At 41.5% G+C, this 144,179-nt stretch overlaps 2 pseudogenes; one reads left to right on the top strand and one right to left on the bottom strand.

The window, feature by feature from the left end:
* The first annotated feature begins 26,438 nt into the window (after positions 1 to 26,438).
* Positions 26,439 to 65,608, top strand: LOC147437973 (large ribosomal subunit protein eL8y-like; annotated as a pseudogene).
* A 23,052-nt stretch (positions 65,609 to 88,660) lies between these two features.
* Positions 88,661 to 92,716, bottom strand: LOC147437974 (uncharacterized; annotated as a pseudogene).
* Positions 92,717 to 144,179: the final 51,463 nt, after the last annotated feature.

The raw sequence follows: 144,179 nt of genomic DNA on the forward strand, positions 1-144,179 counted from the left end.
GTGTGTGTGTATGTGTGTGAGAGAGAGAGAGAGAGGGAGAGAGAGGGAGAGAGAAAGAGGGGAAGGGAACATGAGAATGAGGAGAGGGAAGGAGCATACCTGGCTCTCCTTCCTCTCCTCGTGTGTGTGTGTGTGTGTGTGTGTGTGTGTGTGTGGAGAAGAAAAAGAGAGAGAGAGAGAGAGAGAGAGAGAGAGAGGGAGAGCGTTACCTGCTCCTTGCTTGAGGGCGCCAAAAAACTCAGATCTGAGATCTGAGTTTTTGGGCGCGCTCGGTTATTTTTTTAGCCCAGCCGGCGTCGCTATGAGCGTCGCAAATTTACAAAGAAATTTGCGACGCTCATAGCGACGCCCGGATTTTTTTTTTGAGCGTCGCTGTGTGAGCGTCGCTAATATGAATAGCCTCTTGTAGTGTTAACACTAATAATTGGAGGTCTTTAATGAAGCTAACCCTAAGGTCTTTAATCTCCATTGGCTAGCTTTGCTCTTTGACAAGTCATCTCTAATTTGGACCCCTTTACCATTGGCCCCATGTGGAGATAGACCGTAAGCACATGTCTATATTCTAACCGTTGTTCCTATTTATTCTCCCACATTAAATGATCAGTTTAATATGAGAAAATAATTTGGGTTGTTTAGATATTAGATTTTATGAGACAAGAGTGGTATCTCGCAGATGGAATATAGGGCTCTCTTCAAAGCATTAGCTAAAAAGTCCCAAAATAAATTAGAGAGAGGATCATTGATTCCAAATCCATCACATGTAAAGGCTGCACGTCGACATGTAAACGATGAGGTGTTTGAGAAACTTGGATCACCATTCCATATTAAAGCAACACTCATAGGCAAGGGGAGAGATAGGTATAGTATAACGAACATAACAATCTCTTTTTTAATCTTGAAGCATTGCAAAGGTATGTAGTGTTCATTTCTTTGATATGAGTCGAGAGGAGTGCAATGGGGTTCTCAAGTTTTCTTTGAATCTTGACGAGTGCGAGGTCTTGAAGAACAGGAAGCTAGAGAGAGTCAACATTACCCTCATGATGAACAGAACTTTGGATCCATCAATAACCAAATAGGACCCACGATATTTCAGTGTGCCGTCCAAAAATAATATCTTGATGCTAGGTTCATTTGAGGTACACTTGGTTCAATATATGATAACAAAAATATTTCATGTATGGTTCTTTGCTTTATGTTCTTTTTTTTACATGCAGGTCGATAAAGAAGATTTTGAAACCCTCCATTGGATTTTTAGTCAAACCCAGATTCATTCTATCATCAGTGACCAAAGAAACGGAAGTGTGCATTGAATGGAAGGATTTGGTGACTACAAAGTTGAATGGCACATGGCACGTGACTTAAAGAATCTTAAGTGCATGTACAATATAACACACATACCACACAGTACATCTGTAGCAAATCCATGTTTGTACTGAATGGCCGATGCACAATCTCTTGAGAGTGTGCAATGGAGTAGAGCTCCCAACAAACATCTTCAAGATAAATCTTTTTGGCATGTGCTTGATATTCCTCTGTGTAGAGTTCACGTTTGTACACTCCATGCACTCTGCAGAATAATTGAAAAGGTGTTTCATTTGTACATATGTTTTTCATGGACCTTAAAGCCAGTGAGTGAGTCAAAAACAGTCATCAAATCATTAGAGAAAGTGCTCTCAGACATTGGTTTGCATGGAGGCAATGTCAAAATCGAAGATGACCCTAACATGTCTCAAGGTCGTTACAAGGTACCAAGGAAAGCGTCGATAGACTGCATGAAGGCCAGAAGGTTTCTTGGGTTTAGCCTCAAAGAGTGTGATAGAGAGGAGAAGAGAAACTTATTCAACAAATGTAAACAATTTCATAGAGTGGTTAAAAACAATGCTCGTGGTGGGGCAATCCAAAATCACATGGAGAACTTGTGGAATTCACTTGATAAAATCTTCCACTACATTGAACAACATTCGTGGGATGAAAGTAAGTTAACATCATGTCAAGTAGCCTTGCTGGATTAGAAGAAGGCATACCTAACAGGATGGGGTGGGAAACATATCACTCATTTCATGGTGAGTTAGCATGTTCCATATGCAAACAACATATGCTCCATAAATCCCTACTCTACTCACCATTTTGTTTTAATTCCAATGCAGCATAGATTGCTAAACCATGGTCCATATTTTGTCAAAACATACGGCTAGTTGTCAATATGGTCCACACAAGGCAGGAAAAAGACCCACTATATGGCAATAAGAGGCTACTTTAAGCACATCAGACATGGTGGAGACAAAAATAGAGTCAATAGCCTACTAGAGTTACATCAATGGACTTATAGAAGACTTGTACATAGAGCAAGGCAGAATAAGCTTTGTAAGAGTTCAAAAATTACACGTTCTTTACAACTCATCCACAAAGAGAGGAAGCAAAGGGATTGGGAAAACTCGAATGCGGAGGAGCGCCATGCAAGGTGACAACACTCGCGAGTCTGGAGCAGGAGAAGATTGTTACCATATACATGTGGTAGTGATGTGTGTGAACACACTAGGACCGTCGGGGCATTTTTTCCCTCTTTAGGAGGTTTTTTCCCCCGTGCATTGTATATAAGCCCATCACTCTAGGGCTATCAATCTTTCCATTGCACACTAAGTAATACACTCTCTATTGTGTGCCTTTAGCTTCCTTCGTCTTCTCCAAGCTATGTGTGTTTCTCTGCAACCCTAATTCCAACAATTGGTATCAGAGCAGGTCACGTCCTCCCCGGCTTAGTCGCCAGCTGCTCCAGTACACGCCTGCTCACTTTCTCCGATTTCAGTGAGCTTCGGCAATCGTTCGCATTTCAGTGATTTGGGCTCATTTCGGCTTCCATTTCCACTACAAGCAGTACTGCATAGCCTATTTCGTCATTTTGTGCAGAATTTTTGTCAGTGCCGTTTTCTGCATAACATGTGCCTTATAGTCTTCTACGGTTTATGCTATATAGCACAGGTTGTTCCCGCTCCATTTCTCCTATTTTCGGGCAGTTTTCACATCAGGTGTAGCATTTACCATGGCTGACAACAACAACACATATGTGTTCAAGATGTTTGCTGCTGAGGATAGGCTGGATGGGGACAACTACCCTATGTGGGCTTATATGATGCAACATGTTCTTGTGTCAAAGGGTGTCTGGAACATTGTGCAGGGCATTGATGTAGGTCCTGGTTCTGAGGATGTAGGCGATGTTGAGGATGTTGCAGGTCTTGCTGCAAGGATTGCAGCTGTTAGAGTTGTTTTGCCTACGACAGAACAAGCTCGTTGGGATGTTAAGGATGCGCAGGCTCATGCATTGATTGCGTTGTCTGTGAAGTGCACCATTGTTCCTCACATCCGTTCAGCAAAGTCTGCAAAACAGGCTTGGGATATTCTAGCAGGTCTTTATGCAAGCCGCAATGAGGCTAAAATTGATTTGCTGCGTAAAGAGCTGGAGTCGAAGATTATGCATGAGGAAGATGATATGGACACTTTCCTTGCTAGTGTCAAGGATATCAATGAGCAGCTTATTTCTGCAGGTGAAGTCATTTCAGACAGTTCCCTTGTGCAGACTCTTCTTGATGCCTTACCAGATTCCTACCAGACTTTTGTTAGTACTTGGAGACTGATGACCCAAGGAAATCCTGAAGTTGTCAAGTTTGATGCATTATGCACATTGCTGTTTCAATAGTCACTTTCTAGAAAAAACAGGACTAGGCAGCGTGCAGTTGAACAGACTTTTATTGCTTCTCAAAGAAAGGGTGGTAACAGTAATGCAGCCACTTCTTATGGTTCTGCTGCGATTGGCAAAAATTCTGTTCCTAATGCTTCTACTGGTAGCACTTCGTCTGGCAATTCTGGTGATAAGGGAAAAAAGAAGATGCGTTGCCATTATTGTAAAGCCAATGATCACTTGATCAAGTTGTGTCCTAAGTTGAAGGCCAAAGAGGCTAAGAAGAAAGAGGGTGGTTCCACTGCAAATGCTGGTTCCACTACAAATGCAGCCATTGTTGAGTCTTCTGTGAAAGGAGACTGTGTTGCTTATGTTGATGCAGAATGGGCTTTGAGCGCAGAGTGCACTAACAATCCTGATTTCCATGATGCATGCTTGTCAGTTGCTGCAGATTCACATGTGTGGTATTTCGACAGTGGTGCTACAAAGCACATTACCTCACATCGTGAATTGTTTACCTTTCTCGAGTCTGTCCCTCATGGGAATTCAGTCACTTGTGCCAACAACGCCTCTTATCCAGTTCAGGGAGTTGGAAAGATTGTGCTCACTGCTGCTAATGGCAGTTCCTTCACACTTGTTGATGCACTTTATGTACCTGGGATCAAGAAGAATCTCTTGTCTGTATCCGCACTTGCTAGACTTGGACTTGTAGTCAAATTTGTGGATGACAGATGTACAGTTCATGATCTCAGTTTTGGTGATGAAATTGTTGCATCTGGGCTTTTGTGCCGTGGGCTGTATAAGCTCACTTTGTATGACAAGTGTGGACAAAATTTTGCAAATGCTGTTGTAGATTCAAGGGCTATTTCAGATGCAAAACTTTGGCATGCACGTTTTGGTCATCTGAATTTTGCCAGTTTGCTGCGTTTGCAGAAATCTGATATGGTTGCTTCTTTGCCGCCTCTTGAAGCACCTGTGAAACATGTTTGTGAAGGCTGTATTCTGGGTAAAATTCAGCGTTCTATGTTTCCAAAGGATGGTTTAGTTCGGGCCACATGCAGGTTGCACATGTGCATAGTGATGTTTGTGGGCCCATGCAAACTCCGTCCTTGGGCAATTACCTGTACTTCGTGACTTTCATTGATGATTACTCCAGGCATGCGTGGGTATTTCCGCTTAAAGAGAAGTCCGAAGTTTTTATGTGCTTCAAACAATTTGTGGCTATGGCTGAAAATGTCTCGAAATGTACTATGGGCACCCTCCGTTCCGATCGAGGGGGGGAGTATATGTCTCATGAATTTAATGCATTTCTGGCTAGTCGTGGGATAAAACACCAATGTACAGTGCCTTATACACCTCAACAAAATGGTGTTGCTGAGAGGAAAAACAGGTCATTGACGGAAATGGCACGATGTATGGTCAAAAGTCAAGCTTTGCCGCATTCTTTTTGGCTTGAGGCCATCATGTGTGCCACTTATGTACTTAAAAGGTGTCCTACGAAAGCTTTGCAGTCTATTACTCCATATGAAGCATGGCATGATAGAAAGCCTTCTATTGAGCACATGGGTGTTTTTGGCTGTTTGGCATATGCTTTGGTGCCACAAGTGCAGCACAGAAAATTGGATGATAAGGCTGTCAAATGTATTTTTGTTGGTTATAGTGCTGAAAGCAAAGGTTACAGGTTGTATCATCCGCAAACAAAACATATTCTGGTTTCTCGGGATGTAGTGTTTGTGGAAGATTTTGTTTAGCCCTTGCTGTCATGTACTAGAGACAGTAATGTAAGCTCACAGGACATTTATGACACTTTGTTGCCTCTTTTCAGTGGTGGAAATACGAATGTAAGTTCCAATGAGGCAAATGTACAGCCTATGGGGGTTTTTGAAAATGTTACAGATCAGCCTATTACTGATGCAGATGTACATGATGTACTTGATGAGGAAAGGGTTGAAAATGAGCAGGCTAGAGGTATGCCAAAATGGCTGGTGCACACTTTGCGTGACAGTAAATTGGATGCACCTTTGTCTTGTCGTACTCGTTCAGGATCCCGCCATGCATCTTATGCATCAAATTGTTATGCTTTGGCTGTGTCTAGCTTACATGATGTTGAGGAGCCTCTGTCTTTTGATGAAGCACAAAATTCAGAAAATTGGATGGCTGCCATGCAATCAGAATATTATGCACTTATAGAGAATGACACATGGACTTTATGTGATTTGCCTCCTGGCAAAAAGGCCATTGGTACGAAGTGGGTTTACAAGTTGAAACACAAACCGGATGGTGAGATTGATCGCCATAAGGCTCGACTTGTTGCAAAGGGTTATGCACAGAAAAAAGGCATAGACTATGAAGAGACTTTTGCTCCCACTTGTCGTATGACTACTGTGCGTTTTCTATGTGCATTGGCAGCTCATTTTGGTTGGGATGTACATCAATCATACATTGTTACTGCTTTCTTGAATGGTGACATATTTGAGGAAGTTTATGTAACGCAGCCTCGCGATTTGTCATAAAAGGACAAGAGGACAAAGTGTGCAGATGTAAGAAGGCTTTGTATGGGTTGAAGCAATTTCCTCGTGCTTGGTATGAGAAAGCTAACACTCATTTGGTTAAACGAGGTTTTCGTTACAGTCCAATAGAAAGCACATTGTATGTAAAGCGTGAGGGTGATGTACTTCTCATTGTGGTTATTTATGTTGATGATTTGCTGATCACTGGACCAAATGAGAGACATATTGCTGAATTTAAGGGTGATTTGAATGCTACTTTCAAGATGAAAGATTTGGGGCTGTTGCATCATTATTTGGGCATACAGTTTAAGCAGTGTGATGGTGGTATTGCCTTGTGTCAGAAAAGTCACAGAGAGACATTGCTATGTAAGTTTGGACTTGGGGATTGCAAACCTATTGCCACTCCCATGGAAACAGGTTTGAAGTTGAGTCTACATGATGCTGGTGATCCTGCTGATGTCACTCTTTACCAAACTGCTGTTGGCTGCCTCATTTATGTATGCAACACAAGGCCGGATATTCAGTTTGCAGTCTCACAGGTCAGCAGATTTATGCATAGCCCAGGGTCTAAGCATTGGCAGGCTGTCAAGAGGATTTTCCGCTACCTTAGTGGCACTTTACATCATGGCTTGTTTTATCCCAAGGGGGGATCATTGCCGCTAGACTTACATGCTTTTTCGGACTCAGATTGGGCTGGTTGTTTTGACACGCGAGTGTCCACAAGTGTTTTTTGTTTCATGCTTGGTAGTTCATGTATATCCGATTTATCTCAATATTGCATCATTGGGACATGGGAAAAACCACCTCCATGCCTGAAATAAATTTCGATCTGATTCTTTTCAATTTCCAGCATGTACCTTCCCCACAAGTGAATTGAGTGGCTATTTTCCAGGTGAGCCAGGGGTGCTGTTAACCCTCATGCACATTCCTATCACCTACGATAGACGTCGTATTATTTATTTGGTAGAGTCAGGTACTGGGCTTGTCGATCCAATAGAAAAAGGGTAAGAGTGATCCCCGATGAGAGGCGCACTCTAACAAGAACATTCAAGGGTTAGTTGGCTAAGTATGGGTGCCCAAGTGTGAATGGGGTGAGCTCATATAAAGGTCATCTAAACCTAAAAATCACTCATTCTTTCATTTGTGCAATTGAAGAGTGCTCTTGCTCCATCTCCATCTTCTTCTTCTTCATCTCCTTGTTTGTGTGTGTGTGTGTGTGTGTGTGTGTGTGTGTGTGTGTGTGAGAGAGAGAGAGAGAGAGAGAGAGAGAGAGAGTGGATGATCAAGCATTGCGAAGACGTCACAACGGCAATGAAGAGGTTGAGCGTGGCGCAGCGGCGGCTCCTTGTTCTTCGCAATGAGGAATCCTCCAGGCGGTGAGTGACACACCCTTGCTCTCTTGAGCTTGCTAGATTAGTCTAGTTGTGTGATTGGAGCCATTTGTGGCTCGCACATAGTTATCGGCAAGTCCCTTGCATTGACACGTGCGACAAACGTGCACATTTTTGGCGTTTGCCGGGGAATGCCTTGCATTAAGCTTGAATAGCACTCTATGCTACTTTGTGGTGCATTTTGAAATGTAGGAAAGGTAGAGAAGGAAGATGTGTGTGTTGAGAAGGAGTTTGTTTTGCTGCTGTATATTGTTTTGTTAATAAGGTATTGAAAGGTACTGTGTTTTTTATGTTCATAAGGTGTTTTCTCTATGATAAGGTGTTAGGATTAAGGTATTAGATCCATAATGTTAGTTTTGTGTAAAGTACAGTAAGTAGTTCTGTTAGCTAATGAGTTGTTGTAGTAGTGTGTTAGTGTGTAATAGTAGCTGTATTAGTTGTAAGTAGGTAGGTTAGGTGTGTGTGTGCTCACGCGCAGAGCGCGGCCGCGGTGACCTTATCCCAAAAAAATAAAAAAATAATAAAGGTAAGACCCGGCTCAAGAATATTTCCTAGGCCCAAGCTGAAGTCCAAGCCCAAGCCCAAGCTCAGGCTGAGGCCTCAGTCCCCCTTTAAAATTACGTATTTTAGCCTCACGTGTAGGTAAAAATCGACCTTTTTGAGGACCAACAGAGCTTTGGGTAACCGAACGTTGTGTGTTGGAATTAGGGTTGCAGAGAAAAGCACACAGCTTGGAGAAGACGAAGGAAGCTCAAGGCACACAATAGAAAGCGTGTCACTTAGCATGCAATGGAAAGATAGATATCCCTAGAGTGATGGACGTATATACAATTCTCGGGGGAAAAAACCTCCTAAAGAGGGAAAAAATGACCCGGCGGTCCTAGTGTGTTCACACACATCACTACCACATGTATATGGTAACATATCCCCCTTGGAGTGATGCGGTGAATGAGAGCTGGCACATGAATAAAGGGAAGTGCCATGGCCTGAGGACATGATCAATCCACAAACGGGAGTAAGCCCAAAGCTTTGCGAAAGCTTCAAGCTTCTCACGAGACAATGCCTTTGTGAAAAGATCTGCAAGGTTGTCCTGTGTTGTCACATAAGCCAAGTTGATCTCTCCTGCTGAGAGCCTCTCCCTGACATAGTGGTAATGCACCTCAATGTGCTTTGTGCGAGCATGAAAAACTGGGTTCCTTGCAACTGCAAATGCGCTCTGACTGTCAGTGTAGATAGTGTTGGCAGTGTCCTGTCCAACACCCAAATCAGCCATAAGGCGTCCGAGCCATACACACTCAACCGCAGCTGTGAAGACTACCTTGTACTCAGCCTCACAACTCAAAGTGGCCACAATAGGTTGCTTCTTACTCAACCATGATATACATGAACTGCCAAGCATGAAACAAAAACCACTTGTGGACACTCGCATGTCAAAACAACCAGCCCAATCTGAGTCCAAAAAAGCATGTAAGTCTGGTGGCAACAATCCCCCCTTGGGATAAAACAAGCCAAGATGTAAAGTGCCACTAAGATAGCGAAAAATCCTCTTGACAGCCTGGCAATGCTTAGACCTTGGGCTATGCATAAATCTACTGACCTGCAAGATTGCAAGCTGAATATCCGGCCTCATGTTGCATACATAAATGAGGCAGCCAACAACAGTGGAGTGACATCAGTAGGATCACCAGCATCATGTAGATTCAACTTAAAACTTGTTTCCATGGGAGTGGCAATAGGTTTGCAGCCCTCAAGTCCAAACTTACATAGCAATGTCTCTATGTAACTTTTCTGACACAAGGCAATACCACCATCACACTGCTTAAACTTTATACCCAAGTAATGATGCAACAGCCCCAAATCTTTCATCTTGAAAGCAGCATTCAAATCAGCCTTAAATTCAGCAGTATGTCTCTCATTTGGTCCAGTGACCAGCAAATTATCGACATAAAGAACCACAATGAGAAGTACATCACCCTCACGCTTTACATACAATGTGCTTTCTGTTGGACTGTTACGAAAGCCTCGTTTGACCAAATGAGTGTCAGCTTTCTCATACCAAGCACGAGGAGACTGCTTCAACCCATACAAAGACTTCTTACATCTGCACACTTTGTCCTCTTGTCCTTTTATGACAAAACCATGAGGCTGCGTTACATAAACTTCCTCAAATATGTCGCCATTCAAGAAAGCAGTAACAATGTCTGATTGATGTACATCCCAACCAAAATGAGCTGCCAATGCACATAGAAAACGCACAGTAGTCATACGACAAGTGGGAGCAAAGTCTCTTCATAGTCTATGCCTTTTTGCTGTGCATAACCCTTTGCAACAAGTCGAGCCTTATGGCGATCAATCTCACCATCCGGCTTGCGTTTCAACTTGTAAACCCACTTCGTACCAATGGCCTTTTTGCCAGGAGGCAAATCACATAAAGTCCATGTGTCATTCTCTATAAGTGCATCATATTCTGATTGCATGGCAGCCATCCAATTTTCTGAATTTTGTGCTTCATCAAAAGACAGAGGCTCCTCAACATCATGTAAGCTAGACACAGCCAAAGCATAACAATCTGATGCATAAGATGCATGGCGAGAGCCTGAACGAGTACAACTAGACAAAGGTGCATCCAATTTATTGTCACACAAAGTGTGCACCAGCCATTTTGGCATACCTCTAGCCTGCTCATTTTCAACCCTTTCCTCATCAGGTACATCATGTACATTTGCATCAGTAATATGTTGATGTGTAACATTTTCAGAAACCCTCATAGGCTGTAGATTTTCCTCATTGGAACTTACATTTGTATTTCCACCACTGAAAAGAGGCAACAAAGTGTCATAAATGTCATGTGAGCTTACATTACTGTCTCTAGTACATGACAGCAAGGGCTGAACAGAATCTTTCACAAACACTACATCCCATGAAACCAAAATATGTTTTGTTTGCGCATGATACAACCTGTAACCTTTGCTTTCAACACTATAACCAACAAAAATACATTTGACAGCCTTATCATCCAATTTTCTGCGCTGCACTTGTGGCACCAAAGCATATGCCAAACAGCCAAAAACACGCATGTTCTCAATAGAAGGCTTTCTATAATGCCATGCCCCATATGGATTAATAGACTGCAAAGCTTTCGTAGGACACCTGTTTAGTACAAAAGTGGCACACATGATGGCCTCAAGCCAAAAAGAATGCAAAAAAGCTTGACTTTTGACCATACATCGTGCCATTTCCGTAAGTGACCTATTTTTCCTCTCAGCAACACCACTTTGCTGAGGTGTATAAGGCACTGTATATTGGTGTTTTATCCCACAACTAGCCAGAAATGCATTGAATTCATGAGATATATACTCTCCCCCTCGATCGGAACAGAGGGTGCCCATAGTACATTTTGAGACATTTTCAGCCATAGCCAGAAATTGTTTGAAGCACATAAAAACTTCGGACTTCGCTTTAAGCGGAAATACCCATGCATGCCTGGAGTAATCATCAATGAAAGTCACGAAGGAAAGGTAATTGCCCAAGGACGAAGTTTGCATGGGCCCACAAACATCACTATGCCCAAGCTGCAACCTGCATGTGGCCCAAACTGAACCATCCTTTGGAAACTTAGAACGCCGCATCTTACCCAAAATACAGCCTTCACAAACATGTTTGACAGGTGCTTCAAGAGGCGGGAAAGAAGCAACCATATCAGATTTTTGTAAACGCAACAAACTGGAAAAATTCAGATGACCAAAACGTGCATCCCAAAGTTTTGCATCTGAAATAGCCCTTGAATCTACAACAGCATTTGCAAAATTTTATCCACACTTGTCATACAAAGTGAGCTTATACAGCCCATGGCACAAAAGGCCAGATGCAACAATTTCATCACCAAAACTAAGATCATGAACTGTACATCTGTCATCCACAAATTTGACTACAAGTCCAAGTCTAGCAAGTGCGGATACAGACAAGAGATTCTTCTTGATCCCAGGTACATAAAGTGCATCAACAAGTGTGAAAGAACTGCCATTAGCAGCAGTAAGCACAATCTTTCCAACTCCCTAAACCGGAAAAGGGGCATTGTTGGCATAAGTGGCTGAATTCCCATGAGGGATAGACTCAAGAGAGGTGAACAATTCACGATGTAAGGTAATGTGTTTTGTAGCCGCCACTGTCAAAATACCACACATGTGAATCTGAAGCAATTAACAAGCATGCATCATGGACAGCAGGATTGTAAGTGCACTCTGCACTAAAAGGCCATTCTGCATCAACATTAGCATTATAGTCTCCTTTTACAAAAGACTCAACAATGGCTGCACTTGTAGTGGAACCAACATTTGCAGTGGAACCACCCTCTTTTTTCTTAGCCTCTTTTGCCTTCAACTTAGGACACTGCTTGATCAAGTAATCATTAGCTTTACAATAATGGCAACGCATCTTCTTTTTGCCCTTATCACCAGAATTTCCAGACGAAGTGCTGCCAACAGAAACATTAGGAACATAAGTTTTGCCACTCGCAACAGAACCATAAGAAGTGGCTGCATTGCTGTTACCACCCTTTCTTTGAGAAGCAATAAAGCATATTCAACTGCACGCTGTCTAGTCCTGTTTTTTTTGGAAAGTGACTCTTGCAATAGCAATGTGCATAATGCATCAAACTTGACAACTTTTGGATTTCCTTGGGTCATAAGTCTCCAAGTACTAGCTAAAGTCTGGTAAGAATCTAGTAAGGCATCAAGAACAGTCTGCACAAGGGAACTGTCTGAAATGACTTCACCTACAAAAATAAGTTCCTCATTGATATCCTTGACACTAGCAAGAAAAGTGTCCGTATCATCTTCCTCATGCATAATCTTTGACTCTAGCTCTTTACGCAACAAAGCAATTTTAGCCTCATTGCGGCTTGCATAAAGACCTGCTAGAATATCCCAAGCCTGTTTTGCAAATTTCGTTGAACAATGTGAGGAACAATGTTGTGCTTCACAAACAACGCAATCAATGCATGAGCCAACGCATCCTTTACATCCCAACGAGCTTGTTCTACCGTAGGCAAAACAACTCTAATAGCGGCAATCCTTGCAGCAAGACCTGGAACATCCTCAACATCGCCTACACCCTCAGAACCAGGACATACATCAATGCCCTACACAATATTCCAGATTCCCTTTGACACAAGAATGTGCTGCATCATATAAGCCCACATAGGGTAATTGTCCCCATCCAACCTGTCCTCGGCAGCAAACATCTTGAAGACATCTGTGTTGTTGTCAACCATGGTAAATGTTGCACCTGATGTGAAAACTGCTCGTAAATAGGAGAAATGGAGCAAAACAATGCGTGCTATATAGCACAAACCGTAGAAGACCGTAAGGCATCTGTTATGCAAAAATCGGCACTGACAAAAATTCTGCACAAAATGACGAAATTGCCTATGCAGACCTGTTTGTGGTGGCGGAGGCCGAAATGAGCTCGAATCAGAAATCTGAGTAGACTGAGCTCTATGAGTTCTCCCAAAATATTTTTCTACCTGCAAACGCTCACCAAACCTCACTGTAATTGGAGAAAGTGAGCAGGCGTGTGCTGGAGCAGCTGGCGACTAAGCCCGGGAGGACGTAACCTGCTCTGATACCAATTGTTGGAATTAGGGTTGTAGAGAAACACACACAGCTTGGAGAAGACGAAGGAATCTCAAGGCACACAATAGAGAGTTTGTTACTTAGTGTGCAATGGAAAGATAGATAGCCCTAGAGTGATGGGCATATATACAATGCTCGGGGGGAAAAATCTCCTAAAGAGGGAAAAAATGCCCCGGCGGTCCTAGTGTGTTCACACACATCACTAACACATGTATATGGTAACACTGTGTTGTAAAGCACACCACGACCCCCTGATAGATAGGCTCATTTAATCTAAAAACCGATCATTAACAAACATTAAAATTTGAGTGAAAACGGGGTGCAAAACGCCCAAAAAATCAAGCGGTTAACCTTTGAGGTTACTCGCCGACGCTTGTAGGATACCAAAGGCACATGCATCTATGCTCTAATTCTTTTTGCTAGAGGCTGTGCAACTAGAGAGCATTTTGACTTACGTGAGTTCTCAATATTCACCTACCTTAGGCTCCGGGCCCTCGACGGGGACCCAAGGTAGTACAAACCAAGACCCAAACATAGCGGTTAGTGACTCTTCCTCTGACTACAACGTCATGGAGGATTTCCCAATGCTTAATCCCGATAGATCAAGCCAAGACATGCATGCCATGGGTCCATAGTCCGGGCGCATGCCATGGGTCCATGGTCCGAGCCGAGGGTGCTTAGTCGCTTGAAGGAAACCTTTAGTAGAGCCACTCGCTCTGAACATGGAGCTAATGAGGTAAATGAGGGGGGTGGGGAAGTAAATCCGCCATTCATGACCAACATAGACCATATGCTCTTGGAGAGTGTGCATGTGAATGCTCCATTCACTACACACCCTGACTCTTCAAAGCTATTCCCCTCCGAGGTCATATTACCTGATGGTAGAAGCCTTGCCGAAGTGCAAGAGGTTGAGCAATATATCATCGCGGCTAGGGAAAAGGAAATTGAGAGCTTACGCAAGGTGGAGCAATGAAGAGAGTTAAAAGCGAAAGCCCCTATGTCAATATCTTTGCTAGGAGAGCAATCGAGTGCTCCTGAATTAGCGACCACTAAGGGTCAACCCATAGAGAGAAACATTGCAGCTAGCTCAAAGGACACCCCTAGCACCTCAAGCCTAGATGGAGCGTTCTTAAATGAGAACTGGGAGTACGAACTACAAATGGAAACTCTAACTGACCTATACACAGGTCACACCTATCACGTGGGTTGGTTAGATGTCCTACAATCCACAACAGGAGCTACTAGTGTGGAGGATCAACAACAAAGAGTTTGTGAGGTCATCCATAGGGTTATTGAGCTAGAGAGACAGAACAAGGGATCCACATGCCTTCAACGGGTCTCATGAGATTCCTGGATACAGGGAAGGCTAAACAACCAACCTTATCGCAAATGGAGACTCCCTCGGTAAGTTCGATGGATCCCCCATATGTTGTTTTGCAAGGGGTCTCAATGCAATCTGAGCCTACAAGTGATAGCTTTACTTTTCCAAGTCTAGCTCATCTTTCCCTTGATGACACCACGGCTACCATGCCTACCCCAATGATGGGCATGCCAAGAAACACGCCATGGACCTCATTTGTTAGTAAAGCACCGCTACATGGTAGTTCAATGACGACAACGGCCCCTACAAGTGTGTACCAATCGTATATACCTATAGGTCCTCATACTCATGTAGTCCCTACCCCTCCCAATGTTTCAACTACCTATGCTCCACAACCACAACACCCAAGTTCTTATTTCCATGGGATCATACCAACTAGCATTAGCATGTCACATCCGACGTCTACTATGCCTAGGGCCACACATATGAACTTTGGACTGCCACATGGCACAACATTGTATCAAGCATGGAACCCAAGGGCTTCCTATGTGCCAAGCCCAATGCCAATACCTACTCCACGTGTAGTCTCTGGAGCACCTCCACCCACTGTTTCTGCTCACTTAGGTGACTTGGCAACATTTGCTCAAGCTATCAGTCGATCTGTTGTTGAGAATATGCGTAAAACACCTGATAGAGAACCTAGAAGTAAGGCAGTATAAATAGTCAAGCTCACACAAAAAATTAGTGGAGACGGGGATGTGAGAAAGCATATCGAAGTGTTTGAACAAATATGTGATTCTCTAGGAGAACACAATGACCTGCATAAGAGTAATGCTTTAAGCCTAACCTTAAGTGGAAAGGCTAGGGATTGGTATAGAACCCTAAGGGTGGAAAAAAACGATTTACCCTACTCTTAGGAGACTGTTCTTGAAAGCATACATACGAGAGGGAGTGCTTTTGGGTGTAGCCTCTGAACTCCAGAAAGCCCAATGAGAGGAAGGAGAGTCGGTGAGAGACTTTATTAGTCGTTTGAAGCATTTGAATTCTCGTTGTAATCCAAATGAACGCTTCAATAATAATCAATTGTTTGATAGATTCATTAGGGGGTTACGACATGAGGATATCTACAATGGCCTAGTCATTAGACGTATCACCACTTGGGAAGCAGCCACCACCAATGCGACCCAATTGGAGGATAATTTAATGAATCAAGGAGAAAGAGTGTCTGTTGAGCCTAAATCTATTAGCTCGCAAGCATCGGGGCATCAACCAATGACCCTAAATCCTATTGCTAAGGAGCTAAAGATATCTGAGATGACTTTAGCAGATCTCACCAAGGCCATTCAAGAGAGTCTTAGAGACAATCATGCTCCACAAAACAATCATATGTATCCAAGAAGGGAGCAACAATGGTTCTCAGTATGCTATGGACCGCATAGTATTAGTGAATACCCTACTTTTAGAGTAAAATTCAATGGGAATTGCAATGCCTATGGGAGGTATGGTCATCAAGCTAAGGATTGCATAGTATTTAAGTGTGCAATGGCCAATAGACCAACCTTAGCATGAACAGACACACCTCGAGTGCTAGCATTGGTGCCGGCCCCACCTCTTGAACAAACATCAAAGCACATGGTCCCTAGGGCCCAAAATGTTGTTCAAACAACACCTTTACCACCTCCAGTGCTAGGACCACAACCACCACATCCAAGAATCACTTATGTGAATCAAGTGAGTTGTGAGTCATCTATTGCTTGTTTGGAAGGCTGTGAGGAAGATATAGACCCTAATATTGCCTATGGGATAGATGTGCTTGAAGAAATTCCACAATACTACATGGAGGACTATTGGGGACAAGTCAAACGTGTCTACAAGTAGTTGCTCTTGCTGCAAGAGGCCAAAATATCAATTACACTGCTAAGAGACCACCTCTTCAATGCTATGAGTGTGGAGGTCCACATCGTGTGTCCGAGTGTCCTATTAGGTGACAAAAAAACGCCACATTAATGCAAACCAATCAAGCGAGCACGTCTATAATGCCAATACTCATGTGTAATCGATGTGGCATAGATCATTTGATTGCCCAATGTCCAAATAATCCAAATGCACTGAAGATCACGCCATTAAACTTGATTTAGGTTATCGAGGAGCCATCACAAAGTACACATGTGGTACCAGTAAACATACTCACACGATCGATGCTCCAAAAACAAAATTATATTCTTGAGGAAAGAGACACGGCATCAATTGTCCAATCTCAAAAAAAGAAGAAAACACGAAGGAAGAGATCGCAAAAAGCATCGAAGTCAGACCCCAGCTCAAAGACCAACATAGGGATTGGTGATGACCCCGTATATATGAACGACGTTGAAGAGGATTCTGATTTAGGTGAAACAATGGAGACCAAAATGACCACTAAGATAGAAACCAACAAGAAAGATCTTCATGAGCCACAATGGCCAGGATCCAAGAAGAAGATAGAAACTTATCCAAATCCTACAGAGGAGATCGAGCGAGTCAAGCAATTAAGGAGTTTGGTAGAAGATACCCAAAGGGATCTAGAACCAGCACCTAAGCAGATCCAGATTATAGACATCGTGTTCCCTACGCAACAACAACCTCACCAAGTCCATAGACCCTGAGCCATACCTAGTGTCATCTAAGAAGAAAGTGACTTAAACTCATGAGAAAGTGGGAGTACTCACTTCTTGATGGAAAGAATGTTTACAGAGGGACTACCTGATCCTCTCAAAGAAATGGATATCCCATCTTCCCCACGTCAAGGGGCTGAAGCCCAAAAGGTGTCGTTAAACATTGCCAAATTGATGGATTTCATGTCTTCAAAAGTTAGAACCACCATCATGTCCAAACTATATAAAGACCCTGAGCTAGTCTCAGCTCTTCGAGCTTTCCTCAATGGAGAACTGAAGTTTGGGCTACCACAATTTGCATAGATGGATGGAGCTGGGGAGATGCCAATAGAGGAGGAACACTTAGATCCACAACCCAACCTAGATGAGAACCTTGTGATAGAAATACATGTTAACAAGTTGGGACAATACTTTGAGGGTGATGAATCCAATGCGACCATACCAATCACTTCTAAGGGATTAACTGTGAAGGGAATCCTTGATGGTGGCGATGGGGTTAGCATTGTGACTAAAAATTGCTGGGAAACTATGGGAAGACCTCACCTTGCCACCACAACCATAGTAGTGAAGATGGCCAATGGGTCTATTGTTAAACCTATTGGGATGCTAGAAGATCTCAAAATCAAGGTCTTTGGACATAAAATAAGAGTTACTTTCATTGTTATGGATTTATCCAAGCACACTATGGCATTTGAGATGATCTTAGGACGTCCTTTATGAGGGAAGCAAAAATGGTGCATGATTGGTATAAAAACCATGTCTACTTGAAATTCCAAGATTCTGTTATTCGAGTGGATCTTGTAACTGGTCGAGCACATCCCCTAGGAAACAGGTTTATAATTGATCATAGATCTGACACCACAATTCACTCGGCCCCATTGCAGTACTGTTACACGTGTAAAGGGGACAGTGATGTTGGGGAAGATTCTCCTTATATGGATGTACTACTACCTAGGATGACTCAGTCAGACAACGTGGATTGGGTTCACTTAGCAGCAACCATAGACACTTGGGGAAACAGGGGGACGACTTGGGTAACACCTGAGGGGGAGGAAATGCCACCACTCGTACCCTTAAATATGCTAGAAGCAATGCATATAGCTTCTGACAAGACTCATTTGAATATAACAAAGAAAACATACAAGTGGGTCCCTAAATCTTCTTTAGCAACCATAGCTAGTGCTAAAAAACAGAAGCCTTGTAAGAAACGTCCCACCCGCTCCAAGAAATGTAAGGAAACGTAGCGTTGGATTCCTACGACTATTGGAAGCCCAAGGCTACTATCAAGGAAATGATCAAATTTGGGTGCCAAAATGTAGATTGTGTTCTTACCTATAACCTGACCCATGTGAACCCAATCTTGTAGCTCCAAAAAAAATTGACGATCATGGAAAGAACAAAATCAGAGAATGCTACACACCCACTCCAGAGCTAGTTTGGGTACCAAAGAAAAAAAAATTTGTTCTACCTAGCTCAGGAAGGGGGGAGTACCATGAAGCTTCTAGTTCCTCATGTAATGCATCCATAGAGGTAAAAGCTTCTCCACAGCCTCCACCTACAATAGTGGACCTCCATGAAGCTACAAAAGAATCCACACCTCCCAGTGTTCAAGAATCGCCTGATGAACCACTTCAAGTTCGATCCTAGGAGAGTACCTTACCACCCTTGCAACTCGACGAGGCCCCTAAAGTAATAGAAAACTACTGGCAAAAATCCTCACCTATTACCAACTGGAACAATTGGTTTCAAAGGGTGACGAGCACATTTCAAAGAGTATGACCTACCCAAGGAAGGAGGGAAGTCTTCATTCACATCAACCTATTGAATTATTTCCCTCTTACCCTTCTTTCCTTGACCTCTCAATCACCAATCTTAGGGAATGTATATATAAAGCCTTATACTCACGAAAAAGAAAAATAGTAAAGAGCAAGAGCAATTAGCAAACGAGTATGCACAATAAAAGTCAAAACATTGACCCAGACCTACACATTCACATCCGGTACACTGAAACAGAAACCTATGTCATCAAACACCTTTGGTCCTCATCACTCGAGTGATGGAGGGTAGGTAGGATTAGTACGATAGGAGTGTTTCTGTTTTAGAGTTTAGTGATTAGCAAAGTTCTTTCACTGATGTGCCTCCTAGAGGTATTCTTTGTGTTTCCTTGTGTGTACAGGAACATGTTGCAGTTGTAAGGATTTGGACCTTCATGGAATCTTTATCTCGACTCACTCTTCAAATCAAGCGCGATCATCAACACAAAGAGGTGTTTCTTATCTATTAGCATTGCCCCTTATCTTTTTTGCATCCATGTTTGTCTGCTTTAATTGTAATTGGTAGCATAATATTCAACGCATTTTCTTAGTATCAAACATTAAATTCAATGTAATTTTTTGTCATAAGCACTTGTCTAGGTTTTAAAAAACAAGCAGTCCGACTAACCTAGTTTGACCAAGCTAGGCGTTAGAGATCTTCTCTTAATACCATGGGAAATGCCTTCCTAATCATCTATGGTTACTTAGGTTCTTAATCCGATTTAGGAAGCATTGTGTGCAATGTACCAGGGCTTTCTAGTGGACTTAGTCCCTATTGACCTTTAACTTAAGTATTATAAAGGGAGTTCACTAGTGTGATGAGCCTAGGGAGGGTAACAGTGTTCTATGACCCCCCAAAGTTACAAAATTAAAATGCTAAAAACGAGCAAACAAACAAAAAATCAAAGTGCCACAACGTAAAATCTTAAGCTGGAAGAGAAATCTCGGCTTGATTTGGTACTTCACTCCCATGTATCGCCTATGGTACTAGAGTCCTAGAGGTTCCCAGTGTGGGCGCTTTTCCTTGAAAAGCAAAAAGCCCAAGGCATACAAAATAAGCACACACATCAAAATTGAATCACTGTGAAAATACTTTGGGGGGTCAAAAAAAAAGGAAATAAGTCAGGCGATGGTTTCATGAGCAATTCCTTTTATTGTAGCTTAACTACAAGGTCTTCTAGGTATAGCCTCTATTCAGCCCTCGAACATGAAAAACTTGGCTCTCATGATTAAACAACTTAATTGATCAGAGAAAATTGAGAAGATTGCCCATGGTATTAATAGTCGATCTTAAGTGCCTTTCGACCCTTAAATTAGCGATCCTAGACTTGTTTAATTTCTTATCTTTACAACTGTTTATGCGTTTGATTATATTGCAATTTAATATTTATTGCTGACAAATGGTTTAAAATTCTGTTACCAATCAAATTGTCCGTCTACAAGTGCATATTCTTTTTAATTGTATATGAGAATGCGATTACTGTGCCAATGTTGTTTGATTTTGTAGTGATTGAAGAAGGCTAAGGACACTCATCTCAAAGGCTCTTCCACCTCGATGAACGAGCTTGCACTCAATAGCTTCCGAGGATGGAATCTACATCTAGGAAGGGGGGCATGTTAACCCTCAAGCACATTCCTATCACCTACGATAGACGCCGTATTATTTATTTGGTAGAGTCAGGTATCGAGCTTGTTGGACCAATAGGAAAAGGGTAAGAGTGATCGCCAATGAGGGTGCACTCTAACAAGAACATTCAAGGGTTAGTTGGCTAAGTATGGGTGCCCAAGTGTGAATGGGGCGAGCTCATATAAAAGTCACCTAAACCTAAAAATCGCTCATTCTTTCATTTGTGCAATTGAACAGTGCTCTTGCTCCATCTCCATCTTCTTCTTCTTCATCTGCTTGTGTGTGTGTGTGTGTGTTGTATGCGTGAGAGAGAGAGAGTGGGTGATCGAGCATTGCGACGACGGCACGACGATGGTGAAGCGGTTGAGCATGGCGCAGTGGAAGCTCCTTCTTCTTCGCGGCGAGGAATCGTACAAGAAGGCGAGCGTAGGGTGGTGAGTGACACACCCTTGCTCTCTTGAGCTTGCTAGATTAGTCTAGTTGTGTGCTTGGAGCCATTTGTGGCTTGCACACAGTGTATCGTTAAGTCCCTTGCATTGACACGTGCGACAGATGCGCATAGGTGCCACACGGATACCCATGTTTTCTAAGACAAGTTGTCTTGTGGTTGATTGGAACTTCTCCTCTGTTGGAAATTCTCTTCTCCAAATTTTGCTTCGTTGAATATATCTTTGATCAGTTGACCCCTTGAAGTAAACTATGTGTTGTGGACAAGTGTGTCAGCAAGGAGATGTTTGTCCACTGCATCCTCCACCAAAACCCATGTCTGTCTCACAAAAGTTTGCAATTGCATCTAAGCAATAGTCCTCTCGTATATTCAGCTCATGCATAATATCCGTGAGGAGAATGTGGTGAATGTTGTCGGCCATAGCAAAACTGGGAGTGCAACTCAAAGGCAAAGACACTTCCTCATTAGGGCTTTCTTACTTGCTTCCAAGTGTTGCATTTGCAAGAGAAGCAAGAGTTAAGCCTGCATGGACCTCAAAGATAAGGTCATGTCTTGGGATGATTGGGAGAATGAATTAGATATTGAGATTGCCCATCTCCAAAAAAGAATCAATGAAGGCTACTACTATTTGGAACAACTCCAATCCAAGATTTACAAATGCTTTGGGATGTTATTTTTGGTTTGCTGGTAAGGGTCACTCCATATGTATATGTCTCAGACTATGTGATGTCGAGTCCTTGTATATGTCAAGTTACGACTAATGTTTTATTGAGGTAAAGTCCTTGTATATATCAAGCAGTAGCCTTGTATATGTCAAGCTACTGCTGATGTAATCTTTTTTCTCTTCTTATATAAATTCCCTGCACTGCATGGAGAGATAGGGCAATGAAACCTGCTACAATCATCCCAGCAAGCATTAAAGATCAGTTATTGTAATAGTTACATCGGGGAGGGGGAGGGGGGGGGGGACAGAGAGAGAGAGAGAGAGAGAGAGAGAGAGAGAGAGAGAGAGAGAGAGAGAGAGAGAGAGAGAGAGAGAGAGAGAGAGAGAGAGAGAGAGAGAGCTCAACTCTGAAACGAGCACTCCTCAACATATTCTCTCGAAACCCAATCCACCTCTTCACATCACACTTAATAGAAGGTGGTGCACTAACTTTGACAGGAAGCAATGGTGTTTTAAGTTCCATCCATGAGGCCATATGGACAAGCCAAAGGTCTCTTCAGGCTGGGTTAAACAATGGGATTTTTTGTAGATGTGGAAGATCTACTGAAGTTGTTCATCACCTATTCATTGATTGTCAATTTAATAAGCATGTTCTATCTCCTCCTAACAAATTGCTAGGCAAACCCTTGTCCTAGAAACAATGGCTTCTAGGTGATAATATCGGCATTCTCTCTGAGGCCTAGAACAAGGCCCGTGCGGACTTTTTATGGCCACTATGGAAACAAAGAACCATTTCCTTTTTTGAAGGAGTTTACCAGGCACGTAGCCTGAAAGTGTTGTTCTCTAATTTTTCTTTGCAAGAAAGACAAGCTAACTATGCAAAAGTTGCGGTTTGGAGGAGCAGGCTCATTATCTTTAGGAGAATCATTGCAGTCTTCCATTCACATACTGCTTACTTGCCTACTCTCCCTCTTAATGAAGAAGAATCCAACACTTTCTCTGGCTAGATTGAAGAGTGCTGCAGGAAGGTAGCCTCACAATCACTAAAGTTGAAGATGCAGAGAGATTCCTTGAAAAACTTCATTATCTGGTTCAGGAAGTGCACCCAGACATTATCCCTCCTCCTACCCTCAATGGATTCCCCAATGCTGGATGAACTTTGTATCTTTGTATCTATGATCATTAGCCAGGGATGTTTTTTGCGTGGTATGACACTTACAGTACACCCCTCCTTTTTTGTAATCATCATTGTAGGCCTCCTTGCCTACCTCATTTGTAATATCTTAGTTTCTCTTTAATATAATTCATTGCGCCTCACTGTTTTAAAAAAAGAAAAAAAAACTCACTTTAAACATGCTACTTATAATTGTTGCAGACAAATTGGAGAATCGAGGAATTGCTCTCACAACTCTCTATACACATTCCGACTATGTTAAGTAACCTCAAGAAATATAAAAAGTATTTGCTTATATACAACAAACAAATCGGAGAATTGCTGCAAAATCATATAACACTGTCCATGCAAGTTCAAGCAAGCTAAGGCAAGGTTCAAGCCAAAAACAGAGATCTATTAAAGCAGAGTTACATCAATGCATGGAGAGATAGGGCAATTAAACCTGCTACAATCATCCCAGCAAGCATCAAAGATCAGTTATTGTAAGAGTTACATCGGAGAGAGAGAGAGAGAGAGAGAGAGAGAGAGAGAGAGAGAGAGAGAGAGAGAGAGAGAGAGAGAGAGAGAGAGAGAGAGAGAGAGAGAGAGAGAGAGAGATCTACTCTGAAACGAGCACTATGAGCAAACGTAGAGAGAATCAAGATTACAAACGTACACAGGTCGCAAATAGGAGGATCAAAAGAAACAACCACCACCTCCTAATTAAGGAGTCTTACCACACACCGAGCGAGTTTTTCCGAGCAAAGACAAACCCGAGCAAGTTTGTACGCAATATAGTAAATTTTATCATCAAGTGCTCTCTGGACAATGTGACACATGGTAAACGTTCAAAGACAAATTTTACCATACAATGTGACAACTTCAAAAGTTCAATTGAAAAAATTCTTTCAGAAAGATTGAAGATGCTGCTCCTTTCCATTTTGAATCATTGTTTGAAAAAATATGGCAGATGTTAGGAAGGCCATAACATCCACCACACAATGGGCACATCATCACCGGAATATGATTTACATCTCTGGTCATGTGGAATATTCATTTGCCACCAATTATAAGAGGCGAATTCGGCTCCAATCTATGAAGATCATAGGCATGCCATACCCTAAAAGGTGGTCCTAGAGCCTTCTTCAAATCTGGTACGATAGTTTCAACAAGAGGGAAGGTCACTGGAGTGACTTTGCATACTAATTTGTTTGCAACAAATTAGTCTGTTTTGAGCTTGTGTCTGCTCAAGATAAGTTTGTATCCATCAGAAAGAACAATGCTAAGTGAGAGAAGATAGTAAGATCTCTCTCTCTCTCTCTCTCTCTCTCTCTCTCTCTCTCTCTCTCTCTCTCTCTCTCTCTCTCTCTCTAAAATAAGAAACAATATCACTATCATTGGCAAAAAATTCACTAAAAACCATGCCTTAAGTGTTATTTTAAGGGCCAAAAGAAAAAATTCCAGGCTAGTTTTGAGGGTGGCATTGAAGGAAACTGGCTAAATTTGGAGGATTTTAGTGTAAAACTTGGTATTAAAACAAAAAGTTAAGATATTCAATGTTTTTTTTTCTGTTTCTTCCTACAAAAGGTTTTGATCTTCCTCGCAAGATCCTCTCACTCTCTCTCTTTTAAAGTCAAGAGGATAGAGGATCCTTGGAGCACCATTACTTTTCAAGTCATATCCAAAACTCCTATTAACTATTTTAGTATTCAGACCTCCACTCACAATTTTAATTGGTATGGATCTTACAATCATTCAAATTGTCTTGCTAGAAAGTGGATGTTTACAACATGACTCCATCAATGCTGATGACTAGCCTGTCATACAGATATGACACATCAATAGGATAGAGGATCCTTGGAACACCATTACTTTTCAAGTCATAATCAAAACTCCTATTAACTATTTTAGTATTCAGACCTCCACTCACAATTTTAATTGGTCTGGATCTTCCAATCATTCAAATTGTCTTGCTAGAAAGTCAATATTTACAGCATGACTCCATCAATGCTGATTACTAGCTTGTCGTACGGATATGACATATCAAAAAGAAGCTAAACTATAAACTATCAGATAATGGCTTGACCTAAAACCCTAGTCAACAGGCAGCATGGGCATGTTTTTTTCCCCAACGCAGCAGTTTAAGTCTTCTGGTGCAAACTGGCTTAGACAAAGCAGAAAGCCCCATCAAACCAGACTTTTAGCATGGTTAATAATTGAGCCACTTGCAAGACATTGAGACAAGCCCTATAATTCTCCATTTCATGTACATCATTCCTCACAATTGAATTGGTATGATCAACAAACTTTTGGAGGCACATTTGCTTCATAGAGCCAGGTACGTCTATGGCAGTGAGTTTGCCCTACTGCATAAAATCTTTAACAAGCCAATCCAAGGCATCAGATGCGATAGCATATAGCAAATGAGAAAGTGGGCACAGGAGCGATAGCATATAGCAAGGCATCAGATGCAATAGCATATAGCAAAGGAGAAAGTTTTTTGCAATTTTGCAGTGCACTCATCAACATCATATCTAATAAGCAATAAATTATTATGCTCTTCGAATGTTGTACGCTGGTGCTAGTACTACTACTTGTAGTCAACTGAAATATTGGCGTATGCAGGAATCATATCATAGTAGTGCAAGCTGCTGTTCATGCCTCCTGATTCTTCGCAATATCGGATGGTCAATTAGCTCTCGCTTCCTACTTGCACCTGCATGATTTATTACTTCACTTCTGCTGCAATGCTGCTACATCTCCTTGGAGCTACGTCACATTAACCGACTCTTGCGGACACCATATTCTGCGATGAATCGATTATGAGAGATGTTTCTATTTGTCTGCAGATCATTCCGAAATGCTTGCCTCATAAATTTTCAAACAGGTTATCAACAGAGCTCGACAAGGAGTGTGACTAAAGCCAAAGGCTCATCATACCATGACTTGCACTAGTGTCACACACTCTGCTAAAAGTGCAACCAGCTAGTTGCACCGAAGCCGCTGGCTTAATTACTTGAGAATTATAGTCATCTTAAACTTTTCTGCTCCACTTTGACGTTTACTCGTTCTGCCCCTTGTCGTCTTCATCACCAACAGCCTGATTGCATCAATAGAAAAACCCTCACTTCTCCTTTCCAGTGTTCAGGAAAAATGTGTCTCAGCTTAATATCATGCCGTTTTCAATTTCCAAAATGCCGGTTGAGTGCAAGGGAAAAATGAGAAATTCCACTCCAAAATAGAGAAAAATAGTGTAAAAACCTAAGAAAGTAACCTAATTTTCTAAATTTTCCTCTTGGCAAATTCAAGGAAAGGCATTTTGTATGACTAGGAAAATGTTTTTTCTCGAACACTGCTCCTTTATCTCTCTCTCTCTCTAGAGAGAGAGAGAGAGAGAGAGAGAGAGAGAGAGAGAGAGAGAGAGAGAGAGAGAGAGAGAGAGAGAGAGAGAGAGAGAGAGAGTCTTAGTCGTGACTCGTACAAGCATCTGTAGGACCAAGAGGGGTTAAGCACTCATCCATCGGCTGGAGTCTCACTGTAAGCGTTCGCCATGGCGGGGACAAAGTTTCCGGTACGTGCAACAGCGGAAAAGAAAAAGACCCTAGAGAAGGTGCAGAATTCTTGGTTTGAGAAGAGGCCAGAACAGTTTGGCATAGGAGGAGCATTATATCCAAAGAAGGACCTGCACATATTTTTCAAGTGGCCTAAGTATGTTCGCCTTCAAAGGCAAAGGAGGATCTTGAATCAGTGGCTTAAAGCTCCGCCTGCTTTGAACCAGTTTACCAAGACTCTGGATAAGAACATGGCATCTAGCCTCTTCAAGATGCTTATCAAGTACAGGCCAGATGACAAAGCTACCAAGAAAGAGCGCCTTTTGAAGAAGGCTCAGGCAAAAGCCAAGGGGAAGACAATTGAAAGCAAGAATCCTATTGTTGTGAAGTATGGAATTAACCATGTCACGTTGTCAGGAGTTTTTGTGAGCAAGGGATTGCGCATATGTTCATACACATGCATGGTGCATCAAATAAAGGATTGCCCATTTTCTAGAGCTAGGTGGTTATGTGGGGCCCACATGTGTACAGGTAGGACAGTGTGTACATAGTGCATCGATTTTCACTATTACTAGTACCAGTGTGTTTTTTCTATAATAATGAGGAGTTGGTAGTGCGTAAAACTTCTCGAGGAAGCTATCCGCGGGCCGACGACATGAGGTAAGGAGGTGCGTCAGATGGCATCTAGTGGCGTCAGGAGGGCGAACGGGGTCAATATTTGCACGCGGATGAGGACGGACACAACGTGGGTGTTTTCTTGTGAGAGTTATGCACAAAGGTCATCATTAGGACCACTTTTTGGGGCCACTTCACGTGGTTGCGAGACGCATTATTGAAAAGAAATGAGTGCCAGGTGTGCGGATGATGCAAAAAGGTGACAACTATGCACTGCGAGGTCAGTTTTTGGCCTGTTCGGGGTCTGTTTGAGGTCATCTAAAAGGCCAAGGGTGCCCAACTAATAAAGCTAAGTGTGGGAACTGAAAAAACAGAGAGAAGACTAGAAAAAACGTGGAGAAGAGAGGAGGAGCAGCCGCAACTGTGTTTTTGCTCATTTTGGAGCCTATTTTGGCCGTAAACTGCTCATCCGAGGTCGGATTTGAGCACTTTGACATTGTAGACTGGGGTTTTGGTCCGTTCCGGACGCGATGGCGCTGTCCATTTTGCCAAATTCCCCACTCTTTTCCTGCTGTTTTTCTGTGTAAGTTTCTCCTATGAATGAAGCTTCTTCTCCAATTTGTGATTGTATCGGGCTTATTTTACCCATATTGTGTGAGCTATTTGCCCCATTGGTGTTGGCCCAAGCTCATTTGTATCTAAACATCAGAAATTCTCCTTTTTTGAGCTGAGTTTTTTGGGTGTGTGTGTGTGTGTGTGTCTGTGTGTGGAGTGGGCAAGTGGATAGTCTCTCTCCTCTCACTCCATAGGTGTGTTCCCTGTCTCGGCCAGGTGTGTTGTGTAAGCCGAGTGGTGCCCCATAGTGTGTGTGTGTGTGTATCTTCCCAAGAGTGTGTGTCGGGTTGTTATAGAGGCGCTGTGTGTGTTTTCATCCCGCTCACATTCTTTTGGTGCCCCCACGGAGGATCTTCTTCGAGTACCTTCTGCTTCGAGCTTCAAGCTTCGTGATTCGGGATTACAAGTTGCAGGTTGCAGATTACAGGTTACAGGTTACAGGGACATGTACAGGTACAGGTACAGGTGATTCACACAGGTACAGGTAGCTGGAGTACAGTGATATACTAGCAGTGGTGTCACTTGCAGTTGTTGTGGGTATGCATCATTTAGCGCCTGTTTGAGCGCATTGTCTGCTGGATTGTACGTTACTTGTGGAAACTGCTATTGTACGCCTTTGTGGAGCCATACTTGGTTTTATTTGGCAGTCCCAGCCATTTCTGAGACTTGGTCTAGAAGATAGTCATTTCTGAGACTTGACTATACGCGATTTGCATTAGCCTTCGTGTGAGGGTCGATAGCATGAGGTTTTATTGAGCTGGGGGATTCTCAAATGTGGAGATCCTTTCGGTGATACAGGTAGCTGGAGCACCTTTTCGTGACCTCGTCATAGGCTATGTACTAGTGATTCCTATTTGATGCTCGGGTTCTATTGTTGACAGTTTATGTATACATATACAGTCTATATTTTGGGTTCCTACTACTCTATTTCTGGGGAAACTCTGCCAAAAACTTTCCAAGTTATGATGGCTGGTTTTTTGGTCTTTTGAGCCATTTATGCTGTTATGCTACTGAAATTTTGGCAAAATTAGAGGTTAAGTCAGGTGTGCCTTCTTGGGAGCTTCATGGTTGGATTTAATGGATGATCAAAATGGCCCTCAATTCACTCCATTTCATCTAACTCAAAGAATCCAGATAAATGTTCATGTTTCAAGGAAGATTTTTTTCCAGCAGCGCATAGTCTTTATGTTCGGGCCAAGAAGATTACGAGAGATCTTGGAATGTCCTTTGCCTGTTGTAATTCCGATGATTAACTATGAAAACTCATTTGATGTGCACGTGTTTGTCCTTATCTCAAGTTGAGCTCCATTGAAGTTTCTGGGAATTGAGTCAGTCAAAAGTTTTGGGTTCTTGCACGTGTGTTCAAAGGGGTTCTCAAAGCATTGAAACTTGGGTAGCCATGGCTTTCTCTTATCCGGAGTTTCATGGAAGAAGTGATGAAGATGTGGAAGAATTTTTGGAAAAGATGGAGGTTGCCTGCATTAGCAACCAGATTCATGACCTTGCGCAGATGTTACATCGTCTCCAAATTTGTTTGAAGAGTGATGCACGAGTTTGGTCTAAAGCATTTGAAGAGGAGTTGCGTGTGGCTGATCCACCTGTAAGGTTGATTTGGGACAATCTACGACATGGGTTGGAAGTGGAGTTTGTGAAGATAGAAGATCCTGACAAAATGTGGCAAGAAGTACAGGCTTTGGTGCAAAAGGAAGGTGAGCTAGTAGATGCGTACATACGTAAGTTTTCATTGGCATGGGAGCGAACGTGCAAGGCCTTAGCACCACAGGTACCCCCGCCTGACATGATGAAGAAGGACAGGTTCTTGGCTGGTCTTTGGGAGAATATACGTTGGAGAGTGGAGCTAAAGAAGCCTAGGACATATGAAGATGCACTAGAGGTAGCAAGGAACAAAGAGTGGAAGTTGAGGAAAATGAGCCAGTTAGGGGTGGAGTCTTTGCCCATGAGGTCTGAATTTCAGCCTATAGAGTCTTTACAAGGTTGCATGTCAGGGGTTCATCACGAACCAGTGGTTCCTATTACTACTCAGGTTATGCCAGCAGTGGTCACTACAGCAGTGCAAGATGATGGGCTAAGGCAAGACATGAGGCAAATGGTAGATTTGATGAAGAATCTCAACCTAAACATGCTAGGTCAAGTGGGAAATAATCGAGGTCGAGGGAGGTTTGCAAATCAGCCAGGAGGTGAAGAAAGGCCTAGGAATGGTGTTGGACAAAGCAATGGTAGGTTTTGGAGGCAGTCGCCCACATGTTATAATTGTGGAGAGTTGGGTCACATCAGCCCGCAATGTGATAAGTCACCAAGGATGGGGGGAGACATGTATCCATTGCCAAGACAGGTGCTAACTAGGTCAAATGATTATGGCATCAAAATTAAGGGAGACAAAGGAACCAATGGACTGACCCAGGAGGAAAAGGGAAAGACAAAAGTGCTAAGTGTAGTCACCTTGGAGAAGGCATCAAAGCTAGAGGATACATTAGTGATGCCTATTGGGAAGAGGACCATAGAGGATAAGGAAGGAAGAAGTGCCCCAGGTCCTAGTAAGAAGAAAGGAAAGAGCCATGAAGGCGAGGATGTCAAGGCCAAGAGGAAAAGGAGAGCTCGTCGAAAGTTTCATGTTTCATATTTTCCACTAGGGGATGGGCAATTAAGCTATGACTTGAAGGAGGATCTGACGAGCAGGAAGGCAGATGTTACTTTTGGGCAACTTATAGAGATGGTGCCTAAGCTAAAGTGACAGTGGAAGAGGATGGTTAACCCAATGGAGAAAGAGCCAGAGAGAGGTTCAGTAAAGGTGTTGGCAATGGATGAGCTACCAGACATTTGTCCAATAGTAGATGTGTGGCATAAAAGGAAAAATTTGGGACAAGGTTATGTGGATGGCGGAGCCCAAATATGTGTCATAACACGCTCATGCGTTGAGAAGATGGGTCTCACAGTGGCTGGGGTGTCAGGTTTTCGGATCAGATTGGCAAACCATCAAAAAGTAAAATGCTTGGGTGTTGTAAAGAGCTTAGAAGTGGAGGCATATGATGCAAAGGCAGTGGTTGATTTTCATGTGATGCCAGCAGGGTTGGGAGCATATCCTATTATACTGGGCAGACCATGGTTACGTGCAGTGGGAGCTGTTCAAGATTGGCGACATGGTACGATTAGCCTCTATGGAAAGACAGGTACCAAGAAGCTTTATAATATGGACACAAGGAAACGATTAGAGGATCTTTATGAAGATGAGGATGATTCTAGTGATGAAGACTCTTCCACGGTGACAGATAAGGACAGTGATAGCACTACCAGCAGTGATGAGGATGCTGATGTTGCATTTCTTTTTATGGACAAAAAAATACAGGAGTTTGGTTTAGTTGCATTTGCAAATGAGGTTGAAGATGAAAGTGAAGGGCCTTATGAAGTGATTGAAGGGCTGATGCAAACCAAGGTTGAGTTGTCAAAGAAGCAGGAATTGATGACACAAATGATCAGTGGAGACCTCTCAGCTATGGAGAAGGATATATATTTGCACATGCTGGCTAGTTTTCTTGATTTGTTCATTATTTCATATGATGAGATCAGAGGGTTCAAGGGCGAAGAGATGCATATAGAGCTGAACGAAGGTGCTAAGCCAGTGTGGCAAAGGCTAAGAAGGATGGGTCAAGAGCAAATGGAAGCCTTGCGAGAAGAGGTGGACAAGTTGTTGAAGGCAGGGTTCATAGTCCCTGTGGAGACCACAGAATTGGTGAGTCCAGTAGTAGTTAGTCCAAAGAAGGATGGGAAGTGGAGGATTTGTGTAGATTTTAAGCCCTTAAACGCAGCCACTAAGAAGAACCCATATCCTCTTCCATTCATCGATCAGATCTTGGATTCAGTGGCAGGTTATGAGAGGTACAGTGTGTGTGTGATGGTTTTTCAGGCTATTTTCAATTGAAGATTGCTCTTAAAGACCACACAAAGACCACTTTTATTACGCCATGGGGCTGTTATTGCTACACAGTATTGCCATTTGGGTTGTCAAATGGACCTTCCTTCTATCAAGAGAGAGCGAATTGGGTGTTGGAACCATTCATTGGTAGTTGTGTTAAAGCTTTTATGGATGACTTTTGTGTTTATAGCAGTAGGGCTGAACACCATGAGAAGCTGCAGATGGTATTGGCTCGATATGATGAATGTGGAGGACAACTAAATCCAAAGAAATGTCATCTAGCATAGCCAAGGGTGAAGTTATTGGGCCACATGGTGTCAGAAAATGGCATTGAGGCTGATCCAGACAAGGTTAAGTCTATTATTCTTCTTCCATCACCTACGAGTACGAAGCAATTGGCAACCTTTCTACACAAAGTGAAGTACATGGCAAGGTTTATTCCATTGTCTTCTCAGATTCTTTATCCATTACAACAAGTGGCAAAGCATGATCCATTGCAATGGGATGACAAGTAGGAAGAAGTGTTTCAAGAGGTGAAAGAGGTGTTAGGGGGGTTGTCAGCCATGCAGGCTCCTGATTGGGAGAAAGTGTTTTATGTAAATCCATCAGTAGGGGATGATGCCATTGGAGCCATGCTATTGCAAAAGGGGAAGGGCAGCCATTATATGAGGCCAGTGTATTGTGCAAGCCGAGTGAAGTTGGTAGCGGAGAGAAAGTTCTCGGAAGTAGATCTAGTGATGGCCAGTGTAATATTTTCTTGTCGACGATTTCGTCATTACTTGCTACCACGGCCTTTTGTTTTCTTGACGAGTTATGCCTTTTTGCCACAGTTAATTAATGGTACTAACATGTCAAATGTGGTGAAGAAATGGGTAATTGAGCTGCAAGAGTTTGAGTTCTCTTTTCTAGTGGACGATAGTACAAGGGATACCCTAGCTGATTTGTTGACCTACAAGGAGAATCCCCTTACTGTTAAGGAAGAGGTGGTGAGAAAGGTAGTTGAAGAAGTGCCACAGATCAGCAATGCACATGTGTTGTTCTTTGATGGTTCTTACAGAAAGAGCCATGATGCAGCTTCAGGGGATATAGCACTTTATGATCCAGAGGGGAAGCTAGTATGCAAGAGAGGGTTCAAATTGGATGCTCATAGTAACAATGAGGCTGAATATGCTACTCTGGAAGCCGGATTACACATTTGTTTGAAGCATGGGGTTCAAAGGTTGAGCATAAAAGGTGATGCCTTGTTAGTGGTGAAACAAGTGTTGGGTGTGTGGAAGAGCAAGAATAGCTCATTGAAGGAAATGTGTTTCAGAATTAAAGGCCTGTTAAAAAAGTTTGAAGCATGGAGCATCAGACACATTGAACGTGCTCTAAATGGGGAGGCACATGAAGCAGCTTAAGGCATGATTGGGGAGCTATTTGTGTTGAGGACCAACTTACCTCTTTACCATGGTCGGGAAAGTTTGGTTCAAGAAGAGGAGTTTTTGCTAACAGAAATCATTCCAAAGGAGATTCAGAAGTCTAAGAAGTATGGCTTTGTGCGTAGAGCATACAAGTACAAATTGATTGGTGATGCCTTATACATGAAAGGGGCTGATCTCGTGTTGAGACGTGTACCTTGGCGGGAGGAGCTTTACAGAGTGTTGGAAGAGAATCATGAAGGCGCATGTGGTGGCCATTTTGCTCTAAAGATCACCTTGCATAAGATTTTGCAAGAGGGGTATGTATGGCCTAGTTTGCACAAGGATGTTCACCATTGGTGTAGGTCTTGCAATAGGTGTCAAGCATTTGGGAAGAGAGTGTTGAAGCCAGAGCTACGAAAAACCATTATGGCGTTTGATGTGTTTGAAAAGTGGGGGATTGATGCAATAGGCCCGTTACCTATCACAAGCAGGGGCAAAAGCTATATCTTGACGGCAGTGGACTATCTCTCTAGATGGGCAGAGGCTATAGCAGTAAAACAGATCACTGCAAAGGATGTGGAAAAATTTGTGTATGATGAAATATGTTGCAAGTTTGGGGTGCCATTAGAGTTACTTTCAGATAAGGGGCCAGGATTTAGAGCTAAACTGCTAGACTTCTTATGCACAAAGATGAAGATTAGGCACCAGCATACCACTCCTTATTACCCGCAGTGTAATGGCTTAAATGAAAGATTCAATGGTGAGTTGGTACAAATTCTTTCTAAAGTGACAGAGCACCAAGGAAAGAATTGGGATTTGGAATTTCCTAGTGCATTATGGGCTTATCGTACTTCGGTGAAGACAGGTACAGGGTTTACTCCATTTCATTTGGTGTATGGAAAGGAAGCACTATTGCCTGTGGAGGTAGAGTTTCGTGCAGTCAAGATGTTAGAGAAGTTGCTTGGGCCGCCTAGTGATGCATTCAAAGAGAGGCTCTTGCAGTTACAAGAGGTCCAGTTGGATAGGATGAGCGCATTGGAGCATTATGGGCAGATGCAGGATAAGGCTTTGGCAAAGATAAATGAAAAGGTCAAAAGTAAGGGTATCAAGAAACATGACTTGGTTTTGCGCTACAACAGTAAGCTGGACAACACCTTCCAAAAGAAGTTTCAAATTAAGTGGGAAGGCCCTTTCAAGGTAGTGGAGTGTTTTCCAAATGGCACATATCAGCTGGCTAACCTGGATGGTGTTCTACATAAGTCAAGGGTAAATGGATTGCGTCCTAAATTGTATCATGCTAGATTGATGATGGTGGAGCAAGATGAGCTGTCTGTGGATAAAGCAGTGTTGGTGAGGGATGAGGAGACCTGTGATGCGGCGAGTCTCATATCTCTCTTTGCTGCTACTGATCATGAATGATCTAGCAGGCTGAGGGATGGGCAAATTATGTTAGGAGTTTTTTTGAGCAAGGGATTGCGCATATGTTCATACACATGCATGGTGCATCAAATAAAGGATTGCCCATTTTCTAGAGCTAGGTGGTTATGTGGGGCCCACATGTGTACAGGTAGGACAGTGTGTACATAGTGCATCGATTTTCACTATTACTAGTACCAGTGTGTTTTTTCTATAATAATGAGGAGTTGGTAGTGCATAAAACTTCTCGAGGAAGCTATCCGCGGGCCGACGACATGAGGTAAGCAGGTGCGTCAGATGGCATCTAGTGGCGTCAGGAGGGCGAACGGGGTCAATATTTGCACGCGGATGAGGACGGACACAACGTGGGTGTTTTCTTGTGAGAGTTATGCAGAAAGGTCATCATTAGGACCAATTTTTGGGGCCACTTCACGTGGTTGCGAGACGCATTATTGAAAAGAAATGAGTGCCAGGTGTGCGGATGATGCAAAAAGGTGACAACTATGCACTGCGAGGTCAGTTTTTGGCCTGTTCGGGATCCGTTTGAGGTCATCTAAAAGGCCAAGGGTGCCCAACTAATAAAGCTAAGTGTGGGAACTGAAAAAATAGAGAGAAGACCAGAAAAAACGTGGAGAAGAGAGGAGGAGCAGCCGCAACTGTGTTTTTGCTCATTTTGGAGCCTATTTTGGCCGTAAACTGCTCATCCGAGGTCGGATTTGAGCACTTTGACATTGTAGACTGGGGTTTTGGGCCGTTCCGGACGCGATGGCGCTGTCCATTTTGCCAAATTCCTCACTCTTTTCCTGCTGTTTTTCTGTGTAAGTTTCTCCTATGAATGAAGCTTCTTCTCCAATTTGTGATTGTATCTGGCTTATTTTACCGATATTGTGTGAGCTATTTGCCCCATTGGTGTTGGCCCAAGCTCATTTGTATCTAAACATCAAAAATTCTCCTCTTTTGAGCTGAGTTTTTTGGGTGTGTGTGTGTGGGTCTGTGTGTGGAGTGGGCAAGTGGATAGTCTCTCTCCTCTCACTCCATAGGTGTGTTCCCTGTCTCGGCCAGGTGTGTTGTGTAAGCCGAGTGGTGCCCCATAGTGTGTGTGTGTGTATCTTCCCAAGAGTGTGTGTCGGGTCGTTATAGAGGCGCTGTGTGTGTTTTCATCCCGCTCACAACGTGTAAGGTCTCTGACCCGACCCAAAAGAGCACCATTGTACCATGAAATGAATATAATGGAAAAAGTTACTATTTTTAGCAGTTTTCCGAATTTTGTCAGTGCCATGATGTTTAGAATGTTTAAAAGCTTCAAAATGTGAATTAAAATAATTTTTGTAAAAAATTTCCAAAAATAGAAAGTTTTTGGTCACCTGACCTGTCTAGTTTTGACCGTCTCGAAAAACTGCACCCGTACCCCGAATTTGAAAAAATGCATTTTTCGGACCCCGGGGGCTGCTAAATATGGCAGGTACTCGGACCAATACGCCTTAGTTAGGGCTCGGTATAGCAATTTTCGGCATCAAATTCCTTCATCAAATCCCGTTTTAGCCTAAAACCAAAATTTCCCAAAATTGCCCAGGGAGACACCGGGGCTCGAGGCTGTGTGGGAGCACGCTCCAAGCCACTCCAGGTCAGCTTTAGCAGCTAGGGGGCGCCTTTTGTCCTTGTGGGAGTCTTGGGAGAGTTTCCAAGCTTGCAACTAAGTGTGAGAGCCAGTTAACCAAGCTAACTGGACACTTGGTGGGTAGGAGACTGGACTTGCCATGCTTAACTGGAGTAGCTCCTAGATGCATAAAGCAAGCAGGGTCGATTTTCAGCGTGAGGAGGCCTATTTAAACACACACACACACACACACACACACACATGCTCTCACACACACCCAGTAGACACACACACACACACACACACACACACACACACACCTACACACACCTTGGGGAGGTGCTGCCGATACACACACAGTTTTTGAAGGAGAAGCAAGGAGGGAGGTGCTGCCGAAATTCTCATCTTAAGGATTCATTGGATCAGAAAAATCAGAGGATTCTCAGCCCCTAATCACGGTAATTATGGTTTAATTCCGGTTGTTCTTAATTCTCATCATTATTCTCCCAAATTCTTCGTCTACTGTGCCTACTTTTAGCGATAATTCCCAATAGCTGCTCTCTAAGTTTACATAGCTATTCTCCATTACATAATCATCATTCAATTAGCTAATTTATGCAGCCATTCATCATTCTTAATCGATGATTAATACATGATTAGGAAAGATTCTCTCTCTAGGCAGCATAGTTAATAAATTGTCAGCCGTTAATAATGTAGATTTGATGAAATTCATTCTTTTACCATTCAATAGTATTGTAATTAAATTAAACTCAATCTTCTCTCACATTAAGATGTGATTAAAGCTAAAATTAAACCCTCATTAGGCCAAATAGAAGAGAATTTTCTATCACACATGCCTGCGGTAATTCTGCATCTTCAAATCACACTAGGAAAGTGATTGAGCTTGCTTACTTCATCTCTCTTGTAAATCAATCAGTAAAAATCTAAATTTCTTAATCATCTAAGCCAAGTGATTAACTTTAGAGCCAGTTCCCATAGGGAAAGTAAAGAATTATCCATAAAATTGCTAGGTCTCCAAGGAAAAATCTAATCTCTCGCATAAGGAGGATTCATTAATGATTCTAATCTGCCAATTGTTTTGTTATGATGCTCTTGGATTTTAGCTCTTTTCTTCAAGTTTATCATTTAAAGTAGTGAGTAAAATGGCTCCGGTTAAGAGAACTTGCTTCGGTAGTGCCCACGACCGCGAGGCGGGAACGAGCAATGTGAATGGAAAGGGAAAAGCTCCCATGGACGAACAAGTACCAGCCATCTCACGGGCCATTGACGAAGAAATGGAAGAGGTAGGTCACAATTTCATTCAAGTTGTTTAAGTTAACATTGCACCCGTTCAACTAGGAAAGAACATATCCCCAAACATGTTGGAGAAATCCGACGAAAACCTCGGCATTGAATTCATTTGTACATTAAAGTCTAAAGTAGGAAAGAAATGATTGATGGGTATGCTGTTTGTAATAGTATAGAATGTCTGCTAGGGAAAATTTAGCTCGACATGTTCATTCTATTTCCAATGTTGAATTAGTCCTGACCCCCCTACTGATCACAGGGGGCAGAGTTCCTCGTTAAGGGCTCTTGAATCCACGACTTGCTCTCTATACGGTGGATACCCATGACTTGCTTTCTATGCGGTGGGAACCCACGTCTTGCTTTCTATGCGGTGGGAGTGTCCATGTCGTGCTTTCTATGCGGTGGACATACCTAGTTGTATGGGTAGCTAGGCGACAACGGGAGGAGTAAACTCTCGCTGGAGGGGGGATGTTGTACCTCTAGAACATTGGAATTTTAATGAATAAGTTTGAGTAGAATTTTTCCTAGAATACTGTCTTGGTGCCGCTTTGCAATACTGGTTGAAGGGTTGTCTTAACGAACATTGTGATTCGGAATTTAATCAAGGAATGTTTATGTTGACAATTATTGTGGTAGTAATTAGGACACACAAGGAAGTGTGAGTGTGGGGGTGGAAAGTGGGGGCTTGGCTCAGGTTGCCAATGCGTATGAGAAGGGTGGTACCGATTGGTCGGGAACTGTGTGTCCCCATAGTGTTAAAATCGATAATAGTAATATTCATTGCCCTTAGAGCGGCGAAGTCTCAAGTGTACGTGCCTCTGAAACATGGGGAAAAAGGCACTCGAGGTTTCTCTCCTCTTGGAAGGTGGGTCTTAGGATCGCTAGATAGTTTAAGTATGCTTCCCCTACGAGGTGGAGATAGATCTCATTACTAGTAGGCTCGAACTCGACTCACTTTGTGATGAGAGATCATCCGCTAGTTGAACCCTAAACCACTTTGTTTGCTTCCGCTATAGATCTAGTGGCCACCAGGTTCACCATCAAATCCGCCGTTTGATACGGCGGGGTGGGGACCTCACACCTGAAATCAGAGCCTAGGTTAGGCTGAGAAATAAAGTTGTAATGTTTGAATATTTAAAAGGAACTGAAAGTATATAGGTAGCTGATCCAAATTCCTTGCATTGGTGTTGCACGAAGACCCCGTGCTAGAATATCAAAAGTTCAAAGTGTTTGAGCTTATTTACGAACAAGCTTGACGATCCCCAGTTTACCAATTCAGGCGAGATGTCATGGAGATACTGATGAAGGCTCATACGCCACACTCCACTCGCATCGATAGAGGATGGGGACTTGATTGGACACTTGCAGGTGGGGTTTACTACATCAACGCTCGGAAGCTAGGATGCCTGGCTACCGATTTGGAGAAGATACGTTGGGGAGAAGAGTTGAGGGTGGTAGAGTTATTCTACTTGCTGCCTACCCAATTGGACCTGACTGTTTCAGGCGACTCCAAATCAAACCATCAACGACAGGCTCTTGGAAAAGGTCACCGAGGTGATCCCAGCGAACAGAGTCAAAACTTTTGGAGTACCAAAAGAAGAATCCCGGCTTGATATCTTAGTTTATTATCCACTCAAGGATGAGTAGAGGAACTACTTCACTAACAAAGTAGTGCATCATGTGAACACAATCTCCTAGGCGTGTCATAATAATCAATATCTAATTCTCCTAAATGATTTTCTCATATTAAACTGATCATTTAATGTGGGGAAGTGCCAGGGGAGAAAAAGCTAGAATATTGGTTAAGTTAGCAGACCGGCCACAGTAGAGATCCAAAGGAGGGAAAATAGGGATCTAATGGGGGGGGGGGGGGCATCTGCAAAATAACCATGTGCAACAATGGGCTAAAAAGACCCTAAGGTTCAGCCCATTAAGACTTCCAAAATGCTAAGGTTCCAAAATTCAAAGGTTGTGTCCAAAGGTCAACCCTAGGGAAAATTGGATGCTTTGTGTGTGCCCTAAAAGTCTTCGCACATCCCTACATGGGAGGGGGCGAGCCCTTCTTCTAGGGGATGAGAGAGAAATCCACACACACACACACACACACAGGCTCCCTTTACAAAAAGGGAATTAGGGACACATGTCAGCTCCCTAGGCCAGATGCCCACAAGGTGTGCCCAATTGCTATTGGATGGCCTTGGAGGTGGACCAATGAGATTTAGACTAGAGTAAATCTAGTTTAATTAATTTAAAAACATTTAATAAAAGAAACCAATGAGAATTAAGTCTCCTAGAAGACTATTGGGCAGTCTCCCAAGGGGTCCAATGAGCATTCAGGAGCCTCATGGCTTGCCTGATTCCTATTGGCCAGGAGGCAAAGGGGTCCAATGAGAGTTTAGTTTAATTATTTAATTACCTAAAGCTCTCACAAAAGGGGAAAGGGGGACACGTGTCAGAAGGCTATCACTTATGCTGCTTAATAATGATTGGCTTGACTTGGGGGGGACCAATGGGGAGCTTGCAAGAGCATTTAGCAAGAGGGCTCTCCCAAGAGAGAGAGGGGACTTATTTTTACAAGGCATTATCACACACACACACTCACACAAGCTCATGTGTGAAGAAAGAGATGACTATCTCTTCCCAAGCTTTAATGGAGAACTCATCACCTACTCCAAGCTTGTGAGATAGAAGCCTACATCAACACTCTCTTGGCATGTGGATGCAAATCCAACCAAGATCCAAGCTTCAATGCATGCTCATCTCCTCTACCAAGCTAATTACTAAGCTAATCTATGCTAATATGAGTGATTATGTGAGGAGATGTACATCTTTCTCGTAAGATACTCCTTCTTCCTCTCAATATACTCTCATACCCTGCTAGCTCTCACCATCTTCGAAGGTGTGTGAGGTCTTGCGTTTGAGAACGGGGATAATTCAAGTTGTGTTTGTTAAGTGTTTTGCTTAGTGCGTGAAGTTTCCATCTTCATTGCACTAGCTAGTCTTGAAGGAACACAAAGAATTGTATTGTACAATGTCTCTCTTGATGGGAGAAACCATAATACAAAGCCTTTTGGAGGGGGGACCGGCTCCATGCAAATCCGGTCCTCAACTGTTGTCAATAGCTTAATTTCTCTCTCTTTTGAAAGTATTGTTGATGCTATCTAACTAGGTGTTATGCTTTTTGTTGCTCTCTCCACCCAAGCACTCTTGTAATTCTCATTAGGAATCTATTCTAATGAAATGCCATTAAATGTTACATTGGTATCAGAGCTCAAGGTTTCTCTTTTCTTGCTCAAGAAGGGAGGTCCTCAAGCTAGCTACAAATGGTTGGTATTTTTAATTGCCTGTGAGTAAGTAGAATAGGGATTTTTCAGCCTTGCAGTGCGTCTACCTTTGTGCAGTTAACGGGGCATCACCGTCGAGAGCTATGGTCTTTATAGTGGAGTCCTACGGGGCTTGCCTACGGCTTAACCACTATTGAGCTATTAGAAGCTTGACAGGAGCCGGTGCTGTTTTGGTGTTGAAAGGCCCTCTCTTCTATTCCTTGCAATTAATGGTATTCGAGCCGTGGGTACAGTAGCTTGAGTGCTTTTCTAAAGGGATAAAGAGGAGTAGCAACTAGGGCTTGAAGTGCCAAAGTACACCTAAAGTTTGTTAGAATGGATGACAATAGTAAAGAGAGTGAAATTAATGTTGATAACTTTGATTTTGCTCATGAGCAAGCTACTAATGATGCTTCAATGCTTGTTAACTATCTTGTTACTAGGCTTCAACAAGCCATGGGCAATCCATCTCTCCAAAGTGAAGTGCAACGGCAGCTCCGTGCTCACGGGATTCTTCAAGCTATTCACCATGACGAGAGAACACCTAGGAAGCCTCCTTGTGAGACTCCCAAAAGAGGTCTCTCTCCAATTCGGGAAGAAGAAGAGAATCCTTATGAAGGGCTCAAGAATTTACTTCTTGATGATGCATCTCCTTCCCAAAGGAGAACTCAAGAGCCTCCACCGAAGGAACGAGAAAGAAGCGAGTCTCCCGCCACCTCGGCGGAGATGGCTCCACGAAGATGGCGGGCTAAACGCTCTCCATCACCACCAAAACGGCGAAGACCATCGTATTCTTCTCCTCACCACAATTCAAAGAGGGATGATAAAAAGCAAGAGAAGAAAAAGGAGAGAAAGAGGATACCCTCTTCTCCATCTTCTTCATCCTCTTCCTCTTATGAAAGCTATGGTGAAGACGACAAAGATCAAGACAAGAAAAAGGCGAGAAAGAGGTCACCCTCTTCTCCACCTTCTTCAAATTCTTCACCTTATGAAGAAAGTGATGGTGCAACCTTTGAACCATCAAAAAGAAGAGGCCATAGGAAATCATATGCCGCATGGAAGAGGTCGTCCAAGATGAAGAAATTCAAAGAGGGAGGGAAGAGCATCTCTTTCCTTACCTATGATGGTACCTTTGGTGCTACGGACAAAGTCTTGGCCTTTATCCAACAATTCGATGCGGCGTTTGGAGATGAGGCCTTCATGGAGTCCTCTAAGCTACGCCATGTAGCTATGCACTTTCAAAAGTCCGCCAGACAATGGTGGTCTAGCCTACGAGCCAACGGTGAAGCTCCACGAACATGGAAGGCTTTAAGAGCCTCCATTATGAAGCAGTTTTTGGCCACCGATGCCAAAGACAAAGTACTCACCGAATGGCGAAGCTTAAAGCTCTCTCCCAATGAATCCATCCACAACTATGTAGACAAGTTTTGGGACTTACAACTCAAAGCCACTGTCTTCAAAAAGTTGGATTTTGGAGAGCAAAAGCAACAATTTTGTGCTGGCTTAACAGAAGAAATGGCGGAGTATGTCAACTCCCAAAGGCCGCGTACCATATCGGCGGTAATACACCACACTATGGTGGCCTCTCGAATCAATTTCCAAACGGGGGCAAAAAGAAATAATAAGCCCTCGGAAAACAAGGGTTCCAATGAGCCTAAGGGGAAGGACAATGTCCAAAATTCTCCTAAGGGAAACTCCAACAAAGCTAAAGAGAAGGGAGTTTACAAAGGTAAGAATAAACTCTCTGCTGAAGAGCTTGAGCGTTATCGTAAGGATAACCGGTGTTTCAAGTGCGGCGAACAAGGGCATGCGTACCGCGCTTGTCCCCAAAAGAACAACCGCCAAGATCCTCCTAGAGCTTCCTTGGTTGAAATCCAAGAGGAGGAGACTCACCAAACTCACCACAAAGGATCTCCTCTATGCCATGCTTGGGGAAAGGTAAGAGAACATGATGCTTTTATTCTCTTTGACCCTGGTTCTACTCACAATTTTATATCTATGGAGTTAGCCACCAAGCTAGGCATACAATCCTATGAGATGGGAGATGTCCTACCCACAGACAGTGCCTTCAAGGGGCAAGAAGCTTCAGTCACTCCCTTAATTGGGAAATTGAGGCTTCATGTCCAAGGCTATGTGGACAAAGAGGACTTCTTTACCTCTCCTCTCAAGCATGAGGATGTAATCCTAGGGGCACCATGGTTTGACTGCCTGGCTGCCGATGTTAAATTTCTTGAAAGGAGAATCTCCTTTAAGTTCAGGGAAAAAGACATGTATATAGATGCTAAGGAAATGGGTAACACCATCCCCATTGTACATACACCAGCTGTCAACAAGTCAATAAAGAGCTCTATTTCCGTGTACATGATTTTTGTTAAAGATTCTCAAAATGAACCTAATGCTTTAACAAAAGAAAATCAAAGCAACCAAAAGGAATTAGAGTTATCCAATTTTCTCAAGGGGTTTCAAGATGTTTTTATTGACGACATCCCTTGTGAGCTACCTCCTAAACGAGGTAATGATGACCATGCAATCGAACTTCTTCCAGGAAGTTCACCGCCTAACAAACCTCCTTATAGAGTTTCTCAAGCTCAACAAGAGGAGATTATGCGGCAAGTGCATGAGTTAGTTGAGAAGGGCATGGTTAGGCCTAGCTCATCTCCATTTTGCTCACCTGTGCTATTAGTGCAAAAGAAAGACGGCACATATCGTATGTGTGTCGACTATAGGGCACTAAATAGGATCACTATCAAGAATAGGTTTCCCGTTCCACGGGTAGAAGACCTATTTGATAACCTACAAGGATCGACCTACTTCATGTGAGCCTACAATCATTGGCTCATACACAATTCTTTTCATGTGAGCCTATTAAAGCCTTACAAAGGAGAGACACCTCAAGAACCAACTATTGAAGACCCACCGGAGATCGAGGACCAAGAAGAGGTGCTGCAGCCCGAATCCATTCTCCGACATGAAGACAAGGTATTAAGAGGCGGTAAGACTATCCGACGATATCTTATTAAGTTTAAGAATTATCCTTTTGAAGATGCTAGATGGATGCAAGGCATACAATTAAAGGATAGCCTAAACCTTGTCAATGCTTACAATGCTTCCCAAGAGTAAGCAAATGTACAAAATGTTAAAAATGAACAAATTTTTTGTCTTATAAGACTCTCTTTTTCTTTATTTGTGCACAAAAATGAAGTAGTATGCATGCTTAGATCAAGTTTGCGGAGACGAAGTCTCCCAAACACCAAGTAGAGCTTGTCACTCTGCTATGGAAGACTGATAGGACTAATGTGCAGACATGCTTGCGGCAGCCTCAGGCTCTCAAGCGCCAAATGGACTAGTCATCCATTGTGGAATGATGTCGTAGGGTAACATAGGGATCCTCTACCCGCTAAGAAAAGGACTCATGAATATGCTTTATCTTCTCTACACCATAGTCGAGGACGACTATGATTTCAAGAGAGAGGTAATGTCATAATAATCAATATCTAATTCTCTTAAATGATTTTCTCATATTAAAATGATCATTTAATGTGGGAAAGTGCCAGGGGAGAAAAACCTAGAATATTAATTAAGTTAGCAGACCGGCCACAGTAGGGATCCAAAGGAGGGAAAATAGGGATCCAATGGGGGGGGGGGGATCTGCAAAATAACCATGTGCAACAATGGGCTAAAAAGACCCTAAGGTTCAGCCCATTAAGACTTCCAAAATGCTAAGGTTCCAAAATTCAAAGGTTGTGTCCAAAGGTCAACCCTAGGGAAAATTGGATGCTTTGTGTGTGCCCTAAAAGTCTTCGCACATCCCTACATGGGAGGGGGCGAGCCCTAAAGGTAGGGGATGAGAGAGAAAGCCACACACACACACAGGCTCCCTTTTCACAAAGGGAATTAGGGACAAATGTCAGCTCCCTAGGCCAGATGCGCACAAGGTGTGCCCAATTCCTATTGGAAGATCCTTGAAGTGGACCAATGAGAATTAAGCTAGAGTAAATCTAGTTTAATTAATTTAAAAACATTTAATAAAAGAAACCAATGAGAATTAAGTCTCCTAGAAGACTATTGGGAAGTCTCCCAAGGGGTCCAATGAGCATTCAGGAGCCCAATGGCTTGCCTGATTCCTATTGGCCAGGAGGCAAAGGGGTCCAATGAGAGTTTAGTTTAATTATTTAATTACCTAAAGCTCTCACAAAAGGGGAAAGGGGGACACATGTCAGAAGGCTCTCACTTATGCTGCTTAATTATAATTGGATTGACTTGGGGAGGGCCAATGAGGCTTCAGCAAGAGCAATTAGCAAGAGGGCTCGCCCAAGAGAGAGAGAGGGGGCTGATTTTTGCAAGGCATTATCACACACACACACACACACACACTCACACAAGCTCATGTGTGAAGAAAGAGAAGACTATCTCTTCCCAAGCTTTAATGGAGAACTCATCACCTACTCCAAGCTTGTGAGATAGAAGCCTACAACAACACTCTCTTGGCATGTGGATGCAAATCCAACCAAGAGCCAAGCTTCAATGCATGCTCATCTCCTCTACCAAGCTAATTACTAAGCTAATCTATGCTACATATGAGTGATTATGTGAGGAGATGTACATCTTTCTCGTAAGATACTCCTTCTTCCTCTCAATCTACTCTCATACCCTGCTAGCTCTCACCATCTTCGAAGGTGTGTGAGGTCTTGGGTCTGAGAACGGGGATAATTCAAGTTGTGTTTGTTAAGTGTTTTGCTTAGTGCATGAAGCTTCCATCTTCATTGCACTAGCTAGTCTTGAAGGAACACAAAGAATTGTATTGTACAATGTCTCTCTTGATGGGAGAAACCATAATACAAAGCCTTTTGGAGGGGGGACCGGCTCCATGCAAATCCGGTCCTCAACTGTTGTCAATAGCTTAATTTCTCTCTCTTTTGAAAGTATTGTTGATGCTATCTAACTAGGTGTTATGCTTTTTGTTGCTCTCTCCATCCAAGCACTCTTGTAATTCTCATTAGGAATCTATTCTAATGAAATGCCCACTATGTTCATGCTAATTTCCGCTACACATAAGTTATTAGGCCATTGAATGTTACACATGGCCTTACAAAGACCTCAAGTGCGTGGATCCATTGATTTGCCAACACACAATTCCATGCAAGGAAGGGGTTTAGGCCAGGAAACAATGACCGTACACCTATAGTGGTTCTTTTTTCAAGAAGATTAAAGAGGAAATGAACAGATTATTAGAGGGTAGAATTCATTTTTGAGATAGAACATACAAGGTGGGTATCTCCCATTGTTGTTGTAAGGAAAAATGATAAACTTCTCTTTGCATGATTTTCAAATAGGTCACGAGCCCAACAATAATTATTCTTTGCCTATATAATTGACCATGCGCTTGAACAAGTAGCTGGTAAAGAGGCCTACAATTTTCTAGATGGATTCTCTAGCTACAAATTAGGTGTTAAGTGTTAATACTAGCTACTCAAGGTGCCAATGGAATGTCGCGGTGTGACATATGTAAAGAAATGGGTAATCATGGCACACAGATTGGCTACCTAGAGCACGAGCACTAATTGATCTATGAAAATATAATGACCAACTCACTATCTAAGATTGTAGAGATCCTTTAGCATGGGGGAGCCCCTCAATGCCAACTTCTATCTCAAGAATTGAACCTCGTTTGCTTGAGACTACTATTGTAATATCTGTTGACCTTTTAACGGATGAAACAATTAGCGAGGGTATAAATTTAGTGACAAAGAGATGTCACTATGAAAAGGAATAAAGTCCAAGGTTTTTTCCAAGAGAGTAAGTAGCTAACAATATAGGTCTAGACCTCAAATGATGAGACAAGCACCACCACCTCAAATGATCATTTAATGTGGGAAAGTGCCAGGGGAGAAAAACCTAGAATATTAATTAAGTTAGCAGACCGGCCACAGTAGGGATCCAAAGGAGGGAAAATAGGGATCCAATGGGGGGGGGGGGGATCTGCAAAATAACCATGTGCAACAATGGGCTAAAAAGACCCTAAGGTTCAGCCCATTAAGACTTCCAAAATGCTAAGGTTCCAAAATTCAAAGGTTGTGTCCAAAGGTCAACCCTAGGGAAAATTGGATGCTTTGTGTGTGCCCTAAAAGTCTTCGCACATCCCTACATGGGAGGGGGCGAGCCCTTCTTCTAGGGGATGAGAGAGAAATCCACACACACACACACACATAGGCTCCCTTTACACAAAGGGAATTAGGGACACGTGTCAGCTCCCTAGGCCAGATGCCCACAAGGTGTGCCCAATTCCTATTGGATGGCCTTGGAGGTGGACCAATGAGATTTAGACTAGAGTAAATCTAGTTTAATTAATTTAAAAACATTTAATAAAAGAAACCAATGAGAATTAAGTCTCCTAGAAGACTATTGGGCAGTCTCCCAAGGGGTCCAATGAGCATTCAGGAGCCTCATGGCTTGCCTGATTCCTATTGGCCAGGAGGCAAAGGAGTCCAATGAGAGTTTAGTTTAATTATTTAACTACCTAAAGCTCTCACAAAAGGGGAAAGGGGGACACATGTCAGAAGGCTATCACTTATGCTGCTTAATAATGATTGGCTTGACTTGGGGGGGGACCAATGGGGAGCTTGCAAGAGCATTTAGCAAGAGGGCTCGCCCAAGAGAGAGAAGACTATCTCTTTCCAAGATTTAATGGAGAACTCATCACCTACTCCAAGCTTCTAAGATAGAAGCCTACATCAACACTCTCTTGGCATGTGGATGCAAATCCAACCAAGAGCCAAGCTTCAATGCATGCTCATCTCCTCTACCAAGATAATTACTAAGCTAAGCTATGCTAATATGAGTGATTATGTGAGGATATGTACATCTTTCTCGTAAGATACTCCTTCTTCCTCTCAATCTACTCTCATACCCTGCTAGCTCTCACCATCTTCGAAGGTGTGTGAGGTCTTGGGTCTGAGAACGGGGATAATTCAAGTTGTGTTTGTTAAGTGTTTTGCTTAGTGCATGAAGTTTCCATCTTCATTGCACTAGCTAGTCTTGAAGGAACACAAAGAATTGTATTGTACAATGTCTCTCTTGATGGGAGAAACCATAATACAAAGCCTTTTGGAGGGGGGACCGGCTCCATGTAAATCCGGTCCTCAAGTGTTGTCAATAGCTTAATTTCTCTCTCTTTTGAAAGTATTGTTGATGCTATCTAACTAGGTGTTATGCTTTTTGTTGCTCTCTCCACCCAAGCACTCTTGTAATTCTCATTAGGAATCTATTCTAATGAAATGCCCACTGTGTTCATGCTCATTTCCGCTACACACACGTTATTAGGCCATTAAATGTTACAAGGCGTGTCTTATACGCAATCCAAAAAGCCATGTAATAAGTTGATTAGCAGTTATCCTAAACCTTGAGGGGTTCGGATTGTAATAAATTTTCATCAATAAAGTGCTTTTTGTCTTTGAATCTCTGTCTCTTGATAAAGTGGGATCTTGAATTTTATTTAAAGTCTCGTGTCTATTTTGAAATCCAAGTAATGGTATCAAGAATCTCGTATAACCCATGTAGGCACCGCCTGTTGCTCTATACTCGGCAGCGCAAGAGAAGAAGCTCCTCCTTAAGCAAGCCCAACCTCCACTCTTTAAGAGCGAGGGGGCAAATGTGGAGAGAGATGCGGAGTGTGGATGGAAGCCATGGACGATTACTTTGAAGCTGCTGGAACCCAACCTGTGAATCAGAGTATGCTTGCGATGTTCCGCTTGATTGGCGATGCCAAGATATGGTGGAAACAACATTGCAAGGACTTGGATATTAAGGGATCTTCCCAATCCTGGGAAGACATCAAAGCTGCGATAATGGGGCGTTATTTACCACCTTCCTATAAAACCTTGAGGATGAATAAATTCTTTTCACTTCGGCAGCTGACTTCATCTGTCGAAGAATATTATGCAAAGTTTGTCACTCTTCAGAGATATGCTCCTAAGATGACCTTGGAACAACAGGTGGCGAGGTGCTGCCAAGGGCTAATTGACCCTTTGAATACTCAGTTGGAAGCTCTCAGGCCAACGACACTACAGGATGCCTTGTTGAGGGCCACACCTCTAGCTCTTGAAGTACAAAAGGTTAATCAGAATAGGAGGAATCATTGGGCAAAGAGGGCAAGGACAACTGCTTGGAATAACAGACTAGCCAACCAAGCATATGACCGGCGCCCTATTGTGGCTACCACCACAACCATGGAGTTTCCTGATGTTCGATGCTATGGTTGCGGCGAGTATGGACATTACAGATCCAAGTGCCCCAGGAACATTCAGGCAACCAACGCCAATGCCATACCCTTGAATACCCATGGGCGTGGCCAAGCTAATGGAAGAGGAGGACGCGGAAGGATGAACAGAGGGCGAGGGTGTGGAGCTACCGCCAGAGTGAATGCCATAGTGGTACAACCAACTGTGGGTGACAAAGCAGTGGAGAGAGCAACCCTACATGCTGCAATTGACAATCCCAATGGTTGCAAGCAATACACAGTCATTCATACGCCAGGATCTCTCAGAGGTGAACAAGTTAACTTCCTTATAGATTGTGGTAGTACCCTTTCATTTCTTTCACCCACATGCATGAGGAAGCTAAAGCTAGATATGTTTCCAACAAGCAAGCTAGTTGTAGAGTTAGCAAACGGCGAGGAAGTAGTATCTCGACATTCTGCAGGAAAAATCGACTTTGATTTAGGGGGACACCCAACTTCTGCCCAATTTCGAACCCTACCCTTAGGATTCTTTGATGGGATACTAGGGATGGACTGGATAAAGCAAAATAGGGCCCACATCCATTGCGCACAAGGAAACTTTACCTTTACAGATAACTTGGGTAATGAAGCCTTAATCCAGGGGGAAAATGGGAGACCTAGGGCTACTCTAGTTAATCCCAGCAGACTCTTGAAGGGACTAAGAAAGGGACAACAAATTTATGCGGTAAAACTCAACAAGGTGGACCAATCAGATACCTCACTTCGACCAAACTGGTTGAGGAAGTATGATGATGTATTCCCAGAAGACCTTACGAATCTTCCACCACATGGAGAGGTAGATCATGAGATTGAGACTATCCCTGGATGTGAACCTATCTCAAAAAGACCTTATAAAATGTCACTTCCAGAGGCCATCGAACGCAAGGAACAACTTAGGCAACTCATTGAGCAAGGGTTCATTCGACCCAGTACTTCTCCTTGGGGTGCTCTAGGTCTTTTTCAGAAGAAGAAGGATGGAACCTTAAGGCTATGCATAGATTACCGTGGACTGAACCAGGTAACTGTCAAGAACAAGTATCCAATTCCAAGGATTGACAAACTCTTGGACAGGCTCCACGGCGCCAAAATGTTTACAAAGATTGATCTAAGGTAGGGATATTACCAAGTCAGGATCAAAGAATCAGATATTCCAAAGACGGCTTTCAACACTAGGTATGGACACTACGAATTCACAGCAATGTCTTTTGGTCTAACAAATGCTCCTGCAAGCTTCAATCGACTTATGCAGGATATTTTCAGACCTTACCTGGATGATTTTGTATTGGTTTTCTTTGATGAAATTCTGATCTATTCTAAGAACGAGGCAGATCACAAAGAACATGTTCGCAAAGTACTTGATCTTCTTCGGGAACACCAACTTTACGCTAAAGAGAGCAAGTGTACCTTTTTCTCACCAAAGGTCAATTATCTTGGATTTGTCATATCGGCCGAAGGGATTTTAGTGGACCCAGATAAAGTCAAGGATATTGTTGATTGGCCTCAACCATCCACCATCAGCGAAGTAAGAGGATTTCTTGGAATAACGGGATGGTACAGGATTTTTGTCAAGGATTATGCACGTATTGCTGCACCTTTGACGGAACTTCTGAAGAAAGGAATGAGGATCGAATGGAAGACCGAGCACGAGTCTAGCTTTGCTAAGCTAAAAGAATTCTTGGTCTCAGCTCCTATTTTAAAGCTTCTAGACTTCAGTAAATAATTTGAAGTAGCGACTGATGCTAGCAAATTTGCTTTAAGCGGAGTTCTTACTCAAGAAGGAAGACCAGCAGCGTATACTTCACGAAAGCTGAGGGATCATGAGAAGAATTATCCTACTCATGATCTGGAACTTTTAGCAGTTATACATGCGTTGAAGTTATGGAGACATTATCTTCTCGGACGCAAGTTTCAACTGGTTACAGACCACAAGAGCTTAAAATGGATTTTTACTCAACCTATTCTCAATATGTGACAACGGCGATAGATAGAGCTTTTACAAGAATATGACCTTGACATAAAGTATAGACCAGGGAAGGAGAATGCAGTTGCAGATGGACTTAGCCGAAAATCTTTTCTCGGAGCTATCTCTATTCCAAATAACCCTATCTGGGATAGAATCAAAGAAGCATCCTTGGTAGATCCAGAGTACCAACGTATAGTATCATTAGTTCAGCAGAATAAGATGCCTGAAGCTAAAGATTACTTTCTTATGGGAGGATGTCTTTACTACAGACATAGACTCTGTGTACCCAGAGATCCAGCTTTTAAAAAGGCTATTCTATATGAAGCACACGATAGCCCTACATCTGGACATCCAGGCTATGCTAAAACTCTTCATGCTATCAGCAGGAGTTATTTTTGGTCTAGAATGAAAGGAGACATACTTTGCTATGTGAGGCAATGTCTTTCTTGTCAGCGGATAAAGGCCGAAAGAATCAAGTTACCTGGGCAACTTCAACCTCTTGACATACCCCAGATGAAATGGGAATGCATCAGTATGGATTTTGTTACAGGATTACCTTCTACAGGAGGTTATGATTCTGTTTTCGTGGCTGTTGATATGCTCACAAAGGTGGCTCATCTAATACCCATAAAGACAACCTTTACTGCTTCAGATGTTAGCCGGGTATTCATCAAGGAGATTTTTAGGCTACATGGTCTACCCAAGCGTATCGTTAGTGATAGAGACGCCAAGTTTACATCAAAATTTTGGACTTCTCTTTTCCAATCGATTGGGTCACAATTAGCTTTCAGTACAGCATACCATCCGCAGAAAGATGGGCAAACTGAAAGAGTTAATCAAGTCATCGAGGACATTCTCAGAGCCTATTGTTCGCAAGAACCAAACAAGTGGTTCCAATATCTACCTTTGGTGGAGTATGCTTATAATTCTTCCGAACACAGAAGCATTGGAATGTCACCTTTCAAAGCTCTTTATGGACAGGACTGTTCAACACCACTGAACTTCTCAGATCCAACCATCAGGGTAGAAGCCTCTAGGAAGATGTTAGAAGATATGGAAGCTCAGACTAGAGCTATTCGCCAAGACATTCAGGCCGCTCAGGATAGACAGAAGCACTATGCAGATAAGAACCGTTCGGAAAGAACTTTCAAAGAAGGGGATAAGGTTTTTCTGAGAGTCCGACCAAAGAAAAGTAACTTATCACTAGGCAGATATAAGAAGCTAAGCCCAAGGTATTGTGGACCATTTGAGATCGTTAAGATTGTGAGTGACCAGGCCTACAAGCTAAACTTACCTGCAAACTTGAAGGTTCATGATGTATTCCACATCAGCTTACTCAAACCCTATATCCCTAATCCTGATCAATTCTAGGACTCACATTAGATAGTCATGCCAACACAAGGAGTTCTCCATCTCCAACCTGACTATGTACTTGAAACGAGGGAAAGGAAGTTACGTAACAGAACAATCACGGAGCATCTAGTAAAGTGGAAGGATTACCCTGAAGAAGATGCAACTTGGGAGGACGAACCAACGCTCTTAAAGGATTACCCAAACACATTCTTCAGATGAGGACACCTCAAATTATTCACGTTGGGGAGGTTGTAAGGTCTCTGACCCGACCCAAAAGAGCACGATTATACCATGAAATGAACATAATGAAAAAAGTTACTATTTTTAGCAGTTTTCTAAATTCTGTCAGTGCCATGATGTTTAGAATGTTTTAAAGCTTCAAAATGTGAATTAAAATACTTTTTGTTAAAAAAATCCAAAAATAGAAAGTTTTTGGTCACCCGACCCGTTCAGTTTTGACCGTCTCGAAAAACTGCACCCGTACCCCGAATTTGAAAATATGCATTTTTCGGACCCTGGGGGATGCTAAATATGGCAGGTACTCGGACCAATACGCATTAGTTAGGGCTCGATATAGCAATTTTCGGCATCAAATTCCGACTCGTATGACCCGTTTTAGCCTAAAACCAAATTTTTCCAAAATTGCCCGGGGAGACACCGGGGCTCGAGGCTGTGTGGGAGCAGGCTCCAGGACACTTCGGGTCAGCTTTAGCAGCTAGGGGGCGCCTTTTGTCCTTGTGGGAGTCTTGGGAGAGTTTCCAAGCTTGCAACTAAGTGTGAAAGCCAGTTAACCAAGCCAACTGGACCCTTGGTGGGTAGGAGACTGGACTTGCCATGCTTAACTGGAGTAGCTCCCACATGCATATAGCAAGCAGGGTCGATTTTCAGCTTGAGGAGGCCTATTTAAAGGTGTGCTCACACACACACACACACACATGCTCTCACACACACCCAGTACACACACACACACCTACACACACCTTGGGGAGGTGCTGCCGGTACACACACAGTTTTTGAAGGAGAAGCAAGGAGGGAGGTGCTGCCGAAATTCTCATCTTAAGGATTCATTGGATCAGAAAAATCAGAGGATTCTCAGCATCTAATCACGGTAATTATGGTTTAATTCCGGTTCTTCTTAATTCTCATCATTATTCTCCCAAATTCTTCGTCTACTATGCCTACTTTTAGCTATAATTCCCAATAGCTGCTCTCTAAGTTTACATGGCTATTCTCCATTACATAATCATCATTCAATTAGCTAATTTATGCATCCATTCATCATTCTTAATCGATGATTAATACATGATTATGAAAGATTCTCTCTCTAGGCAGCATAGTTAATAAATTGTCAACCGCCGGTAATAATGTAGATTTGATGAAATTCATTCTTTTACCATTCAATAGTAGTGTAATTAAATTAAACTCAATCTTCTCTAACATTAAGATGTGATTAAGGCTAAAATTAAACCGTCATTAGGCCAAATAGAAGAGAATTTTCTATCACACATGCTTGCGGTAATTCTGCATCTTCAAATTACACTAGAAAAGTGATTGAGCTTGCTTACTTCATCTCTCTTGTAAATCAATCAGTAAAATTCTGAATTTCTTAATCATCTAAGCCAAGTGATTAACTTTAGAGCCAGTTCCCATAGGGCAAGTAAAGAATTATCCATAAAATTGCTAGGTCTCGAAGGAAAAGTCTAATCTCTTGCATAAAAAGGATTCATTAATGATTCTAATCTGCCAATTGGTTTGTTATGATGCTCTCGGATTTTAGCTCTTTTCTTCAAGTTTATAATTTAAAGTAATGAGTAAAATGGCCCCGGTTAAGAGAACTCGCTTCGGTGGTGCCCACGATCGCGAGGCGGGAACGAGCAATGTGAATGGAAAGGGAAAAGCTCCCATGGACAAACAAGTACCGGCCATCTCACGGGCCATTGACAAAGAAATGGAAGAGGTAGGTCACAATTTCATTCAAGTTGTTTAAGTTAACATTGCACCCGTTTAACTAGGAAAGAACATATCCCCAAACATGTTGGAGAAATCCAACGGAAACCTCGGCATTGAATTCATTTGTACATTAAAGTCTAAAGTAGAAAATAAATGATTGATGGGATGCTGGTTGTAATAGGAAAGAATGTCTGCTAGGGAAAATTTAGCTCGACATGTTCATTCTATTTCCAATGTTAAATTAGTCCTGACCCCCCTACTGATCACAGGGGGCAGAGTTCCTCGTTAAGGGCTCTTGAATCCACGACTTGCTCTCTATGCGGTGGATACCCACGACTTGCTTTCTATGCGGTGGGAACCCACGTCTTGCTTTCTATGCGGTGAGAGTGTCCAGGTCGTGCTTTCTATGCGGTGGACATACCTAGTTGTATGGGCAGCTAGGCGACAACGGGAGGAGTAAACTCTCGCTGGAGGGGGGATGTTGTACCTCTAGAACATTGGAATTTTAATGAATAAGTTTGAGTAGAATTTTTCCTAGAATACTGTCTTGGTGCCGCTTTGCAATACTGGTTGAAGGGTTGTCTTAACGAACATTGTGATTCGGAATTTAATCAAGGAATGTTTATGTTGAACAATTATTGTGGTAGTAATTAGGACACACAAGGAAGTGTGAGTGTGGGGTGGAAAGTGGGGGCTTGGCTCAGGTTGTCAATGCCTATGAGAAGGGTGGTCTCGATTGATCGGGAACTCTCTGTCCCCATAGTGTTAAAATCGATACTAGTAATACTCATTGCCCCTAGAGCGGCGAAGTCTCAAGTGTACGTTGTCGAGAAATTTGCGGTCTTGCCAGGAAAGCACCGGGCTTATGGCTGTGAGAGTTTGTGAGAGAACTCATTAAAAACTATATGAAGGAGTTAAACCATAGATGCCATGAAGACTAGGGTTTGGAAAGAAGTGCAAGCAAAGAAGACTCACTCTTTCTCTCTTGCATTCACACACACAAAGAAAGAACGCAAAAGAGAATGTCAAAACAATACGAAGATGAAAACATCAAAGCTATGGTCATATCGTATCATGGGTAATATGAAAGGGTTAATGGATGAGTTAATAGCATTCAATCTTGGCTGACCAAATAGGCTACGAATTGTTCTTTGGAATTGTAGTTTTGTGCTTACCATAATATATATATTTTGTCTAGTGATTGGGATTAATTGTGTGTACAAATCCTCTTGGTTCATAGCAAGATAACTACGCTTACATCAAAAGAAAAATTATAGTCTATGAGAGGTAGTATGATGGGATCCGGTGATAGAAGTATTTCATTGAGCCTTTCAGGGCCAAAGAGAAACACTATACGTTGTTGAAAGTGTATTTTACGGCTAATCCATACGTTAATTCTAATAGATTGTACAGAGTGAAAGCGATAGAAATGATCATCATGTGGGTTATTCATCTAGGATAGTATGTGAGAAATATAGATATGAGAGAAGTGAAGAGATGAGAATTTTCCCTCCCAAGCCCTATTCTTGCCCGTAGACAATAAGGATACTGCGAGGAGAGATGTACCTGTAGCAAAGAGAACCTAAAATTTGTAGAGAGGATGCATTACTAAGAGTGAGAGAGATAGATTTGGTTAAGGAGATAATATTAGATATATATATATATATATGTTGGATTAGAGATGAAAAAGAAAATAACAAGAAATCAAGAAAACATCAATGTAGAACACATCTTACTTGACAAACCCTTTGGCACCATTATTGATGGAGAGAGAAGAAGAGTGGATAATTCCACTTTGATTGATACACCAAGTGCAAGACCTTCTTTGATTAGAGTTGATCTTCCAAGGTTAGCTTGTTGCAAGAATGGCTAGTCTCATCAATGGCTTGAATGCTTGAGTTCCTTCCAAGGAAGAAGAGGTCCCCTTTTATAGGTGAAGGGAACCCCCAAGGGTTTACACAAGAAGAGAGGAGCCAGTGTGAACAGGAATTGGAAAAGTTGGAAATGAGCTGTCCCTGCATGATGTTGGCAGACTGGGGTCCAGTATTTTGATCATATCTCCTCAACCGTGGCTCCAAATAAAAAAGTAAAAATATGGGCAAAAACTTCAGCTCATTAGCTACGATTTTCATTTTAAAATCGTTTTCCAATTCGAATTGGAACCTTGTGTAAAAAATTCATCAAAATAGGGTCCATTTATGGCAGCAAAAGTCTTCATGTGGTCTCCTTAGCCTAAACTTTCATTTAATTCCAAAGGACACCTCATGCCATATGAAAGCATGACATTGCTCCTTGACAAATTTTTGTAATCATGCTTGCAATAATGCATTAAAATAAGTGTATCTTTGAAATCATGCCACCTAGTGTCCCACTAGGATTTGATTCTCTCCTAGTAGCTATTTAAAAAGAAATATAAGAAAAGTATAAAAAATACATAGAATATATATATATTGGAGTTTACCCTAGATATAGGATCTAGCTAGGGTGTGAGATGATAATGAAATAGTAGAAATAAAGAATCAATGCTTTTTGCCCCAAGTTAAAGAGGCAGAGCTATTGATGCTTTTCCCATAGTATTTTCTGATGGTAAAGTAAGGATATGTTACCCTTGAGAAAAATAATAGGATGAGATATAAGGCTTATTATTATACTTAAATATGCATATGTACACTATAGGAAATATAATTATGTATCTAAAAAAATACAAGATAGATCTTGTAGCATGCGTTCCCACTATGTACGTGTCACAGCACGACATCCACCCCCTCTAAACCTTCACATCCTCCGGTATGTGCCACATTGTCTCTTTGTAAGATTAGACCTCTTGTACATCTTCCTTGTCTTCTTCTTCACTCGATGATTCCAGAGCTTCATGTTCACTTTGATCTTCACCTGTGTTTTTCTCTTCTTTCTCATCCATATCTTCTAGATCATTGTCTCCTCTTCTCTTAAACGTTTTAATCCTTTTTTCTGCAATGGGAATCTTTACTTCTGTACCATCTAGTTCAGACAAGCTGTAAGTAGCATTTTCATGCACATGCTTTACAACATACGGTCCAAACCATCTTTTTGAGAGCTTACGCATGACTGTGTGCTGGTTATCAAGGCTACTATCATACACTAAAACCCAGTCACCTTTGTCAATTGCTTTTCTCCCGAGTCGATGTCGCTTATCAAAATAGTCCTTGTTTTTCAACCTTGCATTTTTGAGTCGTTCTTTTGCAGCTTCAATGTCTCCAGGTCTTCTCTCTAGCTGCCTTATACGCAGTGCAAGGAGATCTTCCCTACTAAGCCCCTCTTGCCAAGGTAGTACATTCCATGTGGGAATTGTATCCTCAATCGGCATCACTGGCTTTTGACCATGCATTAGCTCCGCAGGCATGTTGCCAGTTACTGAGCTATGTATTGTACGATCAGCCCATAAAGCATATGGTAACAATTTTGGCCACTCACCAACTCTTCCTTCGCAAGCCTTGGCCAAAGCTTTGATGATAGGAGGATGCCCTCTTTCACTCTTTCCATTGCCTTCAGGGTTGTAAGCTGTAGTAAGAGAAAGCTTGATCCCTAATCTAGAAAAGAACTCCCTTGCTTCTTCGGCATCCAGTTCACCTCGATCTGCAGTGATTTTTCCCACACAACCATAACGGCAAATCACCTCATCAAGAAGGAATTTGCACACAGCTTCTGTGGTCTTAGCTCTTAATGCTCTTCCTTCAACCTGGTTAGTTAGGTCCTCTCGTGCAAGAACCAAGTATCTCATCTGCCAGAGTCTTAAAGGCATCGTGACTAGATCCAAAACCCATTTATAGTGCATGGCTAGTGGATATGTAGGGTGCAATCCATCACGATGTCGAACATTTGAATACATTTGACAAGTTACACATGACTCTACAAACTGAGATACATCTTTATACATACCCTTCCACCAGTATTTTTCTTTCAACTTGGAGAAGGTTGCTCACACACCCCTGTGTCCAGCCCATAGACTCTCATGAAACTCTTGCATGAGCTTTACTTGAGTCTCTTTTTTACATATAACCCGTTGTGGTGTAGCACCCTTTTGTTTAGGATGCTTCCACAAGTAACCATCCCTTAAAAGTACCCATATGCTTTCCTGCGTATCCTCTTGAATTCTTGTTCAGACCAATCATCCTGTTTTGTTAGAGTACTCAAGTACCTTCCAATAGAAAGCCAATCACCTTCATAATGATCTTTCAAGAACAATTCAAGTGAATTAGTCGTGCAGACATTGTTACCTTTGACATGAGAGATAGAATAGAATTTTGTGCCTACATCATCTCCCTCATCAATCATTTGTGACTCATCTTCATACCTTGCCCTTGATAGCATATCTGCCACTGTATTGTCTTTACCTGCAATGTGCTTAAACTCGAGATTTAAGGACTTAATGTAGGCAATCCACCGCAACATAGCAATGTCTGGTGTTGAGCAGCTTGTATCATCCCAAGAAGTGGTAGACAATCTGTTTCTACAACCACACATGCACCAATAAGGTACTCTTTCCCACTTTTCAAGGCTGTAACCATACCCCATAACTCTCTCTTTATCTGTGGATAGTTTCTTTGGCGAGCACTTAGTACCTTTGCTCCAAATCTTACCACATATCTGTGTCCTTCTTTGTCATCTTGCCCTATTGCCCATCCAATCCCTGTAGGACTGGTATCTACTGTCACAATCAGTGACCTTTGACACTCATAGTCTACCTTTCTCAAAGTCGTTGCTGACTGGAGTAACTCCTTTAGCTTTTTCATGGATTTTACATGTGCTTCTGTCCATTTAAACTTTTGATTCTTTCTAAGAAGCTGATAAAGAGGATCAGCTACATGTGCATAATGTGGAATCCAAATAACATAGAAGACACATGCTCCCAGAAACCTTCTAACCTCAGTGATGCTAGTGCATGTTTCTTTCATTCTTTGGATGGCATCTACCTTTGATGGACAAGGTTTCCTACCATATGGCCCGCACATGTGCCCCACAATGAGTACTTCTTTGACACCAAACATAGACTTTTTCCCTGACAATGTAAGATTCACTTCTTCCAACCTAAACAAAATTTTATCACAATCATTTATGTGATTTACCACAAACCTGTGACATCCCTTGAGATCCAAAGCTTCATCTTTGTCACTTTCTTCACATCCTTTGATAGGAAAATCATCAATGAAAGGCATTGTGATTTGAGGAATAAAGTCACGTAAGACCTTATTTATCCCATTCATCATATGTGCAACCGAGTTGGTTGCTCCCTGTGGCAAGGTACACATCCTTACCAAACCCAAAGGTGTCCTCATGGTTGTCAAGTCTCTGCTTTCGATTGCAAGCTGAAATTGATCATACCCTGAGTAGAGATCCCCCATTGAGTAGATTGCCCTCCCTGCAAACGCCTCTGCAAATTCATCCACAATTGGACCTGTACCTACATTTCTAATTGTCACCTTGTTCACTGGTTGCATATCTTGGATGAAGCGTAGAGAACCATTCTTCTTTGGAACTGTGAACCACCTGTTTGAGTATGGAGCACAAGAAGGCTCCAAGATTCCCATTTTGATTTTCTCATTCAGTAGCTCTACTAACTTTGGCAAATGAGCCTTTGGAACCGGAATAGGCCGCAGATTCCAAGGCACATGAGGTATTGTGAAAATTACCATAGGAGCTACAATATAAGGATCAACACATCCTATCTCATGTGGCTCAAATGCAAAAGCCTTACCATGCTTTGAAAGCATTTCTTTGAAGCACTTTGTCTCCTCCTGTGTTAGAAACTCTTCGCAACCAATCTGCAACTCTTGAAAGGACTCCTTTGTGAAGGTATGCCCGATCTTTTTAGGATTCCGCAAACTTGGTTGTAAAGAATCCTGTTCAATCTTTTCCTTGTTGTTGGGTGGTAAGGGTGAAGCTACTGGTTTCACCTTCTTTGCTACACTCTTGTATTTAGTTTCAACATGGACTTCTGGGCCAACTGTTTGGCTTTCTTTAAAGGCTTCTATTACTTGATACATTTCCATAGAGCAAACTTCCACAACTTCATTTTCAAGATGCAAACTAGACCTCATTATAGCATCAAGCTCATCCATAGTATCTACAAAAGAAACTTGTTCACACAAACCCAAAACATTTTCAGTAGGCTTTAGCAACCCACTCTTTTTCATGCCTATTTGGACATTATGCACATATTGCCTCTCATATCTCTTCAAATCTTCAAGTTTTGTAAAACATACTGATCCATTCCTTGTTACCAAGGAGCTCATTGAGAAAGGTTCACCTATTTTTGGATCAGGCGAGACCCTTTTTCTTTCTGTACCATTGCAATCCCGCTTTACAATGGTACTTGGCAAAAACCCATCATTTCTCTATTATCATGAAACTCTTTGCTTACCTTTGGTAGAGGATGTTCTCTGAGGTTGTCATGATTTCTTTCATGGTTTACACAAACTGTGAGAAATTGGACAGCACGTTTACCATCTTTGCTACGTATCCTAGCATATGCTGAACCATCGTCCATTACCTTTGTTTCCATTCGAACTCCCACAATGTAGGGTTGTCCAAGGATGAGATGATATGAAGATGTATCCTGAACAAAGAAGTTTTGGTCAATCTTTACATCACCTATTGTCACCTTCACACCTGGACATGCTGCATACAATTCACCGGATGAATTGTTTGCCACTTTTACCATCCAACCATGATCTGTGTCCATTGGCCATTTGCACTTGTTGTAGAGACTCTTTGACATTATGTTTATTTCTGAACCATGGTCAATCAAGGCAACAAATGGCTCTTCAAGATCACCTACCTTGACCAAAGTTTCTGTAGTAGCCCTTGCCCAATGACTTCGTGAATAGTAACTCCTAGGAATATCTTCAACTTCTTCATCATCATTTGAGAAATGCACTTGCTTCACTCTCCCACTAGATTGGTAGCATCCTACCATAGATCCATCATTCTCCTTATTTTGCAGTTGCATCCCTTGTGTCTTCGAGGTTTCCCCTTCAACCTGTGGACGAGAAACTTCAGCAAGGGTTTGCCTCTTCCTCTTGATAATGTCAATGATCTCCTCGTGGAATTCACGCTTTGCAATGCCAAGAACTTCTCCCAAAGTGAACTCAATCTTGCTCTTCAAGATCCTTTCCTCTAAGAATTTCTTTAAATCTGTAGCAACCTCAATATCAGATTGTAGTTTATAAGTTGGGCATTTTGTCTTACCTTTCGTTGGCTCTTTCTTCTTTCCTGTTGTAGACTCCTCCATGAGTACTTCAGGTGGAGATGCTCCTTGTGTTGAGGGTGTTTGAGAAGGCATTGAGTCGCTTCTTCCCCCACTTCTAGAAGCTCTTTTTGATGGCCCTTCATCAGCATTCTCACGTCTGCGCTTCTCTTCTACAATTGCCTCATTTTATTGGCATTTTGTAATGTAGGCATGAACTGACAATGAGTCCACTGGATCATTCCATCCTGTTTCTAGACGTATGCAATCACCTGCTTCATGTAGAATCTCTTTTGTAAGCTTTCCCTTTTTAGCTAATTGCATGACATTTGGCCAAATTTGACCATGATGGTCACTCACCTCTTCATCACAAAAATGTTCAATTTTTACTCCATAAGTAGCTGCCTCAACTGAAGAGGTGGCATGCTTGGTTGCCATATCTTCAACTAAGGTTTGCATTCCCCCCTTCCCAAAGTTAGTTCTCAAGGGTAGACCTGTCTCTCTTAAGTGGATTTTACCATCCTTAAAAAAGACAACATCTTTTGACAAAGCATCACTAAAATCATCACAATCCCTTCTTACATGGTCTGTACTATCACACCAAATACATCTATTAACAAACCCTTCTTTGGGCTGTTGTCTTTGCCTAGGAAGTGGCCCTGATGGTTGGCCTTTTTCTTCAAGCTTTGCAAACTTCACCTTCAAGTCACACATTCCCTTCACAAGCTCATCTAGCATGGACCTATCAAACTTAGGAGCGATAAAAGTAGGCTTTACCATTTTATCAGAAGTTGAGGTGGAAGGACTTGTAGTGTTTACTACCATCTTGTCCCTTCTTCTTTGTCGTTTGGCAAGCAGTGAGACAGCACCTTCAACCTCATTCCAGTCGGTCTTTAGTCCTTGCTCAGCATCTTTATCTTCAAGAAGAAGCTCCAAATTTTCTTGAAACTCTTTACCTGCAGCATGTAAGAAAAGATCTGTCTTCTCTGTATCTAGTGTGGCCCTTTCTGTCCTAGTAAGTTGTGCATAGCGCCGCTCAAATTCCCTAAGTAGCTCTGTTATTGATAGTCCTTGCTTTGGCTTGTCTACCCATTCTAAGAATGTCCTTTTGGTCACTCTGTCCGAGTCCTCCATGAAATATTCCTCCTTTAAAGCTACTTTGAGTTCTTCCCAATTTCTCCCATGCCCATCTTTAATTGCCCTAACATGCTCCCTAATTTATGGAGCAACAACTAGCTCAAAGCTTTGAATTATCTCACCTTCTGACACGCGATGCAGCTCCATCTCCTTCACATACTCGCGTAAGTACTTGGTTACATCTTTGCCATTGAACTGATCCATTCTGTTGACAACCGCTTGTATGGCCTTCGTTGCTGAAATCTCCCTTCTTTCAGTAGCATGTTGTTGTTGCATGAACATTGCAAATACTTGAAACATTTGCATTGTTGCTGGGTCAAAATGCATACCCTGTTGCTCAACATGATCACCCATGGTTACCCACAAACTCTCACCCTAGCAGATTCGCGTCGGGTTCACCAAAAATATGTCGAGAAATTTGCGGTCTTGCCAGGAAAGCACCGGGCTTATGGTTGTGAGAGTTTGTGAGAGAACTCAACAAAAACTATATGAAGGAGTTAAACCATAGATGCCATGAAGACTAGGGTTTGGAAAGAAGTGCAATCAAAGAAGACTCACTCTTTCTCTCTTGCATTCACACACACAAAGAAAGAACGCAAAAGAGAATGTCAAAACAATACGAAGATGAAAACATCAAGGCTATGGTCATATCGTATCATGGGTAATATGAAAGGGTTAATGGATGAGTTAATGGCATTCAATCTTGGCTGACCAAATAGGCTATGAATTGTTCTTTGGAATTGTAGTTTTGTACTTACCATAATATATATATTTTGTCTAGTGATTGGGATTAATTGTGTGTACAAATCCTCTTGGTTCATAGCAAGATAACTACGCTTACATCAAAAGAAAAATTATAGTCTATGAGAGGTAGTATGATGGGATCCGGTGATAGAAGTATTTCATTGAGCCTTTCAGGGCCAAAGAGAAACACTATACGTTGTTGAAAGTGTATTTTACGGCTAATCCATACGTTAATTCTAATAGATTGTACAGAGTGAAAGCGATAGAAATGATCATCATGTGGGTTATTCATCTACGATAGTATGTGAGAAATGTAGATATGAGAGAAGTGAAGAGATGAGAATTTTCCCTCCCAAGCCCTATTCTTGCCCATAGACAATAAGGATACTGCGGGGAGAGATGTACCTGTAGCAAAGAGAACCTAAAATTTGTAGAGAGGATGAATTACTAAGAGTGAGAGAGATAGATTTGGTTAAGGAGATAATATTAGATATATTTATATATATATGTTGAATTAGAGATGAAAAAGAAAACAACAAGAAATCAAGAAAACATCAATGTAGAACACATCTTACTTGACAAACCCTTTGGCACCATTATTGATGGAGAGAGAAGAAGAGTGGATAATTCCACTTTGATTGATACACCAAGTGCAAGACCTTCTTTGATTAGAGTTGATCTTCCAAGGTTAGCTTGTTGCAAGAATGGCTAGTCTCCCTCTAGGAGAAAGTGTAGGCTTGGGCTTATGTTAATGGCTAAGTACAATTAGGCATTACTACTCACTCCCTCAAGAATTCCTCTCATCAATGGCTTGAATGCTTGAGTTCCTTCCAAGGAAGAAGAGGTCCCCTTTTATAGGTGAAGGGAACCCCCAAGGGTTTACACAAGAAGAGAGGAGCCAGTGTGAACAGGAATTGGAAAAGTTGGAAATGAGCTGCCCCTGCATGATGTGGGCAAACTGGGGTCCAGTATTTTGATCATATCTCCTCAACCGTGGCTCCAAATAAAAAAGTAAAAATATGGGCAAAAACTTCAGCTCATTAGCTACGATTTTCATTTTAAAATCGTTTTCCAATTCGGATTGGAACCTTGTGTAAAAATTTATCAAAATAGGGTCCATTTATGGCAGCAAAAGTCTTCATGTGGTCTCCTTAGCCTAGACTTTCATTTAATTCCAAAGGACACCTCATGCCATATGAAAGCATGACATTTCTCCTTGACAAAGTTTTATAATCATGCTCTCAATAATGCATTAAAATAAGTGTATCTTTGAAATCATGCCACCTAGTGTCCCACTAGGATTTGATTCTCTCCTAGTAGCTATTTAAAAAGAAATATAAGAAAAGTATAAAAAATACATAGAATATATATATATTGGAGTTTACCCTAGATATAGGATCTAGCTAGGGTGTGAGATGATAATGAAATAGTAGAAATAAAGAATCAATGCTTTTTGCCCCAAGGTAAAGAGGTGGAGCTATTGGTGCTTTTCCCATAGTATTTTCTGATGGTAAAGTAAGGATATGTTACGCTTGAGAAAAATAATAGGATGACATAGAAGGCTTATTATTATACTTAAATATGCATATGTACACTATAGGAAATATAATTATGTATCTAAAAAAATACAAGATAGATCTTGTAGCATGCGTTCCCACTATGTACATGTCACAGCACGACAACGTGCCTCTGAAACATGGGAAAAAAGGCACTCGACGTTTCTCTCCTCTTGGAAGGTGGGTCTTAGGATCGCTAGATAGTTTAAGTACGCTTCCCCTTCGAGGTGGAGCTAGATCTCATTACTAGTAGGCTCGAACTCGACTCACTTTGTGATGAGAGATCGTCCGCTAGTTGAACCCTGAACCACTTTGTTTGCTTCGGCTATAGATCTAGTGGACACCAGGTTCACCATCAGATCCGCCGTTTGATACGGGGGGGTGGGGACCTCACATCACGTACTTGATTGAGCAAGGGAAAGGGCAACTCGCGGTTATGCACATGATATGAATCCCATTGAGCTAGTTATTTGGCTTCCAGCTCTATGCAGGAAAATGGGTATTCCTTATGCAATTGTGAAAGGCAAAGCCCGCCTCAGTCAGATTGTCCACTCAAAACCACTATGTCTCACATCAGTTAAAAATAAGGACAAGTTGGAGTTCAGCAAAATTGTAGAAGCTATTAAGGCGAACTTTAATGACCGGTTTGATGACCTTCAAAGGCAATGGGGCGGTGGCATTATGGGGTGAAGTCACAGGCCAAGACTAAGGCAAAGGAGAAAGTTCTTGGGAAGGAGACTGCCCAAAGGATGTCCTAAGGGCTAAGCTTGTTGGAGGCTGTAGTCTTAAAATTTAGTCTTATTGAATGAGCTCTTTTCTGACAAGAGTTGTAGCATATATGCTAGCGGAATTTTTGTATTTAAAACCTACAGAATCAATGCTCAACAATTTCTTTCTTTGCAAAAAGAAAAAAATAAAGAGAGAGAGAAAGAGAGAGAGAGAGAGAGAGAGAGAGAGAGAGAGACAGAGAGAGCTCTGTTGTGCCCTAAATCATTAGCAAACCACCATCCATAATGCTACCTACATGCCGCTCATTGCAGAAGAAGGCATGGCAGCGAGGCGTACAATACTTCAAAGTTTTTGTGGAAATTTCACAGTACGTACGTATGTATTGTGCTCATAATGAAGGTTGTAATCTCCACTTCTGTGGAGCATGAAAGACAACAGCATAGAGCATGTGGAGTTGAAAGAACCCAGCTTCTTCTGCTTCGCGTGCAGCTCTAGACTGCTTTGCTATGGCCTTGTGGAAAGTGGATGCCTCCACACTTGCAACTCTTGCTTAAGAATCAAAACTTGCAAATGCTAAAGTCAAGGCTCCATTTGGAGATAAAGCATTGGGTGTGCGCTAGTCTGGTGCTTTCATATCAAAAAAAAAAAAAGAGGGAGTGAGAGAAGTGGGATTTAGCAGCTGCACCTCTCCGGAGGTGTCCTTTTTGCTGCCTCTACTCGTCCCCAACAAAAGTTCTGAACTCTTGCCTCACAGGAGTGCGTGCTCTCCCTCCCCTGCCTTACTTAGTCCAACAACCACCACGATTCTTCACACTGGATGCTTAATTGGGTTGGGAAAAACCTACTCAAGCCACAACACCAAAAATGATGGTGCGACAAGAGATTAGGTCGGGCTATGTTAACATGTTGAAGATCTCCTTGTGACAGAGTACAAGGTCGCGTGATGCACATCAATACAGATTTGTTGATCCTACAACATGTACGATCTCCGTCTCCTCAGCCTCTTCCCTTCCAGCCTTCCCTCACCCATATACGATCCCCTCCTCCTCTCTCTCTCTCTCTCTCTCTCTCTCTCTCTCTCTCTCTCTCTCTCTCTCTCTCTCTCTCTCCTCCATCTCTCTCAATCTCTCTAAAAACAAGTCCACGCCAGCGTCGGCTCTTTTAGAGACTGTTTTTTTTCAAAGATTGAGAGAGAGTGAGGAGAGAGAAAGAGAGGGGGAGGGGTTGAAAAAAAAACCTAGGTTATATGTAATCCCACCTGTAAATTTTGAGATTTACCTCTAAATTTTAAATTTGGAAGTGAAAAAATCTATAAAATTTAGAGAAATTTAGCGTCATTTGGTGTAAAACCCTTCAAATTTAGTCAGCTTACCACTAAAATTCTCATAGATAGGTTTGCCAAGTTTTCAGAACAAAGTTTTTTTTTAGCACTGGTCCCTGCCCGTACGTGAAAGAGTCCGCGTCTCTTTCAAAGAGATTTTTTGAAGGGTTTTGTTTATACTATATAGTTGTTGAAAATGACGACAATTGAACTTGAGGACCTTCTTGCCTTATCTATTGTGAGTTTCCTTGCCCAACTCCTTCAAAACCAAATTTGTCAATGATTAGGGACCCTGAGCTGTTTGAAAGTGGCACAATGTTGTTTGTTGTAGCACAACCAACCTCCCGGTTACCCCTCGAAGGGGGTTACCTTATGGGGTGCTAAGGACCGAGGCCTGAGGCCTGGGTCACATCATTCTGCAAGAGGACAGATGCAATGCTAGACTACCATCCATTTGAATTGCTATGAGGCATTGATGGACGTACAACTCCCAAACGTAGATAGAGTACAAACAAAAATGGAGGGCTAAGCCACATTAGGAAAAGCATTTCAAAGGACTACAATGAAAATCATACACCATGGCTCTAAGAAGTGTATTCAGCATAGGGGCATCACACGTTGGGGGTGAGTAATCTGGGTTGAGGCATGACGGACAACTCAGCAGACTAGGAACTCCAAGCAATCTAGGAGCTTTGAATTCTGCTTATATAAGTATGAAAATTTAAGAGAAGGTTTTTACACTAAATTTCATATCTGAGGCATTAGGGGAATTTTGAGGTCACTTTTGTGCCCTGTAAGAATATGTAGAGAGAGAATATATACTTTATTTTAAAAATAGTGAAATGTTTGTAAAAAGGTGATTTTGCGTCCTTTTTACCTCCACCGAAACATGTCATTGTCAAATCTTTCTAGGATCTTTCGTATTCTAAAAAATACTCCCTCCAAAACTAACGAAAACGTCAGTTCTGGCCCAAAATTCAAAATTTCCAAAAGCTGAAACAAACCTTTTCTGTGTCGTCTTCTTCCTCGTATCTGCACAGCTTTTTCCTATAGTACTATCTCTAACAAATACTGTTAACAGACTTCCATGAGGAAGAGAAGAAGCTTATACCATCTACACATTGAGCTAAATGAAGAATATTGTCCAGTGCGCAAGAGAAACAAATGTGCAGAGGTGTCCTCGTCCATATTTGAAGCAATGCGGCAAGATCAAAAAAATCACATTGATCTCTGGACTGATGGAAGATTGTATCCAGTGGACCCAATGACAAAGAGCACTCCCCCATTCTCAAATTGTTCATCTTTGATAAAATTTGTGGGTGATGGTCAAAGAGGGTTGTTGGGTTATACACAGAGTCTTGCGGCAGAGAGAGATATTCTTAAGTTAGAAGATCATTTGACCAAACAAATGATAAATACTCTTAAACAACAACTTGAGGAATGTAAAGAGAGCAACGAAAAGCTACAAACTCAGCTCAAACAAGCTAGAAGCAAGAATACAATGTTAGGAAACAGACAAAGAGAAAAGAAGTTAAAGAACATTGAAGCCTTGAGACGTGGTGGAGGAGGTTGCAGCAGGAGAATCAGAGCAGCAAGGTATTGTTATTTTATATGATTCTGCTTATGTTAGGTTGTTATGCTTATTTTATATGATTCTGCTTATGTTAGGTTGTTAATCTTTTTGTTAAGTTGTATTGTGATTCTGCTCCACATTATTATGCTTATGTTATTGTTATTATGCTATTGTTATTTATTAAATGATTAATATTCAGTTAACTTTAATTTAGTTTGTTTATTTTGTTGGTGTCATTTGGACAATAATCAGTTAATTTTGTACCTTTTGATTTAGGACTTTGCTACAACCAAACTCTGCATCAAACATGGAAATGGCAGCTAAACATTATTGTGATGTTTTACCTCTCAAGGTTGCCAAAAATATTTTCACAGAGAAGAAGTTTAAAAAGGCAAAGGAGCAGTGCATTGAGGGATTTTTGCAGAGCTCTTGCTTGGACAAGGAAGATGTGCAATATACTATGGATAAGGTAGGCATTAGCAGAGATGGTTATAGCAAGCTGTTCAGAAATATGAAGTCAAGGTTAAAGCAATGTAAGGTCAGGTCCTCTTTGCTTCCAAAGCCATCCATTGTGCAGCAGGCAAGGAAAAAGATCAATGAGAGGATAATGGAGATGTTGGGTGAGCCTCACCACATTCATGGTACCTATCATGGTAAAAAGAGGGATCTTCAATTTGACGAGTTCAATAATATTTTCCTTGACTTGAAGACACTTCAGAAGGAGATGATCAGATTCTATGAGTTGGAGCATACAGAAGCAAATGGTGTTGTCAGTTTTGTGATAAAGCTTGATGAATGTGAGATTGTTAAGAACAAAAAAATTGAGAGGATTTCCATAACTTTAATGAACAGAGCATTGAAACCGAAGGATACCAAGTACTTCAGCGTGCAATCGGAGAAGAATGTCTGGTGGCTAGGTGCTTTTGAAGTAGAGAGTGAAGACTTTGATGTTCTGGATTGGGTTTTCCATCAAACAACAATACCCGAAGTCATTAATGCACAAGAATTAGGGGAAGAGCTTGAAGTTGAAGGGTTTGGAAGTTACAGGGTGGAATGGCACATGGGAGGAGACCTTAAAACCCTTAAATGTATGTACAATGTCTCCAAAGGAGCTATGGCAAAGAGCCCTTGTCTGTATTGTATGGCATCAGCAAAAGAATGTAATCCTGCAAATTGGAACAAAGCACCCAATAGGCATACTCAAGATTCAAACTTCAAAGCAGTTTTAAATATTCCACTTGCTAATGTCCACATATGCACTCTGCATGCTCTTTGCAGAATTGTGGAGAAAATTGTACATCTCTATGTGGGGTTTGCCTGGAAGTTACAGCCAAAAGCAGCTAGAGATGCTGCAATCAAATGTATTGAAATGGTTTTATCAGAAATTGGCCTTCACAGTGGTAAGGTTAAGATTGAAACAGACCTGAAGAGGTCTTCAAATGGAAACAATGTGCCTAGAAAGGTATCTGTTGGTGGTGTGAAGGCCAGAGCTTTCCTAGGGTTTCATGGCAAACTAGGAAAGGTAAATGCCAAGAAGGGTTCATCCAATGTGAAGTATAACCAGTGGAAAGCTCTCCACAATGCCATCAAAGATCATGGTCTTGAAGGTACATCAAGAAACAAAAAGGCAGAGGTATGGGAATCACTAGACAAAGTATTTTCCTACTGTGATAAGACATCCTGGGGAAAAAATGATATGCCAAATTTCAAGAAAGTGCTCAATAACTTCAGAAGTGCAATGAAAGATGCTTGGGATCAGGAATTCACACATTACATGGTAAGTTTTTTATTCCTTTTTAATATGTACATACTTTTAGTTTGGAAGCATATGATTAATCTCATACTTACTAATTATTGACACACTTTTACTTTGCCAGCATATAATTTACAATCACACTCCCTGGTTTGTAAAGAGATGGGGCTCCCTGTCCATATGGTCTACACAAGGCATGGAGAAATCCCATTATCAAGCAAGAACCAAGTTTTTCAAGCATACAAGACATGGAGGAGGTGCAGTAAAGGCAAACATCTTGCTTGAGGTTTTCCAATGGTTCTTAGAAAAATATGGCATAGAACCAGATCAAAAATGACAAATAAAGCACTACTGAACTCAGATTTATCAAATGCCTTACACAGGAACAAGCAAAAAAGACAAAATTCATATAATAGTTCATCTGCAAATGAAAAATTCTTACAATGGCTAGCTACAAGAGAGAGACAAGGTAGAAAGTGGGCCAAAGTACAGGTATGAGCAAAGTCAGTCTTTTGATGAAGGTACATCAACTTCACCCCTAAACTTCAAAAACTTTTGCTTATTGTAGCCTATCATTTGTCTCTTGAGGTCCCCAGAGTGGGCAAGCACATAGGATGCCATTGTTGCAAAATAACCAGCTCTAGAACATTTAAGGCCAGGGAAGAATCCAAAAATTCTGATGGCTTCCTCCTTTTCCACCAATATTAACTTCTCTAACCCTGGAGGAAGCTGATATGAACCAACAACCTTTGTAAGTGCTTTAATTGCAAGCATTGGCAGCAATGGTTCTCTTGTAAACTTGTTATGGAATATAATGACAGTCTCTTTGTTGAGCTTCCCAATAAAGTGTCCCAAGCTCTGGTTCCTTCCTAAATTTAAGGGTCTGGAACCCTTCCCCCTGCCAAGGAATTTGTCTGTGTCCAGTATTTCAATCTGCAAAAATATGTCTTGGTTAATTGTTCAGCACATTAATAAGACAGGGCAAAATGGTCATTAACATACCTTAGGAGACTCATCCTCCTCAAACAAGGTAGGTTCCCATATATCAATGGATCTAGTTGGCCTTACTTCATAATCTCTGGTCTTTTCCTCTCCCATATGCTCTATTTTAAGCCTTTTCTGGATCTCATTGAACTCCTCTTCAGAAGGTACACCCTGTTGCTCATATCTCAGAACAATGTCCTGCACATGCTTTCCAACACTTGAGCTGTCAATAAAATTTTCTGCCTCTGTGTCCAAGACTGCTAAGGGGCAAGGTGAGTAATCAATAAATCCTATGTCATTAGATCCCCACTCAGCCAAAACTGCCAAAGCATAATCTTCCCTTAGATCAAAAAGATGCTGAATGTCATTCAGCAAAACATATTCCTTTTTGTTAACTTTGTATGTGGGAAATGTTGCTGTGCAATGCAAAGGATCAACATCTTCATCCTCAATGTCAACATTCTCCACTTTAGTGATGTTTTCTGCTTTAAATTTTGCAATGTCCAGCATCTCAGTGCTTTGTAGCTTCTCTTCCTCTTCATGGAACTTTATCTCTATCTCCTCTTTCTCCTGGTCCTCCTCAGCCTGGGAAATCTGCTTTGGAATCTCTTTGCCCTCTGGTGTTGGGAGTACACTGAAGAAAATGATAAGTCCAAGGTCATAATCTACCAACTGGCAATGCATATTACCATGAAATTTGCAAGGCTTTATGATCTTTTGCCAGTCTGGATGAAGGCTTGACCACTTCTTTGCAATACCTGTCCTTGACAAGCTACCTGCTTTGCATATATCAACAAAATGAACAAGATTGTCAAGCCTGTGATCTCTGATCAATTCTGTATATATCTCTTTCAAGTCACTAATTTGTGTAGAGAAGCCATCCACAAGTGCTTGAAGATCAAAGGCAGCATTAAAAATCTGTTTGACACTTTGAAATCTTGTAAGTTCATTAACTTTGTAAAGAAAAGACATCAGCCTATCATCAGCGGTCTCTTGTATATCCTCTGTATCCATTATGACAATCCACAAATGCTCAGCTGAAAAAGAGAAAAGAGAAGTCTATCAAGACATTAACCACCCTTCTTTATATCAAGTCTACAAACAAATTAAAAGCATAAAATTGTCAAGCAAATTAGGCGCACAAATTAAGCGCAAGCAAAAAAGAATTACATAAAATTGTGACATGCTATGTTTGTCACTTGCTATGCGAACTTTGAGAAGTTAAGAGAAACTCGTCACTCACTAACAACGCGCACAGAGTGACACTTGGTACGCGATTTCCTATTGCTAGGAAGAGGTTGACGTCCACCAAAATCGCGCACGGGTGTCACGGTGTGTCGCTTGGAGGGTTGGAGGCTTAAATTCGAAGCCTTGTGAATGACAATAAGTGAATCAACGGGTTGGGTAGGTTCCTTTTATGGGCAAAAACGCCGCCTCGGGAAGTGTGCAAATCCGTTGCCGCCTCGAAGTTTGGTCCAACGGCTAGTTTTTATGCACCTAGGGACTTGCGCCATGCACCCTATATAAACATCCTCAGAGCCCAAACTAAGCGCATTTTGAAGGAGGTTTTGAAGGAGGTCCACAACCCAAAACTTCAAGCGCTTTGAGCGTCACACCATGCGCGATATTCGTAAGTGAGAAGACTTTGCCTCCTTTGTCATTTTACGTACCGAGTTTCAAAGCAATGTGTTCCACTATGTCCACATATGTGATCATGTTTACGATGTGTACCGCAATGTGTGCCATTATTTTCACCATGCGTACAATATGTGTCTCAAGATGTTTAAGAGGTTTTCACCGCTTGGGATTCCCGTCACCCCGTGCGCGAATTTGGTAAGTGGGAGGACTGTGCTCCCTTCGAAATTTCGCGTACGAAGTGTCACCGTATCTGTGTAATGCTCCGTCACATCGTGCGCAATCACCGTTAGTGTTAGGACATTGGTCCCTTTGTGATTTCGCGTACGGGGTGTCATCGCAATGTGTTCCACTATCTACGGAAATGTGTGCCATTTAATATACATTTTGAAGGAGGTTTTGAAAGAGGAAACTTCGAGCGCTTTGACCGTCACACCGTGCGCGATATTCATAAGTGAGAAGACTTTGCCTCCTTTGTCATTTCGCTTACCGAGTTTCAAAGCAATGTGTTCCACTATGTCCACATATGTGATCATGTTTACGATGTGTACCGCATGTGTGCCATTATTTTCACCATGCGTACAATTTGTGTCTCAAGATGTTTAAGTGGTTATCACCGCTTGGGACTCCCGTCACCCCGTGCGCGAATTTGGTAAGTGGGAGGATTGTGCTCCCTTCGCAATTTCGCGTACGAAGTGTCACCGTATCTGTGTAATGCTCCATCACCCCGTGCGCGACCACCGTTAGTGTGAGGACATTGGTCCCTTTGTGATTTCGCCTACGGGGTGTCACCGCAATGTGTTCCACTATGTACGGAAATGTGTGCCACTAAATATACATCGTTTACTTTTTTTTACTAATGTTTGTTGTGTAACAATCATTCCTATCCCTTTTGAAGATGGCAAGGACCAAGAAGACTGCAAGGAAGGTTGATAAGCCTCTATCCGAAGATGAAGAAGAAGCTCAGCCTAGCAAAGCTTTAGCTGGTACTTCAAAACCAAAGGAGAGCACATCTCAGAGGAAGGACCCTAAACCAAGTACACCTGACCCTCAACCAAGCAAAAGAAAGACTACACATCAGAGGAAAGCTTTCAAGCCAGTGCAGCTTAAGCCTCTCCTTACAAAGAGAAAGTTCAAGCAGGGGGTCAAATGTCTAAGAGAGATAAGGAAGGCCATAAAGGCCATCAATCTTGCAATTCCCAAACTGCCCTTCCAAAGACTATGCAGACAAGTTGCAGAGGAGTACAAGATTGACATGAGGTGGACTAGAACTACATTAGCATGTATCCAAGAGGCTTCTGAGGACTTTATGATTGAGCTTTTCCAAGATGCCTATATCTGTGCAGCTCATGCCCATAGGGTTACTTTGATGGACAAAGACATGATCACCCTCAGGAGGCTGAGATACAGGTTTTCAAGAATGTTGGAGCCTGTCCCTATGCATGATATTAAGGCCTTTAATATTCTCAACATTCCTCCATGGAGGAAGCCCAAGGAGCCTGAAGTAGGAGTAGTTGATATTACTGAAGAAGAGGAAAAGGAAAGGAAAAAGAGAGCAAAGGAAGACAAGGAAATTGCAGAGAGAAAGGAGCTTGACCTGTTGGAACCTCAACTAGTGCCCCTCTTGAGGAGTGTCAATCCTACTGGTTTTGTTGTCGCTCTATTCAGTGAGGAGGATCCTAGGGAGGATTACAATTCACTTGACTTTGAGACCTTGGAAATTCTCAAGGACTGGACCAAGGAGATCAATTCTCCACTCCTTACCACATGCCTCAGGTTGTTTTTGTTTTCCTATGTATTTTTGTTTATAGCAAGAACTCTTTATATAACAATATCTTGTACCAGGTTAATGATGCATACATATGAGCCAGACCTTCAAAAAAAGGTGGAATTTTTAGACCCTTCTATCTCCCACTTTCTCAGGACAGAGACAAATATTAGAGAGCTCACAAAGTGGTTGATTCATGTGGACTTGGAAATCTGTGAAATTTTCTTGATTCCTTATCATGAGAGGTAAGTTTCCTACCTACACCTTGTGAAGAGAATTTACTAATTCATGTTAGAAGGCTAACTGAGGCTTGTTTTTATAGCTCACATTGGAGTTTAATTGCAATTGATATTGTGAAAAGAAAATGCTACTTTGTCAATTCTCTTGCTGGAGTACATGGTCAAGCAAAATTGTAAGTATAGTAGCAGACACATTTTGTAAACCACAAGCAGAACCTCAAGCACATACTTTTAATAAAGAATTTTGGATAGTGTTGCTACAAGATTTATAGAGACACTGGAGAATTGTCCACCCATGCCAATGATGCTGACTGAAATCCAATTTTCAGTTGTGAAGGTTGGAATTCTTTATGCTTTGTTCACTTCAATGGATTATCCTCAAATATTTTTTCCCATAAATACATGTAATGAGTTGCAGGTTCCAATCCAGCCTGAAAGCCATTCATGTGGATGGAGGGTAGTGACAAATGCCAAGCTCCTCTTGGACTTCATATACTGCAATGACAATCAGAATATAGAAGTATAGCATATTTCATATTTGCTAGCTGTATTTTTTCTCATTTTATTGTTCCTAAAACTTGCTTTCTATTGCCTTGTATAGATCAACAGAGAGTGCTATAGTGAGAACCATGTATGGTTGACAAGATCAAAGATTATCAAGTATATGATTGAAGCAAATGGACGACTGCAAGAGGTATTTAAAGATGATGATGCTGAAGAGCTAGAAAAGGCAAAGGGGAAAGCAAAACTAGAAAAGGCAAAGGGGAAAGCAAAACTAGAAGAGGCAAAGGGGAAAGCAAAGCTAGAAAAGGCAAAGGGGAAAGCAAAGCTAGAAAAGGCAAAGGGAAGTGAAGAGGAAGAAGAGAGTGGTGAGCAGGAAAAGGCAAGTGAAGAGATGGATGATAAGAGAAAGAGGAAGCAGCCCTCAAGCCCTCCTGCCAAAGAGCCCACAAGAAAATCTCCCAGGACAAAAGAGCCCACTGCAAAAGCACCAACCCCTAGGGACAGGAAAACTCCTGGCAGAAAACTATTCTAGCTTTTTGTAGCCCACTTGTATCAAGCTTCCCACTTGTATCCAATTTTCTATTCTATAGCCCTTTGTATCAAGCTTGTATCAAGCTTTTTGTATCAAGCTTGTATCAAGCTTTTTGCAGCCCACTTGTATCAAGCTTCCCACTTGTATCTAATTGTAGCCCACTTGTATCAAGCTTCCCACTTGTATCCAATTGTCTATTCTATAGCCCACTTGTATCCAATTGTCTATTCTATAGCCCACTTGTATCCAATTGTCTATGTAATTGCAAATATTTGAAATTGAATACATTTTGATCACCTTGTTTTAAGACTCTGTTACAAAATCAAATCATTGAAGTAAAATCATTGATGTTTGGAAAAGTTGCATTTCAATAACAAAATAAAGATCCTTTTAGATCTTTATTTCAATAAGATCCTTGCAGGTCATGTGTTACAAAATTGCCTTAAAGGATGTTCAAGGCACCAAATGTACAATGCCATCCAAGATGTCCTTGCACTGTAGCCTCTTTTCATTCCTTTTTGATACCTACAAAAACAGCCCAAGTTAAATAAAGAACCAATAAGAGAACAAGAGACTTTTAGGGATAACAGTTACCTTTCCACCATTTATTTGAAAGCAGAATGTTGTGGGCAGTTCAATTTCATCATTTTGCAGGTCCAATCTCAATTGATGTAAGCTACACATGCCTCTTATCTTTACAATTGACAGATGCTCATTGTTTACCCATATCAATGTCTTCTATTGGGCTGTCAATGAAGTCCTCCATGTCTTGATCAAGTGGAGTTAGCTGACCACCAACATAGTGCCATCTTCTGTAATAAAATGACATAATGAAGTTTTGTGTCCCTATCATGTATTTGCAAGCAATTGAGCCAGCTTGCACATTACAAGTGATTCCATTCACTGTTTTGGTGTTCCAACCCTCATCCACAAATTCAAGTACATTTGCTGAGTCTAAACTCTTCACTGAAAACATTGTTCTAGATTTTCTGACTTCAGCATTAGAGAAGAAGTCTACAAAAACTGTAATGGGCATGAATATAGAAATTCTACTCTGTTTTCTTGCTATGTTTGCTTTCAAACACTTTTGAATCTCTCAAAATAGTTTGCACCTGTAGCCCTCACTTGTATTTGAGCTAGGGAACAACATAATAATGGTCAAAGAAGAATATTCCATTCTCTGCCAATGAACCCTTAGTCCTTCCCTTGTATATTTCTTCACCAATTGATCCATGACACACATCCAGAATATTTATAACACATTCTACTGGCTGCCATTCCATAATGTTTGAAGGATACAAATCTGTACAACAAATAACCTTATACAACATGCATTACAAATAAGAATTTAAGTTAAGAGACTTACAGTTTGGTCTATGTAATGGCAAAGAAGAACTCTCTGAGTTAATATGCAGATCTTTATGCATGTACACATGCTGCACCAGCACCTCTTTGATTGATTTTTTGTTGTCGCCAAAGCTGAAATCTTTAACAATGCCCTTCCATCCCGCCAAGAAAGAGTTTTTGGTGGAAGACTTTATTCTCTTGTTCTGTTGCATCAGTATCCACGTTCCTTTGTGTATAGTCATTGGAATCCATTCTCCATTTTGATCAGTCGTGTTGTAAGTGACAATGGCTTCAATGGAAGTTCTTGGTCGTTTTGATCGTGAGGAAGATTCCATGGTGAAAAAATAAATGAGCAGAGAAGTCTAGTCTGAGTTCAAGAGAAGAATAAGCAGAATGTGCAAAAAACGGTTCAAATCTGGAAAAGATCATGAGATAGAATCCAAACGTTGTTTTATGATGACGACGTGCAAAATGAAAATAATATAATATGAGAAGTACGTCTTTCTAAAAGCGACAGCTATTGAATGCCTTTGCACTTTTACTTGTTTACATTGCTATTTACCAACTCAAAGTTGCGGTAAAGATAGAATATTTTCTTTTTTTGTGAGTTTTCAAAAATAGAGGTTCCGTAACGGAAGCTCTTCAACCATTGGTTGAGACCACTCTCTCTCTACACGCTTAAAGGCACAAAAATGACCTCAAAATTCCCCTAATGGCACTAGAACTTCCAAGAAGAGGAATATCAACATGCCATAGTATGGGTTCCAATGGTTCTAGCCCATCAGAGGAAACATTCTACCAAACCCTTGTTCAAGGGGTTTTTCCTGTCAAATATTTGTCGTCGTTTTACCATTAAAATTAGGTGTGATCTTGTTTTAGTTTTTTTTTGTTGTGCTTGAAGTCAGCTAAAAAATCATGTTTGGTTTTTGTTTTGTATAGTGTACCTTGGCCAGTCTTGCTCCTTTTAAGGATTGCTCGGAAAATCTCGCTCGAGATTTGAGATTCCTCCTAATTAAGCAGCAACATTTGAAAACTTTCTAAAAGTGAAAGTACACCACTAAGCTACCTACAAGCAATGCCAATAGAACATTACAAATGGACAGTACATGCATATTAGTCATTCCAAACCCCATGAACCTATCTGCCACAAGAAAAGAACAGACAAAATGGTCCTTAATCTTCATGACAGACATTTCCCAATATGCCACAACATCCCCTTTGCTTGTTTATTGAAGGTGGTGATGCCACACCTTCTTTGACTGAATCCATTTTCCAAGCTTGCACTTTGGGAGCTTGATGGTGCATTCAAATTAGCTTCGTCTCATCCTGCGGTAGTAGAGTAAAACTCGGGCAGCAGTACATCCTTGGTTGGAGTGCTAAAATCTATCCACTGCCTACTTCAACCTGAAAACTCATTAAGGGCAAAGCGACGTGATCCTCCTCGCTTGTTTAAGTCTATAGCATTCTTAACCGAGTCCTCAAAGTAGCAGATCCTCTTGGCCTTTTACTTCTCTGTATATGCTTTACCAAAGTGCTTGCAATACATTGCGTACTCATCCTCTAAAGGATGCATCTATACCTGCATAATCTCTCTCCTCGTCGGCGTTCACTTCTACTGGTCGTGAAACCCTAAAATGGATGCGTGCAAGTGCTTTTGGAGAAGATCGAATTGCTTCTGAGAGCTATTTTATTCACGCGGAGGTTTTTTTAGAGCTTTTCATGGCAGCGATGTTTTTTTTTAAAATTTAAATCGAATGCCACGTGGTGGCTTCTGCGTTCAATACTGCAAAAAGAGCCTTTGACTCACCAAGTAAGTAAAAATATTTCAACTGGTTAAATGTTATGCATAGAAATTTAGTAAATCTAAAATCCTCCCTTTCTCTCTCTCTCTCTCCAGTGTAAACTTGCACACAAGTACTTGCTCGTAACTCACTACCTTCGCAGCTCCATTCAGCACATTTTTTTGATGATGCTATCAAGCTATTGGCGATGCATCAGACGGTAGAGTCCGAAGAAACGGAAAGAGTAAACGTCGAAGTGGACATGAGGGCAGAAAAGCTTAGGAGGATCGATCACACCGAAGCTTATGATGGTTATCCTCAAGTAATTAAGACAACGACTTTAGTGCTAGCTGCTTGCACTTTTAGCAGAGAGTGTGAGGGGATTAGTGGCAGATAGCTCAATGTTGAGGGGAAGGCACATTGGGGAATATTGCCACTAGTGCAAGTCATGGTCTGATGAGCCATTGGCTTGAGCCACACTCCTCGTCCAGCTATGTTGATAGCCTATCTAAAAATTTGATAGGACAAGCATTTTTAAATGATCTACAGACAAATAGAAACATCTCTCATGACCAATTCAACACAAAATATGGTGTTCACGGAAGTTGATTAATGTGTAGGTCTAAGGAGATGGAGCAGCATTGTTGTGGAAGTCAAGTAGTCAATCATGCAGGTGCCTACGTTGCCGACCAGGATCAAAAGAATAGTCAAAGAGCACAAGCTCAGGGGGTGCACTTTGTAATCATGTTAATGTATAGTGTGAGTTCAAAAGGAGGGGTTTTAAAATGCAAACATTTTAGGCAATTTGACATAGATACATTAAAATAAGGGGTTTTAATATTTAATTTTTGGAAAAAATCATAAAATAAGGGGTCATTTTATTCATTCAGACATGTTAAAAGATGGGTTTTTTAAAAACCCCATGAATGCACGTTATATAGGGAGTACTAAATGGTTAACCCCCTGAGAGCAAAAGCAAAAGCTAATTCTTTTTTCTACACAAAGAGATTTGATACTAGAGAAGCCGAAGAACACGACTGCGGAGTCATACCAATATGTCAGCACCTATTAACCTCCAGCATAAAAATTTACAGACAATATGGCCAATATTGCAGCATGTAAAGAGCTTCTCTTGCTAAATCGCATGCAGGCGACAACCAATGTGGACGCGCAATTGAGATTATCAACAATAGTATACTGCAGCATTGCTCTTCAACAGTTGCATACAAAGTAGAGAATACTGGTGGTGTGGATTTGAACGCACAACAGTTACTGCTTCGGAGCTCCCTTCTTTCCAATGACCACAATTCGGTGGTGGATCCTAGGAGCAAAGGTCCATGTATGCAGTAGCTATCGGATCAAGTTCACATGGTTGTGTTGCAAATGGCAGACATCAGCTTGGTATTGTGGAATTTTGTCCCAAAAAAAATCATGACATGAAATTTTTTTTTTAAATGATGCAAATAATTTTGTGTAAGTGCTTACTCTATTTTTAAGTGTCTGGTTTTTGTGTCATTAGTTTCTTTGTCATTCATTTTTGTGCATTTGGACTACTCAAAGAAAGGTTTGTTGGTTAATTTTATGGTAAGAAAGTTGACCTATAGATAGATCAACTTGGTGCTCCAAGGCCGCTCACTCCATTGAAATGGATATCAAGGATACATTTATGCTCAAGAACAAGGCTTTGCTTTATCATGACATGTTAACAAGAGGAGAAGAAATAAGAGGAGAAAAGTGATGAGTAGACAAGGAGAAGAAAGAGGAAGTAGAAAGAAGAGGAATTAGTACGTAAAATTTCATCGTAACTCAGGACAATTTCCACCATGGCTCGCATACTTCTAGATGCTAAAGGTCTGTGCTTAGAAGATGGCATAGACTATGATTAAGGTCTAGATAGGCCCAATTGCTATTGAAAATTGGTGATAAATTTAGAGGAATATATCACGAGCCGCATGAGAGTCAGAACGATGTATTAATCAGAAATGCTTAAACTCATTAAGAATGCAAAGAATCTAATATGAGAGGATTTACTTATTTTATATTGATCTCTCTAGTAGAATAACTTTTTCTTTACAAAAATATTTCATGAGCTATACACAACAACTTTATTTCAAAGATTCAACTTTTTTAGGGTGTCCTAGGGATCTTTCTATGAGTTATGTGTGATGTCCCGAGGCTCTTTCTAGAAGTTGGTGGTGTTGTTCTTGGACTCTTTCTTGATGTGACGCTCTCTTTATTCCTTATTTGCCTCTCTTCCTTCCTTTTGCTTCTATCTTTGGATCTTTCTTTGGATCTCTTCTTTCCTCCTTCTCGCCTTCACAATATTATCATACCTTCACTCCTAGAAGTCACAAAATTATACCTTCACTCTCAAAATCGCATGGGATCCAAAAGCTTTGGGATCGATGGACAATGATCATGCATGTTCACAAGCCTTAAACGAGGTCTAAATCAAAGAAGAAATTGATATTCATTTAAGAAAATCTTTTCAATGGTGATATCAATGGCTATAACAATGTCCCATTGAGAATTGTGGAGAACCTGCTTATTTTTGTGAGCAAGAAAGAACATTGAATAATATAAAGAAAGTGTCTGCAAAACATTTTGCCTCTCATGATAAGACACAAATTTAAACTCTCAAATCTCCCCCTCAATCGATGGCTAGTCAAGAATCTTGGAAACATTTGAGGCCACATTATTCTTTCTCAAGTGAGTTATTTGTGCTCTTGCATTTGTGACTACCTTTGATATTTGGGGAGATTAGAGGAGATCATAGAGTAACACTCATGAACAAGGGATAATTTTTCCTTGAAATTGCTAGCCGTATTGCCTTCTCATTCTTGAAAAGGGAAAAAGTTCTTCAACTTATTTAAAAAATAAGAGATCTAACAAGTGTTTGTTAGGTTGATCTATTTTAATGGCCCAAAATTCCCTGGCACTATTAGACAATAGCATCTCTGAATCCTCTGTCACAATTCTTCTATTCAATCTGATATCTCTTGCTTTTTTCTTGAAGTCATCAAGAGCCCTTTGAGTGGACTCCACAGCCTTCTCCCAAGCATTAAAAGGAGATATATAACTTCCAAAAGAAACAAAAAAGATCTCACTAATTTTCTCTATGATAGTAGGTAGACCCAAAAGAGCTTGATCCATGTGATGTTAACCATATCTTTGAGTGGGTTCCACTTTTGAAAACTCAAATATAGTTGATGAATGATCAAACAGCACATAGAGTTGCTTATCTGATAGTTAACTACAAATCTCCCCCTCAATCGATGGCTAGTCAAGAATCTTGGAAACATTTGAGGCCACATTATTCTTTCTCAAGTGAGTTATTTGTGCTCTTTCATTTGTGACTACCTTTGATATTTGGGGAGATTAGAGGAGATCATAGAGTAACACTCATGAACAAGGGATAATTTTTCCTTGAAATTGCTAGCCGTATTGCCTTCTCATTCTTGAAAAGGGAAAAAGTTCTTCAACTTATTTAAAAAATAAGAGATCTAACAAGTGTTTGTTAGGTTGATCTATTTTAATGGCCCAAAATTCCCTAGCACTATTAGACAATAGCATCTCTGAATCCTCTGTCACAATTCTTCTATTCAATCTGATATCTCTTGCTTTTTTCTTGAAGTCATCAAGAGCCCTTTGAGTGGACTCCACAGCCTTCTCCCAAGCATTAAAAGGAGATATATAATTTCCAAAAGAAACAAAAAAGATCTCACTAATTTTCTCTATGATAGTAGGTAGACCCAAAAGAGCTTGATCCATGTGATGTTAACCATATCTTTGAGTGGGTTCCACTTTTAAAAACTCAAATATAGTTGATGAATGATCAAACAGCACATAGAGTTGCTTATCTGATAGTTAACTACAAATTAATCCTTAAGCTAGTCCACAGTAATCTAGACTATGTTGCAGACCTATAACAATTACGAGATTGGTTGATAGTCAAGTAAAACCACATCTTCTAATATTTCCACCATGTTGAGAACATCGTGCATATAAAATCCATGCTTTTTATGTCCCTAATAATACTCTACCAAGCCTATTCTATCTATCTTTGATGTTAGTGACCATGTTAAAAATGCCTGCTACTACAGCCACCAAGTTAGAAATTTTAAGAAAAGACCAAACAACAACTCATCCAAATCTAGAGTTGGGAGTGTATAGGGAAACCAATGTAAAGCTCAAAGGGCCTGAAAATGAGATAGAAATCCAATGATGGTATGGACCTTCAATAACATCAATAACCAAGCGGCCATGTGCTTATGAGACACCCAAAGGTGATCCACCCTTTCCATTAGAGTGAGAAATACAAAACCAAGCAAAATAAGATCCTACTTTGTTTAGGTTGAAAATGAGTTCCTATCCTCTTGCCTTGAGCGCTTGAAATATAATTCAAAACAAAGTTGATCAGAGAATCTTGAAGCCATTTCTTAAGAGTCATAGTCCTTAAGGGAGCAATAAAGCCCTTGACATTTATGGTGCACCCTCCTAGGGTAGAGGCGCCAGATTAGAGGCGCCCAAATTGGGACCGAGAGTCAAACCCTAAAAATGGGTTAGAATGAAAATTTAGCACCACAAGCATGCAATCCATGTGTTGCTCTACATGTGGGACTAAGTTGGTGCTATGGAAAAGCCATATGGGGTGCCAAATTGAGGGTTTTTGGTAAGTTAAAAAAATGGGGTGAGTGAAGGGATGGACCCTTCCCCCCCAGGCTCACCTTGCGTGGATGAGAGCTACCTTTGTATAGGACCAATTAAAAAGCGATAGTGAACCGCAACAGGAATGCCACCTCACCCAAGGAGGAGGAGTATGTAATGATATAGTGAATCATTAGAGTGCCGGTGTATGTCAAGCAAGCTTCTAGTTCCATCTCGCTTTGCTGCTTACTATCCTGTGCGTGTTCCTCATTGATGTCTTGCGTCACCTTCAACCTCTAGCTATGGTGTTCTTCCACAAATTTCCATGCTCTGGTCTCACAAGGTTGCACATTTCAGCCCCCCTTCCTGCATGAAGATCTCTTGCTATAAGCTCCCCACAAAATTTTCCCTTTTTGCAACATTTGACAATGGTGTGGCCGCTTACAAACTCTATTGTACATGTTTCGAACCATGCAAGAAGGCCTTTGTTCTACAGGATGTCTTCCTTTGCTGTCGGCATCAAGTGTCACTGTCGTTTGAGGAGCATGTTTTGACCTTGTTTTGACAGTAACGTCCCTTGATTCCCCAATGGTTTAGGGTAAGAATGCCTTCAGAATCAATATATATGCACTTCAAATTCTTCCCGAATCTTTATGTGGACGTTTTAAACTTCTTTAGATATGCGTGTCTTTGTAAGTTTAGACATGATTTTCCGTAAGCAATGCTTTAATTCCCACATTTCTGGTAGACAAATGGCATGTCTGGCCTCACAAGTATGTTGAGAGTTCTTGCTGGATTTGTAGAGGTGACAGCCAATGTGGAGGCAATTAAGATTAGCAACAAAAGTAAATACTACAACGTTGCTCTTCAAGAGCTACATACGAAGCAGGGAATAGTGGTGGTGTGGATTTGAACGCACATCAGTTACTGCATTGGAGCTCCCTTCTTGCCAATAACCATGATTTGGTGGCGGATCCTAGGAGCAAAGGTCCATGTATGCAGCAGCTATCGGATCAAGTTCAAATGATTGCAGATGGCAGACATTAGTTTGGTATTATAGAAAACACAAAAGGCATTTTGTACCAAAAAAAAATCATGATATGAATTAAAAAAAGGTTTTGATGCAAATAATTTTGTGTAAGTACTTATTCTATTTTTAAGTCTCTGGATTTTGTATCATTAGTTTCTTTGTCATTCATTTTTGTGCATGTGGACTATTCAAAGAAAGGTTTGTTGGTTAATCTTATGGTAAGAAAGTTGATCTATAGAAAGAGAAACCTAGTGCTCCAAAGTCACTCACTCCATTGAAATGGATATCAAGGATACAATTATGCTCAAGAGCAAGGCTTTTCTTTATCATGACATGCTAACAAGAGGAGAAAAGTGATGAGTAGACAAGGAGAAGAAAGAGGAAGGAGAAACAAGAGGAATTAGTACGTAAAATTTCATCCTAACTCAGGACAATTTCCACCATGGCTCACATACTTCTAGATGCTAAGGTATGTGCTTAGAAGATGGCATAGACTATGATTAAGGTCTAGATAGGCCCAATTGCTGTTGAAAATTGGTGATAAAATTAGAGGACTATACCACAAGACGCATGAGAGTCGGAGCAACTAATTAATAAGAAATGCTTAAAATCATTAAGAATAAAAAGAATCTAATATGAGAGGCTTTACTTATTTTATATTGATCACTCTGGTAGAATAATTTTTTCTTTACAAAATGGATATTTCATGAGCTATACACAACAGCTTTATTTTCAAAGATTCAATTTTTTTAGGATGCCGTAGGGATCTTTCCATGAGTTTCTTGTGATGTCTTGAGGCTCTTTCTAGACGTTGGTGGTGTTGTTCTTGGACTTTTTCTTGATGTGACGTTCTCCTTCTTCTTTTATTCCTTATTTGCCTCTCTTCCTTCCTTTCTCTTTTACCTTTGGATCTCTCCTTTCCTCTTCCTCTCCTTCACAATATTATCATACCTTCACTCCTAGAAGTCACAAAATTATACCTTCACTCTTACAATCACATGGGATCCAAAATCTTTGGGACCAGTGGACAATGATCATGCATGTGCACAAGCCTTAAACAAGGTCTAAATCAAAGAAGAAATTGATATTAATTTAAGAAAATCTTTTGAGTGGTGATATCAATGGCTATAACAACGTCCCATTGAGAATTGTGGAGAACCACCTTATTTTGTGAACAAGAAGGAACGTTAAATCCTTTAAAGAAAGTGTTTGCAAAACATCTTACCTCTCATGCTAATACACAAATTTTAACTCTTAAATCTTCCTCTCAGTCAATGGCTAGTCAAGAAGCTTGGAAACATTTGAGGCCACATTATTCTTTCTCAAGTGAGCTATTTGTGCGCTTGCATTTGTGACTGCCTTTGATCTTTGGAGAGATTAGAGGATCTCATAGAGTAACACTCATGAAGAAGGGATAATTTTTCCTTAGAATTGCTAGCCATATTGCCTTCTCATTCTTGAAAAGGGAAAAAGTTCTTTAACTTTCTTTTTTTAAAAGAGATCTAACAAGTGTTTGTTAGGTTGATCTATTTTGATGGCCCAAAATTCCATGAGCACTATTGGGATAATAGAATCTTTGAATCCCCTGTCAATTCTTCTATTCAATTTCATATTTCTTGCTTTTTACTTGAAGTCATCAAGAGCCCTTTGAGTGGACTTCACAGCCTTCTCCCCAGCATTAAAAGGAGATATTTAATTTCCAAAAAAATAAAAAAAATCTCTCTAATTTTTTCTAGGATAGTTCGTAGACCAAAAAGAGCTTGATCCATGTGATGTCAACCATATCTTTGAGTGGGTTCCACTTTTGGAAAGTCAAATATAATTGATAAATGATCAAACATCAAATAGAGTTGTTTATCTGATAGTTCACTACAAATTAATCCTTAAGTTAGTCCATAATAATCTAGACTATGCTAGCCTTGCAGACCTATAACAATTACCAGATTGGTTGATAGCCAAGTAAAACCAACATTTTATAATATTTCCACCATGTTGAGAACATCTTGCATATAAAATTCATGTCTTTTATGCTCCTAATAATACTCTACCAAGCCTATTCTATATATCTTTGATGTTAGTGATCGTGTTAAAAATGCCTGCTCTACAACCACCAGGTTAGAAATTTTAAGAAAAGACCAAACAACGACTCATCCAACTATAGAGTGGGGGTGTATAAGGAAACCAACGTAAAGCTTGAAGGGGCTGAAAATGAGATAGCAATCTAATGATGGTATGGACCTTCAATAACATCAGTAACCAAGTGACCATGTGCTTATAAGACACCCAGAGGTCCTCCACCCTTGCTATTAGAGTGAGAAGTACAAAACCAAGCAAAATAAGATCCTAGTCTGTTTAGCTTGAAAATGAGTTCTTGTTCTCTTGCCTTGAGCACCTAAAAGATAATTTAAATCAAAGTTGATAAGAGAATCTTGAGAGTCATAGTCCTTAAGGGACCAATAAAGCCCTTCACATTTAGGGTACACCCTCCTAGATGATTGAGAAGAGTTATTTTTATTTCTTTTATTGTCTTAGTCATAAAAGCTAAGAGCATAGTGGGATCCAAATTCTTTTATTTTTTCATTTTAGATTTCAAGAGCTTTTTGATGGGTGAAGTCTCCTCCCTTGCCTATGTCATGGTGATGTCCTTGATTTTTTCGGAGAGTTAAGAATATCCTTAATCTTCCATAATTTTTCTAATTTTTCTTGAAAAGAGTCCTTAGAGTGAGAACTCATAACAACCCCTTCGTCTGACATAGAGTTTTCAAAGGAAGGAGAGGCTTATTTATGGGGTTAGTGTCAAAACTTCATTGCATGAAGATTAAGGTTCTAGATGAGGGGTGTTATGTTTTTGTGGTGTATGTTGATTTTCATGGTCATCAATAATATCATCTAGTAGACCTTACGTAGTGTCAAACATTTTATTAAAGAAGAGCACCAAACGATTGTTTTGTCTATCGCCAAGGTTCCTATTTTGCGATTGGCTTCGTTCAATGTTATTTCTATTGAGTTCTACCGTAGCCCGAGCAAGCATGAGCGAGCATACAAGAACCCGAGTGGATATCTATGATGGTGTTGTTGTCAATGCACATGACCTAACAAGAAAACAAAGAAAAACATAATACTAATTTTTGAGAAAAATTGGACAAAGCTTCCTTTGTACATAGGTCAATATTTCAAAACAAACCCATTAGCCATTTAAGGCACCTCATAGGAGGATTTGAAATTCTAACCAAATTGTTTTAAAGAGTGAATACTTCTCATCCACGACTCAAAACATTGGAACATCAACTCAAAAGTTTCCATCAAAACATGATGAGAACCATATGAAAATAACAAGACATGAATTTCAATTCTAACATCAATGCTACAAATTTCTCAATTCTTATGATTAGTCACATTCATTGTCGATGTAGACTTTCCCCCTGCAACGCATTGTCAATGCATATGACCTAACAAGAAAACAAAGAAAAACATAATACTAGTTTTTGAGAAAAATAGACAAAGCTTCCTTTGTACATAGGTCAATATTTCAAAACAAACCCATTAGCCATTTAAGACACCTCACAGGAGGATTTGAAATTCTAACTAAATTGTTTGAAAGAGTGAATTCTTATCATCCACGACTTAAAACATTAGAACATCGACTCAAAAGTTTCCATCAAAACATGACAAGAACCATATGCTACAAATCCCTCAATTCTCACACTCATCGTCGATGTAGACATTCCGTCTCCGACGTGTCTCACAGATTTCAGAATCGTATCGCCGCATGTCCGCTTCCATGCTCCCAGCCATCTCCTCTGCGTAGACCGGCATGGAATTTCCAACCAACAAGAAAATGCATCGTCAAGACAAAATACTAAACAAGACATAGAAGCAATATCCATAAACACTAAATACCAATGTTGACATCAAAAGGATAAAAAAACATAATCAATGTCAATGGCATAGTAAGACGTGGGCCTCACTAGTCATCAAAGGGATTGACACGCGATGGCATATCACCCTCATCATCAATATCTAAGGAGGTGGAGGGGTCCTCTCTGCTCCGCTTTCTACGACGGAGTAATGGTAGCACATATCCTGAAATCAATGGCTCATCAATGTTGAGCGCAACACATGTCTATCCTGATCCCACACAAGCCGCCAATGCAGGCGTTGTACCACATCCAAGCTCCAAGCAAATACCTCCACACCGACAAAGGAGCTCCACAAAGCATGCAACAAAAGAATGGCTCCGCTGCAATCCACCTCGCAATGGCTCGCCTGATGATGATCTAGCTTGAGAGAGCTCCGGAACATTATGCATCATAAAAGAATCCGATGAGTGCATGCCAAGGCGAGAAAATAGAACAGTGCTCTCTGCTACGAAGCACGGTGGACGCATACCTACTCGATGAACCATAAATAGCACAGAGAAAAGACACTGTAACAAAAGAGGCACGGTTAGAGAAAGCAACAACATAAATCATTACAGTATTAATACAAATCAAGTGTGTCACCTCAATAGGACCGCCAAAACTCTCAAAATGACCATAGGCTCCATGATGGACTACTACAATACGTCGATGAACAACCATCTCTGCAGCACGACAAAACATCTCTACCCACCCAATGGACCCTCCTGTTCAAAGCATTAATTATTACAAACACTTACAATGATTATTATTATCTTATGGCATGATCATAAACAAAAGGATCTCACCCGCCATAAACACCATGATTAGAAGCCAGCCTGAATCTGCTAGCGTCGAGAATGCCAAATGAACTCCAGCACGCATATGATCCTCACTGCAAATTTCCCACTGAGGTAGAGTAGAGGAGCCTACTAGAGACCCAGGGGAGATCCAAGAAAATAAAATCAGCAGCCCATGGAACAGCTCTCCCCGTGCGAGTATATAGTGTAGCCTCCGAACGTGCCCGTGAAAGATGCTCATGTACGGGGATCCATATGGGATTCCGAACTCCCGCTCTGAAGTCTGCAGCAATGGCAATGTAGTTCCCCACTATGGCCATGCACCGTGTGTCAACAAAACTGGATATGTTTTGTAGTGGAGACTTCACAAGATAAACAAATGAGATAGTCTTCCTAGCCATGATGGTGCCAGAAGACAGTGGAGCATCACAACAAGATAAAATTAGTCATCTATGAAGCATATTTTTGGAAAGCATTAACAAACTTTTATAAGACATACCAGGCATTGAGCCCACATCCTCCTCTACGATCGTATCCACAAATGTTTCCTTTTCCTTTTGAGAGTTGCGTGCATCTTAAACAAAACATTTTAAGTCAAAATACTACTAACTTATGGTTGTTTGGCATGCCAAAGAGTGAAACATACCTGCATGTCTCGCCTCTCGTCTATCTGCTGGTGGATTTTGTATCACAGCATCCCTCGACATCGTGTCATGCAGCTCTCTTTCACGACCAAGAACATGTCCTTTTTCCATATCTATCCACCATGGACAATTCTCAATCTCCCATGCACTCAAGGTGCGCATACTAGAGGGATACATGCATGTATCTTGAGTAGCCATCTGAGTCCACTATCTTGCCAAAAAAGGTATGGCAGGAAACACATTCTTGGATACCAAAAACATAAGGAATCTACAATGAACAGCTAACAAGTTACATGAAGCTCATCACATAAACATAACAAATTAATAAAATTGCAATTAATAAATTATTCACATGAAAGACAAACGTTGTGCTGCCATTCGTAATGTATCTACCTTCTTCAATGCCTGCTTCTCCACATCCTTCATCTTTGCTCCAAGAGACACTTCAATTGGAAACAAAAAGGGTCTAGCTTCAAATTTTATCTCCTCAAAATAGAATATGAGGGTAGAGTCATGTGGCAAAGGCACAACGCCAGGCACATCCATAAGATCTGACACAATCTGAAATGCTCTTTCAAAGACTCGTGCCAAAAAACCCTCTCTACGAAGCCACCTACAAGTCCAAAAAGAGTGAGAGGAAAAAAAGACAGTACAACAAATTCAAGATTAATTATCAAGGATCATCTTACATGCGGAAGACGTGATCTCCTTTCTTAAGACCATATGCACCCCTTGTAATCTTGTCCGCCTCAAGCAAAGAAATCCAATGAATCTTGTTTTGAACGGGAGCATCTTGCAGTGCTATTAAGTTCAATTTCTCCAATGTAGCCGAGCTATCATTACCCCATTTCACAGACAAAAAAACCTTGCTAGCCAATCTGTCCCAAGGTTGGGATCCACAATGTTAAGTAACTGCAATATGAGTATAAAAATGACAATTACTCTAATTACATATTGTACCATTTGCCACAAATAAAGAGTAGATGCAAACAAATAAAGTACCTTCCCAATAAGATCTTGATATTTGTGTGTGATCTCTTGGTGAATTCTCTCCTCTTCCTTTTTGAAGTCTTCGTCAGACAAACCATGCTTCACATTCGACATTCTCTTCTCTTTCTCTTTTGTCATTTGAATCTAAAATCCAAAATAAGCAAGACTATATTAATAATCACTCACACCAATGACAAAAGAAAGCAATTTATTTGATTCATACATCATAGACCAATCTGCCAAGGTAACATCGAGTGAGCGGATACCAAGGCTTTGAACCTTTGGCATATTTTTTCCGTACGGCGGCAATAAGATTTTTATCCTTTTCGGGTAAACCGTTTAAGTACATCACATGATCCACCACACAAATGTGTGTGGTATTAACGATCTCATCATGAAGATGAGTGGCAACCAAAGCATGAGTATTCATGTTGCATTGACATATCATGTAAGCATTCAAATATACGATAACTTAAATACTAGCAAAGTTGATCAAGCAAAACACTTACAAGTTCATTCTTTGCAAACTGCTTAGCAACGCAATCTCAGGCACTTTGGTAGGATCTATGATAGTGCACAAAACACGACAATGCTTCTCCTTAGAAGTGAAAAACCTTTCTTTAATTGCCTCTGTCCATGCCAGAGTACGATGATTCCCTTCCCAAACATAGAACATGTGATTGACAAGATCTTGAAACTTTGGTTTCTTTTTCAATTCACATTCGAATTCATCATTGATCTCATTCCATAGAGGTCCCCATGTTGCTTTGATCTCATCTTGAGTACACACAAAAGTTAAACTTTATACAAAATCCAAAGAATGTGAACAATGGCAAAAAGATAGAAAGTATTGACATACCTGTCACAAGGCTCTCCTCTCTTTTGCATGTCAATAAAGAGACAATGAAAGCTCCTTTTTCTGGCATATAGCCTTCTTTTGCAAAGGCAGACTTCAACCCACTAAGATCGTCTCTCAACCCTCTCACCCTTGCATATGGAATCAATCTGCACAAGGAAATAGAGGGACAATCAAAGCAGCTAAATACACGTGTGCGCTCAAGCATATCTGCTCCCCTATGCATGAAGATTTTTTGTTCATCCTCCATTTCTGCGGCTGCACTAACCTCGTCCCTTATCTCCCATGGGACTATCTGCAACCCATTCTCCTCAGGGGCTAGTGTCTCATCTATCTCATGTAAAGATCCCTGCCCCATGTCCATAGATAGAATCTCCTCTTCTTGTGTTTCTAGCTCCTCTATCATGATAGTAGCTGAAACCGAAGAGACTTGGTCACTACTGTCCACATGACCATAAGAGATTTGGTCGCTACTCCTCCCTCTCCGGGAACGACCACGGGATCTAGGGCTGATCCAACGTAAATAAACAATTCAACATTTTTAGTAACCTTCAAAAAGAAATCAGTTGTTGAGGGAAGCACATAATGAAACATAAAGTATTGTTATGGAATAACAAAATGAAACAAAATTTAATTTAGAGCACTATTTCAAATACTATGCATAGCCCATGAGATATATCTCCAACAGATTTTAGAAACCAAGGCTATTTATTTATTCCAACATTATTTAAAAATGTAAAAAATTCATAAAATTATTTAATTGCAGATATTTAAAAGTTTAAAACACCTGGCAGGAGGACGCCCTCTTCGATTAGATGTACCATTTTTGCCTGCCATCGATTGCCCTTGTCACGAATTGACCTACACAAGTCAAAGCTAAACATAAATTTGCAGACATGCCATAAGTAGCTCTACATTTAAAATTAAGTTGTATTAGCAAAAAAATAAACAAAATTCACAATCTCTAGTTGATTCGGTGGGAAGGAATTGGCTAAGCAAGCCAACCACGGAAAAATTTCAAGCCTGTTGATAGGGCCGCACGCCGACGTTCGGTCATTGTGACAGTATTTTCCTCTATTTTAGCCTGGGATTTCTCCTTTTCCCCTTGCGCTCAACATGAATTTTGGAAATTGAAAATGACAAGAAATTAAGCTGACACACATTTTTTCCGAACACTTGAGGGTACCTCTCTCTCTCTCTCTCTCTCTCTCTCTCTCTCTCTCTCTCTCTCTCTCTCTCTCTCTCTCTCTCTCTCTCTCTCTCTCTCTCTCTCTCTCTCTCTCTCTCTCTCTCTCTGTCATTTACTGTTAACGTCGTTGAGACCCATTAGTATGGTATGCCTTGGCATGCATTGACCCATTACTAAAAACGTATGTTAATAAAAACGCTGCCCATGCCTTGGTATGCCTTGGTATTTAAGTGTTAATAAAAATGTACACGTCTCTGTGTTAGGCAGCGCAAGCACACAATTGTGTTAGGCAGCGCAAGCAGACTGTCTGGAAGACGAAAAAGCTGTGTGGCAGCTCGAACACGCTTGTTTTTTCCTCTGGGCAACGCCGCTGGAAATTGCGAGCTGGAAACTACCGTAACGAGCTCTTGAACAGTAATCCTATTGCTCCATCTTTCATTAAAATAGTTGTATGTAATGGCTAGGCATATCACTATCTATGGACCGCAAGGTGGCCAATAGCTTGTTCTTATGTTTGAAGGTAGCACATATGCCCTGTCTGTAGCCTCTGTGAGACAACATTTCGAATTAACTACTACCTTTAATTGCATCCCTTAACTGTAAGTGGTGACCAGGTAAAGAAGGAAGTAATTGAAACTTCTAATGGTAATGAGGTTTTCCTTCTAAATCACGACCAGTGTCAGTTTTTCAAGGTTCACATTGCTTCAAATCAGACAACTGCACATGGCAGTAGAATCAAGTCTGCATCAGCAATAGTCGATTTGGAATCTATGAGTTTGAGAAGCTTGGTTCTTCTAGCGTGCTTGAAATCATACATTCAATGCCTTTGCAGAGCAATCTTTATCTGGCACTAAAACAAGCAAAGAATATCATTCAAGTTCAAGAGTTGCCTGTGCATTATGATGGCTATGTTGCGTTTGAGTTGCCACCTTCTGGTGCAGCTAGTGGAATGATAGGGATGGAGCAAAGAAATGATACTCACATGTGGACAGAATATGTCACATGCAGTAGTGACACTTTTCCAGGCATTGTTCGGTTTAGTCGATGCTCAAGTCACTTGTGTTGTCATAACATTGACTATCCATATTATCTAAGGACTAGATTATATAATGAGGTTCATTGGCGTGGTCGCCTTTCAAAGTCTTCCCCACAAGGCATGCTTACACCTGACTATGGCACCTTGATATGCAGTCATTGCTCTCAAATGCATGAATGTGTGGCCATATGTCCTGCAAATATTTATTATTGTATGCCAAGAGATAAGCAAAGATGGACCCAATGCGTGCTACATTTAGGAGAGCATCACCATCCATGTGGAGCAAGAAGGTCAAGATCAAATGCAGAAAAAGTTGCAACGGTGCTACAAACTCATGCTTTTGCAGATCCATTTACCACTGCGAAGCAGTTGGAGCGTACAATTGCTCAAGATTTTATAATGGAAAATCTTGTCATGGAGAATGCTGAGAACACCAAACGTATTGAAGACGGTGAGTTTGCTGAATTTCTTGACACAATCACACCTTTTTCAAACAAGCGAATGATTGAGGAATGTGCTAAATGATCAAAAAACATAAGTGTAAAAGGTTTGGAAGCTGTGCTTGATCTAAAGAGTAAGAGCAGGTATCCATACATTCACGATGTTCTTTTTCCTGGCCAACTTGGAGATGGACAATAGCCACATGTATTTAAGATGTCAACCATTGGTCCGGGAAGTGGGGTTGATCTAGTTAATCGAATGCGCCCTGGTGGAAACATGGAACACATGTGGGTGCACTTTGATCATGTGCATCGTGTGCATGGATGGCCAACAATGTCTGCACATGTTTATGATCCGTTTGTTCATGAACTTCTGACAATTGCAGCATGTAAATTTACTGTGGAGAATAAGTTTTCACAAATAGAGTTTTGGAGGATGATCAATAAGGTGGTTGAAGTCCAAGGGTATGATAAACCCGAGTTTAGAGGTTTCATGGCTGATGAAGCAAATGCAAATTGGATAGCAGTCAGAACCCTTTATTTTGGAGGTCCCAATATGGCTATGCCTGCCAAGGAACAATCATGTGTGTTCCATTGGGAGCAATCCATGATCCGTCATACTGTGAAGTGCATTAATCCTTCCTCCCAAGAAGAACACAAGATTAAATGCCGCAATTGGCGAATCGCATCGTCAGCGAATCAAGCAAAAATCTGCAAGGGAGAACTTCGTCGCTATTGGAGAGCTGGGCATGCTATTGATGGAGAGGTTTCATGTCTAGAGACATGGTTGGCTTGGTGGGATGTCAGAGTTTCACATTGGGAAGGACGATTTGTTATGCAAGATGAGTCTCGCATTTTTATCCCTAACACTAACTTGTCTGAGAGCAAACATGCTACCATGCGGGCATGCTTTGGTCTCAAAGAAAAAATTAGTTTGTATGAAGCTGCAGGGGCATACATGGCAATGGCAGTGCTACAAAGTGTAAAGTATAATGCTTACCTTAAAGGTGCAAAGACATGCAGTGGTCCGGGTATACAAGACCTTGCCCAGAGATTCTTTAATCGATCGTCCACAGCTTTGGGTGCTACAAAATTGGTCAATCTTGCTCACTCTTCGATGAAAGAAATGGGTTTGCAAAGTCCAGAGATGAATAGGTCATATAGCAGGGAGAAGAGTGTGAAGAAAAAGAGGTCAATCTTTGTGGATGGTGGTGTTGTGCTAGAGGAGGATAGCCACAGACCTGATTTTGTTACAATTATTGAACACATGAGTGGAAAAAGACATGCAAATGTACAAGGGGATACAAAATATTGTCCAGAGGTGAAAGTTGCAAAGACGGTATGGGCGATTAGGAGAACTGAACCCGGACGTAAGATGACATGTTTTGGAATTTTGCAGGATCAAACAGAGAGATGTGGAAGATTCATTAATGAAGGCTCTAATGACATTAAGAGAGGGGTTGCAGCACCTTGTTTTTGGGGTCGGAGAAAATATCCCTCATCTGGGTCAAATCCTGGGGGGATAGTAGAGGGTTATATTTGGTTTTGCAATGCTAGTAATTTGCACACATGGAAAATTCATGACATGGTGGTGGGACCACCTAGACCTGCACCAGGCGTTTGGAGTGTCGTTGAGGGCACTAATCTTGTGCCATATGAGGCAGAACAACTACAAGCTAATGGATTTGTGCTTCATCAGCAACATGGAGCAAGAGGTGTAGTTCTGAATGGGGGGATTCGAGATGCAAATAGAGTTTCGAGTGCCTTTCGACCAAGATATAGGGATGGCAAGGTTGTCAAGTGGCGATCCAAATTAACAAAGGAATTTCAGACCAGAATTGATTTGGGGACATGCTTGGTGGAGGAATTGATTAAAGAAGTTATTATTGTGTGCAATGAAACACATGTTTTCTATGTTGGCACAGAGGGCTCAAGGATAAAGGGAGTTTCATACTCTGTGACATTATGAGATTTTCCAAGGTGCACTTGTGAAGATTTTCAGAAGAGAGAGTCCAAGAGGCTAACATATGTGCCATGCAAGCATATATACTATGTGTTTCTTCATGTTCTGGGTTTGGACTCTCATGCCCATGAGTTCATGCACCAAGTGGCTTCGACAAAGGTAGAGCTCTTTCAAGCTCTCGGTGGAGTACGACCAAACACGCAACAGTAGATCAAGTTTTGTGCTCTAAAGTTTTTGTATGTCATTGTGGTTTTAAGTCAATCTATGATGGCCCCTATAGCCGTGCCTTTGGGTGTGAAGGTTTTGCACTTTATGTGTTTTGTGGTCCTATGATGAGCCTTGTTGTGCGAGAGAATATCTAAGGTTTTGAGCAAGTTTTTGAGTATGTACCAATGAATTAGATGTGGGTGTATGGTTCTTTTATTTGAAAAAAATTAAGATATGACTCGTTCATTTTACTACTCTATGTTCAATATCTGAACTATTGCAATATTGATATGCTCGTTTCTATTGTATATATTCCCTCGGTTTCCTATTTTCTCGGAAGTATTTGCTCAGGGTTAGGGATCCCTCTTTCTATTGGGGCCATTAAAACCAAACCACCTTCAATTTGAGCCTTTGGATGATCCTTAACCTTCAATTCTAGGCAGTTTTTAATGATGTTTTGCATATATATGTACTTGCAAAACTTGGTCTTGTAGTTAAGTTGTTTATAATGCTATTGTGGAATTTAACACTTTGCTTTTGTGGGTGGTATAATCTCAATGCTTACAAGAAATGTGAAAGATATAGCGTGCACAATTTTTTATTATAAGGCAATTTTAGATACCAAACTTTGGCCTGCAGGTTTTGGTCATTAAATTTTGCTAGTTTATTTCATTTACAAAAATTTTAATATGATCTCTTTGTTGCCCCCTCTTCAAGCACCATTGAAACATGTATCTAAAAAAATGTATTTAAAAAATATATGAAGCACTCAAAGTATCCTACGGATGGCTATGTACCATCTACTTGCAAATTGCACCTTGTCCATATTGACGCATGTCGCTTGATACATACTCCATCTATTGGAAATTTTTGTACTGCGTGACTTTTATTGATGATTTCTCCATGCATACTTGGGTGTATCCGCTTAAAGAAAATTTGAAATATCTGTGTGTTTTAAGTAATAATTACTTGTGGCTAAAAAGTATCTAGTTGTGTTGGTAATATGTCTAAAGAGTTCGATGCAATTTCTCACAAGTCATGGGCTAAAATACCAATTAGGTAAAGTGTATTATACCTTTTGATAAAATGGTGTCATTGAGAGGAAAAACAAGAAACTGATGGAAATGATATTATGCATGGTCAAATGCCAAGCTTATCCACGTGTTTTGGCTTGATATGATGAGGAAGAACTCTTATCATTTGATGAAGTTTAAAAAATGAAAAATTGGTTGGGTGGTATGTGGGTTGTGTGACACATCCCAGAAAAATGCACATGGGTCCCAACTAGGTTTTTAAGGTGAAGCATAAGCATGATGGCATTTTTTATCGCTATAAGGCTAGACCTACATCAAGAGATCATGATTTTTACTATACATGCAAAGCCCACCTGTCAGTTTTTCCCACCACAATGTATGTTGCATAGTTTGTAAGGCCTCCATATCAAAAGAAGCCAATAGTGCACATATATTTGGTGGATTCCAGCTTACTTGCTGATGAGGTTGTTATTTGTGATTGTGGATGGTATAGAGAAAATTTTTAAATCATCATGCATGAGAAAAATCACTCTTCAAAAAACCAAAAATTCATCACCAAAATATTCCTTTTTTTAGAATGTCTCATACGGATAGCGATAGAAAAGTGATCGAAAAATGGTCGGTCGATGGCCAATGACTAGTGGCCGGTGGTCGGTATTCAAACGCCAGTAGCTGACTTTTAGGTTGACTTATATGCTCATGGACGGCTACACATGGGTGCATGGACACCTATCTCTCATGAGAGATGGAAGCCCATAGAGGCTCCTTGACATCTATATATAAGGAGGCCATCTCCATGAACCATTGTACATCCTACATTGAAGGGAATCCATATTTAAGGATAATCAATCCCTTGTATTCCTACCTACGTGCTCTTGAGAATACAAGCTTGGATGATGCCATCACTTTGTAATAGTGCTAATCTAAATGTTTGATTTTCCACTAATCTGCTTTGCTTCAACTACTCTCCTTGCTACAAGATCCTATTTGGTTCTTTATTTCTTACATGGTATCAGATCATTAGGTGCTTGTAATTAAGATTTTATAAGAAGTACTTGTATTAACTTGCAAAATAATCCCTTATTATGTCGGCGTCATCAAATATTGCTAGCGTGCTACTCTACTACACATTCGTCTACCAACCTTCATGGAAGGCAAGCTTGATGGCACCAACTACACTCTATGGAAATTGGATATTTTTGCAATTCTAGATTTATATGAATTATTGGATACAGTGTTGGGGAAAAATGGTGCCAACTTGGAGCCCATTGCAACAATTGATCCGCCAAATCCATGTCTTAATGCTACTCTTCTACGTGCATGGAAGAGAAGGAATGCAAATGCATTGTGCACCATTGTCATGTGTGTTAGTGATTATATTCTCACTTTGATTCAGCATAGTACTAAAGCACATTAAGATTGGAGAATATTGGCTTTCCAATATGAGGTGAAAATCCACACCAGAATTCCAAATTTGGAAAATCAACTTGTTGCTAAGAAATTTTTTGGTGGAGAGGAGGTGGAGGCCTTTATCAAGCGAATATAGGATCTCCAAGTTTTATTAGTTGTTGTTGGTGTGGCTATTTCTCCAAAAGATTTATGTTAGCACTGCATTTGCATACTTCCAACTAGATATGATGATCCGCACTCAACACTTAGGTTCATCCAACCCTCTTACCTTTGCAGAATTAAGTGCAGTGTTGCTTGAAGAAGAGCTACGACTTAGGACTAAGGATAGAGGGGGTGATGTTGCTTTCACAGTTAGCAGGGGTCATCATACTTTTGCAACCACTACAAAAAGTAAGGGGACTACGTCAAATACCTCTAAGAAGAAGCACAAGAAGAAAATATTTTCTTGTAGCTATTTTGATTGTGACAAGAAAGTTCATGCTTTTAAAGACTGCAAAAAAAAGAAAGCACACGAGAAGAATGGCACCATGAAAGCTTCTTAGAATGAAAGAGAATTTGCCAAAAATTCTGAGGGAGAGCTTGAACTATGGGCCATCTTAGAGGAGGTATGCTCATCATCTCAAACATCGTTTGTCGATGATTCTTGGATTCTAGATAGTGACACATCCCAACATATGACTAAAAGAAAGATTTGTATAGTTCTTGGAATCCTCTATAGGATCCCATCAGTGTAATTGTATAATGCAAAATGTTCAACAAAAGGTTCCAAAAAAAATACTTTTTTAGTAGCTACAGGTGAAAATAAGCAACGCTTTGATGTGTTGTGCGTGCCATAAATCAAGAAGACCCTACTCTCAAGTGTTGCAATCACTGATCATGGTCTTCAAGTTTGTTTCAAGCAAAATGGAGAAAAAATATTGGACTCCGAAGGCAATACAATGGTAAAGGGAGTAAGGCATAACAATATTTATGCTATTTTTGCACTTACAGTAACTACAAAAAAAGATGCAAATCAATTATGGCATGAGAGATTCAGTCACCTAAGTATTATTGTGCTAAAAGAGATGCAAAGGTCTAGGATGGTTGCAGACATGCCTCAAATATCAGATATGAATGAAGTATGTGAGGCTTTTGTGATGGAAAATCAACAAAGAAATGCATTTCCAGAAGAGGGTAATAATTGAGCTCAGTCTCCTTTAGAGTTGGTACATGCGGATCTCTATGGTAAAATGTTTACTTTTTCTTTGGGTGGATCTTTCTATTTTTTGTTGTTAATCACCTACTTCAGTACAAATATGTGGGTCTATTTTATTTGTGAGAAGTGTGAAGATTTTATAAATGTTAAAGTGTGGCACAAGCTTGTAGAAAATGAGACAAGAAAGAAGGTCAAGAAACTTTGCACAGATAAAGGATGAGAATTCATTTCAAATAAATTCAAAAACTATTCCAACAAGTGTGGCATCAAGCATCACCTTACTATTACATACACACCATGGCAGAATGGAGTTGTGGAACGTCACACTTGGACTATGGTAGAGATGGAACATTGCATGCTCAAAGCCAAGGATATGCCAAATTCCTTTTGGGCTGTTAGCAGGCTGCCACGATCAGACATCTATAGCATACTAAGTTTTCTAGCATTAACATGATGTTAATACTCAGGGAAATGACTTGGATGGGCACGGAGACTATCTGAGGGTGTCAAACTTAAGAAGTGGACCTATGGAACCAAGCTATCATTAGCACGAGCTAATCTACCACTCTCTACTCTTAACAATCTACCTATGTCATCTCTCACCACTCTAGTTCATCAGTCATTTTGTCGACCAAACGATCTTGGAATTCAATGAAGCTTTAGGAGGAGCTACAATAGGCCTAGAGGCACTATCCTACAAAGTCTAGCAGTCATTAGACAAGGTGCCAAAATCCCGATCCATCATGATCCAAGTGCTAAAAATTGTAACAAAACTATCCCTAGAAGGGTCATCTTGTGCTCTAGGATCACTCTCCTGTCTTCAAAATGTCAAAAAACAACCATTTTTGCAGTCAAATTTTTAGATTTATCTCATATACATGTAGTCACAAATCACCACAAAATTGAGAATGATTATACTTGAATGAAAGAACAAGAGACAAGGAACACAATGCACTTTTTGGAATTGAATTCTAATTACCAGATGAGAAAAATTGATTACAATGTGCTCCTAAGTTGCCACTCTTAGTCATACGTACAAAGCTCTTCCAAAACTTTAGATAATGTTACAAAGGTGTGTTCAAACTAGAGATTTGAACCTTATACCTAGTACCTCTCATTTGGCCAATGGCCAACTTACAAGACTTTTGGGTTCAAGACAAATTGAATGACAACTTGGAGTGTACCATATATGGCTCAACAATCATGACTTCTCTTTTATACAAAGTATTACATCAAAATCATGGGGCTTTGAGGTGGTGTACTCGGCTCGGAGGACGCCCATTAAGTGTTTCCACCAACATTCCCCCCTTCCTATTTGTCGCACACCCTCATGAAAGCTTTGTCTTTGAGTTTCAATAGTCAATCTGCCTTTTCTCGAGTGTCTTTGTGATGCATGTGAACTTGGCAGCCCTAGCCGCTATGTCTGCTTGTATGGATAACTCCTTGAATGGGTTGTTAAGAACTGCACTTTGGTAGGCGATGTTGCACTTGTAGATCTTTAGTGAGGGAATGGAAAATGGTAGAACCCATTTCAAAGAACCCCATCATGAACGTCTCTTCAAAGGTTTGCATCATGTAATGAGAGGGCAGAAACTAAAATTCGCGTACATGCCCATAAGTATATTCCTATTTGGGACTTTAGTTTTGAGATTCCATGCTATGCCTCTTTGTGAGCATTTGACAAGTCAAATCTGGTACATCTTGCATTTGGATGATCATTTCTTGCATTGTGTACACCATGTAAAATTATACCGGCTTGTAGTTGTTCATGGGCTTTAATACCACTAGGTAGGTGAGCATTGATCGCATGTGACTCTTCTAGATGAAGTAGCTCTCCCAAGATCGTTGTCAAAGGATTAGACAGAATGTGGGGTCAATCCTAAGATGTTGGTGCGTTTGTGTACAAAATTTTTTCTAGGGGTCACTTCTCAAACCACTTTTTCCTCCATAAGGGTTGGCTTTCCGAGATCAATAGCACTTGATTCATTGTGACAGGCACGTCTTTGTAGTCCCTTTTTGCGTTTGGCTCCAGAGAGGGTTAGAACTTCTTCTTCCAAAGGAGGGTTTCCTGCTTCATCAAGGGTAATGGAATCATCTTGTGGCCAAAGTTCTTGACTACCTCATCTGGTTTTATCATCAAGAGGGACACTAACTCAAGCACTTTAAGCTCATAGAGTATATATTCTTTGTGCGAGTTGTCGGGGATATCCTCAATCCAGCTCTTGAGCTCCTCCTTGACATTTGCATGTTCAGTCTCTTCTTCAAAGTCATGTATCCCACCCCTTGTAGATGTGCTTATTAGGTCCAAGGGATTAGGTTTTCTCTTTCAAATTTGACCCTTGATTGTGCGGTTTGCTGGGCTGTTACTATAGCCTTTTCTTGTATGGCACTAATTGCTAGATCTTTACATTTCTTGTACACAGTTTCCACTTGGGTGGCTAGGTCTACCTTGGCTTTTGCCAGCTAATCTTGTAACTCCTTGATCTCTTGATCTCTTTGTGTCTATTTTTCCATCTGTCCTGCTATCATCATCTACCTTTGATATTTTTCTTATGATAATATTGCCTTGAGAGCTTTAATTTCCTCCACAACGGCAGTAGGAGTTTGAGAGGTTGAGGAAGGAGTGGGTACTTTTTGCATGGCCAAAAGGTGACAGTGTATGTTTGACAACATCATATGAGTCACATAACTTTGTGCATTTCTTATGTTCTTCTGCTAGAGTTTCCTCTAGTGCTTGTTGCCCCACTTGAAGCTCACTGTTTACTTCAATTTTCTTTTGTGCATCCTAGAACAGGCTGGTCACATCCTATTTTTCACGTGCTAGGGCCGTGTTTGAATCTTCTTTCTCTTCTTTCAGGCACTCTAATTGTTGTCATAGTCGCTCAATTTCCTTGATAGCTACATTGGCCTCTTCTTTGGCATATCTAGCAATGGATTGCTTGGTTGATAAGCTCGTCTGTAATCCGTACTTTAATTGTGGCACCATCTTTGTCTGTCAGTGTTGCCTCTCCATTGTACTGTATGGACCTCATAAGTTTCTGCACTCTCTAGAAATCCATCCCCCATGGCGGTAATCTAAAGAAACTGTCTAATTGCAGGCACCTTGACCCCGCTATTACTTCTTCTTTTTGGTGAAGTATCCACATCTCTCTTGGGAAGATAGTGGTTTTGACTTTGGTTCCATAAACTGCTTGGAACTTTCTGATGAACACATTCACGGGATCTTAGCTAGCTCCTCATCCGTAATATGTACATGTTCATTGGATGAAATGTCCACCACCTCAAAGGGAGCAGTTTCCCACTCCTTTTGAGGTCTTTGTCGAAGCATTCTGCTATCAAAAAATCAACTATCTAGGCTTAGAAATTGATCAAAAAGTTGTTAAGAAAGTTAAAAAAATGCAAACTTGATCATAAAATGAAAAATGAGCATTACTTGATCAAAACAACACCAAATTTGACCAAACTTCACCAGTGCAACTAGGAAAACTATAGGCACTAATTCACGTGGTTACATGTCAATTCTAGATTTGAGGTGCATGGATCGTGATCCAAAATATCTTTGGATTTGGAGGTGGAGGAACATGGATCGCAATCCATGTTCCACCCTGTTTTGCACTATGATTACATGGCCTAATTCTCTGCACTATGGGGTACTCACTCAAGAAATATTTTTGAAATTGGAGTATTTTTAATGCCCCAATGAACCCCTGATAGTTTGCAAGCTTCCCGTCTTGGAATTGATTCGTACAAATGTTTTTGTGTCTTTTGTGCAATATGGGCTATACACATTTGCTCTTTCTCAGTTAAGGACCATACCTGTGAAAACTAGAGTAGTATAAAGCCATTGGGCTCTATAGCAAGAAAAAAACCGGTAGGTCACTCTAGGTCACAAATGCTCTCCCTCCCTCTCTCTCTCTCTCTGCCTGTGACAAATACTAATGAGCTCTATCTTGTCCCAATTTTCCTATATGTGCCCGACCTACCCGGAGTGCTAAGTGTATACTTACCTTGTTTGCCCTAGTTTATTATACCATGCCACCTGCGGCCTAGACGGTTCATCATTTAGATGCTCGATCGCTCATTGCCCTTGATTTTGCAAATTCGGTTCGTCGTAAGTTGGCCCAAAATTTGACTTGTGTCACATGTTCGAAGCTCTTGCTCTATATATCTAGTGTTTGCTTTCAGAACTTGATTTTGACTTTTCAAACTTTGTTTATTAATTTTTTGTCCTTATTAAACTAAAAAAGAAAGAAAATTGAGGAAAATTGTTGTTATTTGGCAAAAAATTAGCCAAAATTATTCCATACACTACTCATATATACATACTCCCACTCTAAGCATCATTCATGTCTATCAAAAAAAATCTCTATGGCTCATTATTATGCTGTTATGGTTTAAATCCTACTAATAAGCAATCAAAAAACAAAATTTTAGGCATCAGAAGGCTGCAAACCAGAGTCTTGTAGTTGACTCAAGACACCTGTGAAGCACTCAAGTGTTCAGATGCAAGCCTAGACTCATCCAACTCCATGTCTACAAGCTTTTGCAAAGATGCACTTGATTCATAGGAGTTGTATTCTCATAAGTATCTGTCAATTTCTTCCAAATAGCATAAGCAGTATCAAGACGCTTAATGTCTGTGAGCATATCATCACACCACCATCTTGATGTAAGAAATTGCTTTCTTGTTTAGCCTAGCCAAATCTTCATCTGACAAAGCTGAAGGTTTCACTTCCAAAACTGCATCGTCACAATCTAGGAATATGATTCCCTGCATTTTATCTTTTCACAAGTCAAATCCAAAGCCGTCAAACCTTTTGATTTCAAGGAGAGACTTTGACTCACTGCTTGTAGACGCATTAGAGGCCATTTTGATGTAAAAAGACTCAAAAATTCACTGCTGTATTTTTATGACAGTAGGTTGAAAACTGAGATTTTAGCCTCTTACGAGCTCCATACTCAGTCTAGAAGAGCAAGGGATGGTACTACTGTGTTATGCACTTTACTACAAGTGTATAATAGTAAAGAAGAATGAACTCAATAGTAAAACATGAAATTTTAGCTCACAAATAGGAAATACAATCCTTGCATGAATACTCCCACTTCAACAGTATAACCAAAATACATATGCATCAACCTCAAATCTGTAAATGTATTAAAAGTTGCTGCAAAAATGTATTTTCAACCATACACCAACCCAATGGCAAGCATCCCACATGTAAAATACATAAATGTGCGCCATATAAGCTTTTCGATGCGCATAAACCTATATTTTTACGTAATTTCTTGAAAAACCCAAGAATAAACCTCAAATTCTCTGCTCAATTGTCCACAAATTGCAATACATACACAAATGTCTGCAAAGTAGTGAAATTTCAACTAAAGCCCCAAATTTTGACGGTCTAATTTTTGAAATTTTAGCAATTTCAGCAAAAGCCCTAAATTTTTGTCAAATTGTAAATACAATTTCCACCTGTAAAGCATCAAAATGTTGTGAAATTGCTGAAATTTCAGCCACTTGTAAAATCCTCCTTTCTTCTATGATTGATTTTTCCTGCTAATCCGTGCCATATCGCGAAGTGAGACCCTCGCAGTCTCAAAGCTTTCTCAAGAAGCTGTGGGCTGTAGTGAGAGGGGAGAGAAAGAGTGTATGGTTGAAAATAGTAGAGATAGAGAGAGAGGGTTGAAAATCAAAGAGAGAGAAAGTGTCTATTGCTGCTTCTCAGTGCGGAAACGTGCACGAACTGCAACTCTAATACCAGTTTGAAGGGAACGCTTGCAGCAAGAGAAGGTAGCGCTTGTGTTTTGCTGCAAACAACGAGAGTGTGTGTGTGTGTGTGTGTGTGTGTGTGTGTGTGTGTGTGTGTGTGTGTGTGTGTGTGTGTGTGTGTGTGTGTGTGTGTGTGTGTGTGTGTGTGTGTGTGTGTCTGTGAGAGAGAGAGAGAGAGAGAGAGCGAACGTACACAGGTTGGGGTAGCGTGATCAATAATATCACACCCCTTATTTTTGATGTTATATGGGTACAAATATGAGGCTCACTTTAAGTGACCCTAGGGGTGGTTCACACCCAAAGAATAAAAATACATACAAGGGTGGCTAGAGGACCTTTAGACCCAGCACTACTAAAGACTTATGTTACAAAAGTAGATCAACTCTCCCAATGGGTTGGTGATAAGCTCAAGGCTATCTTCTTATTGATGAATTTGCCTGACAGTGGGAAGCTTTGGTTGTCTCGTTTGAGCAACAATATTGCTTTGACATTTGATGGTGTACGAGGTTCTATTCTCAATGAAGATATTAGAAAAAAGACCAATGGTAAAAGCAGTGGGTCAGCGTATAATGTAAGAGGCAAGTCTAAAAAGAAGAATATTGCAAACAATAGAGGCAAGAACAAGAGTAAGAGCAAGGGTAAGTCCTAGGATGTTACATGCTATCAATGTGGATTCAAAGGGCATAAAAATCCCGATTGTAGGTACTACAAGCAGGAACTTGAAAGAAAGAAATAGCACGGCAAGAAGAAGAAGGATTCTATTAATGCTAAAATTGATGATCATGACTCTTCTTTGAAAGAAGTTGCAAAGGCAAATGTTGCTTTGAGTGATTTCATTGAAGAAATTGTTGATACGAATGATGCACTTGTTGTTGACTCATGCCTTCATGATGATAGTGTGGCAACGGCTAGTGATATGTACATCACAAAACCAGAGGTAATTGATGCAGACTTTTAGCACAGGATGGTTTGTCACAATCATGGATAGTAGACTGCGGTGCCTCGTTTCATGTTACTCCATCTTTGGAGTCTTTTGCTTCATACACTACAGGTAGTCTGGGTAAATTTTACTTGGGCAATAACAATGCATGTGAGATTGAGGGCATTGGCACTACACACTTGGCACTTGAAAATGGTAAGGAGTTGATTTTGCATGATGTTAGGTATGTACCTGGCATCAAGAAAAGTCTGTTTGGTGGTGGCTCTTGGAAAGTTCTTAAAGGCTCTATGCTGATTGTAAAGGGCATCAAGAAGGGAACTCTTATTATTTGCATTGCAAGGAATTACCTGGCAAGATGCTTCATGTTTGCGTATTTTTCCACTTTTAATGAAAGTGGAAGCAAGATCATGGTACAACGCCTTGGTGCAAGCCACCAAGGATAGGTGGGACCTGCTAAGAGTAGCATTTCTCAGGCACTTTGGAGAAGGCACCACATTGGAGAAATTGTGGCAATTGTTGATGATGTTGAAGCAAGGATGGCTAAATATGCAACATACAAATTCAAGTTCGTGGATCTATAGGGATGATGGGTTGCATCGTTGAGGGAGGGCAAAGGGACACCCGATTCCTAAAGAAAGGCCGGTTTGTGACTGGTTTATAGCCAATTCTTAAAAAGAAGGTGAAGGAAATATTTCCTGCTATGTATGAGGTAGCAGTAAAAGTAGACCGCCTTAAAGACAAGAAATTGCATCTACAAGCTAGGACTACTGAGCAATAGAAACCGGGAAGGGCCCGACCACACCTAGCCGCACCTATAGCAGCCATCCAGAGGAATCAACCATAGGAACCGGCTAAAGATCAACAAGACCTGCTCAACCAAATCACCAACCAGTTAGAGAATCTTTCAGTACATCTGGTGCATCAAGGGCATGCACCTGTCAGAAATCCAGAGCAAGGAAGAGGGAAACAAAGACAGAATCAGGACTGCCATTGTTACAACTGTGGAGAGGACGGTTATGGCATGTACTACTGTCCTCATCCAAGAAGGTAGAACTTCAATAGAGGAGTAAGGTGGAATCAAATTTCTCCACCAAGGGCGAGGGCACCATCGCCCAGGCAACCAAAGCCAATTCCATCAATCCAAATCCTTCGACCACCCGTACAACCACCGCCACCTCTCATTCCACCTCTACCTCCACCACTTGCTGAAAACCAAGCAATGAGTGTCATCAGTCTTGAAGCTAAGGGAAAGGCGAAGGTAGAAGAGCGTGTCAAAGAGAAGGACAAAGGAAAAGGAAAAGTAGAAGAAGTGGATGCCATGGGAGTGAAGCGTGCTAGGCACAAAGAGTCCTCTCAAAGGGGAGCAAAAGATGAAAGGAAAAGGAGAATCTAGCAAGCATGCATCTTAGCCTCGGCGGAAGATCGACATCATGGATTTCTCGTTGGGCGAGTATGCTAAACCATATGACCTAGTTCAAGATGTTTTGATGCAAGGTCCAAAAATAACCTGGACCTAATTACGCCATCTTGCACCAAGGATGAGGAGACAATGGGCGAAGATGGTAAGTACTAGAAAGTCAAGACCAAGGATAGCTGGGGCTATCTCTGGGAGGAATCTAGACGACATCTTACCGATCATGGATCCCCACATCAAGTGGAAATGCATCTCAAAAATCTACATAGATGGTGGCACACAAATATGTGTCATGAGTGAGAAAATGATGCACCATCTAGGCCTAGAGGTAAGTAGGCCGGCACCCTACCGAGCTAAAATGGCAAATAATGTCAAAGTGAAATACGTAGGCATTATGAATGCAGTCAAGGTGAAGGCATTCAACACGGAAGTGGAGGTAGACATTTATGTCATGCCACACAAAGGGGAAAGACCATGGCTCATGGCTATGGAGGCTAAGCAAGACTGGAGTACCGGGATGATCCAGATGAAGGATGCTAAGGGAAAGTGCATATTCTACAACATGAAGATTGGGAAGCAACACAACATGATCTTGGAGGCATCGGAAGATGAATTTACCAGTGACTCTTCGACCACCTCGGGAGAAAAGATGACAAATACTGAAGAGAGCAAAAATAGCATCGAAGTGATGGGAGTCATCCTCAGAGATCCAAAGAGATTGACACAATCTGAAGAACCACCGGAGAACCAAGAGGGACCATCAAGTATGCAACTTTTGGTGAATACAAGTAAGCTACATCGAATGCTCTCCAGTGAGTTAGCTAGTGAAGAGAGAGAAGAGTACATCTCTATGTTGGGTGACTTCACCACACTTTTCATTGATGGTCATGAAAATATTATAGGCATCATAGTGGTGCAGCACCGCATAAGACTCAAGGAAGGAAGTAAGCCTATAGTGCAAAATCTCAGAAGGCTTGGGGTAATTCAGCAAGAGGCATTGCTTAAAGAGATAAGGAATTTGCTACAGACAGGTTTCATTTACCCCGTCGAAGACTCATAGTGGGTCTCTCTAGTGGTGGTCGCGCTAAAGAAGAACGGTAAGTGGAGAGTTTGTGTAGACTACAAACCTCTCAATCCAGCAACAAAGAGGGATCATTTTCACCTCCCATTCCAAGACGAGATTCTCAACGAGGTAGCAGGTCATGAGTGCTACACAGTATGTGATGGCTACTCAGGCTACTTCCAGATTAGCATTGCAGAAGAAGACCAAAAAAAGACAACCTTCATAACACCATGGGGATGTTTGGCTTATAGAGTAATGCCTTTTGCCCTCACCAATGCTTCGGCCACATTCCAATGCTACGTAACTTTTGTCTGCCATCCATACTTTGGTAAGTCAATACATGTTTTTGTAGATGATTTATGTATCTACAGCTCTCGCTCCCTCCATTTGAGCAAGGTCTATGATGGCCTGGCTAGGCTGCAAACCTTGGGTGGCTAGCTTAACATAGATAAGTGTCACATTGGTGAAAGCAAGGTCACTCTTCTTGGTCATGTAATTTCAGCCAAAGGAATTGAGGTCGACCCAATCAAGGTTCAAGCTTTATTATCTTTTGTCAACCCACAATAGCTAAGAAATTGGTATCTTTCCTTCAGAAGGTAAGGTATCTGAGCAGGTTCATTCACTTGATCTCTCAAGTGGTTCTCCCTTTACAACAAGTCACCCATGGAGATGTCTTCCTATGGAGTGAAGAAAATGAGCAACAATTTAGTGAAGTGAAACAGATCCTAGCTTCACTTCCCACCATTGCACCCCCTAGATGGGACGAGCCATTTTATGTTAACCCCAGTGTAGGAAGTGATACACTTGGGGCCGTACTAATGTAGAAGGACCCCCAAACCTCTTTCGTGCATCCTATCTACTTCTCTAGTCGTGTCATGACCCCATCAAAAAAAGGATTCACCACGGCAGAGCACATGGTGCTTGCATTGATGTTTGCCACTACGAAGTTCCACTCTTATCTATTTCCTAGACCCTTTGTAATTCTAACAATGGAAGAAGTATTTTTGTATGTAATGCAACACATGGATGTCTCATCTAGAATCTCTAAGTGGCTCGTTAGATTACAAGAGTTTGATTACACTATGCAAGTGGAGAACTCCACCAGAGCTAGTCTAGCAGGTATTCTTATTCTTCGTCTTATGAGAAGAAGCTAAACGTCAACACAAAAAGGAAAAGGAGTGACACCAATGGTAAAAATTCCTAAGCTAGAAGGAGCTCACTCTCTTTTTTTTATGGAGCTTACAAAAGAACAGTGGACCAGGCTGCAGCTGGCATCGTCATTTTAAATGAGTCAAAGGAAAAGGTCTTCTCTATTGGGCAGTTTCTACTATCCCACTCCAACAACAAAGCAGAGTACACGGCCCTAATTCTTGGATTAAAAAAATGTGTTTTGCAAGGGGTTTAACGCCTAAATGTGTTTGGCGATGCCATGCTCTTGATAAAGAAAATAAATGGCACTTGGGTTTGTAAAAATCAAGTTTTGCTTGGCCAATTATGCCAAGTTAAGGATCTTTTAAGAAAGTTTGAAACAATACAGATATTTCATGTCCCTAGGGTAGAAAATCAAGAAGCAGATGCTCTAGCCAAGGAAAGAATACAAGATGTTTCCATAGAAGCAATCAAACTGAAGCTGCACCTCTTCTAGGGTAGCGATGCTATGCCTGATATCATCAACTTCTTAGATACAAGAGAATGTCCTGAAGGGTATACCAAGGGCCAGAAACAATGGCTTGTCCAAAGCGCAACAAGATACCACCTTATAAACAACACCTTGTACTGCAAGGACAAAGATCAGATCCTCAGGCGAGTGCCAATCTCCACTGAAATCATGGAGGTGATCTCAAGCTGCCATGATGGTGTTTGTGGTAGCCACTTTGCTCTAGATATTACTAGTATGAAGATTCTACAGGCACAATTTTATTGGCCTACTCTGAACAAGGATGTGCATCATTGGTGTAAAACATGCAGAGCTTGTCAAATATCTAGTGATCGGTTACAATGAGCCACAGACTCCTATCATCTCATATAGACCATTTGAGAAGTGGGAAATAGATGTGATTGGTCCTTTACTAAGGGACCAATCGGGTAAACTGTACATTCTAATTGGTGTAGACTACATGACACGATGGGTGGAAGCAACAGCCACCACACGCATTACAGCCCAAGAAGTGGCGAAGTTCATATTTGAGCACATCTGTTGCCGCATTAGCACACCTTTGGAGATAATATCTGATAGAGGAGCACGTTTCAAAGGCAACTTGGTAGGAGAACTGATGAAAAAGCTAGGCATCACATGCCGACACTCGACTCCGTACTATCCACAGTGCAATGGTCTAGTGGAAAAGGTAAGCAACATGATCTGTAGAATCATCAAAAAACAGGTGAATAACCACACAAGTGAGTGGGATAATCATCTCATGGCCGCTCTTTGGACCTACCCCACGACATTCCAAACATCACTAGGTTTCACCTTGTAACATTTAATGGCCTAGTAACTTGTGTGTAGCGGAAAATAACATGAACATAGTGAGCATTTCATTATAATAGATTCCTAATGAGTATAACAAGAGTGCTTGGATGGAGAGAGCAACAAAAAGCATACACCTAGTTAGATACGCATGAACAATACTTCAAAAGAGAGAGAAATTAAGCTATTCACAATAGTTGATGACCAAATTTACATGGAGTCGGTCCCCCTTCCAAAAGGCTTTGTATTATAGGTTTCCCCCATCAAAGGAGACATTTTACAATACAATACTTTGTGTTCCTTCAAAAACTTGTTGGTGCAATGAAGATGGAAGTTTCAAGCACTATGCACACACTTATAAAACACAACATCAATTCCCTCACGGTCTCACACCCAAGACCTCACACACCTTCGGAGATGGTGAGAGCTACCGGGGTATGAGAGTAGATTGAGAGGAAGGAGTATTCTTACGAGAAAGAAGTATATCTCCTCACATAATTACTCATAAAATCTTAGCATAGCTTAGTAATTAGCATGGTAGAGGAGATGAGCATGCATTGAAGCGTGGCTCTTGCTTGGATTTGCATCACAAAGCCAAAAGTTGTTGGTGTGGGCCTCCCTTCTCACAAGCTTGGAGTAGATGATGAGCTTTCCATTAAAGCTTGAAAAGGAGAGAAATTCTTCTTGCTTCACACATAAGATTGTGTGTGTATGTGTGATAATGCCTTGCCAAAATCAGCCCCCTCTCTCTCTTGGTTGACCCCTCTTGGATTTTACTCATGCTGGCACCCCATTGGACCCTGCAACAAAGCTTAGCCAATGATAATTGAGAAGTATAAATGATAGCATTTTGACATGTGTCCCCCTTTCCCCTTTTGTGAGAGCATTAGGTATTTAATTAATGCAACTAAACTCTCATTGGACCCCTTAGTCTTCTGGCCAATAGGAATCAGGCAAGCCAATTTGGCTGTTCAATGCTCATTGGACCCCTTGGGAGACTGTCCAATAGTCTTCTAGAGAGCTTAATTCCTATTGGTTCTTTTATCAAGTGTTTTAAAATGAATTAAACTAAATGTACTCTAGACTAATTCTCATTGGTCCACCTTTATGGCCATCCAATAGGATTTGAGTGCACCTTGGGGGCAACTAGGCTAGGGAGCTGACATATGTCCCCTATTCCCTTTTTGTAAAGGGCTTGCAAGAGTGTGTGTGTGTGTGTTTCTCTCTCATCCTCTACTAAAAGGTCTCGCCCCCTCCTATGTAGGGATCTAGGAAGACTTTGTGTACACTTACAAGGCATCCAATATCCCTAAGGTTTGACCATTGGACTTTAAATTGAATTTTGGAACCTTAGGAAGACTCTGTGTACACTTACAAGGCATCCAATATCCCTAAGGTTTGACCATTGGACTTTACATTGAATTTTGGAACCTTAGCATTTTGGAGATGAGCATGCATTGAAGCTTGGCTCTTGCTTGGATTTGCATCACAAAGCCAAAAGTTGTTGGTATAGGCCTCCCTTTTCACAAGCTTGGAGTAGATGATGAGATTTCCATTAAAGCTTGAAAAGGAGAGAAATTCTTCTTGCTTCACACATGAGATTGTGTGTGTCAGTGTGTTTGTGTGTGTGATAATGCCTTGCCAAAATCAGCCCCCTCTCTCTCTTGGTCGACCGCTCTTGGATTTTACTCATGCTGGCACCCCATTGGACCCTGCAAAGCTTAGACAATGATAATTGAGAAGCATAAGTGATATTCTTTTGACATGTGTCCCCCTTTCGCCTTTTGTGAGAGCTTTAGGTATTTAATTAATGCAACTAAACTCTCATTGGACCCCTTTGTCTTCTGGCCAATAGGAATCAGGCAAGCCATTGGGCTACTGAATGCTCATTGGACCCCTTGGGAGACTGTCCAATAGTCTTCTAGAGAGCTTAATTCCTATTGGTTCTTTTATCAAGTGTTTTAAAATGAATTAAACTAAATTTACTCTAGCCTAATTCTCATTGGTCCACCTCTATGGCCATCCAATAGGATTTGAGTGCACCTTGGGGGAAACTAGGCTAGGGAGCTGACATGTGTCGCCTATTCCCTTTGTGTAAAGGGCTTGCAAGAGTGTGTGTGTGTGTGTGTGTGTGTGTGTGTGTGTGTGTGTGTGTGTGTGTGTGTGTGTGTGTGTGTGTGTGTGTGTGTGTGTGTGTGTGTGTTTCTCTCTCATCCTCTACTAAAGGGCTCGCCCCCTTCTATGTAGGGATCTAGGAAGACTTTGTGTACACTTACAAAGCATCCAATATCCATAAGGTTTGACCATTGGACTTTACATTGAAGTTTGGAACCTTAGCATTTTGGAAGTCTTAATGGGCTGAGCCTTAGGGTCTTTGAAGCCCATTGTTGCACATTTCTCTTCTTCACATGGCCCCCCCCTTTGGATCCCTATTTTCCCTCCTTTGTATCCCTACTCTGGCCGGTCTGCCAGCTTTGCCAATATTCTAGCTTTTTCTCCCCTGGTACTTCCCCATATTAAATGATCACTTTCACATGAGAAAATCATTTAGGAGAATTAGATATTAGTTATTATGACAGTACCTCTTGCTTGAAATCATAGTCTTCCTTGATTATGCGTTTAGAGAAGATAAAGCCTATTCATTAGTCCTTGTTCTAGCGGGTAGAGGATCCTAATCTTACCCTAGACATCGTTCCAGAATGGATGACTAATCCGTTTGGTGCTTGAGAGCCTAAGATGTCGCAAGCATGTCTGCGCATTAGTCCTATCAATCTTCCATAGTAGAGTGACAAGCTCTACTTGGTGTTTGGGAGACATCGTCTCCACAAACTTGATTCTAAGCATGCATACTACTTAAAATTTATGCACTACAAAGAAAAACAAAAACTTATAAGATAAAATCTTTGTTCATTTTAAACATTTGTACATTTTCTTACTCTAGGGAAGCATTGTAGGCATTGACAAGGTTTAGGTTATCCTTTAATTGTATGCCTTGCATCCATCTAGAATCTTCAAAAGGATAGTTCTTAAACTTAATAAGATACCACTGGATAATCTTACCACCTCTCAATACCTTGTCTTCATGTCAGAGAATGGACTCGGGCTGCTGCACCTCTTCTTGGTCCTCGATCTCCGGTGGGTCTTCAATAGTTGGTCATTGAGGTGGCTCTCCTTTGTAAGGCTTTTGTAGGCTCACATGAAAAACATTGTGTATGAGCCAATGACTAGGAAACTTGAGTTGCTAGGCCATGTCATTGATTGGTCTAAGAATTTGGAAGAGACCATAGTACCTTAGCATAGTACTTTTTGCTAACTTAGCATAGTACTTTTGGTGTCCCATAGGATTCTTGCCTGTCGTGTGCCTTAATCGAGCCTTGGGAAATTTAAGCAAGACCCAATCATTTTCTTTAAAGGTTTGAACTCTTCTGTGCTTATCAGCAGTAGCCTTTTGGCTTTATTTTGAGATAGAGATAGCATCCTTAATCTTTTGGAAAGATTCTTGTGGGTCTCAGCTATACTCATCAACAGTGAAGATCTTACCATGTACCTTAGGTAGCAGGGGACTTTTTGATCTTCCCTCAATTACCTCAAAAGGTGTTTTTCCCGTGGAGGTATGTACAATATTATCGTAGGCATACTCCAGTAAGGGTAAGTACTTCTCCCATTGGGACCTTTGATCTACTTCCGTAACGTAGGCTTTTAGTAGATCAAAAATTGTTAGGTTAAGTATTTCACTTTGGCCGAAGAAAAGTTTAGCCTTGTCCCTAAATTCTCAAAGAGACCCTTCTTGAAATTAGTGGTCATTCTAGGATCTCTATCGGACACTATGGACACATATCGTATGGACACACATACGATATGTGTCGTCTTTCTTTTGCACTAATAACATGGGTGAGCAAAATCGAGATGAGCTAGGCCTAACCATGACCTTCTCAACTAACTCATGCACTTGCCGCATAATCTCCTCTTGTTGAGCTTGAGAAACTCTATAAGGAGGTTCATAAGGCAGTGAACTCTGTGGAAGAAGTTCAATTGCATGGTCATCATTTCCTCGTTTAGGAGGTAGTTCACAAGGGATGTCGTCAATAAAGATATCTTGAAATCCCTTGAGAAAATTGGATAACTCTAATTCCTTGTGATTGTTTATATTTTTTTTCGCTAAATCATTAGGTTCATTTTGAGAATCTTTAACAGAAATCATGTACATAAAAATAGAGCTCTTTATTGACTTATTGAAAGTTTGTGTATGTACAATGGGTATGGTGTTACCAAACTCCTTAGCATCTATGTACATATCTTTTTTCCTGAACCTAAAGTAGATTTTCCTTTCAGGGAATTTAACACTGGCAGCCATGCGATCAAACCATGGTGCCCCTAGGATTATGTCCTCGTGCTTGAGAGGAGAGATAAAGAAGTCCTCTTTGTCCGCGTAGCTTTGGACATGGAGCCTCAATTTCTCAATTAAGGAAGTGATTGAATCTTCTTGCCCCGTGTAAGCACCATCGGCGGGTAGGACATCTCCCATCTCATAGGCTTGGATGCCTAGCTTGGTGGCCAACTATGTGGATATGAAATTGTGAGTAGAACCAGGGTCAAAGAGAATAAAAGCATCATGTTCTCTTACCTTTACCCAAGAATGGCATAGAGGAGATCCTTTGTGGTGAGTTTCCTCTTCTTGGATTTCGACCAAGGTAGCTCTAGGAGGCTCATGGCGGGTGTTCTTTTGGGAGCAAGCATGGTAGGCATGCCCTTGCTCGCCGCATTTGAAACAACGTTTATTTTTACGATAACGCTCAAGCTCTTCAGGAGAGATTTTATTTTTTCCTTTATAAACACCCTTCTCCTTAGCTTTGTTGTTGTTGGTGTTGCCTTTAAGAGACTTTTAGACATTGTCCTTCCCCTTAGGCTCATTGTTACGGTCCTTGTTCTCCGTGGGCTTAATATTTCTCTTAGTCCCTATTTGGAAATTGATTTGTGAAGCCACCATGGTATGGTGTATGACCGCAGATATGGTGCGTGGCCTTTGGGAGTTGACATACTTCTCCATATCTTTAGTTAAGCCCGCACAAAATTGTTGTTTTTGCTCTCCAAAATCCATCTTTTTGAAGACAGTGGCTTTGAGATGTAAGTCCCAAAAAATTTCTACATATTTATGAATAGATTCGTAAGGAGAGAGCTTCAAGCTTTTCCATTCGGTGAGTACTTTGTCTTTGGCATCTGTAGCCAAAAACTGCTTCATGATGGAAGCTCTTAAAGCTTTCCATGTTCGTGGAGCTTCACCATTTTCCCGTAGGCTAGACCATCATTGCCTAGTAGACTTTTGAAAATGCATAGCTACATGACGTAGCTTAGAGGACTCCGTGAAGCCCTCATCTCCAAACGCCGCATCGAATTGTTGGATGAAAGCCAAGACATTGTCTGCAGCACCAAAGGTACCATCGTAGGTAAGGAAAGGGATTTCTTTCCTCCCTCTTTGAACTTCTTGAGCTTGGACAACCTCTTCCAGGTGCCATAGGATTTCCTATGGCCTCTTCTTTTTGGTGGTTCAAAAGTTGCACCATTCAGAAGATGAAGAATTTGAGGATGATGGAGAAGAGGGTGACCTCTTTCTTGCCTTTTTCTTGCCTTGGTCCTCCTTGTCTGCACCATCACTTTCTTCATGAGAGGAAGAGGATAAAGAAGATGGAGAAGAGGGTAACCTCTTTCTCGCCTTTTTCTTCTCTTGTTTTATCATCCCTCTTTGAATCATGGTGTGGAGAGGTGTGCGATGGTCTTCTCCGCTTAAGAGCTGATGGAGAGCGTTTTGCCCGGCATCTTTGTGGAGCCATCTCCGCCGAGGTGGCAGGAGACTCACTTCTTTCTCGTTCTTTTGGTGGGGGCTATTGAGTTCTCCTTTGGGAAGGAGATGCATCGTCAAGTATTAAATTTTTGAGCCCTTCGTACGGATCCTCTTCTTCTTCTCGAATCAGAGAGAGGCATGAACAATACTTCAAAAGAGAGAGAAATTAAGCTATTTACAATAGTTGAGGAACGGATTTACATGGAGCCGGTCCCCCCTCCAAAAGGCTTTGTATTATAGGTTTCCCCCATCAAAGGAGACATTTTACAATACAATACTTTGTGTTCCTTTAATAACTTGTTGGTGCAATGAAGATGGAAGCTTCAAGCACCATGCACACACTTATAAAACACAACATCAATTCCCTCACGGTCTCACACCCAAGACCTCACACACCTTCAAAGATGGTGAGAGCTAGCGGGGTATGAGAGTAGATTGAGAGGAAGAAGGAGTATTCTTACGAGAAAGAAGTATATCTCCTCACATAATTACTCACAAAATCTTAGCATAGCTTAGTAATTAGCATGGTAGAGGAGATGAGCATGCATTGAAGCGTGGCTCTTGCTTGGATTTGCATCACAAAGCCAAAAGTTGTTGGTGTGGGCCTCCCTTCTCACAAGCTTGGAGTAGATTATGAGCTTTCCATTAAAGCTTGAAAAGGAGAGAAATTCTTCTTGCTTCACACATAAGATTGTGTGTGTATGTGTGATAATGCCTTGCCAAAATCAGCCCCCTCTCTCTCTTGGTTGACCCCTCTTGGATTTTACTCATGCTGGCACCCCATTGGACCCTGCAACAAAGCTTAGCCAATGATAATTGAGAAGCATAAATGATAGCCTTTTGACATGTTTCCCCCTTTTCCCTTTTGTGAGAGCGTTAGGTATTTAATTAATGCAACTAAACTCTCGTTGGACCCCTTAGTCTTCTCGCCAATAGGAATTAGGCAAGCCATTGGGCTGTTCAATGCTCATTGGACCCCTTGGGAGACTGTCCAATAGTCTTCTAGAGAGCTTAATTTCCTATTTTTTCTTTTATCAAGTGTTTTAAAATGAATTAAACTAAATGTACTCTAGCCTAATTCTCATTGGTCCACCTCTATGGCCATCCAATAGGATTTGAGTGCACCTTGGGGGCAACTAGGCTAGGGAGCTGACATATGTCCCCTATTCCCTTTGTGTAAAGGGCTTGCAAGAGTGTGTGTGTGTGTGTGTGTGTGTGTGTGTGTGTGTGTGTGTGTGTGTGTGTGTTTCTCTCTCATCCTCTACTAAAAGGGCTCGCCCCCTCCTATGTAGGGATCTAGGAAGACTTTGTGTACACTTACAAGGCATCCAATATCCCTAAGGTTTGACCATTGGACTTTACATTGAATTTTGGAACCTTAGCATTTTGGAAGTCTTAATGGGCTGAACCTTAGGGTCTTTGAAGCCCATTGTTTCACATTGCTCTTTTGCAGATGGCCCCCTCCCTTGGATCCCTATTTTCCCTCCTTTGGATCCCTACTCTAGCGAGTCTGCCACCTTAACCAATATTCTAGCTTTTTCTCCCCTGGTACTTCCCCATATTAAATGATCAATTTAACATGAGAAAACCATTTAGGAGAATCAGATATTAGTTATATGACAGTACCTCTATCTTGAAATTCATAGTCATCCTCGACTATGGGGTCAGAGAAGATAAAGCCTATTCATTAGTGCTTGTTCTAGCAGGTAGAGGATCCCTATCTTACCCTACGACATCGTTCCTGAATGGATGACTAATCCATTGGGCGCTTGAGAGCCTAAGCTGCCGCAAGTATGTCTGCACATTAATCCTATCAATCTTCCATAGTAGAGTGACAAGCTCTACTTGGTGTTTGGGAGACATTGTCTCCACAAGCTTGATTCTAAGCATGCATACTACTTAACATTTGTGCACAATAAATAAAAAGAGAATCTTATAAGATAAAAACTTTGTTCATTTTAAACATTTGTACATTGCTTACTCTAGGGAAGCATTGTAGGCATTGACAAGGTTTAGGCTATCCTTTAATTGTATGCCTTGCATCCATCTAGCATCTTCAAAAGGATAGTTCTTAAACTTAATAAGATACCACCGGATAATCTTACCGCCGCTCAATACCTTGTCTTCATGTCGGAGAATGGACTCGCCTGTAGCACCTCTTCTTGGTCCTCGATCTCCGGTGGGTCTTCAATAGTTGGTTCTTGAGGTGGCTCTCCTTTGTAAGGCTTTAGTAGGCTCACATGAAAATCATTTTGTATGAGCCAATGACTGGGCAACTTGAGTTGATAGGCCATGTCATTGATTGGTCTAAGAACCTGGAAGGGACCATAGTACCTTTTTGCTAACTTAGCATAGTACTTTTGGTGTCCCATAGGATTCTTGCTCGTCGTGTGCCTTAATCGAGCCTTGGGAAATTTAAGCAATACCCAATCATTTTCTTTAAAAGTTTGGGCTTTTCTGTGCTGATTAGAAACGTCCTTTTGCCTTTGTTGTGAGATAGAGATAGCATCCTTAATCTTTTGGAATTCTTGTAGGTCTCGGCTATACTCATCTGCAGCAAAGATCTTCCGATGTACCTTAAGTAGTAGGGGACTTTTTGATCTTCCCTCAATTACCTCGAAAGGTGCTTTTCTTGGGGAGGTATTTACAGTATTATTGTAGGCATACTCCGCTAAGGGTAAGTACTTCTCCCATTGGGACCTTTGATCTACTTCCATTACATAGCTTTTAGTAGATCAGGAATTGTTAGGTTAGCTATTTCACTTTGGCCATCCGTTTGCGGGTGATAGGCAGAGAGAGTCAATGGATGGAGGCTCAAAAAGTACTTCTTAAGGTTTGATCTGGAGCAAGAGGGGGGAGAACCCTCCAACTCCGCTACTAGAGAATCAGAAGCAGAGCTAGAGGCATGAATGCCTCTAGCCAGAAGGGGAGGCCGGCTTTCAAAAGCTTTGGCCGTGGGCTCTAATCCCAAAGAGGGGGAGCATTATAAAAATACAAATACAAATAAATTTTTTCTGTTGTAGGTAGCCGCCACCACCCCCTCCCTTGTCCTTGCACTCACAGAGGGGCCCCCACCCTTGGCATCACCCTCTCTCTCTCTCAAGAAAGATCTCGCCGAAGCACGATCAAGAAACACACTGGAAGAGGGCGAACTGCAACCCTCAGTAATCGAAGAAATCAACACGATTAAGGAGCAAGTACAGGCCATCAAAGAGGGAGAAGAGCAACAAAGAAATGACGACTTCTTGGGTGGATGTTCTTACCAAAACACAACAGAAGGCGGATGAAGCCGAGAAATGGATAAAGGTGGCCAATAAAGGAAAAGGCAAGGAGATAACACCCACGTCCACACCCACTATCATTAATCGGACACTATAGGAGGAGCAAAGAAGACGAGTGCACGCTTTACATGTGAGAATTTGCGGTCTTAAAGACAAAGGCAATATGGACGAGGAAGTAAAAGAACTCACAGCCTTGATGGGGGTTCATGAGCCGACGCACACAAGGGCATGGAGAGTGGGCAACATAAAGAAAAATGGAAGCAGTGGAGAAAACTCAAAAGAAAGAGCACTCATCCTCCGTTTTCCCTCCATGGAAGTGAAGAAGTCCTTCTTGAAGAAAATACCAACTCTTAAAGAGACTGGCATCTTTCTCGGGGATGATCTCACCCTCTCGCAGATCGCTCATATGCAGGAAGTAATGCCGAAGATTAGAGCGGCAAGGGGAAAAGGCAAGATTGCCTTTTACCGAGATGGAAAAGTGGTAATACTAGAGCGACGCTCCACATGACGGTGCGATACTTATGGGACCACACTCAAAGTGGCGACCTGGAACTATAATGGATCTATGCGTCTTGATGTGGGTGCTTTTGAGGATAGCTTTACTGGAAGAGACATCATCTTTTACTCAGAGACACACCAGGCCCCTGGGCAATCCATGCCTCACATCAGTGGATACAGGTGGGCGACAACTTACAGACAAGAGACACGCTCAGAGCACAGAGGGTGAGGCTCGGGGGGAGTGGCAGTGTTATTTAGAGAGGATCTGCAGCCACTGATACATATAGCCCGCAAGGATGAGCAGGCTAGGTACATGTGGGTGAGATTGAAAGCAGAGACAGGCAGATATCTCTACCTAGCTATTTGCTACTTTCCCCCAAGTACATCAGTTTATGCATCACCCAGAGGACAGTCCCCTTTCTCTATTTTGGATGATGACATATGGGAGTTCTCTAGGGATGGTGACATTATCATCCTAGGGGACTTCAATGCTAGGACTGCCCATCACCAGGCAGTGTTTTATGATACTTCAGAGGAGATGCTAAGAGAGCTAGATGTTGTAGAGACAGGCCTGTCCAGACTATCACACGATGTAGAATATACTGAGTATGGGTGACACCTGATAGACATGGGCACCGCACATGGATTGGCCATCTTGAACAACCTACAGAGATTTCCTATTGCGGGAGGTTTTACATGCTTCCCACACAGACATGGAGCCAGCACAGAGGACGATGTCATGGCACAGCTGAATCTCATCTCTAGTATCCAGGATCTCACAGTTGGGCCCAGACCGGTCGGGGTGGCAGCGGATCATGCTCTGGTGTCGATGACCATCTCCTTCCAGTTCAGTGTAGCACACACGCCATGGGTAGCAACCCCTACTCGCTACACCTTCACACGGGAGACAGATTCTTTATACATGGACGGGATCTACATACGCCTATGCACTGAGGACCCAGGGCGACCTCTGAAGGAGCTAACTACTATACTGACATAGACATTACATGATGCAGCAACAGAAGCATACCCACACACCCAGCCTGAGGAGAGCCGCCGATTAGGGAGCATGCCTCAGAACAGCTGGTACGTTGAGGAGTGCCGTCAGACTAGAGCCACACTTCAGAGAGAGGTGCTTTTGGGGGACGTCACTCACAAATAGTCACAGATTGACTTTCGACGCCTGCTACGGCGGAAGAAGAGGGCTTTTTTGGCTCGACTCAAGCAGGATCTATATCAGCTATTCTTGAGTCAGGAACCCCGTGAGGCATGGCCGATTTTTCATGAGCACCCCCCCCCCCCCTGCTATTTCCTCCACAGAGATCTAGGGTCAGTACGCATCATCTTTGTACACAGTACCTGGACAGCCGCCCCTCCCTAACCCCCCCGATCCATGCCCACACACGTGTTTTTTTCACCGCTGAGATGGTGAAGAAAGTTATTGACAAGATGAGGACTGGGAGAGCATATGATCATGATGGCTTAGTCGCTAAGCATTTCATGCATGCCAAAGACCTACTGGCAGAGCTTCTAGCAGTTATGTTTAACCGTGCCATGTGTGAGGGCCTACCGGACACTTGGAGCCTATCTACGATAGTACCTATCTTCAAGTCAGGAGACCCAATGGAGCCTGGGAATTATCGCATTATCATGATTGGACACACACTGGCACGGTTGTATGCATCCATTCTTGAGCAACAGCTAAGTAGATGGGCAGAGAGGGAAGGAATGCGTGCAACTGGGCAGGCAGGGTTAATGAGAGGCTTCTCTACTCTTGACCATACCTTGACACTCAGGGCCATCATCGAGGAACGCAGATCTCATGGGAGACGGATATATTGTAGCTTTGTGGACTTCCGCAAATCTTTTGACATAGTACCCAGAGGAGCCCAGATTACAGGAAATGGGAGTACCCACAGAGCTCATTTGGGGGATCATGGCATTGTACAGATCAATAGCAGGGCATGTACGCACCCCGGAGGGACTTTCTACACCTATTCACTCCACTATTGGGGTGAAGCAAGGCTGCCCGCTCTCTCCTACTCTTTTCGGTATGTATGTGGATGAGGTTTCTGACTACATTGAGAGCGATGGGGATAGAGGTGCACAGTTGGCAGGGACATGGATCCCACTTCTGTTATATGCTGATGATATAGTGTTGATCTCCAAATCCCCAGAGGGAATGCAACGTCAATTGGATGCTTTGCATACGTTTTCCCACGAAAGTGGGTTGTCTGTCAACCTTGGTAAAACCAAGGTTATGGTGTTTAATACCACCCCACAGTGGATCAGGAGGTCACTACCTACATTCACATACGGCCAGGAGACTGTGGAGTACACAGATGCTTACACTTAACTTGGAGTGGTTTTTGGTGGACCTGCATTCTCACTTAGAAGAGCAGCAGAGACTAGACTGACTAGAGCCCACGCAGCATTGGGTAGATTGGAGAAGATGTGTTCGCAGGTTCAGTTTCAAGAGCCCCGGACGAAGCTCTGGCTCTTTGACACTTTGGTGGCTTCAGCATTGTTCTATGGAGCTGAGATATGGGGACCTTCATTGGATCACCGCGGGAGGCCGGGTCACACAGATGGATGGGGGAACATGGAGAAACCTCTCGTCTCTATGATCTCGCAGCTCATTAGAGCCAAGGCATCAGTACCATGGGCTATTTTCCGAGCAGAGCTAGCGGCCCCCGCACTAGTGGTGGAGGCACTCACCAGATCAGTCTCCTTCATAAACCGTACATGGGAACTCCCTAGAGACAGATATGCTCGCATAGCACTTGATTACTCTCGACAGTTAGCCATACAAGGAGATACAACATGCTAGTATGGGGAGATGACATCATGGATTCACGCACATGGGTTCAGCATAGACAGGCTCCCACTATTCCAGTACTCATTGGATGCACCATCTCTCACTGTTACACAGTCAGAGATCACCAAGCTCATTCGCTAAGACCTGACCCAGCTAGACACCAGGAGGACATGGATACAACCAGCACAGGAATTGGGGATGAAGATGGCTTTCTACAGAGACCACCTTCTCCAGCTTACGGAAGATGGTTTTGTGACGAGACCCAGATACATGGATACCCACTTGTCTCATGGGATACAATGTGCTATTGGACAGTTACGCACATCTTCTCACCAGCTGCGGATTGAGACTAGGAGATACAGTGGAGTACCAGCAGAGGCTAGGACATGCCCCTCGTGTGACATGGAACCTGAGACAGAGCTGCATTATACATGCCGCTGCCCTGTCTACTACGAGATACGAGGCCACTTCCATTTCTTGTTCAGAGAGGGTTTTGGACCACTCTGAAGAGTCGTGGGATACGAAGATCAGAGATGCCTGGGTTTGTTCTTGCTCGAGCTGCGCAGACATAGAGATAGCCTGATGAATGGCGAGGCTAGCCAGTCTCAAAGATGGATCATAGACTTCTTCAGAGCAGACAGGGACAGCCGCAAGAGCCACTCCCATAGCAAAGCTCCCCCTCGTCTCACACCAGAGGCACACTAATCGACCAAGCGATTGAACTGGGGAAATCCAGGCGCCCACGACTACGGAGGACTACACAGCACCAACGGAGGCTACATCAGAAGATTCGGAGCACGCTGGCCAGGCATGCACGATGCCCGGTCAAACTACTAACCATGGAGGAAATTGATGAGATTCGCCAATGACCGATGCTAGATCTCTTGTGACTCAGCCCATTTTTGCTTAGTTTTTGCTTAGTTCACATCGACCAGTCTAGGATCCCATAGTATATATCTTTGTTTTGTATTGTTGTTATTTTGTTACTCTGACTTTGTATCAGATCCACCACCTTGTAACTTTCTGGTCTCATAGGTCACTATGGCCTTTTGAAGACGTTAATATAACATTTCATTTCATTTCTCTCTCTCTCTCTCTCTCTCTCTCTCTCTCTCTCTCTCTCTCTCTCTCTCTCTCTCTCTCTCTCTCTCTCTCTCTCTCTCCCCCATCCATTATCCAAGGCAAAAATAGTCTCTCTCTCTCTCTCCCTCTCTTAACACACACATACACACCTCTCTCACCATCTCTCTCTCACTATCTTCTCCCTCTCTCTCATTCTATGTCGGCAAGGAGGAAATTCAGCCCCTCTCTCTCTCTCTCTCTCTCTCTCTCTCTCTCTCTCTCTCTCTCTCTCTCTCTCTCTCTCTCTCTCTCTCTCTCTCTCTCTCTCTCTCTTTCCATACACATACGCACACACATACATTCACAAACACATACATGGACACACACTCTCTCTCTCTCTCACACACACACACACACTCATCCTCACAACTCTCTCAATATCTCTCTCTCTCTCTCTCTCTCTCTCTCTCTCTCTCTCTCTCTCTCTCTCTCTCTCTCTCTCTCTCTCTCTCTCTCTCGTTTTGTGTCAAAGAAGGCGAAAAAAAATTCAGCCCTCTCTCTCTCTCTCTCTTTCCATACATACACACACACTCACAAGCACATACATGTACACACACATACATACACTACACGCATAAGCACACGCACACAATCACATACGCACAAACACAGCATGCACAAGAAGGAAGAAACAAAAGAAATGGACATTGACAAACGAAGAAGGACCAGAAACACGTGATGGCGACAGCAAATCAAAGAATGACGCCAAAAGCATACCCTAGCCGGCACCAAAATTGACAAGCGTGCTACACCAACGCACCAGGAAAGCCTCCAATTCGCTCGCATCCCATCCACGACGCACTTCCTCAATTAACATCCGTAGGGTAATTCAGTTTCCCTTTTCCAAGCCAAACTTTGAAAAAAAACCATTTGTATATTCCACCTCTCTCTAGGTGATGGCCACAAAGGCCCACCTAAGAGAATATCATTTTCTTATTTCTCCCAAAACAAAGCACCAGTCAACCATCTGGGACCCAGCTACTTACTTTGTCTTTCCAGCTTAGGGCCCTAAACCTAATTAGTTTATACCAAAATAATGCAGCCTGCACCTATAAAAGAGCACTGAGAGGTCACTATCGGGGAAGGGGGATTAGCACTTGAAAGAAAGTCATGAACATACACTGACTCCAAGGGTCACTATGCACAGGAGTAGGATCTCCGTACACATGAAATTTCACTAGAGAACGCACTATAGGCTCTCTCTCTCTCTCTCTCTCTCTCTCTCTCTCTCTCTCTCTCTCTCTCTCTCTCTCTCTCTCTCTCTCTCTCTCTCTCTCTCTCTCTCTAGAGCCATGCCCTGCTACTAGTACTTTCTTTACTACGAAAATGGTGGAAAAATCCATTGATAAGATGAAGACAAGAAGAGCATATGATCATGAGGGTTTAGTAGTAGAACATCTGATCCATGCAAGGGATCTACTTTCAGAAGTCCTTGCTCGTCTGTTTAATCGCGTCATGTGTGAAGGATTACCTGAATCTTGGAAATTATCTACTATCGTACCTATTTTCAAGTCAGGGGATCCTATGATACCCGAGAACTACCATACCATTATGGTAGGTCACACATTGGCCCGACTGTACGCATCCATTCTTGAACAAAAATTGAGTAGATGGGCAGAGAATGAGGGCATAAGGGCAACAGGACAAGCTGGATTCAGGAGGGTTTATTCCACTTTAGATCATATTCTTACGCTCAGAGCCATTATTGAGGAAGGAAGATCAAGCGGGAGAAGGATGTATTGTTGCTTTGTGGATTTTCGGAAAGCTTTTGATACAGTACCAAGGGCTAGTTTGATGCGCAGGATGCAAAAGTTAGGGGTCCCCAAAGAGATTATTTGGGGGATCGTGGCCTTATACGGGTCAGTAACTGGTTATGTACGTACTCCACAAGGGGATTCCGACACTGTTCATTCCACCGTTGGAGTAAAGCAGGGATGCCCACTGTCCGCTACTTTATTTGGTATGTACATAGATGAGGTATCAGATTACATTGATAGAGAGGGTGACAGAGGTGCTCAACTTGCAGGGTCATGGATCCCTTTGTTGTTGTATGCAGATGATATTGTATTGATAGCAGAATCACCAGATGGAATGCAGAGGCAACTAGATGCATTACATAAATTCGCGGAGGATAGTGGACTGTCGGTAAACTTGGGTAAAACCAAAGTTATGGTGTTTAACACCACACCGCAGTGGGTTAGGAGATCGGCACCTACATTTGCATATGGCTAGGTTACAGGGTAGTACACAGATGCATACACATACCTTGGTGTGGTATTTGTAGGACCGAAGTTTACTCTTAAGAAAGCAGCGGATGCTAGATTGTCCAGAGCCTCACGACCTTGGGAGGGTTGGAGAGGATGTGTTCACAAGTGCAGTTTCAGGAACCACGAACAAAACTTTGGCTCTTTGATATTGTGGTGGCTTCGGCTATGCTTTATGGGGTCCATATTTGGGGACCATCTGGGGATCAGGATAATTGGAAGTCAATGGAGAGACCTTTGGTATCTATGATTTCCCGAATGATTAGAGCCAAGGCCTCCGTACCACACGCGATTACCCAAGCGGAACTAGCTGCCCCTCCGATAGAAATTGAAGCTCTTACCAGATCAGTGTCCTTTATACATGGTTTGTGGGATACAAATAATTGCCAATATACTAGACTCGCCCTCGAATCCTCTCGACAATTAGCAATCAAGGGGATACATCATGCTGGTATGCGCAACTGTCCTCGTGGTTTTAGAGACACGGGTTCAGTATGGAAAAATTACCCCCCTTCCAATACTCTCTTGCAGCTCCATCACTGGCAATTACACGAACGGAGATTAATAAAATCATCTGTCAGGATCTTATACATTTGGATACTAAGAGGACATGGGTAGACCCTACACAAGAATTGGGCACGAAGATGGCCGACTACAAAGAAAACTTCCTACAGCTATCTGAAGATGGATTTGTGATTCGCCCGAGCTATATGGATACCCACCTATCTCATGGTTTGAGATGTGCTATTGGTCAGATTCGTACATCCTCACACCAGCTGGAAATTGAATTTGGAAAATTTAGGGGAATCCCACCTGAGAGCAGAATTTGCAAGTTATGCTGAATGGAGCCGGAGACAAAATTACACTACATATGCCATTGCACCGTATTCTATGAGATATGTGGGCGTTTCCATTGCCTATTTAAAGAAGGCTTTGGACCTCTAGATAGAGTCATGCAATACCAAGATCAAAGATGCTTAGGCTTGTACCTACTGGAACTAGATCGGCACAGGGATAATCTAATGAGAAGACAAAGAGCACTACAGCCTCAAAGGCAGATCACAGATTTCTTCGGATCGAGAGAAGCAGAAGTGGAAGGAGAAGCAGGAGGCCAACAGCCAGCACAAAGGAGTACCCACATTCATACCAAAGGCACCCTCATTGACAGGGCGATTGAGCTTAGGAAATCGAGACGACCACGACCGAGATGGAGAAGCACACTTCACCGGAGGAGACTACAACAAAGGATTAGAAGCATTCTAGCCAGACACCCAGAATGATCCTAAGAAGTTTATTTAATACCTTGTATTTAGTTTTTCACATTTATTTTCACACTTTCACACTTTTCACACTTAGTACTTTGGTACTAAGGTACCCAGACAATGTAACAGATTTACCACTTTTGTATCAGTTTGGTCTCATAGGTCATTCTGGCCTTTTGAAGACGTTAATATAACATTTCATTTCATTTTCATTTCTCTCTCTCTCTCTCTCTCTCTCTCTCTCTCTCTCTCTCTCTCTCTCTCTCTCTCTCTCTCTCTCTCTCTCTCTCTCTCTCTCTCTCTCTCTCTCTGCACCTCCGCGGTCTCCATCTCGCCAAAACGAAGGGTTTGTAAATACCATCTTGAATCAAGTTTTCCCTCACATTTTGAAGGGTTTTCATCTCCTCCGCCTACGTCTTCGACTCTCTCTCTCTCTCTCTCTCTCTCTCTCTCTCTCTCTCTCTCTCTCTCTCTCTCTCTCTCTCTCTCTCTCTCTCTCTCTCTCTCTCTCTCTCTCTACCTCTACGGTGTGTTATGTTAGTGTTATTTGAATCGCTGATGTCCACATCCTAGCCGCTCAAAGCTAGGTGGTGCCCCCTATTCACTCCCCATGACGAGTTCTACATGCACGGGCCTGGCGTAGAGGCCGTTGGGGTCCCTTTTGCACTTGCGCTTGTCAATGTTCTCTCCTCTTTGGGGAAGTTTGATGTAAAAGGCCATGGTCTTGATTTTTGTAATGATTGTATCTATGGAAAGTCAGTGAAGTTCTCTTATTCCTCTCGTGTTGCTCACAAATTGCATGTTCTTGATTTTGTACATTCTGATGCTTGCACTATGCATGTGAATTCAAATGGAGGTGCATGGGACTTTGTGTCTTTCATGGATGATAACATTAGAAATACATGGGTGTATTTACTAACAACTAAAAGTGATGTACTTGACTCATTCAAAAAGTTTCATGCATTTGTGACCACACAAAAGGGATTTAAGTTAAAAGCTATCAGGACGGATAATGGAGAAGAGTATGTGTCACGTGAGTTTAACAATTTTATTGAGATGTATGGTATTAAGTGAGAATTGATAGCCCCTTATAATCCATCATCTAATGGTGTGGTTGAAAGATATAATCACACAATCTGTGAGAGAATGAGATGCATGTTGTCCACGACTAATCTCCCTCAAGAGTTTTGGGGAGAGGCTCTTAAAAATGCAGTTCATGTGCACAATCACTCTCCGAATTGTGCATTAGATAATGGCATCCCTGAAGAGGTTTGGTATGGCAAACCGGCTTCATATGACCATTTACAAGTTTTTGGTTGTTGCGATGCATTTGTGCATTTACCTGTTGATCAAAGGACCAAACTTGACATGAAATCTATCAAGGGCATCTTCATGGGATATGGAGATAAGGGAAAGATAGGTTACCGAGTTTGGATACTTCCCTACGGGAAGATAATACGCGGTCGAGATGTACTTTTCAATGAGGTTAAATTGCTGAAAAATGCTACACATGTAGACATTGACAAAAAGAAGGTCAAGTTTCAGCAAAATCAGTCAGCCGTAAAGCCACATTTGGCTGAAAAATTGACTCCTTTTAATGTTGAAAATGAGCAACAACTTATTGTGCTATTTCCAAAAGACAATTGACAACAAATAGATGCACAAAATGAGATTACACCACATGACCAGCATGCTAAAAATGAATTACAACAGTGAGGTAATGTTGAAAATCAGCCGCCAATTGACAGTGTGTACATTCCAGACGATGTAGATCCATTACCAGTTGATATAGATCATTGGGTGAGAAGGTCTACACATGTTAGAAGGCAACCATACAGGTTTCAACCATCTATGGATTGCATTTTGTTGACAGATGAAGGAGAATCAGTCTCTTACATACAAAGAGGCCCAGTCTTGTGAAGACAAAAGTAAGTTTGAGCTTGCTATGAAATCTGAGATGCGGTCACTGTATGCAAACAATACATGGGAGCTTGTGCCTTTGCCCAAAGGTAGGAAGGCTATTTGTTACCATATACATGTGGTAGTGATGTGAACACACTAGGACCACCGGGGCATTCTTTCCCTCTTTAGGAGGTTTTTTTCCCCCGAGCATTGTATATACGCCCATCACTCTAGGGCTATCAATCTTTCCATTGCACACTAAGTAACACACTCTCTATTGTGTGCCTTGGGCTTCCTTCGTCTTCTCCAAGCTGTGTGTGAAGTTCTCTGCAACCCTAATTCCAACAATTGGTATCAGAGCAGGTCACGTCCTCCCGGGCTTAGTCGCCAGCTGCTCCAGCACATGCCTGCTCACTTTCTCCGATTTCAGTGAGCTTTGGCGAGTTTTCGCAGGTTGACAAAATTTTTGGGAAACCTCGAAGAGCCTGGTCTGCTCAGAATTTTGATTTGGGCTCATTTCGGCCTCCGTTTCCACTACAGGCAGTACTGCACATGCTATTTCGTCATTTTGTGTAGAATTTCTGTCAGTGCCGTTTTTTGCATAACAAGTGCCTTATAGTCTTCTATGGTTTGTGCTATATAGCACAGGTTGTTCCCGCTCCGTTTCTCCTATTTTCGGGCAGTTTTCACATCAGGTGCAGCATTTACCATGGCTGACAACAACAACACAGATGTATTCAAGATGTTTGCTGTTGAGGACAGGTTGGATGGGGACAACTACCCTATGTGGGCTTATATGATGCCACATGTTCTTGTGTCAAAGGGTGTCTAGAACATTGTGCAGGGCATTGATGTACCTCCTGGTTCTAAGGATGTAGGCGATGTTGAGGATGTTGCAGGTCTTGCTGCAAGGATTGCAACTGTTAGAGTTGTTTTGCCTACGGCAGAACAAGCTCGTTGGGATGTTAAGGATGCGCAGGCTCATGCATTGATTGCGTTGTCTGTGAAGCGCACCATTGTTCCTCACATCCGTTCAACAAAGTCTACAAAAAAGGCTTGGGATATTCTAGCACGTCTTTATGCAAGCCGCAATGAGGCTAAAATTGCTTTGCTGCATAAAGAGCTGGAGTCGAAGATTATGCATGAGGAAGATGATATGGACACTTTCCTTGCTAGTGTCAAGGATATCAATGAGCAACTTATTTCTGCAAGTGAAGTCATTTCAGACAGTTCCCTTGTGCAGACTATTCTTGATGCCTTACTAGATTCTTACCAGACTTTTGCTAGTACTTGGAGACTGATGACCTAAGGAAATCCTGAAGTTGTCAAGTTTGATGCATTATGCACATTGTTGTTGCAAGAGTCACTTTCCAAAAAAAACAGGACTAGACAGCGTGCAGTTGAACAGGCTTTTATTGCTTCTCAAAGAAAGGGTGGTAACAGCAATGCAGCCACTTCTTATGGTTCTACTGCGAGTGGCAAAAATTCTGTTCCTAATGCTTTTGCTGGCAGCAATTCGTCTGGAAATTCTGGTGATAAGGGCAAAAAGAATATGCGTTGCCATTATTGTAAAGCCAATGATCACTTGATCAAGTCGTGTCCTAAGTTGAAGGCCAAAGAGGCTAAGAAGAAAGAGGGTGGTTCCACTACAAATGCTGGTTCCACTACAAATGCAGCCATTGTTGAGTTTTCTGTTAAAGGAGACTGTAATGTTGATATTGATCCAGAATGGGCATTCAGCGCAGAGTGCACTTACAATCCTGTTGTCCATGATGCATGCTTGTTAGTTGCTGCAGCTTCACATGTGTGGTATTTCGACAGTGGTGCTACAAAGCACATTACCTCACATCGTGAATTGTTTACCTCTCTCGAGTTTGTCCCTCATGGGAATTCAGTCACTTGTGCCAACAATGCCTCTTATCTAGTTCAGGGAGTTGGAAAGATTGTGCTTACTACTGCTAATGACAGTTCTTTCACACTTGCTGATGCACTTTATGTACATGGGATCAAGAAGAATCTCTTGTCTGTATCCGCACTTGCTAGACTTGGACTTGTAGTCAAATTTGTGGATGACAGATGTACAGTTCATGGTCTCAGTTTTGGTGATGAAATTGTTGTATCTGGGCTTTTGTGCCGTGGGCTATATAAGCTCACTTTGTATGACAAGTGTGGACAAAATTTTTCAAATGTTGTTGTAGATTCAAGGGCTATTTCAGATGCAAAACTTTGGCATGCACGTTTTGGTCATCTGAATTTTGCCAGTTTGCTGCGTTTGCAGAAATCTGATATGGTTGCTTCTTTGCCGTCTCTTGAAGCACCTGTCAAACATGTTTGTGAAGGCTGTATTTTGGGTAAGATGCAGCGTTCTAAATTTCCAAAGGATGGTTCAGTTCGGGCCACATGCAGGTTGCAGCTTGTGCATAGTGATGTTTGTGGGCCCATGCAAACTCCGTCCTTGCGCAATTACCTGTACTTCGTGACTTTCATTGATAATTACTCCACGCATGCATGGGTATTTCCGCTTAAAGCGAAGTTCGAACTTTTTATGTGATTCAAACAATTTCTGGCTATGGCTGAAAATGTCTGGAAATGTACTATGGGCACCCTCCGTTCCGATCGAGGGGGGAGTATATGTCTCATGAATTTAATGCATTTCTGGCTAGTCGTGGGATAAAACACCAATGTACAATGCCTTATACGCCTCAACAAAATGGTGTTGCTGAGAGGAAAAACAGGTCACTGATGGAAATGGCACGATGTATGGTCAAAAGTCAAGCTTTGCCGCATTCTTTTTGGCTTGAGGCCATCATGTGTGCCACTTATGTACTTAACAGGTGTCCTACGAAATCTTTGCAGTCTATTACTCCATATGAAGCATGGCATGATAGAAAGCCTTCTATTGAGCTCATGCGTGTTTTTGGTTGTTTGGCATATGCTTTGGTGCCACAAGTGCAGCACAGAAAATTGGATGATAAGGCTGTCAAATATATTTTTGTCGGTTATAGTGCTGAAAGCAAAGGTTACAGGTTGTATCATCCGAAAACAAAACGTATTCTGGTCTCTCCGGATGTAGTGTTTGTGGAAGATTTTGTTCAGCCCTTGTTGTCATGTACTAGAGACGGTAATGTAAGCTCACAGGACATTTATGACACTTTGTTGCCTCTTTTCAGTGGTGGAAATACGAATGTAAGTTCCAATGAGGCAAATGTACAGCCTATGGGGGTTTTTGAAAATGTTTTAGATCAGCCTATTATTGATGCAGATGTACATGATGTACTTGATGAGGAAAGGGCTGAAAATGAGCAGGCTAGAGGTATGCCAAAATGGCTGGTGCACACTTTGCGTGACAGTAAATTGGATGCACCTTTGTCTAGTTGTACTCGTTCAGGATCTCGCCATGCATCTTATGCATCAGATTGTTATGCTTTGGCTGTGTCTAGCTTACGTGATGTTGAGGAGCCTCTGTCTTTTGATGAAGCACAGAATTCAGAAAATTGGATGGCTACCATGCAATCAGAATATGATGCACTTATAGAAAATGACACATGGACTTTATGTGATTTGCCTCCTTGCAAAAAGGCCATTGGTACGAAGTGGGTTTACAAGTTGAAACGCAAGCCGGATGGTGAGATCGATCGCCATAAGGCTCGACTTGTTGCAAAGGGTTATGCACAGCAAAAAGGCATAGATTTTGAACAGACTTTGGTCCCACTTGTCGTATGACTACTGTGTGTTTTCTATGTGCATTGGCAGCTCATTTTGGTTGGGATGTACATCAATCAGACATTGTTACTGCTTTCTTGAATGGTGACATATTTGAGGAAGTTTATGTAACGCAGCCTCGCGGTTTTGTCATAAAAGGACAAGAGGACAAAGTGTGCAAATGTAACAAGGCTTTGTATGGGTTGAAGCAATCTCCTCGTGCTTGGTATGAGAAAGCTGACACTCATTTGGTCAAACAAGGCTTTCGTAACAGTCCAACAGAAAGCACATTGTATGTAAAGCGTGAGGGTGATGTATTTCTCATCGTGGTTCTTTATGTTGATGATTTGCTGATCACTGGACCAAATGAGAGACATATTGCTGAATTTAAGGCTGATTTGAATGCTACTTTCAAGATGAAAGATTTGGGGCTGTTGCATCATTACTTGGGTATACAGTTTAAGCAGTGTGATGGTGGTATTGCCTTGTGTCAAAAAAGTTACATAGAGACATTTCTATTTAAGTTTGGACTTCAGGATTGCAAACCTATTGCCACTACCATGGAAACGGGTTTGAAGTTGAGTCTACATGATGCTGGTGATCCTGCTGATGTCACTCTTTACCAAACTGTTGTTGGCTGCCTCATTTATGTATGCAACACGAGGCCGGATATTCAGTTTGCAGTCTCACAGGTCAGTAGATTTATGCATAGTCCAGGGTCTAAGCATTGGCAGGCTGTCAAGAGGATTTTCCGCTACCTTAGTGGCACTTTACATCTTGGCTTGTTTTATCCCAAGGGGGGATCATTGCCGCCAGACTTACATGCTTTTTCGGACTCAGATTGGGCTGGTTGTTTTGACACGCGAGTGTCCACGAGTGGTTTTTGTTTCATGCTTGGCAGTTCATGTATATCATGGTTGAGCAAGAAGCAACCTACTGTGGCCAATTCGAGTTGTGAGGCTGAGTACAGGGCAGTCTTCACAGCTACGGTTGAATGTGTATGGCTCATACGCCTTATGGCTGATTTGGGTGTTGGACAGGACACTGCCAACACTATCTACACTGACAGTCAGAGCGCATTGGCAGTTGCGAGGAACCCAATTTTTCATGCTCGCACAAAGCACATTGAGGTGCATTACCACTATGTCAGGGAGAGGCTCTCAGCAGGAGAGATCAGCTTGGCTTATGTGCCAACCCAGGACAACCTTGCAGATCTTTTCACAAAGGCATTGTCTCGTGAGAAGCTTGAAGCTTTCCGCAAAGCTTCAAGCTTTGCGCCCCTTTGTGGACTGATCCTGTCCTCAGGGCATGGCACTTCCCTTTACTCATGTGCCACCTCTCGTTCACCGCATCACTCCAGGGGGGATTTGTTACCATATACATGTGGTAGTGATGTGTGTGAACACACTAGGACCGCCGGGGCATTTTTTCGCTCTTTAGGAGGTTTTTTTCCCCCGAGCATTGTATATACGCCCATCACTCTAGGGCTATCAATCTTTCCATTGCACACTAAGTAACACAGTCTCTATTGTGTGCCTTGAGCTTCCTTCGTCTTCTCCAAGCTGTGTGCGTTTCTCTACAACCCTAATTCCAACACTATTCTTGAACAATGGGTTTATAAGGTCAAATGTGCTTATGACAAACCCAAGTACAAAGCACGTTTGGTTGCTAAGTGTTATGCACAAAAGGAAGGCATACACTTCCAAGAGATCTTTTCACCTGTGGCGAAGATGACTACGCTCCGGGTTTTTTTTGCTTTATGTGCTCTTTTGGATTTGAAGTTGGATCAAATGGATGTAATTACTACTTTCTTACATGGTGGCTTGGACGAGGAGATATACATGCTGCAGTCTGAGGCTTTATCATTCCAGGGAAAGAGCATTTGATATGCAAACTGAAACTGATCTTGTATGGGCTGAAACAAGCCCCTAGACAATGATACAAAATTTTTGATGATTTTATGCTCAACCATGGGTTCAAACGTAGTCATGCAAATCATTGTCTTTACACTAAAAAGGCTCCTGATGGTAGTCTTATTGCACTAGTCCTATATGTGGATGATATGAATATTGCAGGCAAGCATAAGGAAACTTTGAATGCTTTGAAAAAGGAGTTAATTTCATCTTTATCTATGAAAGATTTGGGTGCATCTAAACATATTTTGGGTATGCACATTGCAAGGGATAGAAAGAAGCGTGTTTTATACCTTTCTCATGAGTACATCAAAAAGGTGCTTGAGATATTTAATATGGCTGATGCGAAGCCTCTTGGTGTGTCGTTACCTCCGCACACAAAGCTTAGTAAGCATTAATGCCCAAAAGATGTTGCAGCTACCCATGTTATGAAAGGTATTCCTAATGCATGAGCTTGTGGGTCTTTGATGTATGCCATGGTTGCTACACGATCAGATGTTGCTTATGCAGTGGGAGTTGTTAGTAGGTTTATGTCTAACCCTGGCAAACCATATTAGGAGGCAGTGAAGAGCATTTTTAGGTACTTGAAAGGTACACAAGACACATGCATATGTTATGAAAAGGGCACATTGTCTGTGCGGGGATTCTGTGATTTGAACATAGCAGGTAATCTTGACACTTGGAAATCTACCAGTGGTTATGTATTTACATTGGCTGGTGGAGCTATTTCTTGGTGTTCAAGATTGAAAAAGATTGTTGCATTGAGCACTATAGAGGATGAATACATTTCAATCATAGAGGCTTCAAAAGAATCCTGGCTTGGCTGTCTTGTGACGAATTTTGGTCTTCCAGCTCATGCTCCAGTGTTTGGTTGTGATAGTTAAAGTGTTGCATGCCTTGCCAAGAATTCCATGTTCCATGATCGTACCAAACACATTGATTTGTGGTACCATTTCGTACGCCAGGTACTAGATGATGGCATTGTCACTTTGACAAAGGTCAAAACACAAGATAACCCCGCAGATGTTCTCACTTAGTGTCTTGCTAAGACACAACATCAGCATTGCTTACACTTAGTGGGAGTTACTTAAAGGTACCACATTGGGCCTTTAATTGGGAGGTTGTTGGGTCTAAAGGCCCTTTGGCCACCCTTGTATATATTTTTTGTTCTTTGGGTGTGAACCACCCCTAGGGTCACTTAAAGTGACCCTCATCCTTGTACCCATATAACATCAAAAATAAGGCATGTGATATTATTTATCATGCTACCCCAACCTACGTCCGTTCTCTCTCTCTCTCTCTCTCTCTCTCTCTCTCTCTCTCTCTCTCTCTCTCTCTCTCTCTCTCTCTCTCTAGCAAAACATCAGTGTTGCCTTCTCCTACTGCAAGCATTCCCTTCAATTAGATCGATAATTGTAAGGTTAGCTATCTCACTTTGGTCATCCGTTTGTGGGTGATAGGCCAAAGAGAAATTCAACCTTGTACCTAGATTTTCAAAGTGACCTTTCCACAAAAATTACTGTTCAATCTAGGATCTCCATCTGACACAATGGATGTTGGGAAATCCATGGTGTTTGAAAATATGGGATATGAAGAAGGTTTCCATTTGGTGTGTCTTGATAGTCTTTTTTACAGGAGTAAAGTGTGGTTGCTTACTAAACCTGTCAACTATTGTCCATATTTGTGTATTTCCATAGATATATTTAGGTAATCCAAAGATAAAATCCATGGATATAGTCTCCCATGGAAAATTAGGGATTGGCACAATGGCTCGAGTAATCCGGGTTGCTTCCCTCTATCATACTTTGTCTTTTGGCATACCACACATTTTGAAACTTATTCTTATATGTGCACTTTCATGGTGGGCTAATAAAAATACGTCTCTACTCCTAGAAGAGTAGGTTGACTCCCTTTAAGCCCCACATAGGGAGAGAGCATGGGATACATATATCACTTTCTCATGAAGGGAGTGAGTAACACATAGTCTGTCGCCATGGAGAAGAATACCATCATGCAAGGTGAATGGTTCATCTTTCTTCCTTAAGGCAAGGGCTGACACTATGTTCTTAAAATGAGGGTCAGTAGCATACTCATCTATCATGGAAGATAGATCATTATGAGTTTCTATAGACTCCGCATTTTCCCTTGGTCATCATGATAGTGCATCGGCTACTTGGTTATGCTTACCAGCAATATGAAAACTGAATTGTGAAGGAAAATTTTTCACCTCATTTGTTTGTTGGAAAGCTTGATTTGCATCATGAAGTACTTGACACTTTGGTGGTCCGTTTGTAAGATGAATAGATTCCCCGATAGATAGTGCTTCCATGTATCTAGGGCATGTAGAACAGCTAGTAGCTCTTTTTCATATATGCCTTACACTCGTTCATCGGTATTTAGTCTTCGACTTTCATATGATATGGCATGCCCTTCTTGGAGCAAGACTGCTCCAAGGCAATCTCCACAAGCATCACATTGGACCTCAAATGGTTTTGACAGATCCGGTAGTGTAAGCATTGGTTGGGAGGTAAGATATTCTTTAAGCTTTTCAAAAGCATTTTTCTCTTTAGCAGTCCATACATACTTAACGTTCTTTTTGGTTAAGTCATGTAATGGTCCTGCTATTTGAGAGAATTTTTCTATGAAGTGTCTATAGTATGTGCGCATACCAATAAATCTTCGTAGCTCATGCAGATACCTTGGATTTAGACATCCTTTTATTACCTCTAACTTTGATGGATCCATACGGATACCATCTTGAGGGATAACGTGACCTAAGTATTGAATCTCTTGAAGGAAAAATTCACTCTTCTTTTGGTTAATGAAAAGTTTATCATCCCTCAAAGCTTAAAAAATTACCTTTAGATGTTGCTTATGCTCCTCGAGAGAATTGGAGTAGATGATGATATCATCAAAGAACACTCCAATAAACTTGTTATAGGGCCTAAAATTTTCTCCATGAGGCGGTTGAATGTGGACGAAGCATTTGTCAATCCAAAAGGCATGACAAGATAATCATAAAGACCAAAAATTGTGCGAAAAGTAGTCTTTACAATATCTTCATAACTATCCTTATTTGATGATAGCCACTTTTTAGGTCAATCCTATTGAAGCAGGTAGAGCCTTGTAGCTATTCAAACATATCTTCTACTCGTGGTACAGGAAATCTGTTTTTGATAGTAATCTGGTTTAGCGCTCTATAGTCGGCACACGTACAATATGTGACGCCTTTCTTTTGCACTAGTAGGACTGGTGAACAAAAGGAAGAGAAGATAGGCCTCACCATCCCCTTATCTACTAGTTCATGCACTTGCGTCATAATCTCCTCTTGTTGAGCTTGAGAAACTCTATAAGGAGGCTTATTAGGCGGTGAGCTCCCAGGTAAAAGCTATATTCTATGGTCATCATCTCCTCATTTTGGAGGTAACTCCAAAAGGATTTCATCGATAAAAACATCTTGGAATCTATTTAGAAAATTAGACAACTCTAATTATTTTTTATTTCTACCACTTCCATTTGGTAAAACATTAGGATTATTTGGAGACTCTTTGACAAAAATCATACTAATGGGGAAACCAAGCTTTTCATTGACTTATCAAAAGCATGTGTATTTACAAGAGGTATAGTACAACCCGTCTCATTGGCATCTATATACATGTTCTTTTCGCTAGAGGTGAAATAAATTCTCCTTCCAAGGAACTACATGTTGGCAGCCATGCGGTTGAACCATATTGCCCCTAGGATAACATCCTCATGTTGGAGAGGGGAGATGAAAAAGACTTCTTTGTCGACAAGCTTTGGACATGAAGCCTCAACTTCCCAATCAAGGGAGTAACAGAGGCTTGATGTCCCTTGAAAGCTCCATTGGCAGTTACAGAATCTCCCATCTTGTATACCCAACTTAGTGGCCAACTTCGTTGATATGAAGTTGTGAGTAGAGCCAAGGTCAAAAAGGATGAAGGCATCATGCTCCCTCACCTTTTCCCAAGCATAGGAAAGGGATGATCCTTTGCAATGAACATCCTCTTTTGGAGCTTTGACCGTGGAAGCTCTTGGAACCTCATTGTGTGCATTTCTTTTGGGGCAAGAACGGTAACCATGCCCTTTCTCCCCACACTTTAAACACTTATGATCCTTTTGAAAAGCCTCTAGCTCTTTAGGAAAGAGTTTATTTTTACCTTTGTAACTCCCTTCTCCTTGGTCTTGTTGTTGTTGTTGGAGTTACCTTGGGAAGAGTTTTGAACATTTTTCTTCCCTCTTGAATCATTTTGGTCTTTGTTTTTCATAGGCTTGGCATTCCACTTAGCCCCTTTTTGGAAATTAATGCACGAAGCAACCATAGTGTGGTGAATGACTTCGGTGATAGTACTAGGCCGATGTGAGATGATATACTCGGCCATTTCTTTAGGTAATCCCGCACAAAATTGTTGCTTTTTCTCGACAAAGTCTATCTTTTGAAAGATTGTAGCCTTGGGATGTAAATCCCAAAACTTGTCCACATATTTGTGGATAGACTCGTTGGAGAGTAGCTTCAAACTCCGCCATTTTGGTGAGCACTTTATATTTGGCGTGGCTTGCAAGGAATTGTTTCATGATGGAAACTCATAGAGTTTTCCATGTCTTTAGAGCTTCAAAGGCTAGCCCACCATTGTTGAGCAGATTTTGGAAAGTGCATAGCTACATGACGTAGCTTGGACAACTTTGTGAAGCCCTCATCTCCAAAGGCCGCATCAAATTGTTGGATGAAGGCTGTCGGTAGCACCAAAGGTGACATCATAGGTGAGAAAAGAGACACTCTTTCCTCCCTCTTTGAGCTTCTTAAGCTTATAGGACCTTTTCCAAGCAACATAGGATTTGTGATGTCCCCTCCTCTTGTATTCTCCAGGAGAATAGCCACTGCTTTCATTAGAGAGAAGGAAGATGACGAAGAAGGAGAAGAGGGTGACCTCTTTGTCACCTTCTCTTACTTTGTTTCCTCTCTTCCCTTTCAAAGTGATGAGGAGAAGGACTATAGGATGATCTTTTCCTCTTGGGAGGATTTGGGGATCGTCGAGACCGCCATCTTCGTGGAGCCACATCTTCAAATTAATTCAAAGATTTACTTCTTTCTCGTTCATTGGATTCCTCCTCTTCTCTTATCGGAGAGAGTCTTCTTTTGGAAGTCTCAACAAGAGGCTTCCTAAGCTCTCTCTCTCTTCTTGGGGAGGTAGACAAATCCCATAAGCACAAAGTTGTTAACTTCGGCTTGCAAGGCAGGGTCGCCCATAGCTTGTTGCAACCTAGTAACAAGATAGTTCATAAACATTGGGGCATCATCAATAGAACCTTCATGTGCAAAATCAAAGTTGTCAATATTCATTCTACTCTCTTTATTATTGTAAGCCATGCTAACTAAACTTATGTACATGCTACTTTGTGCTTTGGTACCCTCAAAAACCTTAGTTGTTACTCTTCTTTACCTTTGAAAAGTAGCTCTTAAGCAACCACACACGTGGGTTTAGAGACTATTGATTGCAAAGAGTAGTGCAGAGGGTCTAACATTGCTCGATTGATTATGGTTCTTGTTGAGCTTGCTAGTAGCTCAATAATGGTTAAGCCAAAGGCAAGCCTTGAAAGACTCCATTATTAAGCCTATAGTTTGCAACGGTGAACCTCAAACTAAGTCCTTTTCAACCATGTTAACAAATCCCTGTCCGACTTACTATCTTGCAATGAACCTTTCATGGACAACTTAAGGACCTCTCTTCTTAAACAAGAAAAGAAAAACCAATAGCTATGATACCAATGTAATGGAATATTGCTATGACATTGATTGTAGCGTAATTTAAATAACAATAGTGAGCGTTTTCTTTAAGAGAATTCATAAAGAGCATAAGAAGAGTACTTGATTAAAGGTAGCAAAATGAACATTACACCTAATTATCTTATCATGAACAATACTTGTAAAAGAGAGAGAGAAAGGATTAAAGAAATTGACAATGGTTGAGGACCGGATTTATGTGGAGTCGGTCCCCCCTCCAAAAGGCTTTTGTATTATAGATTCCCACATAAAGAGAGACTTGGTACAATACAAGATTGTGTTTCTTGAGACCTTGTTAGTGCAATGAAGATGGTAGACTTCATACACCAATATTATGCCCTTAATTAACTTGCAAAAGCATTAACATGTCCCCGGCCTCCAAACGTAGGACCTCAAATGCCTTCAAAGGTGGAGAGAGCTAGCAGGGAGTGAGGGAAGGGAAGAGGAAGAAGAAGTAACATACGAGAAAGAAATAGACTCCTCACTTGTTATTGCTCTTGTTGCTTAGCATAGCATAATAGCATAGCAATGGATTATGGAGATGAAGAAGATGGCAAGCTTGCACTTTGGAGCATGACTCTTGGTTGGATTTGCATTCCATAGCCAAGAGTTGTTGGTGTAGGCTCTCAACTTCTCAAGCTTGGAGAAGCAGATCGAGGTCTTGCACAACACACTATGAGAAATGAGTGTGTGTGAGTGTGTGTGTGTGTGTGTGTGTGTGTGTGTGAGAGAGAGATTGTGAGTGTGAGAGAGAGAGAGTATATGGTGAAGCTACCCCCCTCCTTGCTTGGGTCGACCCCTCTTCCTATCTCTAGCTTGAAAATGATTGGACCTCATTTTTCTTTTGAGAGAGAGGGCTTGAAAAATGCTTAAACAATTAATTAAACAAACTAAATTCTCATTGGACCCCTTTAGAGACCAACCAATAGACTTTAGGCACCTTATGAGGGCAACATGGAGAGGGACAATAACACTTGGCTATAATTACCTACAACTTGTTGTGTGTGAAAAAGGATTTATAAGATGTGGTTGCGGTACCTAAGTTAGAGGCTTGGGAAAGGATTCCTCCCTCGCGCAATATTTGAAGTACCAAGCGTTTCCTCTTGCATTTGTTATTCTCCAAGGGTAGCGCCAACCTTCCTCACTTGCATTCGTCATTCTCCAAGGGCAGCATCAACCTTTTTTTTCTTGACAATCACAATACTACCAAGGTATCTTGGAGGCACACCCTTCAAATGAAACAACGGCAAAGTTATATTTCTAGAAAAGAAAATAGCAATGCATATTTTTGTCAAGGCCCCAAAGTTTATGGTCCCCATGATTGTAACTTTTCAACATGTGCAACATGTGGCTTAGCATGTTGAGTGAGGGACCCTCAACATGGAATAGCATATGGCAAGCACCATTTTTCCCACTTCAATGAACCATCCTTCAAGTCACTCAAATCAAGCAAAAGATGAGCCTCACCAATTAGAAGAGAAACTAGGATGCAAGTGATTGACTTTAATTAATGTAATGACAAAACTTGAAGATGAATAGGAGCCTTTGGCCAAAAGAGTAAGGCAAGATGTGTGAACTTACTAGAAGGCTCCTTTTGGGACTCCAATATATAATTCAACTCTAGTGCAAGTAAGTAAGTAAGTTGTTTTCATCATAGAAACCAAATCCAATGCAATATGGTTTTCTTGTCGTGCAAGTTTTTAGAACAGGTACTACTTTTGGTGCCAAGTTCAAAGTTTACATAATACAACAAGTACAAATTTCACACATT

Source organism: Adiantum capillus-veneris, chromosome 17 (assembly GCF_014529385.1).
Source record: "Adiantum capillus-veneris isolate H3 chromosome 17, ASM1452938v2, whole genome shotgun sequence".
Classification (NCBI taxonomy): Eukaryota; Viridiplantae; Streptophyta; class Polypodiopsida; order Polypodiales; family Pteridaceae; genus Adiantum; species Adiantum capillus-veneris.